We start from the raw sequence: 110,422 nt of genomic DNA on the forward strand, positions 1-110,422 counted from the left end.
AGTATCCAAAGCCAAGTGGAAAGGACGAAGGCTTCAAACATGAAGGAGGGACCAGCTGGGTCAGAGGATGAGCACTCGGCGTTGGCCATGGGGGTTAGCAGCGTGGAGGTCACCCATGACCTTGCAAAGTAGGCGAAGGACAAAGGCAAGCTCCCGAGCTGCCTCCCTCGGCCCGGGCGGGCGGGAGACAGTCTGTGAGACGCGGGCAGGCAGCTCAGCGGGTGGACACTGGCCAGCCCGGCAGGCCTCACAGGCGGCGGAGGCCGTCCCCCGCCAGAGGCCTCAGCAGGTGCAGCCGCAGGGCCGGGGCCTGTCCTCTTGCCCCCCGTGATTGCAGGGAGACAGCCTCCGGCCATTCGTCCGCAGGGCCAGCCACGAGTTCTGGTCCTACTGGGAGCTGCCAGGCATCCAGCACTGGGCTGCCCGGCACCAGAGACCCATCCGACCTCTCAAAGTGTTTTGCGCAAACTCAGCCCCTCGGCTGCCTTTCAAGCACCATCATCTTCAGAGGCGGCGTGGTAATCAGAGCACCCGCGGCGGGAAGGGAAGGCCCCAGCTCTCAAGTAGCGTAAAGGGCAGGTTGGGCACCGACGAAAAGTCTCTTTCCCTTGTTGCACTTGGGGATCCCAGACACCGAAAGTGGGTTGTCATGGAGACGCCTGTCAATACCTATTGTGCTTCCCGTGCTGAACAGAGCCTCAGAGCGAGCATCATGCGTGGGGAGCTGTGTCTTGGGCTCTTGCTCATCAGGCCCCAACCTGAGCCACGGCCGGCCAGCAGGTGACGCGGCCAGGCTCCCGTTCCCTGACGCTCCCGTGTCATTCAGGGAAGACTTCACAGCAGTGCATGTGCTGACGCAATGAGGGAGGGAATGACTTTTACGTTTTCTTTACGTAATAAATTCCAATGGTCACAGGTGGCCAGTGGCTCCCGTGCAGAGAGCAGGGACCCGGGGCTGTCCCACCTTCGCAAGCAGGTCTGCCGGCAGCACCCACTGTTTTAACCTCTTCAACGTGTTGGGGGGAGGGTGTAGGGGGGAGGCAGTCAGGATCTTTCAAAATTGTGAGTAAAATTTTGTGAGATGTAAGTTGTTGTTTTTTGGTTTTGCTTTGTGTTTTTTTCTTTCAAGAAAAGGGTTAATAGCTTTCGTCAGATTCTCAAAGGATTATGTGACCCTCCAAAAGGTTAAGAACCATCAATCTGGAGTAATAGGTTATATACATAGTGAGACATATATTATCTACATGTATGATATAATGTATATTACATGTATGTTGTGGAGTAGCAAGCACCTGGTGAGACAGAATGTAACTTTAAAAAACAACTTTTTTAGTGACTTGAGAGAAAGAGAGGACAGGAGAGAGAGAAAGATGAAGTTGCTGTTCCACTTAGTCATGCACTCACTGGTTGATTCTTGCATGTGCCCTGATCGGGGCTCGAACCCGCGACCAGCCCCCCCATGGCTGTGGCGTATCGGGACGATGTGCTAACCAGCTGCGCTCCGGCCAGGGTGGCGGAATATGACCTTTTACTTGAGGGGAGAGAAGATGTGGGCTCCTGTCTCTGGCACTGGAGTCACAGACCTCTCCTGGAGCAGCCCCTCTGCCCTGGGAAGGGCCACTCAGGGTCCCTGTGGCCCGGGTTCTGGGACAGGAAACATGGCTGAGGAAGGGCTGTGGCCAGGTAGAGCTTGTGTGCCCTCCCCCCACAGAGCGTGAAGCCGGTGGGGAAGGTGACTATGAAGACGGTGGGGAAGGAGGAAAAACCCAGACCCTTGTCCTGACTGGGCTGGGCTGTCCCCGAGGAGGTCAGCGACAGGAAGGAATGCACTTCAAAGGTGAGGTGTCCAGGGAATGTCACCTGAAGCCAACCCCAGGGACCTGGGAGTCCTAGATAAGGGGGTGGACGCAGAGTCCAGGCAGTGCTCGGACAAGGACAGGGCCAGCCCCCCCGGGCTCACACCTCAGCTCTGCGGCTAACTAGCAGCAGCATGACCTTGGGCCTAACCTCTCCGTGCCTCAGTTTCTTCATCTGTACGATGGGGCTAATTAAAGCTGAGGGTTATTATGAGGATTAAACAAGGAAAAACACTTTGCCCGAGCCTGGCCAAGGGAGACCCCTGGCGTGTTTGTTGAATAATCTCACGTGTGGGTCGGCGAGACTCATGGCTGTCAGAGAGCTGTGACACTGAGGGTGGAGGGGCGGTCCCGTCTGAGAGAGGAGGCCCCATCTGAGAGAGGAGGCATCCTTCTCCACCACCCTCCCAGCCGCACCTGGGAGACCAGCAGGTGTGGCCTGGCCGCCCCAGGCGCTTCTGAAGGGACAGTGGGGGTGGGAACCAGGACTGGAGCCTTGGGGTGAGCTGCTGCTCCCGGGGTCTTTGCGGGGTGGGACCCCTGTCCTTCCCACAGTCCTCAGGCTGGGACGTGGGCCATCGTCAGTGTGGCCCTATCTCCCTCTTTGAGCTGGAGAAATGGGAGGGACCAGGGATGCCTAGTGACGAAAGCTGCAGGCAGCAGACCCCGGTCTCCGCTCTCTGGACTCAGGGCTGGAGTTTGCACTCACCCAGTAGAAACCGAGGGGGTCCCCCGGGCCTTTGTCCAACAGTGGCCCTGTGTTCTGAGGCTGACTGCCCTGCCTTGGGCACTCAGCACAGGTCCCAATCCCAGGTCTGCCGCTTCCAAGCTGCATGGCCTTAGACAAGGACCTGGAACTGAAGCCTCTCTGAGACTCAGTTTACCACCTGCTAAATGGGCACCATAGTAGGGAGCTCATAGCGCTGCTGGGGGATCCCTGAGAGCAAGTCTGCAAAACAGGGAGCAGGGTGTTACATGGACAATAAGGACTTGTAAACAGTAGCTGAAGAATGGAGGGATGGATATGTATTACATGCAGGTCAATCACTCAATCCATAGGTGTCTCCTAAGAATAGGCTGGCCTCTCTCTGTCCTCAGGAAAAAGGGTGACTTGATTTCTGAGCCAAAGAGCGACTTCAGGGAAGTAAAGAGAACCTTAAAGCTAGTTTAGCCAAAATGCCAGTCAGCCAGCACCGGGGCAATCTCCCGGGGACAGCATTTGGACTTCTCGCATTTATTTACCTTTAATCTGGGGATGACTTCTCCATGGACCCAGCAAGGGGAGTTGGGCTTTCTTATTCAGAGATGGGGCCTTGCAAATTGTGCTCCCTGGAGCATCCGCACGGGACACACACACACACACACACACACACACACTGGCCCACCCCCACCCCCACCCCCACGCGATTCTCTGAGGTCAGGGCTACCATGAAGAGAGCCCTTCCCTCAAAGACCCCTTTCCCCTGCAGGTTCCGGTCCGGGGCCCATGTCCCTGTCGTTCTGTCTTCAGGGTGTGGGACAGGCTGCCTTGGCCTCATAGCCACTTGCTCCCGTGGCAGCCACTGCGGGCCCCTACAGGGAAGGGCCGCAGCCATAGCATGCCTGCCTCCCCTGTGTCACCAACAAGGGGCCAGATCTGAGCCAGAGGGTCAGCATTTGCCAGGAGCGCCTGGGCTCCCGGCAGCCGCTGCGCTCATGCCGTGTCCTTCCAGCCAGTGAGGAAGGTGGTGGTTCCTTTTGTTCCTGCTGGGATGTAGCTCACATACCATAAACCTCACACTGTAAAGTGTACGATTTAGTGGATTTTCGTATATTTACAAAATTGTGCAACCATCACCGTGTTCCAATTCCAGGACCCTGTCATCCGTCTTTGTTTAATTCGCATTCTTGGGCAAGATCAACCCATAGGCCGGCTGACTGGGGAGCAGGACCCCTTGGGCCTCTGTGGTTAACTCTAAGATGGAAGGAAGGCCTCTGGGGCCGCACTGTTTCGAAGCTGTGTGTGGGGGTGTGCCCGGGCACACCCGGGGGCATGGGAAGCTTGCCGATGCTGTTCCATAGCTCCCTTTCTCTCTAGCCCCCCTTTGCCTGAAAGTTGGGGGGGTGGGATGTATGTCGCGTGCTGGATGGATTCTAGAGGAAATACACATGGGCGTGGGGTTCTCGCTCCTGGCGGGGCTGAAGAGACAGACCCCAGCATAGAGAGAGGCCTGACACAGTCCTCACTTACACAGAAATGCTTAACGAAAAAAAGAGGCCTGGATATATTCTGGCCTCTCTGGATAGAAAAGTAGACATGAACCTGGTTCCTTCAATTCTCTAGTTCAGAGGTCCTCAAACTTTTTAAACAGGGGGCCAGTTCACTGTCCCTCAGACCGTTGGAGGGCCGGACTATGGTTTAAAAAAAAAACTATGAACAAATTCCTATGCACACTGCACATATCTTATTTTGAAGTAAAAAAACAAAACGGGAACAAATACAATATTTGTATTTTCATGTGGCCCGCGGGCCGTAGTTTGAGGACCCCTGCAGTTGCCAAAGCAGATCCATTCGGTACCTGCCCAGGTGAAGGCATTTCGGTGGCTCTAAAGAGAAAACCAGAATGGGCCGGTCTCTCGGAGGCCTGAGCCTATGTGCCGGGCAGAGAAGGGACGCCTCCCGGGTCTGGCACTCCAGAGGCTCCTGAGAGGAGCTGCCGAGCCGGTGACCAGGACGGCTGTGTGCAGACTCTACCACATACAGTATAGACGGCTGGGATTTCATTCATTCACTCATTCATTCACTCATTCACTCATCCATTCCACAATACTTATTGAATCCAAACCTTGTGCCGGACACTGTTGGTGCACAGGAGGACAGAGAGGCTTGGAGAGGCTGCACAATTTGCTAAATGGAGGCAGGATGCAGGTGCTTAGGAGGGGAGCTTGGGGTCTGAGAGGCGTGGGTTTGGGTCCTGGTTCCACCGCACCCTCCTCCTCCTGGCGGTGGCCCAGTGTTCCCTTTCTGGTCCTTGGACTCCTCACCGGTCAGGGGCCAGTGCTACCTGTCTCTAGAGCTGCTGTGAGGGTTGGATGAGATGACCTGGGGGAGGGTTAGGATGGTGCTGGCACACGGAGCACTTCATGCAAGTGAGCTGTTCTCATCACTGCCCAAGGCCGCTCGGCCAGCCAGCTCGGAGCCCCGTCCCTCCCACGGCCCTGTGCTACCTCCAGAGCCATCAGCCTCCTCCAGTCCTCCCAGTCTGAGGGTCACAGAGGCTTCTCCATCCCCCCTACCCCACAGGACACTCCTGCCCCTGCACTGCTGGTGTGGGAAGGCAGGCCACCCGCAGCCCAGCCGGCGCCTGCACCTCGGTCTTCTCACCTGCGGGCGGCTCTCTCCTGGTCTAGAACCCCTGGAAAGTGTGGGAAATACGGGCTCCTCCAGACTCATCCTGTGAGCCTCTGGGTCCTCATGGTACCTGGGCAGCTCACACTGGCCTCCACTTGCCCCCTCCCCTGTGCCCAAATGTGACCACACATGGAGCCAAAGCCACTTCCTCGTCCCCACCCCCACCCCGTGTCCCCCACCTCCATGTGCCCCCACTCCCAGCCCCGTGCCCCCAGGACCATTTTCCCCAGGGCAAGAGGGCTGAGTCTCTCACTCACCTCAGGAAGCTGTTGCTTCAGGAGCCAGGAGACCTCTGCCCTCAGTTTGTCCCTGTGGAGGATAGGGTGCCCACCCAGCCCGGGGCACCTTGCAGGGTCCTGCAGTCTGAATCTGCGGGGAGGGCTTGCTTCTGATGAAATGATTTCTATCCTGCAACGGCCCCCAGGGCAGAGGGAGGCCGGGGACACTCGGTCCCTTCAACCTGGACACAGAGGGGCAGCTCGACCCGGAGAGTCCTAAGGTCCCGCCTGTCCCACTGGGTGGTGTCTAGGACGCCTGGGTTGGGGAGCCCCTTCCCACAGGGAGGGGGTTTCAGGGCCGCCCCTGCACTCACTTGCATCCCCACCAACTCCAAGAGCGTCCTGAGTCGCGCAGGGTAGCGGAAACAGAGAGGATTGAGAAGCGGGCGCCTCGGGGCTGTCCCGCGCCTTCCCCCGGCTCCGTGCCCTGGACCGACCCGCAGTAGCGTTTCTGTCTCGGGAACATTTGTGCATCCGGCCCCCTGAGCTGACCCCCAGCTCAGGAGCCCCGGCTTGACTCCTGAGCGTCGCTCCTGGTTGTGGCCCCGGCCCGCCGCCTGCACCGCCTCCTGCACCCGGGCGCGCCGGGCCGTGTCACCCCGTGGCTCGTAGCGCGAGAACTTCTCCCGCGCCCGTTCCTGGCACCAGGACCCCTTCCCCGGCTCCTGGAGCCCGGGGCTGCGTGGACCTTCGAGCTCTCCGGCGGAATGTCATGGAGGCTGCAGGTCCAGACCCGGGACGCCGCCCTCATCCGCGTGGGACACGGGTTTCTTCTTCCCTCTTCTGGGGGAGAGGCCCGCGGGCTGGGCACCGTGGGGGTGCGCCCAGGCTTTTCTTTGCCTTCTTACAGGCCCCCTCAGTCCGCCCGGGCTTCGGGCCCCCCCGGAGGGCGAGGAGCCCCGGAAGGGTCTCGAGAGCCATGGGGCTGGGACATGGTCCCTGGGAGGCGCGCCCTGGCACTCCGGCCGGCAGAGGCGAGGGGCGCTGCGCAAAGTCCGCGCTCTCACTCGGGAAGCCCAGCCCCGGCGACCGAGGGGGCCCTTTGGGCCCGGGCCCCGCCTCATGGCCCAGCGCGCGCCATCCCCCTGCCGGGCGCCTCCGGCAGCGCGCACAGCCCATCCCCCGACGTGACCCCGGCGTCTCCAGCGCCCCCTGCCCCAATCTCGCTCTGGCTGACGCCGCCCCAACCCGCCCCTCCGGTCCCCACCTGGACTCTTCCTTTTCAGGTGGAGGCGGTGCCGGAGCCCCGAGCGTCTGGGGCACGTCGACTGCCCGGATCTTGGGCGGTGGAGACACGGCTCCCGCCCCGGGTGGCGCGCGCAGGAGGGAGGTCCCGGGCGCGGCCCCGCCTGGGCCGGCGCTGGGCTTGCCTGGGCTTGTTCGGAGCCGGCGCTTCCCTCCGCGACCACGCAGAGCCGGGGGATTTGGAGATTTTGCCGGAGCCTCGCCGCCAAACTCGGGGAGGAGGGGGCCGGAGCCCGCGCCCCGCTCCCCGCGTCCGTCCGAGGGGAGCGCAGGTAACGCCCGGGTTGTCCGCCTGCGGGAAAGTTGGAGAAGACGGAGGCAGGGCTGGACGGAGCACTTTAATTACAATCATCCTGGAAACCCTGTTCAATTGTGTGGCCTCCGAGTCATAAAGGGAAGAATTTCCAAGAAGCAACAAAATGCTCTTTGATTCCATGGTCTCTGGAGAGAAAGGATTCCTTCTCTGGGTTTGCCCGGCCGGCTTTCTTCCTCTCGCTGCACCGCGGGCGCAGGCGGGGCGGCTGGTCTGGGAGTGGAGACAGGGCTCTGGTTTTACTGCCGCTGCTCACCCAGCTGAGGCCGGAGCAAATCCTTGACCCCCGAGGTGGGGGGCGGGGGCGTGGAGACTGACCCCCCAACGGATGCAAAAACCTCGGGATGTGCAAAGTGCTGTAACAGTGGGATGAAAAGGGCAGGTCTCCCAGCTCGTGCTCCAAAGAGAGGCCCCGGAGAGGGGGTTTCAGGCTTCCGGTCCCCCAGGTGAACCTGAGCGCCCCCCTCCCCAGCGCCCCGCGCCCCACCCCGCCCCACTCCGCGGGCTGGAGCCCTGCCCGCCTGGGGACTTGAGGGGGGCACTTCTCATAGTCCGCGCTCCTGGCTGAGACCTGCAGGCGGCGTGGCGGGGACAGGGGGCCCCTTCCCCAGGTGAGGTGGCTGTGGCCAGGTAGCGGGCATGGGCACTGCTCCGGCGCCTTCGCTGTTTCAGAGCCTGGTGGAGGTGAGGGAGCGAGCGAGGGGCCGGTTGGCTGTGCAGAGTGGCCCGGCCTGCTCCCTCCTGGTCCATCCTTGCCGGCCTCCTGCAGCCAGGGTGGCGCCTGCGGGACTCTGTAGCAGATGCCCTCCTGTCAGGGGCACAAGGCCCACTGGAGGTTACGTGGGGCGGGCAGGCTCTGCTTCTGCCTCAGGCCTGAGCTCTGGGACACAGGCCTTGCCTCTGAGCCTCCGAGTCTCCCGTGAGCCCCAAGTGCTGTGCAGCCCGGAGGCCCCCTCATGGTCTGTCCTGCAGGAACCCCGGGGCCCGCTGGCATCTGCCGCCACCGGGGTGGTGGCCTGTCTCCTGAACTTCCCAAACCCGAGGACTGGCCAGACTGGCCCGCTCTGCCCCGCAGTCAGCTTCCTCCCTGGCCTCAAGGATCCCTGGACTGGACGGCATGTTTACTTCCCGCCCCAAGTCCTTGGCACACATCACAAATCAATAACGTGAAACCACCCGGCCTCCGGGTCCTTCTCCACACAGCACACCAGGCAGTGCTTCCCTGGATTGCGTCACCGGATTGCCATCCTGCTTCTGGGCTAGGAGGTGGGAAGATGGAAAGACAAGCAGATTCCCCGGTCACAGGCCACTCAACCCTGGATTAGGGGAGATCAGATGTTTCTGATAAGGCGGATGTTCACCTGGTGTGCCGCCAGAATTTTTAAAACGTAATTTCCAGCTGTTTAGTCAGGGCCATGGGCCTCTTTTCCCTCCGGTCACAGGTGGGGAACCTTTTTTCGGCCAAGGCCCATTTGGGTGTTTCATATTATCCGAGGGCCATACAAAACTATCAACTTAAAAATGAGCCTGCTATATCTGATCAAATATTTAATTAACTGACCCCTAGTGCCCTGGCAGGGCCAGACCAAATGATTTCTCAGGCCTTATCTGGCCCACGGGCCGGGTGTCCCCACCCCTGCCTTAGATCGTCAAATTTAAAAATGACAGCAGCCAACACAAGTAGCCATCCAGTGTGGATGAATCAAAAGTATACCTTTTTTTTTTGTCAGATCGGCAAAAAATATATATTTTTTGGTGTGTCGCAGGATTTTAGTAATTAGTTTGTGTGCCACGAGGTGGAAAAGGTTGAAAATCGCTGTAATAAGGAAATAGACAGGATTCATTCCGTCCTTCGTCCGTTCAGCAAATATTTATTGAGTCCTTGCTATGCGCTGGCATCCTTTCAGCTTTAAGACGACAGCAGTAAAGCAAACGGGCACATCTTGACTTGTGGAGAGCTGGTCTTCGGTGGCGGAAACGGGAGGTAAATGAACAAAGCAAGATTTGAAACAATGTTAGATTGTGATCAATGCTATGAGCAGTATGAGGGTGACGTGTGCCAGGGAGGGGTGTTATTTTGGATGGGGGGGGGTGGCGTTAAGTCATCGAGGGAGGGGAGGGCTTTCCAGGCAGCAGGGCCAGCGGAGCAGATCCTGTGCTTGGTGCATCGGAGACATTTTTAAGGAGGCCAGCGAGGCTGGGGGGAGGGCTAACAGGTACCAGGTGGAGTCAGGCAGGGCCAGGTCATGGAGGGCTCTGTAGGCCCTGAGGACTTCGCAAGAAAACCCAGAGGGTGACATGCAGCAGCCTTTGGAGGGTTTTGAGCAGCAACTGTCATGATCTTAGGTCTTAAAACTATCCCTCCGGCTGTTGTGTAAAGAACATACTGAGCTAAGAGTGGCAGCAGGGACACCCTCTGGAGGCTTTCCTCAGTCCGGCTGGGAACCACGGAGCCTGGACTGGGGCTGTAGTGTGGAGGGGACGGGGGGGTGGGGGGGGGTGGTAGGAGGCTTTGGAAGTAGAGCCAATAGCCTGGTGGGTGGATGAGGGGGAGTCGGTGGGGGGGAGCGGGAAGAGGACACAAAGACGACTACACATGCCCTAGCTGGTTTGGCTCAGTGGATAGAGCGTCAGCCCTCGGACTGAAGGGTCCCCGGTTTGATTCCGGTCAAGGGCACATACTTTGGTTGCAGGTTCCCCAGCCCTGGTCGGAGTGCATGCAGGAGGCAACCAACCGATGTGTCTCTGTCACATCAATGTTTCTCTCAGTCTCTCCCTCTCCCTTCCACTCTCTCTGAAAATCAGTGGAAAAATATCCTCATGTGAGGATTAACCAAAACAACAAAGATGGCTGCACAGACTGTGGCTTGCACAGATGGATGGACTGTTCACTGGGAGGGGAGACCTGGGGAGCAGGCTGCAGGGTTTTCTGGGATATCCGGAGTTCTGGTTTGGCTGGTTAGTTGGCCAGGTGGAGATGGTATTGGGTGTTGGAACCTGGAGTGTATGGAGTGTAGGACAGAGGTCTCGCGAAGATGGTACCTAATGCCGTGGGACTGGACGGGATTGCCGAGGGCAGGGTGGGTGGCGGAGCAGAAGGAGGGAACTGGTCATCTTGGAGAACAGGGAGAGTATGGACAAGGAAAGTGACAGAACAGCACCTGACATATAGCAGGTGCTTGATTAATATTGGTTGGGTGGATGGATGGATGGGTGGATGGGTGGGTGGGCGGGTGGATGGATGGGTGGGTGGGTGGGTGGATGAGTGGGTGGGTGGGTGGGTGGGTAGATGGATGGATGGATGGATGGGTGGATGGATAGGTGGGTGGGTGGGTGGATGGATGGATGGATGGGTGGGTGGACAGTTCTAGGCATGAAGTGTAAGACTGCTGTGCAGTGCTAAGGATCTAATGGCCATGCAGAGACTGCTGGCTGCCAGATTCTAGCAGCAAGTATGGGGAATGTAAGAAAACAGTAAGTGCTCTAGGATTTCAGGGGCGCACAGGACTGGGGAGAGGCCGAGGCAGTCTGGGGGAAGCAGAAAGGATTTGGCTGAGCCTGGGAGAGCAGCCAGGATTCAGAGACAAGTGTAGCGAAGGGGAAGGAACATGGAAGGGAATGGCATTAGCAAAGCTGGGAATGCAGGAGGCCTCCTTTCGGTTCAGCTGTCTGTTCCAGGCACAGGAGTGGGGCTGGGTGGAGGGAGGGCTCTTATGAAGGCGGAAGGAGTGGCTGAGGACTAGAGGGCAGGGGATTAGCTGGGGAGAGAGAGCCTGCCTCAGAGCCCTGCCTTCACTCCCTGGCCTCCACCCTCTCAGATCCTACCCACTCCTGCCGCCCACCTTGGGGAGCCTGGGTGGCACCTATTGATCTGTTCTCTGGTCTCTGTGAGGTAGGGAGGGTGGGGGGGGGTGGATGGTTGGGTGGGTGAGTGAGTGGATGGATGGGTGGATGGATAGATGGGTGATTTTAGAGACGGAGGGAGAGAGAAACATCAATGTGAGAGAGAAACATCGATCCGTTGCATCCTGTACACATCCCGATGGGGGAATCAGACCCGCAACCTGGGTATGTGCCCTGACTGAGAATCAAACCCGCAACCTTTTGGTGTACGGGATGGCACTCCAGCCAACTGAGCCACCCGGCCAGGACATGACCCTCATTTCTGATAGAGGAAGAGTGAGGTGCTGGGCGGCTGGTGCCACCTCCTTAGGGGGTGATGTGGGTGCAGTCTCCCCCCCACCCGCTGGGCCCTCCAGCTGTTCTCGCCCAGTTTGCACCTGTGGCCTTTGCTGAGGGCCGGCCTGCCCTCCTGTGTTAGGTGTGAGTTAGGCAGGCAGATCACTTGTTTGTACCACACGGAGAGGAGGGGTGCCGACTCCAGAGCCATCAGAAGTGGCATTTACTTGCACGTGCACGTGTGTGTGTGTGTGTATTTGTGTGTGTGTGCAGTCGGGGAGGACCGGCAGGGCCCTTTAAATCCAGCTTCAGTGATTAAAGTCCTTAGCAATGGTTGGTGGCCAGCTGTGGGCTGTCCCCTCGCATTCTGGGCCTGGCTGTGGGGGCCATGCGGGGGCTGCTAGGTGCCAGGTGCGGCGTCTAGCAGCTTTTTTCTCCACTGGAAGTGCCCCAGCAGGGCTCCAGCATCCTTACGCGCCTGGCGCGGAGTCAGAGGCTGGCTGCCCAGGCCCAGCTGTGTCTGGCTGCAAATCGGGAAACATGACTAACCTTCCTGGGTCTGCTTCCTCATCTTCCACAAAGTGGGCTAATGTGAGGACCCCCTTCCGTAGAGTTCGGTGCAAAAACAATTAGATAATGGACGCAAACTCCGGAGCAGGCTGTGGCCGCTAGAGCCTTGCTTTCCCAGATGCGTAATAATTTCACTACGTGAGAACCTCCCTCCGCCCTTACAATCTAGCCAGGCTTTGGAGATTTTTGTTTGGTTGGCTTTTGCATTGCAAATTTCCCTCTCTCCACTTCCTGAAAGTGGGTGCTTTCCTTTGCTGTTGTCGTTAACTAGCATTGCAGACACTGAGGGGGGTAAAGTGCCTTGGGTGGATGCAAAAAGGCCCCACCCCCCACCCCCGTCCCTGGCTGTGGGCAGGTGTTAGCTGACCCCAATGGGTAGAGCCCAACATCTACAGTCTAGACCTGGGGCCCCCTGACCTCACGGTGCCAGTGACCGCTTCCGCACTGTCATTGGGTGCAGTCTCGCGGCGGACCCACTCCTCCCAGCCTCCCCACCTCACCTGCCCGATTCCGCTCTGATGCCCCGCCTTCCCCTGGGCGGATCAGCCTGGGGCTGGGTGCCTCGCTCCCTGGGGAGAGAGGAGTTTCAACACTCAACTCAGTAGAAGAAAAGCGGGTGGAGAAAGGGAGGGTCCGTCGGAGGAGAAAGAGCTGGGTGGGGGCAGGGAGGTCCCCTTGGAGGGAGGGGTGTTAGCTGATCCGAGCTGAATGGGTTCCTAATCCTGACATTAAACATACTCTGAGGAAGTCACATCATCTCACAACACAATGAATGACTGGAGAAGGACTTGGAAGTGGAGGGGACTGCTGTCGCTACTGCCCCCTCTCCTTCTGAAACCCACCCCCAGTGCCAGGGGGGGAAGCAAGTTGTATAAAATCCTGGACCATGTGATCAACCACGAATCGATGCCTCCTCCTCCTCCTCCTCCTCCTCCTCCTCCTCCTCCTCCAGGGTCACCACAGGCCTGTGCTGGTTCTCAGAATTATCTGCCCAAACCCCAAAGCACATTCAAATCACTGCCTGCGGCCCCGAGGGACAGGGAAGCAGCTCTTGTGAAGCTGCTGAGAAGCAGCTGCTCAGGGGCCTGGGTCCCTCCCAGCCGGCTCCCGCCCTGCCCGCCACCCCCCTGCTCAGGGCACAACCAGAACCGGGAGGGCTGTGGGTGGGAGGCAGAGAGCCTGCCAGGGTAAGGCAGCTGGGCTGGCCCAACAGGGAAAGGTGGGGCAGGGGGACATTTCAGGCTGAGCCTGCAGGGGGACGACGGCTCTCCAGCCCCCCACTTTGGCACCCACTGCGGACTGTCCTGGCCCCTCAAAAGCCATTTAACCCCAGGATACTTCAGAACTTCCATTCGCTTAGAGCCAGTCATAAGCCACAGCACTGCACCCTGAATGTTGTTTTAAAAGCAGACACTTCCCTGCCTGCCTCGTTCTCTCCCCTTCACCGCCTCCCAGATGCTCCCTGAAACGCAGCTCCGACGGCTCAGAGCGCACAGAACTCATTCTGTCTGTGTGCATCGTGCCAGGCCCGCCCGGTCACTGTCCCGGAGGCTCACTCACCCTCGGCCTGAAACACGTGTCGCACCAGCTTTGGTCGAAGTTGCCTTGGGAGCGGGGAGAAGTAGGAAGACGGTTGTTTGGGCGTGAGATGGCTCTCGTTTACCTGTTGTCATGTACCCCACGAATCACAGAAGGACACCTCGGGAAGTCGAATTAAAGAGTCACATTTATTGCAATCCGGGACTGTGAGGGGGCATTCCCAAATCTCATAGCCATAAGATGGTGGCAAAACCAGACTTCTATAGGCAAAAATCACAAAGGTATTGATTACATCCCAGGGTTTGGAATGAGGCACCTGGCTCGCAAAAAAGCAGATTACAGATGCAGAATTAAGCATGTTAATTACAGTTTCGGGTCTCGGGGTCACTGAATTGACAGAAATACATTATCTAGAGCCCTTGGGTAACCTGGGTTAAACTTAGGCATGTTATCTAAATTACAGTTTTGGGTCTCCGGATCACTGAGTTGATAGAAACACATTATCTAGAGCCCTCGGGTCTCCCGACCACTGAGTTGTCAGGACAATTTAGAGTAATTGTGCTGTCCTGGTCTCGGGACCACTGAGGCAGCTGGAACGCACCACCTGTGGCCACTAAAACAATTTAGGGTAATTGTGCTGTCCTGTTTCCAGGTACAGAAGAATGTGCTCTCTAAGACAAGTATGATAACAATCAATGGAATAGTCATTCAATCAATAAGGCATTCAATCGAATGGGATGACTTATACAATTTAGAAAATCAAAGTAACCTGTCCATTGTTAAACAAAGCAAATAGGTACCATACTTCATACCCTCATCTCCTCGGGGTGCTGGGCAAGGATCGAACATCTCTCATCCTGGAATGGGTTATGTTTGCCCTGCCCGCCTCACAGAATTGCCGGGAGGGTCGCAGGAGATGGGTTGCATTCCCAGTGCTCCATGGCCTGCCTCCAGGTCAAGGCTCTGTGCACCCTCGGCCAGACAGACCATCGCTGCCGCCACCGACGTCACTGCCCAGTCGGGACAACAGAGGGTAAACCTGTCGGGTGGGCGTAGCAAACACTCACGGAGCCTCACTGTGTCCTCCGATGCTGCTTATCTAATCCCTGCGCCAACGCTGTGAGGAAGCTGCTGTTGTGTCCACTTTACAGATGAGGAGACTGAAGCCTGGGGGGCCGTCCAGGCACAGGTGCCGTGATGGCAGAGCCAGGGCTCGAGCGTGTGCGGCATGACCGTCACTCCGCTGCAACCTCGGTGGAGGACAGCAAGGCCCCGCCCAGGAGCTGACGTGGCCTGAAGCCCTTTGAGAACTGTTCCCGTGGGCCTGGCGTCCAGCCACCGGACCCACCTTCTGTTGGTGAGAAGTAAGTCGTAGGTCCCACCCACACTCGAGGGTTGGGGCCGGCATAAGGGCGTGAGCACCATCCCTGTCCCCTGCAGGGTCTGTCACCACAGTTTCTAATTCTGTTTGTGGACCTTGTGTCTTCATAGTGTCTTGTTCTGTCAACAGTTTACAACCTAAAAAAACAAAAAAGGTAAGGCCGGAGTGGGTTGCGCAGTGGTTAGAACATTGGCCTGCACACCAAAAGGTTTCGGGTTTGATTTCTGGTCAAGGGCACGTACCTGGGTTGCAGGTTCCATCCCCGGCCCCAGGTGGGGGCGCATGTGGGAGGCAACCAATCGATGTGTCTCTTTCACATCGATGTTTCTCTCTGTGCCTTCCTCCCTCCTTTCCTTCCCCTCTATCTACAGTCAATGGAGGATTATCCTCGCGTGAGGATTAACAGAACAAAAAAAAGTAAGGACGCCAGCAGCATTTCTTTTCTTTTTATTTTTTTTACAGTTTCTGTGAGCATTTCCGGCATTTTCCCCATCCCCCCTGGATTGGGAGGACCTGCCCTCCGGGGAGTTGGTACCATCAGGGCTACTCCCTCATTCCCTCGGGTAAAAGGTCCCAGGAATTTTTTGAGAAAAACGGATCCACAGAAGATGGAGGCCGAGTCAGCAGACAGAGAAGGGAGAGCCCGTGAAGAGTCCAGACAGTGAGTCAAAACTCAACATTTCCCATTGTTTTATTTTGTCCTTTACCCACTCGTGCATGTGTCCACGTGTCTGGCACGCTCAGTGGGCATCTCTGTGTGCTGTGCCTGCTACCGTGCTGGGTGCTGAGAGCCATGGCCACCCCCTCACCCCGCACCCCGCACCCTGGGCAGAGTAACAGTGGAGAGGGCGCACCCTCTGCCTGGGGCGCCATGGGCGGCTTTGCGCCCTGTGGGCACGGGGACCACCCTGGAGGTCACAGCCAGGCCGTGCAGACAATGGGAACAGTATGCTGGCTTCCACCAGAATAGACACCGTTTTCCTTTTCTGCCGAGTCAGTGTCACCCCGAACCTCGGGGGCTGTGGTGGAGCGAGCGCCGGTGGCCCGGGGCCCCAGCCTCAGCGCACAGGCCCTTCAGTGCCGTCGTCACTGTGGTCGGTGTGTTTCATAGCATTTCCATTTCTTCTCTCCTCTGCCCCTCGCTCGTCTCCTTAGTTTTGTCAGTGACTCTGATCTCAGCAAGCCTTCTCCTTTCCGAGTTGCAGCTCCTAAATCACTGTCAGTTAGCATCGTGCGGAGGACCGAGTTAATGCAGGCGGTCTCAAGAGCAAGCCTGCCTCCCGCAGTGTCACGGTGAGCGAGGGGCATCCTCTGGAGCAGGCATTGCTGTGATCCGCCGCTTCTGTTTGCTATTGGTCCCCTCCCTGACTTCCTGGACTTTGGATTTCCGCTCAGTGTGACGCTGTGGTGGGGCGTTATTCAAGGGCCGTGGTCGGCAAACTCACTGGTCCACAGAGCCAAATATCAACAGTACAACGATTGAAATTTCTTTTGAGAGCCACATTTTTTAAACTTAAGCTATAGAGGTAGTTTACTTCTTTGTAGCCATGTCAAACAGGGCACCTAAAAAAATGTTTCATTTTATAATAATAAAGCCACCAACACAAAATAATTACAATTCTTAAATTGGTGACAAAAATACCTGTAGGATTTGCAGCTGGTTGGAAAAATAAGGGTAACTTTATGCTTCGAGTAGGTACTTTTGTCACCCGCGCGCGATTTGCGGGCGCGACCATCCCTAACCACTGCACAACGAGACTGCCCCCCGCGCTGCATGTCCTGCAGCCCGCCTGTCCCGCGCCTCCCGTTGCCTGACTGACCGACACCCCCGCTTCTTCTAACGCCACTTCTTCCAAATAGACTCGCCCCGGCTGAAAACCGACTTCTGCGCATGGGCCACGGAGTTTCAATCGCACTGTACGTGCGCACCCGCTCACGGTATTTTGTGGAAGAGCCACACTCAAGGGGCCAAAGAGCTGCATGTGGCTCGAGAGCCTCGGTTTGCCGACCACTGTTCAAGGGGATTATAGATGAGCAGACGAGAAGATGACCAGGACACAGTATTGGGGGCCCCAGGACGATCTCAGGAAGGGCAGGAAATGCTCACTGGGGTTGAGCTGCTCAGAGACCTCGTGCTTACTCACCTCCTGCTTACTCACCTCCTCCGTCCCCTGCTCCCCCAAACCCCTGCCTCCCCCTCCTGTGCAATTGTTTGAGTAGTTCGTGGAGGTCTCCAGGAATGTATTAGTTTCCGGTGGCTGCTGTAACAAATTACCACAAAGTGGGCGGCTTAAAACAACAGAAATTTCCTCTCCCAGGCCTGGAGGTCAGGCGTGGAAATCAAGCTGGGCACACCACTCCGGGCAGGGCAGCCCCGCCCCATCCTGGCATCTTCCAGCCGCTGGGGCCACCTGGCATCTCTGGGCTCCTGGCTGCACCCTCCAACCCCGCCCTCTGTCTTCATATCACCTCTGTGCGTCTCTGTCCCTCTCCTGCCTTTAACCTCCTTGTGCCTCAGTTTATAAGGATGGACACTTGTCATTGGATTTAGGGTCCACCCAGGTGATCCAGAAGGACCTCATCTCAAAATTATTTAAAATATATATATATATATATTATTGATTTCAGAGAGGGAGAGAGAGGTGGAAACATCAATGGTGAGAGAGAGTCATCGATCCGCTGCCTCCTGAGCACCCCCTACTGGGGATCGAGTGTGCAACCCGGGCATGTGCCTTGACTGGGAATCAACCATGACCTCCTGGTTCTTAGGGCGATGCTCAACCACTGAGCCACACCAGCCGGGCTCAAAATTCTTAATCACATCTGTACAGATGCTTGTTCCAAGTGCGGTGCCATCCACAAGTCCCAGGGGTTTGCTGTGTCTGTCCTTTGGGGCTGATTTTTATTGGTGCCTAGAACAACGCCTGGCGCACAGTGGGGCCACGTCATGCTGCTGCTGCTGCTGTCCTGTTACTCACACGGTCATTCATTCCCCCGAGTGTCCAGGTGCCATGACACAGAAGGGGAGCGGGGTGTGGCCCTGCCCCGGAGGGGGCGCCGGCAGGTGTTTCCGGGTATCTGAGGTCTGCTCTGAGCACAGGCGCTCAGCTAAGTGTTCGTTCCCGGACAGACTTACAGGGTTAGCACTCTGGGACGCGGCATTCCTGGTTCCAAGCGCCCAACGCACAACTAAACTTAGGAAAAGTCCAGATGACTGTTAACGTGGGAATTAGGCGCGCTCAAAGACAGTCTGCGCCGTGAGCATGATTCCGCACGTGTACAGTTTTTAGAACGCTTCCCCGCCCGCTTCCTCACCTGGGCCGTGTGTCCCCTTGAAGAGACGATCGCAGGACGTGAGCCTGAGGTGCCCGACTCTGTCCTCCTTCTCCCTCCGTCATCAGACCTTGACTGGCATCCGCTGTGTCCGTGCCCCCTGCGAGGTGCCGAGACTACCAACAGGAAGCTCCCTGAGCCTCGGGAGGGCGCCCCGGGTGGCACTGGAGCCCATGGGGGGTGTGCCCTGCTTCCCCAGGAGGGGCGAGCTGACCGAGGCCTGAAGGACCAGGAAGGTTGTCTGGTGAACTGGCAGGAAGGGAGGGTGCTGGAGGCACCGAGACTGGCCCCAGGCGGCACCGGCAGGAGAATCTAACATCCCGCCGGCAGGAGGCCCTGGTCTGTGATCGTAGGGAAATCTCCCCCCACTGCCACGCCCGCCCGTCTCCTTCAGGGAGCCGGTTTGTGGCTGGAAATTAAAAATTAGAGCATCGTTCTTCTGGCTTAAGCTAGACGGCAAACTTACTGTCCCCGCAAACGCAAAATCCCCCTCAACGGGACGAGGCTTCTGCTCGGCCGGCCCGTGTGCGTGTCGGGTGCCTGGTGTTCTTCCCAGGCAGGCAGGGTCTGAGGATGTGGGGTACTTGACGGATGTGGGTGCACGGGATGTGGGGCAGGAGCAGGACAGCCCCTGGGGCCCACCGCACCCCTCATTTACCAGTCCTCTCGGCCCAGCCTGGAGCTGCCCCACCACATCGGGCACTGGGTCCCAATGGTCTTCCTTGAGCCCTTCCTTTTGGGGGGCAGGAAGTAGGCTCCCCATTCATTCGCTGGACTTCTGTATCCCTTTCCCCTCTTCCCTCCTGTGTCCAGCTCTCCGTTGGTCCCCCGAGATGCCAGCCTGCTCAGAGCCCCAGGCCCCAGGCCGGGGCCCAGCGGGGCAGCCCCTCTGTGGCGTCGAAGTGGCTTCTCCGGCCAGCCCGCCGGGCGTGTGGCCTCTGTTTGCCTCAGCACCGGCACAGGGTGCGGCAGCAGTAGGTTCTGTGTGTGATTCGCATGCTGAAGACACACGCACAAGCTTTAGTTATTTCTTTTACCAACCGACCCACTTTTCTTTACGGCGGTTTGCAGTGTGCACCGGATCGTTCAACTGTGACGTTGTTTTGGCCGAACGTTGCGCGGCGGTGTTGCCATTGACATTGGTGGGAAGTAGATGAGGATGTTAGAGCCGTGAGAGGGGGCGCTCCTGCCCAGGGCAGCCCCTGTCCCCCAGCTCCGGCCGCCTCTGGGTGTCTGGGTTCCTCTGGCAGGACAGGGGCGCCTGGGGAGGTGGGAGGTCTGGGGGACATCTTCCTGCGTTGGAGGGAGGTCAGAGGTCACAGGTGGCAGCCGTGACAATGCTGAGTCTCAGGCCTGGAGCACCAGGTGGCAGTTCCGAGGGCAGGGAGGGCGGCCGGCTCCAGGGGGCAAGCAGGCACAAAGCTTCAGGTGCTGGGGTGGGGTGGGGGGGGTGCATGTTAGCACCCATGATGATCTTCCTCAGGGTGACCCTCAGGGGCTAGTGATGCTCTAGAACAGTGGTTCTCAACCTTCCTAATGCCGCGACCCTTTAATACAGTTCCTCATGTGTGGCGACCCCCAATTTCATTGTTACAAATTGAACATAATTAAAGCATAGTGATTAATCACAAAAACAATATGTAATTATATATGTGTTTTCCGATGGTCTTAGGTGACCCCTGTGAAAGGGTCGTTCGGCCCCCAAAGGGGTCGCGACCCACAGGTTGAGAACCGCTGCTCTAGAACCTTGCTGTGGTCCAAGGGGCCCTCCGTGGTCACGTCCACCTGCTGGGGTGTTGGCAGGAGGCGTGGGGATGTCAGCCCGCGTCTCCTCCCCTGTGGGTGCCTGGCTTGGCACAGGAGCTGGTTTTTCTCGTTTCCTCGGATTAGCTGGAGGGGCTGCTCTCGCCTGCCTCTATCCTTTCCCTCTGCCTCCCTGAGTCTCACTTGGGGCAGTTGTCGGGGGTCCAGTGACCCTGATCGGGGCAGTTGTTGGGGTCCGGTGACCCTGATCGGGGCAGTTGTCAGGGGTCCGGTGACCCTGATTGGGGCAGTTGTCAGGGGTCCGGTGACCCTGATCGGGGCAGTTGTCAGGGGTCCTGTGACCCTGATCGGGGCAGTTTTCAGGGGTCCGGTGACCCTGATCGGGGCAGTTGTCAGGGGTCCTGTGACCCTGATCGGGGCAGTTTTCAGGGGTCCGGTGACCCTGATCGGGGCAGTTGTCAGGGGTCCGGTGACCCTGATCGGTGCAGTTGTCAGGGGTCCGGTGACCCTGATCGGCAGCCGTGAGAGACTCAGTGGAAAGTTTTCTGAGCAGGGAAAGTGTGTTCCCAGGAAAGTAGGTATGGATACGAGGTATTTGCCCTCATTTTTCTTTTTCTTTTTTTAAGATTATAAAGTTAGTAGTAATACTCATAAAAAGCCAAATGGTCCAGAGTGGGTGAAGTTAATGGGTTGGGCCCATTTCTGGTCTGCATCTCCCCCCAACTCCCAGCTCCCTACAGCGGCCACTGTGGGCCCTGGGCCTGCGTCGGCCCTGGGCGCGGCCACCCAGGTCTCGGGCGGTTTCTGTGGACTCTGCTGGGCCTCGGGGCGACCGGCAAATATCCCGAGGGCGAGGGGCTCCCTTTAGTTCCGGAGCCTCCGGCTCTTCGGATCCTGTCACTCAGTTGCCCCCCAGACGCACTTTGTCTCTGGAGGTTGGGGTGACGCTGGGCTGGACTCACTCGGGGGCGTGGCGCCTCTGCGTGTGCCCTGGCTGGCAGGTCAGGAACCAGACTGACTGCTCTCCCGGGCGGGGGAGGCCTTTATCCATCTGGGCGAGACAAACATGTGACGGTCCCTGCCCGGGAGGCACCTGCCCCAGGGGAGGCGAGAACTGTCATCCTCTCTCTCCATCGCTTCACTGTGAGCGCGTCCGTCCGAGGGTGAGTTCTGCGGACGGGAACCCCTGGCCGGCGGCTCACCCAGGCGGGGGCCTGTCCCGGAGGCCCCTCCCAGGGTACTGACCCCGTTCTCACCCGGCCGCCCCGCAGGCTGATCGTGTCCCCAACAGTGGCCCTCTGGGCTGAGGGACATGTCCAGTGACTAAAGGTGACTGTTTGCCTAGGACAGCGGTTCTCAACCTGTGGGTCGCGACACCTTTGGGGGTCAAACGACCCTTTCACAGGGGTCACCTAAGACATTCGGAAAACACATATATAATTACATATTGTTTTTGTGATTAATCACTATGCTTTAATTATGTTCAATTTGTAACAATGAAATTGGGGGTCACCACAACATGAGGAACTGTATTAAAGGGTCGCGGCATTAGGAAGGTTGAGAACCACTGGCCTAGGACTTTAAAAAATACCTTTTCCTTGTATTACAGCCATTTTTCTCAATGGCGGAGTAGTTGTCGGTGGTGGGGCTGTCTGGTGCCTGTGAGGTGGTTAGCAGCCTCCCCGGCCTCTACCCACTGGATACCAGTGGCACCCCGCCTTCATGGTGACACTGCCAAATGGGGGACAAAATCCCCCCGCCTCCCCCCTTCCCCCTCGCCGAGAACCACTGGCTCAGGGTGCGGGCCAGAGGGGCTTTCTGGGCTGCCGCTCTGCATCATCGCCCTGCCTCTCTGCACCGTGGCTTCCTTTGTTCTTTCTCCGGGAGGCTGAGCTCATCGGCTCATTTGTTTGCTTGACTCACCCGGCGCTAACCACACGCAGCTCCCCACTCTGGGGGATCCCGGATGACTTATCACAGGACTTTGCCGGAACCTCCCCTTCTTCCCAGCTCCTCTGGGTAGAGACTTCCCTAAAGTCCTGACGGGCAGGCAGAGCTCCTGCTGACGGCTTTCCTGCCAGCACCTTCGCGGTTCCGCTTTCTGAAGTCGCTGCGCGTTTCTCTCCTGTCACTTTCGATCTCAGCCCAGGACTAGCTGGGGATCGGAGGGCCAGGCGGCCTAAAGCTGGCCGTGTTGGGAGGGCTTCTTAGGGCCCGTGACCCAGTATTGGGGGACAAGAAGGCTGTGAGCCGGCTGCTTGAGAGCCAGGAGGAGGAGGACAGGATGGGCCCATGGGGGTCACACCCCTGCTGCTATCCATCAGGTTCCTTGAGCAAGACCTGGCCTGTTTGATGGCCCCACTGGGGTCACACAGAGAGCCACTGGCTTTGAGGGGCCTCACGAAGCACAGTGTGGCTGTGAGAAGGGACACCGCCCCTAGGTCCACGCCAGGTTCTCCTTCCAGCCCAGGCGGGTGGGGCTGGACCCCCAGGAAGGAGGTGGGGTGTCCGAATTCCACCACTGGTCCCCCTGGCTCCTTTCTCTGCCTCCCTGTCCCCGCAGGGAAATGGGCCTGGGTTTCTAGGAGGGGGTGCAGACCTTAGCATCTACCCTGCACTCGGCAACCGAGTTACAGATGAGCCCCGGGTGCCCACGCTCCTCACAGTGTCATGTCACTGTTTCTGTTTTGCAGGGGCTCCCAGGGGCTCCATTTCATTGGCTGCCGCTGGAGCCCACGGCCGAGCTTGAGCAGTGGCTGGGATGGTGGGTCCCACCGCAGCCATGTCTGTGACCTTGCCCTCTGGCAGCTGGGCGCTCCCAATCCGGTGCTCGATGGGCATCGGGGGCTGGAGAGGGAAAGGGAAGGGAAGCCACGTCGGCCGCCAAGGACTCTCAGTCCCGACGGCAGGCCCCGAGGCGGTGATGCTGCCACCCTGATGCCACCAGCCCCCCAGAATGGCTCGTCAGGACCCTGGTTAACACCCCAAGCCAGGCCTCCTCCCACAAACCAGAAGCACCCCAGGTGCTCAGGGCTGGGGGCAGGGGGACAGGGGCCTGCGTGTGCTCAGAGCAGCGTTTGGGCGCCCGGATTCCCTCTGCTCTCCCCCTGCCCTCCTGCCTTCACCTGCGCCCGCCCGGCCTGGCAGAGCTCCGCGCCTTCCGGATTCCAGGTCCGCAATAGCGGGTCTGTTGACGGCTGCAGAAAAGCACTTTCCCAAAATAGCCGCCCCGAGGGGAAGGGCAGCCCTGGAATTTGACCCTGATGGTCACCCTGGCGGCCTCGCCTGGGCCCCTGGGCCCGCCCAGCCCCACCTGACTGTCACCGCACCGAGGGACTGCTGGTGGTGTGGGGCCGGGTTTTTCCTCTCCTCCCTCCCCCCCCCCCCCTTCCCTCTTCCCATTTGTTCTTTCCTTTCTCTTCAGCTTTAAGTTTAGAGTCCAGATGACTCAGGAGAGATGTCCCAGCGCCTGACTGGCTGGGGGCAGGTCACAGGATGGGAGCGGAGAGGAGAGGGGAACCCACGTGCCGTGCGGAGCAGGGACCTCCGCTGGTGAACGCACACCTGTGAGGGGCCCGGCACCGGCCCCGGCCCTGCCCTGGCAGCCGCGCCAGTCCCGGAGGCGGCAGCAAGCCCGACGAGTCGGACAGGTGGAGCCGGCCACGGCCACGGGGCCACAGCCGAAGGTCTGCCCTCCCGCAGCCCACAAAGCAGGTAAAGCACCTTCTCATTTTTTCTGCTGGTTTAGTTCGCCGTCAACCTGAGGGAAAGGCCTTTGGAATTAGTGGGGAAAATCATGAATTTGTTTGGCCGGGACTTACTGGGGTTTTGCATAGGAAATTTGGCCTTGATGTTAGAAAAGCGCAAAACACCATTGCCTGGCCCTTGGTTCTGAAAAGCAGGTATTTTACCCAGCTGAACGTTTTCAGTGGCCGGCGGGGAAGGCAAGTCCGGAAGGAGGGAGAGTACTGGTCATGCTGCTGGCTGGGGCCGTTCGCCTGTTCAGTGTGGAAGGGGGTGGGGTGGGGCTCGGCTTTATCCGGGGCACCCTCAGTCCCTACGCAGAGAAACGGGATTGCTGGGCTTCTTCCGAAACTCAAATCCACGTGACAGCCCGGGGGCTGGGTTTTACGTGGCACCGAGGCTCTGAAAGCGCCTCTCCTGGTGAGAAGACTCCGCTTGCAAAGGCCGGGCTGTAGCGTTTCACTCCTACTGTCCAGCCGGTGAGCGCCCCTTCCCCGTTCCCTGTCTCCTGGGGATCTTGGGGGGGGGGGGGTGCACAGGAAGGGAGGGAGCGCGGGCCTGAGGACTAGACCCAGGACCCCCGACCGAAACAGGGAGGGTCCTCTTTGACATCCTTGGAAACGTCTTTTCCGCCTTCCTCTGCGCAGCGGCTCTCCTATGGCTTTCATGGCGGGTAGTCGCCCAGATCTCCCGGGGAAGACGCCTGCCCGGGGAGTGCAGCCGGCCTGAATTCCTCCCGCACATTGCACTTGGCAAGGGGGCAGGCCTGGAGGCTGTAAAATTTTATGTCAGTCGTTTTTTGTTAAGTGGTTTTCTGTGCCCAAATTGCCTAGATGATGGATATATCAGTTTGGGTTCCTTCCTCTATGAGTAGAAGAAAACTCCATTTAAAATAATTCAAATAATTAAAACATTAAAAAATGTATAACACATGCCTTAGCTGGTTGCTCAGTGGTTAGAGCGCCGGCCTGCAGACTGAAGGATCTGGGGTTCGATTCAGTCTAGGGCAATGTACTTCGGTTGCAGGCTCGATCCCCGGCCCGGGCCAGGGCATGTGCGGGAGGCCACCAGTCCTTGTGTCTCGCATTGATGTTTCTCTCTTTCTCTTCCCCTCCATTCCATTCTCTCTCTAAAAAAAAAAAAATATTCAATGGGGAAAAATATCCTCAGGTGAGGATTAACAAAACAAAAACAAACACTGATTTATAAAACACAAGCCCAGAGGCCAGGCGGCTCCGTGGTGGGCCCCTCCAGGGGCTTGGCCATGTGGGGTCGGGTTCTCTCACATCTGCGCTGCACCCTCCCAGTACTGGCTCCAGCCGGCCGGCTCCCCCCCTGGGGTCTCCCCTGAGTGAGGAAACCTCCCAATCTCCTGCTGGCTTCCCACACATCTCATTGGCCGGAACTAGGCCTCGTGCCCAGCCCAACCCATCGGTGGCAGGAGAAGGGGTCATCGTGGTGGAATTCCTGAGACACCTGACTAGGGAGCCGGGAAGCCTTACCTGCACCCAGCCACGGCCTGTGAGGAGAGGGCGTGCATTTGGGACAGGCGGCCAACAGTATCTGCTGCCTCAGAAAATGTAAACCCACTCCGATTTCTAACTGATTTGGGGTCATGCAGTCACTCTTGCTCCTAAAACACATGTATGTTATACTCAATTCTTTTTTAAAAAATATATTTTTTTATTGATTTCAGAGAGGAAGGGAGAGATAGAAAAATCAATGATGAGAGAGATTCATCCACAGGCTGCCTCCTGCAGGCTCCCCACTGGGGTTCGAGCCCACAACCCGAGCATGTACCCTGACCGGGAATCGAACCGTGACCTTCTCGTTCATAGGTCAACGCCCAACCACTCAGCCACACCGGCCGGACTAGCTCATAAAACGTAAGCGCCAGGAACTGAAAACTCCCCTGGTCAAGGTGACTTCTGGTTTCCTTGCCTTCCCCCTAGTTCCCTAGACCAGCAGCGCCGACCCCGCAGCAAGACGTGTGGGGCCTGGGGCTCAAGGGCCCTGTGAGGAGTGAAGGCAAAGTCAGGTCCCGCCCTGAGCTCGGGCCTTGAAGCGCCTGTGTTCCTGCAGCAGGCGCTTGCCGGTAAGGGATGGGCCAGGGGCCCCTCGGTCAGAGGAGCGTTCGTGTAAACCCAGCCGTCACTCTGACCCCGGGTTGTGACTTCCTCGGAAAGTCTGACTCTGTGTGTTTTGTGGGTGGGCCTTGCCTGGTCAGGTGAAGGCCTTTAGGAGCAGAACTGGGGTTTCTCTGGGGAAGAAGAGACTCCGCCAGTGGACTCTGTGTGGCTGCCTGAGAGGCGCCCGCCTGCCCGGCTGCCCTCCAGCCCCGGGTCACGTAAGCCATTTCCTTGAAATGAATCTTTTCATCTCCACCTCCTTCCGCTGTTTCTCCAGCAGAACTCTGACTGATACACTCTCTAAACCAGTGATGGCGAACCTATGACACGCGTGTCAGAGGTGACACGCCAACTCATTTTTTTGGGTGATTTTTCTTTGTTAAATGGCATTTAAATATATAAAATAAATATCAAAAATATAAGTCTTTGTTTTACTATGGTTGCAAATATCAAAAAATTTCTCTATATGACACGGCACCAGAGTTAAGTTAGGGTTTTTCAGAATGCTGACACGCCGAGCTCAAAGGGTTCGCCATCACTGCTCTAAATGGTGCTCGGGAAGGCGGGGGGGGGGGGGGGGGTTGTGTTTTATTTTGCTGCTGACTTTTCACGTAGACACGTGGACATTTTCTCCCCTTTTCTCTTCCAGGGAAGTGCTGGTTGTGTTTCTCCTTGTCGACTAGTGGTGGGCCAGCCCTGTTGGGGTCCGTCGCCAGTCTCCACTTTCTTCCCCATCCTCTCTTTCCTCCTCGGATTCCCTTCTTCTCCACAGGGCCTGGGGGAGGCAGGACAGGCTGCCCCCCGCGCGCCGCAGGGCCAGCTGTGAGTGTTTCTTTGGCAGTGTCTTAGCTGGTTGTTGTGAGTCATAATGAAGGAAGCAATCAGCAAGTATACTGCCCTAGAAATGCTGCACCTTGTGGGCTCGAGAGGCGAGACCAGTGCGAGGCGCCGGCATGTTGGAAACGTGGCTTGCCATGTTGGTTGGTGAGGGGCACTGGGGGACCAGCTCGGGGACCAGCTCTGGGGGCCCTGGAGCAGCCGGCTCAGGGTGCTGAAGGAGGAAGGCAGCGTGCTGGGGAGGGCTCCTGGCTGGGGGAGGGCTCCTGGCTGGGGGGGAGGGCTCCTGGTTGGGGGAGGGCCCTGGCTGGGGGAGGGCTCCTGGCTGGGGGAGGGCCCTGGCTGGGGGAGGGCTCCTGGCTGGGGGAGGGCCCCTGGCTGGGGGAGGGCCCCTGGCTGGGGGAGGTTGGTACAGGGATGATAGTAGCCAGCGTTTATGGAGCAATTAGTATGTAGGGAACCCTGTTCTCCGCATTCTAAACACATTGCCTCGTGAGCAAGAGTCTGTTGTTCCATCTTACACAGAGAACCATGCCATGGGCAACAGTAGCTAAGGATGCCGTTGGTAGGAAGGGGGTCAGGATTTGAACCCAAGCAGTCAGGCTCGAGACTCTGCACTTTGACCACCGGCTCATGTCCTCGGGGATGGGCCGAGGGCAGCGGCACTCCCCTGTGCACCTGCTTGGCAGTGACCTGACCGTGAACACACACCCATTCACACCCACTCTCCCTCCAGACACATTCCGAAAGCAGTCTTTGTGGAGAATGTGCCTGTAGGCACTGCCGATGTATCCACCTGAGAGGCCCAGGATGACCGGGGGTGAGAAGGGGGTGGTGTGTTCGGCTGGCCAAGGACAGTTCAGTTCTCAGTGTCCCGCCAGAGGCAAGCTCCCGCTCCAGAGAGCTGAGGCTATGGCCATGGGCACCGGACCTAACCGCCAGGGGATGGAGAATGAAGGCATGGAGGCCTCTCCAGGTCTAGGAGCACCAGGCACACCCAGGGCCTCCAGTGAGCCGGGGGCAGCCCGCCAGCGGGCCCTGTGCCTCGACAGCTCCCCGACCCGCCTCGGCCCCTGCCTTTCTCCCCCTGGTGTCCTTGAGCTCTGTGGCCCTGAGCCCGGAGTCCTCCCGGTCTCCAATCCAGCGCTTACAGAAATCGCCCAAGTCCGGGAGGTGAGGCTGGGTGTCCGTGGCTTCTCCTCCGACCCGATGACTAAATCAAACCTCCGGGGTCTGTGAGATGATGAACCGCCTGTGCCTTTGACACCGGCCAAGGCAGCACCTGCCGTGACCCCCAGCTCCCACACGCCCCCTGCTGCTACCCTCCCAGCCCCTGCCCACCTGATGGACCCCACCTTCTGCTCTGTCTGGTCTGTCTCACGGCCTCCCCTTGCTGATGGGGAGGAGCTTGTTTCTATTCTGACACCGTATGAAAGTCGGAAGGCCCCTGCGAGAGGTTTTCTGGGATTCACTTGACACAATCCGATGACAGGCCTTCCTGTGGGGATTATTCCTTCCTGTGGGGATTATTCTATTTCTCCTCCGCGCTCAGAGGGCCTGCCTCACACATTGGATGGGCCACGCCCAGGCCCACTTGGCCACAAATTCCTCTGGGCTCCCCAGCCTCGGAGCGGCGCGGAGCGGCAGGTGTGGGCTGAAGTGGGGCCCTGGAATGCCTGGAATGCCGGCTGCAGTGACAGACGCTCGGATCCCGGGTCCCTCGTCGGAGCTCTGACCTGGGCGGCGTTTGGGATCGTTCCTGAGCCAAAGTCTTCGCCTTTTCCCAGCTCCAGGCAGAAGTGAAGCGTGTCTGCCTTCTCCCAACCACCGACTGATTCGGGGCCCTGAACTTTTACACGAAAGGGTTCTGGCCTCAATAACCTACTTCTCTGAGTTCAGGTCAACCATTCGCCAGCAGCCGCCTTTCCTCTCCCTCTTTGCTTTTGTTTGTGCCACAGCAACAAGAAAAACGGTCCTTCTCGGACGGAGCGCACCTGCAGGCGCTCCTGGGTAGTAAGGGCGCGGGAGCAGCCGCCGGGGCTTCCGTCCAGGGCTCTGATGAAGCGGGTGTCTTGGCAATTTAATTTACTGCCGCCGCCTTCAGAGCAGACGTATAGGGCTTGTGCTCTGTGTCTGCCTGGCAGGAGGAATGTGCTTGGGCCTCCATCTAGCTCTTTATCTTTCTAGGTGCAGGAGGCACGAAAAGCCGTCTTGGCCACATGGGAGTGAGTTTAGATAGAAAAGGGATTGAGACAGAGAGGGGCAACCCCTTCATCCCCAACCCCCCTTCCTCACTCCTCCACCCCCGGCCCCCACACACGGGCCATGACTTTGGAAGGTCAGGGTCCAGCACCTTGAGGAGGTCCACACGCCTGGCAGAGTACACGTCTGCTTTCAGGGCTGCAGGGCCGACTGTGGACGACAGCTGATTGGCTGGACATAGGGTCAAGAATTTCATAGAGCGACTTGAGTTAGAGGCACATTTTCTGAGGAAAAGTATTTGATCTGAATTGTGAGGCAAAGTGGGCTTTTAAAGTATTTGATTGAATAGATATGTGCATATATATATCTATAGATAGATAGATAGATAGATATTTAACAAGCTCTGTGGATTATCCTATCAATTTCCTGGTTTCGTTATTGTTCTCTAGTTTCACAAGATGTAACCACCAGGGGAAACTGGGTGAAGGATACATGGGATCTCCCTGTACATCTTCTTCTTTTTTAATTCCTGTAAATCTATTATTTCAAAGTAAAAAGTTAGAGCCTATCTATTTCTATTTGATTAGATGCTGCGTGGTATCCTGGAACAGAAAAAGGACATGAGTAGGAAAAAAAAGGTAGAATCCAAAAGAGATCTTTAGTTAAAGGTAACATGTCAGTGCTAATTTCTTAGTATTCACAAATGTGCCATGGCCGTGTCCAGTGTTACCATTAAAAGAAACTGGGGGAAGGATGTGAGGGAGTCTGTACTGTCCTTTACAACTTTTCTGTAAATCTAAAATTATTCCAAAATAAAAAGGTTAGAAAAACAGAAGTCTGTGTGTGTCTGTGTGTATATGTACTGTCAAATTCAGATGCCCACAGGAATACCCACTGTGGAGTGCAGTAAGGAAGGGAAACTGACCGCGTGCAATCAGCTGGAAGGAGCACAGCGTGGCTGTGAAGACACTGCTGCAGAACACTCCACAGTGCTATAGCGCGGCTGCCGTGGAAATGGCACCCCACGGGCTGCCCAGGACCACCCCCACTCAGCTAGGCAGCCCCCCAGTGGTCTGCTCTGCCCTTGGCCTCTGGTGCTGGCAGTGAGACATGGGGGAAATGCACTGTGGGAATACAGGGGAGCTGGCTTATATAAACAGAAGTCCCGACCGCTGGTTTCTGATTGGCCAGAGTAGAGCTGCTCTGATTGGTCACAGCTGCACAGCTCTGATTGGATGGAGAAAGCCTCAGTCCTATTGGTTGAAATAGGACTCCAGGGACTCCTTTATAAGCACTGGCTCAGACTGCAGAAACAGTGCAGGGAGGGTAGCGGAGCGTTCCCCAGTTCCCCATGAAGTGCAGTTTGCCTGGGAGCCCCCTGTGCAGAAATGGCTGCTAGGCTGTTTTTATTTTGTTTTGTTTTGTTTTTTTCTTTTCTGAACCCACTTAGGCACAAGGAGCCCTTCTTCGTAGGTGTCCTTTTTCCCCCTCAGGGTTCACAGTATCTATATATACATACTGTGAACCGTTCGACTGCCCACCCGGTAGCTATGATGCACACTGACCACCAGGAGGCAGACGCTCAATGCAGGAGCTGCCGAGCTGCGGTGACTTAGCAGCTGCGGTTCTCAGGTGACACACCCGGAACCAGAGAGGAAGAAGCCCGATTCTAGGGTGCGTCACCCGAGAACCACCCTCTCGTAATCTGGGACCCCTCGGGGGATGTCAGAGAACCAGTTTCAGCCTGATCCCCGCAGGCCAGGCCAAGGGACCCCACCAGTGCATGAATCCGTGCACTGGGCCTCTATATATAATTTTGCTCCTTTGTTTGGCTGTGTGGCCAGAAGGAACCCTGCAGAGCTCTTAAAACCCAATAGGAGCCCTGATTTCTTTCCTCCGACGTTAGGGAGAGCTCACTGTGATACAATCCCATTTTCCAGACCAGAAACTGAGGTCCAGACAGGAACTGAGGTAATTAGATTGTGATTTCCTGGAATATTTAAACTCAAATTCTTTTCTGTTTTCTAAGCTTGTGCTTGCAAACATACAAAATAATCTGTAAACTGTAGCTGTTATACATTTAAAGGGGGGTGTTATGGAAATGACCTTTGCCACTCTTCTGGGCTGTCCCCAGGACCAGTGGCTAAATTGGGCGTGGAATCCAGTCAAAATGAAAATACCGAGTCAGCACCTGGTTCTTGCCTTGCAGTGAGGGTGCGTCCAGGATGCCCGAGGACTAGTGGGCGCCAGGAGGTTTTGCTCCTTGGAGCACCTGCCTGGACCTTGGGGGAACCCCTCACCGCACCAGGCGCAGTCCAGAGGCCCACCCCAGTGACCTCATCTTTATGATCTCCTTAAAGACCCTATTTCTAAGTACAGTCACATTTTGAGTAACTGCGGTGTTACTGCTTCAACATATGAATGGGGAGAGGGGCGTGGCATGGACACAATTCAGCCATTCACAGGGACTTTTCTGGACACTCCAAAATCGAGGGTTAATAGCTTAACACTATCTCCCCAGTCTGAAAAGCTGGGAAATCGTCGACTCCAGGTTTGTTCTCTGCCCACAGGAAGAGGCACCGTGAAACTGGGCCGCCAGCAGAATGTGGCTGTGGGTGGTTGCTCAAGGGCGTGAGGCGCGGGTTACTTCATACCGGCTTTCAGAGCGACACAGGAAGAGTGACGAGGACAGGAGCCAGCTGCTCCCAAGTCCTGCGGAGCCAGAGCGAGAGGAAATGAGTATGAACAGAAGATTGGGGTCAGAGATGGGAAAAGACCTTCAGGTCTGCAGGGGTAGGCAGGGTCAAGGTCTTGAGAGCCGGGAGTAGTAATATCTGGAGACCTGTACTCGGTCACCTGGGGTGTCCAGGAGTCCGTGCCAGGTTCATAATAAGCCTTGACACTCAATCCCCCCATCGGGGGCGGTGCCAGGCATCTGTGTTCTTAGAGAGTCCCCCAGGCAGGGCGTGGTAACATAAGATTAGTCGTGTGCTGTAGTTATTGAAGCTGGCGGGTGGGTTCGTGTGCTTTTTCAGTACAAAAAGTTTAAGAAGAGAGAGATGGAGAAAGGGGAAAAGCTCCCGGGAAGTTCTGATGCCAACCCTGGTTAGGACACAGATGGGAGGAGGAGGCGGCCAGAACCTGCCCCTGGGCTTTCTCTGACCTGGGAGGAGCAGCGCCTCCCGGTGGTGAATGGTGGGCACTGCACTGCACTGTGTGTGACCCGGGGTCCGGGTGTGACCCTGAGACCAGGACAGCTTGTGCCCCTGGGATGGCCATGGAGGTGAAAGCGAGGCAAGCCCTGAGCGCAGGCTCTTCACCTTGGTTATACCACGGGCCCCTCTGCCATCTAGCCATGCCTGTGACCCAAAGGATAAAGGCAAATTTACAAAGTGGCGTAATCCTATCTAATAAAAGAGTGATATGCAAATTAACCATCACACCCTCACTGTCAGCCCGTCACAGAGATGGCAGCGGCCACGGGGCTGGAGCTAGCAGGAGGCTTAGGTTGCCCCTGGCAATGGAGGAAGCCAAGCTTCCCGCCTACCCTGGCCAGCCCTGAGCTCCGCTTAAGGCTACAAAGTTTCAATTATAGAAGATAAATAAATCCCAGATACCTGCTTCCATCCCGCAGCCGTGGCCAGCCTGAAAACAGCCCTCAGCCCCTCACCCAGGCTGGCCAGGCACCCCAGCAGGACCCGCACCCTGATCCGGGACACCCTTCTGGGCAAACCAGCTGGCCCCCACCCATGCACCAGGCCTCTATCCTATATAATAAAAGAGTAATATGCAAATTGACCCTAACAGCAGAACTACTGGGAATGACTGGTCACTATGACACACACTGACCACTAGGGGCAGACGTTCAATGCAGGAGATGCCTTCTGGTGGTCAGTGTGCCCCCACAGGGGGAGCTCTGCTCAGCCACAAGCCAGGCCGATGGCTGCCAGTGCAGCGGTGGTGGTGGGAGCCTCTCAGCAGCGCTAAGAATGTCCAACTGCAGCTTAGGCCTGCTCCCTGCTGGCAAGTGGACATCCCCCGAGGGCTCCCGGGCTGCCAGAGAGATGTTTGACTGCCAGCTTAGGCCCAATCCCCCGGGGAGCAGGCCTAAGCCAGCAGATGGACATCCTCCGAGGGGCCCCAGACCGCAAGAGGGCACAGGCCAGGCTGAGGGAACCCCTCCCCCCAGTGCACAAATTTTTGTGCACCAGGCCTCTAGTCTATATATATAAAAAGCCAGCAACCAGTCACTATGATGCCCACTGCGGCCAGCAAACTGCCCAATCAGGGGGTGGGGCTGGCCAGCCAACCCCCCTTGGCCCCTCCCCCCAGCCACCCCACCCCTGATCACTCCCCCACCCCAATAGGGGGTGGGGCCAGCTGGCCAACCTTCTGCAGCCCCTTCCCCCAGCCAGGCCCAACCCCTGATGGGCCCCCACCACCCCGATCATCCCACAGCCCCTCCCCCCAGCCAGCTCTGCTCCCGATTGACCCCCCTCACACCAATTGGGGGTGGAGCTGGCTGGCCAACCTCCCCCAGCCCCATTCTGGGGATGGTTCAGCTGGCCCACCACCCACAGCCCCTTCCCACGGCCGGCTTGGCCCTGATTGGCTCCGATAGGGACCGGGCTGGCCAAACCCCACCCACGCACGAATTCGTGCACTGGGCCTCTAGTTATAGTATAATGTAATGATCAAAATAGTTGATAAAAGCACATTTGTATATGTGCCCCTATTAGCACATTACGTAAGATCCAGTGGCAGCTGGTCTTATGATGACTATAGAAGTAGTGATGAGCATGAATGGCATTTTGAGAAATCTGAACCATGATATGAAAATATCTGTGATTTCTATTGTTGACAGAATCAGGTATACTGCTGAAAACCCTCCAGGGCCCATTGCTCACCTAGGTCAAGGAGATGCTAGATTCCTGTGGGAAGTCGGTGAGAATAGATGCACCTAGTTGCCTTCTAGGTGTGTGGCCCACAGGTAAGAACCTGCCTTAGAGAGGCAGTCTGGAGCCACGGTGCTCCCCTCACCAGGGCCCAGGTGGCTGTTGTCTGGCTGCTTCATATTCCCATCATTTGTCGCACAAACATTGATCAAGGGCCTGCTGTGTGGCAGACACTGTGCACAACGTAGACCAGGTCCCTGCCCTTCCCAGGGGTGCATCCCACAGAGAGACAGATGATAAACTAGACATGGAACAGCCCCGCCAGCGTGGCTTAGTGGGTGAGTGTCAATCTATGAACCAGGAGGTCATAGTTCGATTCCCAGTCGGGGCACATGCCCAGGTTGCGGGCTCCATCCCCAGAGCAGGAGGTAGCCAATCAACGATTCTCTCTCATCATTGATGTTTCTATCTCTCTCTCTCCCTTCCTCTCGGAAATCAATACAAATATATTTTAAAAAACAACAACACAATACATAGAACAGATTCCACATGCTTAGAATTTCAGTCACATGTTCCTATGGAATATATTATATAACATAACATATAATATATAACGTTTCCTGTATAACTGACACATAATTCTTCTCAGTGAAAGTTTCAATCCCATTTGCTTTAAAGTCAGGGTTTGCCACCTTGTCTAGCCCATGGTCCCTTTTCATAAGGAAAGAGAGATCTCACCTCCTCTGACAAATTCCCAAGGGTTCCTGGGAAGGCAGGGTGCTCATGCCTCGCAGACCCCTGTTAAGAATCACTGCTTATTCATAACAGCGTTATTCACAAGAGTCAAAGGTGGAAACAACCCAGGTGTCCGTCAACAGGTGCGTGGATACACACACGCCCATGCAATGGAATGTCATTTGGCCATCACAGGAATGAAGAGCCCAGACGCTGCCACGTGGATGCACCTCAAGACATTGTGGGAAGTGGGAGAAGCCAGACACCAAATGCCACCTGCTGTCTGATTCCACGAATGTGGAACGTCCAGAAGAGACAGATCCACGGAGAGAGAAAGCAGGGGAGCGGCTGCCAGAGGCTGGGAGGTGAGGCGATGGGAGTTATTGCGTCAGGGGTACAGAGTGTCTGTTTGAGGTGATGAAAAGGTTATGGAAATAGTGCTGAGGGTTACACAACCTTGTGACTACCACTGCATTATATACTTTAAAATGGTCGAAATGACAATTGTTTGTACTGTAGACGTTTTACCAGCATTTACAAACTAGAGGCACTTTTTAGAGCAGTGGTTCTCAACCTTCTGGCCCTTTAGATACAGTTCCTCATGTTGTGACCCAACTATAAAATTATTTTCGTTGCTACCTCATAACTGTCATGTTGCTACTGTGATGAATCGTCATGTAAATATCTGATCTGCAGGATGGTCTTAGGCGACCCCTGTGAAAGGGTCGTTCGACCGCCAGAGGGGTCGCGACCCACAGGTTGAGAACCGCTGTTTTAGAGCCATCTTTCTGGCTGGAGACACTGACTCCGTCCCACTGCTGGTCACCGCAGTGCCCCGAGCTCCCTGTGCTAACATCTCTCCCCACACTGGGCTCTGGGAGCTCTCAGTCCCGTGACTTAGACACGATCTGTAAGCTGATTGCCTCCGAATTCCTGTCTCCGGATAGGATCTCCCCAGAAGTCCAGGCTGCCCCCTGGGCTGGTCCAGTAGGAATCTGACCACAGGTCCAGAGCTGAGCTCCTGTGGTCGCCTCCCCTCGAACCTCCCCCTCTGCAGAGCCGCTCTGCGCCTTCAGCTTAGAAATCTAGACGCTCCCTCGACTCGTCGTTTGCTCACACTGACACCTGACCTTTCCGTGAATCCGTCAGTCATCTCTGCCTCGGAACACAGCCATGACCCCTCACCTAGTGACACGGACGCCTCTGAGCCGGCTGTGTTCTTTCACGGCCGCCTCTGCCCAGCCCTCAAGGGTTCCCATGTCACCGTGTAAAAGCTCAAGTCCTCATGGTGACAGGGGGCCTCGTGTGACCTCCCGCCCCTCTGCCCGCCTCTCCCTCACGGCTCCAGCCACAGTGGCTCCTTGCTGTTTGCTGGAAACACTGGCCATCCTTCCCCTCAGGGCCTTTGCACACGCTGATATAAGGGCACTAGCTGGTGTGGCTCAGTGGATAGAGCGTCGGCCTACGGGCTGAAGGGTTCTGGGTTCGATTCCGGTCAAGGGCACATGCCCGGGTTGTGGGCTCGATCCCCAGTAGGGGGTGTGCAGGAGGCAGCTGATCAATGATTCTCTCTCATCATTGATGTTTCTTATCTCCCTCTCCCTTCCTCTCTGAAATCAATAAAAATATAGTTAAAAAGTAATATAGAGCCCTAACCGGTTTGGCTCTCAGTGGATAGAGCGTCGGCCTGCAGACTGAAAGGTCCCAGGTTTGATTCCGGTCAAGGGCATGTGCCTTGGTTGCAGACACATCCCCAGTAGGGGGTGTGCAGGAGGCAGCTGATCAATGTTTCTCTCTCATCGATGTTTCTAACTCTCTATCCCTCTCCCTTCCTCTCTGTAAAAATAAATCAATAAAATATATATTTTTTAAAAAAGTATGATATAAGGGCTGAAAAATGGAATGCCTACGCAGGGCACGGAGCGTGAATTGAGTTGGCCGGACGTTGCTCTGGGTGAGTCAGTGAGTGAGTGGGGCGTGTCTGCAGAGTCCACCACTGGGGCTCTATAAACCCTGTACACTTAGGATACACTACATTTATACAGCCACACGCCACTCAATCAAGCACAAGAGAAAATGATGCGATCGAGAGACAGGTAAGAATGAGATGTGTGAGGCTGATGCCACGCCTCATGACACTGTTTTACAGCAAAGTTTTTTATAAGTTAAGAGTATCCTCTAAAATAACGATAAAAAGTATGGTAGAGCCGATGTAGAAACCAGTAACCTAGGCATTCATTATCATTACCCAGTGCTATATACTGTACATAATTATATGTGCTGTACTTCTATGGGATTTTATAGGTCTGTTTACACCGGCATCACCACAAGTCCAAGCTCAGGGTTCCTGGATCCCACTCCCTGGCTTCAGACGGCCCCCTTCTCGCTGTCCCCTCCCTGGCAGAGGGAGAGGGAGCTGGTGTTTCCTCCTCTTCTTGCTCAGGCACCACTCCCATCACAGGGCTCCATTGCATGACCTCTTCTAGCCTCAAGCCCTAGCCAAAGGCCCCGCCTCCTAATGCCATCACACCGAGGGCTAGGGCTTCGACAAGCAGGTTGGGGAAGGGGCTCCACAACCTTCCGTCTATAGCAGGCCTTTAATTGCATCATCACATCCCCTCACGCCGTGCCCAGCTCAGTGTGTGATTGAATAAGCCGGGGACGGACGGGATCTTGAGTTGGCGGATCCGTAGAATTCCGCCCACCAGACAGACGTGGTTGGGACAGAGGTGCAGTGGGACCTGGCCCTCCCCTGGATGACAGGCACCTGCCCTGCCGGCTGCAGCGCCCCTCCACCCGCCCACCTGCAGACGGCCTCTGAGGAGAGGCCCCGGGGAAAACGGCCTTCCCTTTAGTGCCTTAGCTCTGCCTTTGCCCCGGTGGCTGGGAACAATGGTGCCGTGGCCGCCCCCGGAGCTGGTGCAATGCCCAGCAGAACAGCGAATCCAGGGTTTCCGCTGGCAGCAGGCCCAGGTGCACAGCTAGCTGGGGCAAAGCCTTCAGAGTTTGGGTGGGGAGGGGCAAGGTTCAAGGTGAGGAAGGAGAGTTTTAGGGCATCCCACCAGGACCCGAGGGCTTCTCTTGTAGGAAAATACCCCACCAGATGGTGCGCCTTGAAGGGGAGGCCCCTGGCCTCCAAATGTGGCTGGTCCGGCCTGTCCTGGCCTTTCCCCTGCGCGGCCCAAGGTCACGTGAGCATGCCCAGGGGTTGCTGGAGGTGGGGGCGGGGAGTATGGAGAGGGGCTCCCGTGGGCTGGGCTCCTCTCCCAGGGCCACTGCTCGTCACATTGAGGTACCTGGGCGGGAAGGGGCAAGACCAGCAATACGCACCTTTAACTAGGAAATGAGAGGCCCACAAGGAAGGCCCTTCTTCTGCTCGGCGTGGCCTGTTACTCGGGCTGGGGTTGAGCTCAGGAGAGCATCTAGGGCAGTGGTTCTCACCCTTCCTAAGGCCGCGACCCTTTAATACAGTTCCTCATGCTGTGGTGACCCCCAACCATAAAATTATTGTCGTTGCTACTTCGTAACTGTAACTTTGCTACTGTTATGAATCGTCATGTAAATATCTGATATGGCCCTAACCGGTTTGGCTCAGTGGATAGAGCGTCGGTCTGCGGACTGAAGGGTCCCAGGTTCGATTCTGGTCAAGGGCATGTACCTTGGTTGCGGGCACATCCTCAGTAAGGGGTGTGCAAGAGGCATCTGATTGATGTTTCTCTCTCATCAATGTTTCTAACTCTCTAACCCTGTCCCTTCCTCTCTGTAAAAGATCAATAAAATATTTTTTAAAAAAAATATCTGATATGCAGGATGTACTTTCATTGTTACAAATTGCACATAATTAAAGCATAGTGATTAATCACAAAAAACAGTATGTAATTATATATGTGTTTTCCGATGGTCTTAGGCGACCCCCGTGAAAGGGTTGTCCGACCCCCAAAGGGGTCGCAGCCCACAGGCTGAGAACCGCTGATTTAGAGGCTCCCTGTTGCCACTGTCAGGAGGGGGCTCTGGGCCAGTTTCTGGGGCCGGGGGAGGGAGGAGAGAGCAACAAGCCCATCTGCTCCTGGGGCCACCAGCCCGGGCTGTGGGGCCTCTCTGGGTGTGTGCCCTCGATCTGCGGCCAGACAACGGGCGCTGGGGAGGCTGCCGCTGTGTGTAGGGACCTGGGACCTGGCCCCTTTGGACGTGGGACATGGAGCGGCAAGACAACTGCCAGCTGGCTTGGCATGGATGCTAGAGAAACAACTGAGGGTCAAAATAAGATGCCATCTGAGTTCCTTGCTAGTTCCCTGGAGGGGAGGGGAGGACACAGGGGACCAGGAGGACGTAGCATCCCACAGGGGGTGGGCACCGTCGCAGGCAGCTGGGAGCCTGGTTCTCTGGGGCTGCTGCTCTTGGCCGGGCCTCCTGGAGGACCCGCAGCCCGCGGGAGGGGAGAAGCAGAGCCCAGGACTCTGTGACAAGCTGGGAGCCAAGAGCACCAGTGAGCTCAGACCTTGGAAAGTCAGCTTCAAGCTTAGAGCTCAGTGACCCGAAGCTGTATCATCCCACATCTTTCCCACTTTCCCCTGGTGGGATGTTCTTGGAATGTTGTTGTCCAGGGCAAAGAAAACCAGGCGCTCTCCAGGCCACACCTGCCTGCTACATAGCCGGCCTCTCACTGGGGAGGTGGACGAAGTGCTTTCATCTCAATAAGGCAGGGAAGGTACAGTGAGGCTGGCCTGCGCAGAGCAGCTTGCCAGGGGACCTCTCCTGTCCTTTCTGCCCCCAGTACCCTAAGGATCAGATGACCATGATCCGGGGAGAGAGTCCACTCCAGGCTCCTGCCCAGCCATGTTCCAAAGCCCAGGGCTCGTTGCACAATCCACGCTTGAAACTGTCCACACCAGTAAAGGCTGGGAGGCCTCACTGACAGCCGGGGCCCGTCTGTGGCCCGGGGTCCTCTCGGGAGGAGGCCAGCAGCTCCCGAAGTGCCTGGAAGGAAAGCAGCTGCCCCTCCGCCCTCTGCGGGCCACGTCCCCGAATACTTGCTCAAACCGCTGCGAACTGTTGTTAGTAACCACTTTCCTGATTAAGAAAGAATCTATGCTCATTCCAGCATGGCTTGCAATAGCCCAAACCCGGAAACAGCCCAAATGTCTAGAAACAGTACCACGGGTAAATATATTATTTATTTCATGGAAAACTACACAATGGTTACAGCAGGGAAAGCGAGTGAACTGCAGCTTCATGCAAGAACGTGGATGAATCTCACAACAATAATGTTGAACAAAAAACAGAGGATGCAAAAGGTAACATAGGGTATGATTCCATTGATATGAAGTTCAGTGACGGGCAAACTACTGTTTTGTTTAGGGACGCATACATGAGTGGTTAAAAGAAAAAGCAAGAGAATGACAGAGGAAGGAGAAAGAGGTCTGGGGAAAGGCGTCTGGTAACATTACTATTTCTTGCGCGGGATGGGTATTTGCTTCATAATTACTCATTAAATCATACAGTTGTATGGTAGGCACTTTGCAGTATGCTTATTTCATAATCAATGATTTTAAAAGCTAGATACAAAAAGATAACCTTGCCGAAACCGGTTTGGCTCAGTGGATAGAGCGTCGGCCTGCGGACTGAAAGGTCCCGGGTTCGATTCCGGTCAAGGGCATGTACCTGGGTTGCGGGCACATCCCCAGTGGGAGATGTGCAGGAGGCAGCTGATCGATGTTTCTCTCTCATCGATGTTTCCAACTCTCTATCTCTCTTTCTTCCTCTCTGTAAAAAATCAATAAAATATATTAAAAAAAAAAAGATAACCTATGCCCATGATAATCTGCCTTTTCTGACTCAAATGCAAGATCAAATCTAGTGTACACGGAAAACTACAAACATCGTTGAGAGAAATCAAAGATGACCTAATTAAGTGGGAAGACATCCCATGTGCATGGGTAAGAAGATTTAATTCCATTAAGATAGCATTATTCCCCCAGTTTATCCATAGATGCAACACAACCTCTGTCAGAATCCCAGCAGGCTCTATTCACAGAAATGGAAATGCTGGTGCCGAAATTGATCCAAACGGCCAAAACAATACTGAGAAAGAAAAGCAATGTTGGTTCCTGATTTCAAAACGTACCACAGGGTCACAGGAACCCAAACCACGTGGTCCTGGCAAGAAAGAAAACTTGGCTGTACATCTTCACGAGCTTGGATGAGGCAATGGTTTCTTAGAAATAACACCAACAGCCCAGCAACAAAAGAAAAGAAGTAGGTCATGTGGACATCGAAAAAATGAAAACTTCTGTACGTCAAAGTGCACTACCAAGAAAGTGAAAATATAACTCACAAGATGGGAGAAAGATTTTGTAAATTAATCTGATAAGTTTCTAGTATCCAGAATATCTAAAGAACTCTTCCAACTCGACTCGATAACAAAAAGACAAACTCAATTTAAAAATAGGCAAGGGAGCCTGGCCGACATGGCTCAGTGGTTGAGCTTCGACCTTTGAACCCGGAGGTCACGGATAGATTCCCAGTCAGGGCACATGGCTCCATCCCCAGTGGGGGGTATGTGGAAGTCAGGCAACAGATCAATGAGTGTCTCTCATCATTGATGCTTCTGTCTCTCTGTCTCCCTCTCCCTTCCTCTCTGAAATCAATAAAAATATACTTAAATTTTTTTTAAATAAAAATAGGCAAGGGAATTGAATGGGCATTTCTCCAAAGAGGATATGCAAATGACCAATACACATATGAAAAGGTGTTCCATTTCATTATTAGAGAAATTCAAATCAAAACCACAATGCAACACCACTTCACGCCCACTAGGATGGCGGGAATAAAAAAGCAGATAGTCAAGTGTTAGGAGAATGTGAAGAAATTGGAACCCTCATACATTGCTGTAGTAATATAAATGGTGCAGCCACACAAAGTTCAACATTGAGTAACCATATGACCCAGCAAGTTCACTCCAAGAGAACTGAAAAGATATGTCCACACAAAAACGTATATGCAAATGTTCATAGCAGCATTATTTATAACAGCTAAAAAGTGTCCAAATGTCCACAACTGATGAATGGAGAAACAAATGTGGTCTATCCACACGCGGGAATATTGTTTCACCATAAAAAGGAATAAAAGCACTGATACGTGCTACAACATGGATGGACCTTGAGAGCTCGCTGCGTGAAAGAGGCCAGGGACGGAAGTCTGATTCCATCTCTGGGAGCTGTCTGGAATGGGCGAATCCAGAGACACAGAAGGTAGATTAGTGGTTGCCAAGAGCTGGGGAGGGAGAAGGGGGGGGGGGAAGGTGGGCAGTGACCACTAACTGGGTTTCTTTTTTGGGGTGATGAATATGTTGTGGAATGAGACAATGATGATGGTCACACAAACTTGTGAACATGCGAAAAACTACTGAGTTGTACACTTAAAAGTGCCAATTTTATGGTAAGGTATATCTCAATTAAAAATATGACTTTATGAAAAAAAAAACACCAATAAACTGGAATGGCTTCTTTGTTTTAAAAATTACATCTAATATGACTAATTTTTTAAAGATAGTGTGCTCATTGTAAGAAAAATTATCACATCCCCTTCTGGGAGTAGCCACCACACCCTGTGGACACTCTGTACCCTGCTTAGGGAAGGAGGATGGTAAATGTATTTTTGTTACCAGTGGAAGGAATGCCTCCATCCCCCGCCCAACACACACACACACACACACACACACACACACACACACACACACACACACACACGCTGGCTGGAAGGAAGGAAGGAAGGTAATATTAGCCCTAAAAATGCAAGTCCCTGGCTCCCAGGACCAGATGTCCTAGCCATCTGGGGAGTGCACGGGTAGCCTTTCAGGAGGGCGGGGCTCAAGGTCTGGAAGCCCGACCACACACCGGACTTGGGCGCAGGGGCGTGGTGTGAAATTGTTCGTGGGGCACGTGGGAGGGCGCAGGGGCGGGGCCAGCACACAGGGGCGGGGCGTGGGGCGGGTTGCCTAGGACGCAGGGGCGTGGCTTGAGAACATGGGCGGGGATAGGGGCGGGGCTATGGGCGGGGCCCAGCAGCCCGGGCGGGACAAGGGGCCGGGACTGGAGCCGCTGGCGGGTCGGTGCAGAGTCGGCGGCGGTGGCCGCACTGGCGGCGCGGCCTCGGTCCTCCTGGCGTCCTCGCCTTCGGCCCGCTCCCCGCCCGGCCATGCCGCCGCCCGCGCCGCCCACGGTGCTGGTGCCGTCGGAGCGGGCCGTGGTGCTGCTGTCGTGCGTGCTGTCCGCGCTGGGCTCGGGCCTGCTGGTGGCCACGCACGCCCTGTGGCCCGACCTGCGCAGCCGAGCGCGGCGCCTGTTGCTCTTCCTGTCGCTGGCCGACCTGCTGTCGGCCGCCTCCTACTTCTACGGGGTCCTGCAGGACTTCTCGGCCACCTCGTGGGACTGCGTGCTGCAGGGCGCGCTCTCCACCTTCGCCAACACCAGCTCCTTCTTCTGGACCGTGGCCATCGCCCTCTACCTGTACCTCAGCATCGTCCGCACCCCGCGCGGACCCCGCGCCGGCCGCCTGCTCCTGGCTTTTCACGTCGTCAGGTGGGTGGCCGCCCCGTGGCCCTCGCGCCCTTCTGGCGCCCTCGTCTTGGTCAGATCCCGGCCGGGCGCCCAGCAGGCAGTGTGCTCCTCCCCCGGGCAGCCCGCGGGGGGCGGGACACGGGTCAGGCTTGTCTGAGAGGTAGGTGCACCTGTGCTGAGCATCCCCTTTTCGCTTGCCTCCGCCTGAGGCCCCACCAGGTGGGTGCCTGAGCTCAGCACCTGCAGGGAGGAGGGCCAGCGCTCGCCCTTAGAGTTTGCCTGGGAACTCTGATGCACCTGGAGAGCTGAGGCCACTCTGGGTCCTCGGCTCCTGCTTCACTGCGTTCTGGCCACCTGTGCTGCAGGGGGGGGCGGGGGGGGGGCGGGGGAGGGGAGCCCTGGATCCCAGGCTGGGAGATGGGTTAGGTGGCTCCCACAGGTTGCAAGCCTGCCAGCTCCCAATCCCATGTCACCACTCTGCACCCTGACCCACAGGAGTGGTGCATTCAGCTACTCCCAGGCTGTGGGTCCGGCTAGCCCGCTGTCAAATGCAGTGTCTCAGCTGTAACTTTTACAAAAGACTCTTCTTTCTTTTCTCTTGGCTCATGGCTAGACCTCAGGCCCCTGTCTGTTGTTATCTCTGTCCTAGATGGTCTTGACTGGCAGAGTTGAGCAACTCTGAGGTTGAGGTCAGTGGCAGTGGCTGGCCTGGAAGAGGGCCACAGGCTGCCGCCTTATCGGAGACTAGGGAAGAGGAAAGCCTCGCCCTGCCCTGGCGTGGAAGCGTCTCCTCACACACCCCTCACCTGAGGGAGGAATCCGCCTCTCCCTCCCTGTTGTCACTTCAAGATCCAGACGCCTGGGGCTGTCCGGCTTGAACCGAGACAGGAATCCTACCGGGCATTTCCTCTCCTCCCTCCCCAGATAAGAGCCCCAACTACTGCCCTAATTCTAGGCCCTCTCTGCTAAATGCTTGGGTGCTTTCCAACGGGCCGCTGGGAGTCAGCACTTCAGCAGACACCTGGGGGTCACGGCAGTGAGGTCACAAGACTGCAAGAGTCACTTGACCTCTTCTCAGAGCTGCTGGCTGGAGGCCAGCTGGTTCCCGGGAAACGCAATGTCCTGCTGCTCAGCTGTTCCAGTCGCAGTTGCAGCAAGCCGTTCAGACGGCGCCCGGATGCTGCGGGGACCACAGGAAGTGGCCTGTCCGCCCCTCGCAGCATCCCGCCGGCCTCTGTGTCCATTTCACAGGCCCAGGCCTTGGCCGGCTGGTTGGGTGGGGCAGTGTGTACGCCAGAGTTCACATGGACTTGAGAAGGTGCCCAAGGCTTTCTGTGCAAGACTCTCTTCTCTTTCCCCACTCTTTTTAACAGTATTGAAATGTGTGTATATATATATATGTGATGAAGATAAACCGGTGCAGTTCCTGTAGAAAAGACAGCTTTCCTAAGGAACCTGAGTGGGAGTTCTTTCTGCTCACATCTAGGGGTTTCCTGTGAAGTTTAGGAAAAGCTTCCTGTGATGTTTAGGAGGTCAGTGTGTCACCTTCTGGCCATGAAGAAGGAGCACCCTGTTCTGCTAGTTTGTTGAATGGGATCCACCTGCTTCTTAAAAGAAAAAGGAGAGAAAATACCTGTGTCCAAGCTAGAAAGGGACTCGGACATTTACTCCCTGAGAGGCGTGGGCGCTCGCCGGAGAGAAGCGGAAAGACCCGCCTAACAAGTTCATCTATTGACTTAGATCCTCCCAGACTGGAGAGCTAATGACCTCGCTAAGCACTCTCCTTGGTCCTTCTTTGGAGCATCAGTGTGTTGTTGCTTAAGTGCCTGTTGGTGTGAGAAATGCCAGTGGTCGGCAAACTCATTAGTCAACAGAGCCAAATATCAACAGTACAACGATTGAAATTTCTTTTGAGAGCCAAATTTTGTAAACTTAAACTATATAGGTAGGTGCGTTGTTATTAACTTAATCAGGGTGCTACTAAGCTGGCCTTTGCTGAAAACGTCCTCAATCTGATTGAGGTACGTTCGCTGAGGTCGGCCCCTTCCAACTCTCCCATCCACACTCGTCTTGTATCCTTGTTTCGTCCATCTCCTTTCGTTCATCCTCTCTATATGTCCAAACCATCTCAACATACCTTTCTCCATCCTAGACACTATATCTTCTTTCATTCCACAATGTTCCCTAAAATTAACTTAATAAACTTTACTTAAAGTTTTAAGTCAACTTCGCACTGTACGTGCGCGCCCGCATGTGGTATTTTGTGGAAGAGCCACACTCAAGGGGCCAAAGAGCCGCATGTGGCTCATGAGCCGCAGTTTGCCGACCACTGGGCTAGACTGTCACCACATGTTACCATTTCAGATAACACAGTCCACTTCGAACCTTCTGGCCTTGAAAACTATTGTAGAATATGACAACACCAAAGGTTGTTATCTCTATTCCACAAAGAGTTTTTATGAATTGATTATTTTCAAACTGACAAATATCCTGTTAAGTGGACAAAAGCCACATTCAGACAAAATATAAAGGTTGGTAAATACATGGGGGGGGGGGAATTGAGCCCCATTAGTTAGTACTCAAAACAATGCAAGTTATAACATTTGAGGTATCATTTCCTCATTGAGTTAAGAAAAATATACTAAGGCAGAATAGGGATGTATTAAATGCCATTGAAACTGGTATTTTCCTACATTGTTCTTGGCGATGTAATTGGGAGTAATCTATGTGGAAAGCACTTGGTTCATACCTCTTGATCCGGTAATCTTATTGATAGAGACCTAGTCTACGGAGATAATCCTGAATGCACGCAAAGCTGGATGTGCACAGGGGTTTGTGAGACGCTGTTGTCACAGGCAGAATTCAAAAGCCACCTCAATGTCCACAAAAGAGGGAACAGTGAGTTACAGACGACAGCCCCCCTGGAATGTTCTATAGCCAGTACTGGCTGTGAACTCTGTACATCTTTTTTTTTTTTTTAAATGGTATGATAGCCTTAGTCGGTTTGACTCAGTGGATAGAGCATCAGCCCGTGGACTGAAGGATCCTGGGTTCAATTCTGGTCAAGGGCACATGCCTATATTGCAGGCTCGATCCCCAGTGTGGGGCTTGCAGGAGGCGACTGATCAATGATTCGCTCTCATCATTGATGTTTCTATCTCTTCTTTCCCTCTCCCTTCTCTCTGAAATCAATAAATATGTACATATATATATATTTTTAATGGTATGATACTATGTTAAGTGAAAAAAGCCGTGTATAAAACAGTGCAGCCATGTATATAGGAGGCTGGAGAGAGTCCTGCCCACACAGCCTCCCAGAAAGCACCTGCTCGGGGGGGCCCCGCCATGGCACCGACGTGGCTCCTTGGCAGAAAGATGGCTTTTCCCCGCTGGAGAAGGGGGGCAGCTTAGCCTGTCTCATCCTCGGGGAAATTGTGTTTCATACGAGCTGCCCTGGCTCCTGGGCACTTGCAAAGTGCTGTTCCATCCCTTAGCTCACTGGTCACCAGCAAGGGAATGGACAGGACGGTCACCGTCCAGTTACGGTTGATGCGATCTGCCCGAGCCACGTTGGGGGAGGTCGGGGTTAGAACGCCAAGGTCAGTCCTCCTGTTATGGTTCCATCTTGTCTCTTGGCCTTGATACTAATGTTTTAAATGGAGGCATAATTTGACAATGAGGTATTTTTAACTTTCCAGATTTCCCCCATTATTAACACTTTAGCATGTCACCTTTATCCTCTCCAGTTATTCCTTTTTTGTTTTTTTCTGGAAACATTTAAGAGTAAGTCCGTCGCAGCCCTGGAGCCCCCGAGTGTGTGTTTCCGGAAGACAAGGACGGTCTCTAAGGACCACGTAGGGCCCGGCTGGTGTGGCTCAGTGGTTGAGCGTCGACCTATGAGCCAGGAGGTCAGGGTTCGATTCCTGGTCAGGGCGCAGGCCTGGGTTGTGGGCTCGATCCCCAGTGTGGGGCATGCAGGGGGCGGCCCATCAAGGCGTCTCTCTCATCATGGATGTTTCTATCTCCTTCCTCTCTGAAATCAATAAAAAGTATACATATTAAATAAAAAAAGGACCACACAGGCCTCCAAGGGCAGGAGGGGAGCTGGCGGTGCTGCTGGGTTGCGGACCTCACTGAGACTCCAGTCCTGTAATGATGTCCCCGTCGCGAAGGGAAGCTTGGCCTGTGTGTGTGTGGGCTTAGCCCTCAGCCTCTCTCCTCCCTCCCTGGGGACAGTTCCTCCATCTTGGTGTCTCCTGCGCTGGCTGTTGGAGGAGCGCCGTTCTCCTGTGGCAGGGCCCTCCGCCGGGGCCGCGGGCGGATCCGAGGCTGCCCTGTTGGCAGGAGCCCTGCGGGAGCGTCCTCTCTGCTTCCTCCCGGGGCTCGGGTTGGTGCCTTCCTGGCCTCGCGCCTTTGATCGCTTGGCCAAGGTGCTATCGGCCAGGTATCCCTGCGGTTACTGTTTCCCTTTGTCGAGATAAATGTCCTGTTACCCTCAGACTTCCAGCGTCACGGACAGTCCTGTGAAGTGCATGTCCTGGTTGTCGGGCGAGAAGACTCAGGGTCCGGGGAACGGCCTGTAGCCAGTCCCTCTCTGCTCTGAGGGAGCCTGACACAGCCGCCCTGTGTTGTACGTTCATGTGCATGTGCGTCTGCGGCCAACGGCTACAGTGTTCACCTAAGAAAGTGCTAGGCCCCTGCCAGTTTGGCTCAGTGGATAGAGCGTTGGGCTGAGGACTGAAGGGTCCCGGGTTCAATTCCGGTCAAGGGCACAGGCCCGGGTTGCGGGCTTGGTCCCAAGTGTGGGGCGTGCAGGAGGCAGCCATCAATGATTCTCTCTCATCATTGATGTTTCTCTCTCTCCCATCTCCATTCCTCTCTGAAATCAATAAAAGATATATTTTAAAAAAGAAAGTGCTAGAAGCTCGGGCCACAGCAGCTGTGTGTGGGGTCAGCTCCCTTCCCATAAGGTCAGCCCCGTTGGCCTGACCCATCCCTGTGGCCCCGCCGAAGGTGACCAGCTTTTCTAAAGCAGCTGTCAGGCCCCCCACCCCCGCCAGGCGGGCTGCTCCTGAGGAAGCGGGAATGGGTCCGGGTGGTCAGGGCACTGGCCCCCCACCGGCCGCCCGGGCCCCCACTGTGCCAGGCCTGGCCTGCCTGTCCTGGGAGCCTGAGGGAAAGGCGGGTGGGTGCCTCATGTCGCCGTGGAGGAGTAGAAGGGTTCTGGCCCCACTGAGGCGGGCGTGGGTGTGGGCATGACCCCTGGCAGGGACAGGCCCTGTGCCTCCGGCCCACGTGCTCGCCACCCTCTGGAGTTTGCTTGGCTGTTCTGGAGGGAGAAGGAGTCTGGGGCACCCCAAGTTCACCGTCAGAACGCCTGTATGGGGAGTGGGAAGTTCTAATGAGAGAAAAGGGGAAACGTGACCCTGAAGGGGAAGGTCCGCTAAGTTCTCTAACTGGAAGCTGGCTGCGGTGGGGCCCAGCGAGGGGCCCGGCAGGCGGCCTGTGAGTGAGGGTGGACCTGGCCTTTTCATTGCCTCCAGACGGTTCCGAGGGCGCTGCTGTCGCAGGTAGTTCTTGCGCTGCGCTGCCATGTTCACGGGATCCCCCCCCCCCCCCCCTGCAGGCTGACGCAGGCTGACGCAGGCTGACGGCGGAGGCGCCACCCTTCCGCCAGGGCAAGGTCAGACCTGCCCATCCTCACCTGAGCGCAGGACAGATCCGGGGTGCCCACCAGAACCAGGGCTGCAGGGGGTGCAGGGGTGTGTCTAAAACTTCCTTTGGGCGCCCCTCCCCGCTTCTTTGGCCAGAGCTGCAGAGTGACTGAGGGGTGGCCTGGCCGCGGCTGATGCCCTGACCCTCTCCCACGTCCCACCCCTGGCTCCACACTAACAATTAGTGCCCATTGTTCCCCAAAGAGACCTCGAGGCTGGCTCGTGGCCTTGTGACCCCTCTCCCTGGCCTATCACTGCAGCTGTGTCTCCCTCTACCCCCCCCCCCCACCCCCCCCTGCTCCCTAGAGCTTTCTAAATCGGCACATTGTTGCCTCATGGTTTCGCTCTCAAAGGGCTTTTTGAGTTATGTTAACATTCAAGGCTCCCACAGGCCCGGCAGCACGAGCCAGACTGGCCCACGGAGGGGAGAAGGCCCCTTTGTTTCCCTCCCAGCCACCTCCCGTCCTGCCCCGCAGGGTGTGTGGGAGGGTGAGGCCTGGGTGGAGGGAGCAGGGCCGGAGCTCAGCCGTGGGGCCAGCCTTTGAGCGACCTTGAGCCCCTGCAGGCTGCCCCTTAGAGCAGGGGGCGGGGACCCCATTGCCTGTGAAGGAAAGTGGAAGTGGCTCTCCGTCGCCCCAGGTGTCCCCACCCTGACTCTGGTGGCCGAGGCTTGGGACGGTCCCCCTGGGCAGAGCTGGGAACTCGGAGGGAAGCCCAGGGCACTCGCTGTTCTGGGACAGGCGCCTGCAGGTCGGCTGACAAATGCCAGGGACTGGGGGACGCCAGCCAGGGACTGGGGGACGGCTGATCCCCACCTGGCTCATCTAGTTCCACTTCCCCAGGAGATTGGAAAACAAAAAGGACGCCAGTTCTAAGAAGAGCTAAGCTCCTCCCGACAGATCTGAATGCCTTTGGCCAGTTTACACCCCCTGCCCCCCCCCCCCCCCAGCTCTGGCAGTCAGAGGGGCGGGTGGCTGTGGGAGGGAGGGTAGGGTGTTTCCCATCCATCCCTTCCCCTCTGGAGGTGGGGTCCCCAGGATATGACTGCGCCCCAGAGCCTGTCTCTGTCCCCATAGTTTGCAGGAACCCTCTGTATCAGTGTCCTGGGTCTTACCTAACCAAGTGCCCCAGGCAGAGCGGCTTAAACAGCAAAAATGTCCCACAGTCTTGGCGGCTGGAAGTGAGACGGGGTGCAGCGAGGTTTGCCTCGAGGCCTCTGTCCTCGCCGGCAGATGGCTGTCTGTATGTGCTGACCCTCTGCCTGTCTGGGCCCTCTCTCCTCTTCTTGTAAGGACACCAGTCAGATTGGCTCCTTTAACCTCACTCACCTCTTTAAAGACCCTCTCTCCAACCACAGCCACCTCCTGAGGTCCTGGCGCTTAGCTCTTCAACAAACAGAGTTCTGGGGTGACACAGCTCAGCCCACAACAGCCTTGGGGGGCGGGGGTGGGGGAGTGGGCTGCTGACTTGGACTTGGACCTCAGTTTTGAGGCAAACACAAGAGAGAGCTGGCGCCCTGGCACCCTGGGGGAGGCTGTCGGTGCCCCTCCACATGGGGATCCTGCTCAGCGTGGTCTTCAGGCTCCTTCCACCCAGGTGACCAGCCCTGCTTCCCCTCGCCTGAGTCATGGCTTTGGAGAGAAGGGGCCTCATCGGTCACCGGCTTTAGCCGTCCCCGACCCCCAGTGCCTTTCTCTGCATCCCCTGCACATGGCCTGTGCCTTCTGCGCCTTCTCCTTCCGCGCCCAGCTCTGGCGCCAGCTTCACAACCTCAGGGTTAAAATGCGGGTCGCAGGTGGGCGCGCTGGCCGTTCTGAACCTCCCGGAGGCCTCGGAGCATCAGGGCAGCCTCCCGCCACGGGTTTCGAGGTCAAAACCAACTAATGCCCTTGGTCCTTTCCCACGTGCTGGTCGGAAGCTATGCCTCCCTTGCTCTGGTGTTTATTGTTTGGTGGATGAGTCCCTTTTTGTGGAGGAATAAAGAACTGTTAGGTGGTACATGTCAGAAATCGCAAGTGCACGCTGCCGGAAAGCAGGACTGTGTCACACATGTCTCTGTGGAGTGCCTTCCGGTTCACGTGACCTCCGGGCGGACGGGGCCTCGTCTCTTCCGGTTCACGTGACCTCCGGGTGGATGGGGCCTCTTCAGTTCCCTGTCCCCAGCTTCTCTGTCCATACGTGTGTCCTGCAGCCGGCTGCTGAGACCCGGTGGTTACATTTGAGGGCGCTTTGTGAGCTGATGGTTACATACAGCCATTATTGAAAATTAGATCATGCAAACCTAAAATTAAGTGATTATACAAAAGTAAAATTAATTAAGGTATTAAAAACAGAAGTCATAAAAATAATTCAACATTGATTATGCCCTAATTATTTCACCGCATTTCACTCTGGTCTGTGCACTTGAGGTTGCTGGCATTGTTGTATCTGTGCAATGGACATCCCAGCTGATGGTGTGCTGGCTTGAACTTGGCCCTGCTGGGAATAGTTACACCTTGGGAATTGGCAAACGCTGCAAGTCGGGGCTTGATTTATCGTTTTGTTGGTTGTGTAGGGCAGAGGCCAGCAGACTGGGCCTGTAAAGAACCAGGTAGTAAGTGCTTTCAGCTTCACGGGCCATGTGATCTCAGGTGCAGCTGCCCAGCAATGCTGTTGCTGTAAATAATATGCAAACACATGAGTGTGGCTGTGTTACAATAAAATTTTATTTAAAAAAAATCACAGACCTTGGGCCGGATTCGGTCTGAGGGCCATAGTTTGCTGGACCCCTGATCTGGATGAAAAAGTGGTGGAGAATCCGTTAATCAGTAAAGATTAAGCTTAAAAGTGTTCCTTGTCTCTGAACCTAAGCAGAGATGGCAGCCACGGGGGGGGGGGGGGGGGGGGCGGGCAGGAAGCCAGGCGTTTCAGGGGGAGAGGATGAGAAGTGTCACGAGCAAGGAAGGAGAAATGCGCCTCCAGTGCTGGAAACTCTGTGTTCCCACCGAGAACTTGCTCACGGCGCTGTCCGAGCAGTCACGTTCTGTCCGAGCAGTCATGTCTGGCATCCGTCTTCCCTTGTCTTCCTGCTTTCACTTTCCTCTCAACCAGGACATCAACCCGCCTCACATCCCAGAGCCACTGTCTTTGCTAATCGCAGCCGTGGAGTGAGTGGCTGCGGACACCAGCATTGGGTGAAAATCAGCAAAAGCGCTCTGTGAGGTTCAGTTGGCCACGATGGCATTTACCACGAGGGGTTTTGTGTATTATTCCTTATAAGTCGTGCTTCCCACCTTTTATACCAGCACATTGCATAATAACTTTATATGTGCACGTTTACACACATGCATTTTCCCGGAGAGCCTGACGCTGACACTGGTGGAGCCTGCTCTGTCTCGGATGAGGAGACAGTCCCTTCCACTCCATTCCCACGGCTCCCTGGTCTTGCCTCTTCTTACCACCTGCCCCTTAAATACCTCCCCAACAGCTTCTGACCCCAGCGGAGCTGCCATCGGTGCTTAAGTTCAAACAGCACCTGATTACCTGATTGATCAACCCTCCTTAACCCTTTCAAAGCCTTCCCTCTGCCTCTTTGGTCTTCTCTCTGGCAATTCCCATCACATACTCGGCTCCGGCACACCCCAGTAACCTAGACGAAACGCACCCCTTTGGAGCTCTAGCAGGACACACCTACAGCCTCAGAAGGTGGCCTGTCACCGTGTGGTCCCCAAGCCTCCGGGAAGGGCCCGCAGGACCCGGAGCAGGGGGAAAGGATCCCCACGCTGCCTGTGGGGGGCACCTCGGCCTGTCCCTCCTCGGCTCCTCCTTCCAGCCGGACTGGGGATCCTCCGCTCCAGCCCAGCCTCCTTCCTGGTGACCGCCCTACACACGGTGCTTTTCCCTTCCCAGAATTCCTTGGAGGAGCCCTGTAACCCATGACGTGATGAGAAACCACACATATAACTACAGGATTGTGGTTTTAGCAACTTTAAAAGCCTTTTACTTCCTTTTCGATACTGTGCGTGCCGTGAACATTTAAGCAGTGGATTGGGGAAAGCTCTTGGTCACTTGGCTTAAAGTTCATTTACTCCTTCATTCATTCAGCAGGCCATTCTTTTGCCCCCATCCAGTGACACAATAGTGAACCAACACAGCCCTCGCCCTCATGGGCTCTTAGCGGTGACATGTCCTAAAATCCCAAGATGGCATGAGTTTTTAAAAGGTAACCCTTTATTACGACAAAACAGTTTGACACTAATATATTGGGGGGAGGGCAAAAGTGGGTTTACAGTTGTGAGTATGTGAAACACTTTATTCTTGTATTATTATTTATTAACTAGAGGCCCGGCGCACGAAATTCGTGTGCGGGTACGGACCCTAGGCCTGGGCTGCAATCAGGACCATCTTCCCTGGCTGCCCACTCGCCGGCCCCGCCCCCGTCACAGGTCCCCCTCTGTTTGTGGGGTGATTGGTGGGGCGGGGGCCTTTGCCCACGTCCTCCGCCACCCAACCCCGGTTCCCTGTTGGCCTTCAGGTGATTGGAGCCTGCCGGCCAGGAAAGGGACTGAGAGGTGGTCAGTGTGCCTCATAGTGACTGGTCCAGTGGTCATTCTGGTCATTCCACCATTAGGGTCAATTTGCATATTACCCTTTTATTATATAGGATAGAGGCCCCGTGCACGGGTGGGGGCCGGCTGGCCTTCCCTGATGGGGGCCCTGGATTAGGGTGGGGGTCCCCACTAGGGGGTGGGACTGGCCAGGGTGAGGGGCCATGGGAGGTTTGCAGGCCGCCCCGGCCCCCGATCAGGGTGGGGGTGCCCACCGGGGGGTGGGGCCAGCCTGGGTGAGGGGCCGCGGGCAGTTTGCAGGCCAGCCATGGCCCCAATCAGGGTGGGGTTCCCTGCTGGGGCCGGGGGAGCTGGTCTGAGCAAGGGGCTGGTAGTTCTGGTCTCTGGTTCATTCTGTTTGATCTGCCATTTCAGTTGCTGGGCTTTTATTATATAGGATTATTGTATTATTTTCCAGAATAACTGTAAACCTACTTTTGCCCCACCCTGTATATTAACTTACCAGATAAATAACTTCGCATAGAACAAGCATTAAAATGGACAAGCTCCCTGATACCTTCATCATACCCTTTAACTTTTGTGGGGCTTTGCCCCTTCTGTGCCTTTGTGACTGCTAGGAGGGCACGCTCCTTCCTGCCTCCCCTGTTGGGGGCACGGACACGGGGCCCTGGCATGGGGACTGCTGGGAAGGGCCTCAGGCTCGGGGTCCCGGCCGCGTGGCTGTGGGGATAGTAACTCAGCTCCAGAAAAGTGAGCCTGGCACTGCCCTGGCTCCTTAGAGGCCCCTTGGACCCTTGCTGGGCACTCCCCACCCCAGGAGCCCCCAGGACCTGGGAGATGTGTCCCCCCAAAGCCCAGATCCCCTTCCAGACCCTGCTGCAGGTACCGGACCCTGGCCCTCCCTGCCCAGGCAACCCCAAGCCATCAGTGTGTGCACCCTGGACCCAGGCTGGTCAGGGGCTGGCTGTTAGGCATTGGGGTGGGCAGAGCAGGGCTGGACTGGGGCTTTGAGGACTCTCGCCCCCCTTTTCTCCAGGGACACTTGGGGAGCGTGGTTGTCCTTGTCTGGAGAGCGTCCGGTCATCCCCCCCTGGCTGGCTGTGCTGGGAGCCAGGGCCTGATCCGTGGCCGTTTGCTCCTTATTCCTCAGCTGGGGGGTTCCACTGGCCATCACCGTGGCAGCTGTCATCCTAAAGAAGATCGGCTACGACGCCTCGGACGTGTCCGTGGGCTGGTGCTGGATCGACCTGGAGGCGAAGGACCGTGTCCTGTGGATGCTGCTGACCGGGAAGCTGTGGGAGCTGCTGGCCTACGTCATGCTGCCCGTGCTCTACCTCCTCATCCGGAAGCACATAAACAGGGCGGTAGGTGCCCGCGCCCGCTCACCCGCGGCCCCGCCCAGAGCACCGTGTGGCCACTGCACCCGCTGCGGGCCTGCCCCTGAGTTCTGGCGTTGGGCTCGGCCACCTTAGGGGACAGAACTAGTAATGGGGAGCCCTAGCCGGTTTGGCTCAGTGGATAGAGCGCTGGCCCGCGGACTGAAGGGTCCCGGGTTTGATTCCAGTCAAGGGCACGTACCTGGTTGTAGGTTCCCCGGTCCTGGTCGGGGTGCGTGTAGGAGGCCACCAATCGATGTGTCTCCCTCACATCGATATTTCTCTCTGTCTCTCCCTCTCCATTCCACTCTCTCTAAAAATCAATGGAAAAATATCCTCGTGTGAGGATTAACAACAACAAAGAAACTAGTAATGGAGAGCTTGGGAGGCGTCGGTCACCGTGAATTACACACATCACGGGTTGTCTGGTTTGCTGACTACACAGTCCTGTCAGGAGCGGGTCCTGTGACTCCTCGTTTGTGGATGAGGAAAGGGGAGCTTACAGAGGTGAAGGGCTCCCCAAACCCGCTCAGCTCCCAAGGAGAGAGCGCCAGCCTGGGTGCCCGGCCACAGCCCTCTACTGCCCCCTCCTGGACAGCCCACCGCCGGCGGCTCAACGGGAGGGGAATGTAGATGAAAGCCAGTGGTATCCGAGTAAGTGAACTGGAAGGGAGGCCACGGATCTCACCATAGTGAACCGATAACTCACCTCGTTATCCTTGAGGATTCGGGTGACGTCACAGCTGGTCGGCGTTCCAGGCACCCAGGAGCCCATAAATCAAGACGCTGGGCCAGCGGGCGACGTCTCGGAGACTTCTGACCACGAGGGGTGGCCGCAGATTCTAGGGAAGAATAGTTTCCCTCTGGCAGGCTGGCCAAGCGGCTCCTTGTGCGTAACTGCTGGTTCTGCAAGAGTGAGGGGTGGGCCTCCTCCTGGCCACGGGCAAACTGCTGCCAGGAAAGGCCTCAGTCGCCCGCCGCCCGCCGGCTCGGCTGCGCGTTCAGTGCACTTTTATTGAGCATCTACTTTCCAAACCGCTGTGTGCGGTGGGAGGTCATCCTGAGAACCCAGACGGGGATCCTGTCCGAGAGAGAGGCAGGGTGTGAGTCATTACGGTAAAGGATGGGCGGTGACCAGTGGCCAGAGCAGGGAGGCAGGTGCTCCGAATACGGCCTCCTTCCCGGCTCCCTCTGCGGGTGTCTGAGTGTTCGTGGCTGGACTCCCTGTCGCTCAGGGCAGATGGTGCCCCAGCAGCCATTTCTGGGTTTGGGGGGTGCTCCTGGCAGCTGTGTGACCCCCTGGTCCTCACCCTGGGTTCCTACCTGCGTGGAGACTCCTCATTTTACTCTGAACAGACCGGGCTCTTGTCCCTCCTGCCCCCCCACTTCTGGCTCGGCTGGAGAGAGGCCTGCAGGGCTTGTCCGCTGGTCTGAAGCCCTCTTTGTGTTCTTGCCTGGGCCAGGGGGTGCCCTCCCACCTCCTCCTCATTTCCACTGCCCTAGGAGGGCTCCGGGCTCCCAGAGCTCCACCAGGCTCTGCCCAGGGCGCCCCTCCAGAGCTGCCCTTCTGTGTCTCTCTTCCTCCCTGCCCTTCCTGTAATGGCAGGAAGTCTGGGACCACTGGGCCGATCCCCGTGTGTGAGACACCCACATGGAGGTGTGGCACTGGCTGTGGACCAAGGAGACCGGAGTTCAGAAGGATCTGGGCTTGTGATGGGAACCTGGGCTCCAGTGGCAGGTGGGAGCTAGTGACGGGAATCGGGGGCTCATGCAGGGGGAAACTGGTGATGGAGCCTGGGCTCCAGCATGCAGAGAGAAGCTGGTGATGGAACCTGGTCTCCAACGTGCAGGGAGAAGCTGGTGATGGAGCCTGGGCTCCAGCGTGCAGAGAGAAGCTGGTGATGGAGCCTGGTCTCCAGTGTGCATGGGGAAGCTGGTGATGGAGCCTGGGCTCCAGCGTGCAGGGGGAAACTGGTGATGGAGCCTGGTCTCCAGCATGCAGAGAGAAGCTGGTGATGGAGCCTGGTCTCCAACGTGCAGGGAGAAGCTGGTGATGGAGCCTGGGCTCCAGCGTGCAGGGAGAAGCTGGTGATGGAGCCTGGTCTCCAGTGTGCATGGGGAAGCTGGTGATGGAGCCTGGGCTCCAGCGTGCAGAGGGAAGCTGGTGATGGAGCCTGGGCTCCAGCGTGCAGAGAGAAGCTGGTGATGGAGCCTGGGCTCCAGCGTGCAGGGGGAAGCTGGTGATGGAGCCTGGGCTCCAGTGTGCATGGGGAAGCTGGTGATGGAGCCTGGGCTCCAGCGTGCAGGGAGAAGCTGGTGATGGAGCCTGGTCTCCAGCATGCAGAGGGAAGCTGGTGATGGAGCCTGGGCTCCAGCGTGCAGAGAGAAGCTGGTGATGGAGCCTGGGCTCCAGCGTGCAGGGGGAAGCTGGTGATGGAGCCTGGGCTCCAGCGTGCAGAGGGAAGCTGGTGATGGAGCCTGGGCTCCAGCGTGCAGGGGGAAGGCGCTCCACGCCTTACTGCTCCCTCTCCTGCAAGTCTGAGACCTGGGAGGACGGCAGCCCCTGGGCAGCTGCGGGCATCCGTCCTGCTCACGCCGCTCTGGGTGTTCCCTGCACAGCACCAGGCGCTCTCCGAGTACCGGCCCATCCTGTCCGAGGCGCACCGGCTGCAGCACCACAGCTCCATGGCGGATAAGAAGCTGGTCCTCATCCCGGTCATCTTCATTTGCCTCCGGGTCTGGAGCACCGTGCGATTCGTGCTGACCCTCTGCGGCTCCCCGGCCGTGCGGGCCCCGGTGCTGGTCGTTCTGCACGTAGGTAGCTTTGCCCGCCCTTCTCCACCCCCCCACACCCTCCCCCCGCCCTGCTGCTCCCAGCGGCAGTGTCAGATCACCCGCCTCCCCCGCCCCCCCCCCCACACACACAGAGTGGGCACGTCCCAGTGCATCCGCCAATGCAGGGCTGCCAGGGGGCTGGGCTCCAGTCCCTTCCTGCCGGCCGCCCGAGACAGGGAGCCCGGGTGAGAGGAGGTGGAAGGTCGGCATGGCTCTAGTGCAGCCCCCGCGCGTGCGTCCAGGGGCTGCCCAGCGGCCCCGGAGGAGCCCAGGAGCGTGGATGCTCCCGGGTCCTTCCCAGCCCAGGAGACCTGGAGACGCGGCTGGGCCAGGTCTGCCCGCTCAGACCCGCCCAGAGCGCTGCCGCCACGGCCCACATGCAGGGTCATGGCAGCCCGGCCCCAGGGTGCAGGGCAAGGTCTGGGGTTGCCAGCCCCCGGCCTGTGTGCTGAAGACCCCCTGCAGCCCTGGCACTCCTGCCCTCCTCTCGCCCCCGCAGGGAATCGGGAACACGTTTCAGGGAGGTGCCAACTGCATCATGTTCGTCCTCTGCACCCGCGCCGTCCGGACGCGGCTCTTCTCCCTCTGCTGCTGCTGCCCGGCCCCGCCTCCCGCCCAGAGCCTGGCCGGCCCGCCCGAGGCCTCGGCGCCCTCCAGGACGGGGGACTCGGGGGCCCAGGTGGACCCCGACGACCTTCCACACACCTGAGCCTCCCTTCCTGGTCTGGGCGGGTGCTGACCCGCTGCAGGGAGGGGGACGCTGCAGCCGGAAGCCTGCCCTCTGCTGCCCGAGCTCTTGAGGCCGGTGGAGGGGCGGCCACAACTCAGCTTCTTCTACCTCCTGGACCCTGAGGCAGCAGGTGTCCGACCACGTGTCCGCTGTGCTCGGCGTCTGTCCGCGTGCGGGGGGCAGTGAGACTCAGGGACACCAGTGGGACGTGACCACTGCCAGGTCAGCGGCCTCTGGACCACACAGCACTGTTTACAGCTTGAGGACCCACACCGTGGGAAAAGCATGGAGAGCTACGCACACTATTTACCCTCCTAAGTAAAGCGCCAGGGGGCGCTGGAGAGGTGCCCCCCCCCCCCCACCACCACCACCACACACCTGGATATCATGGAGCAGAGTCCTGCCGGTCAGGGTGTGGGCCTGCCCCGGGAGTTGGCTGTTCTGGGGGAGCTTTGCCAGCCCCCAAGAGCCGGGTACCTTGAACCAGGTGCCCTGGAGGTGCCCTGGTGATGCCCTGAGCGTAGCCCGCAGCGGCCTCCTGGAACCTCCCCGCCTCTCGGGTGGCCAGCCTTGGTGTAGATGCATCCGAGTCTCCAGCACAGGCCAGAACCCAGACTCCTGCCTCCCCAGTCACGTCCGATGCAGCTTCCCTCCTCCAGGCAGCGGCCGGGGCAGGAATAAGAAAGGCCGTCGGGGACTCCCTGGGGTCGCCCACGGTCGCGGTCTGTGCTGTGAGCACCGGCCGGGCCTGTCGGGAGCGGTCTCTTCACTTCCTAGTTCAGTTTTTACAGGAAAGGTGACACGAATGGCCCCAGTACTGGTTCCGCCCCGAAGGTGGATGTTTGGGAGTTGGTTGGGGAAAGTGACACAGGTCACAGGTGATAACTTACGTTTAATACAAAAAGGACTTAAAATAAGCACCTGTATCTCTATTCTGTGGCTCTCCCGCCAGCCCTTTAACTTTCTCGGAAGTCCCGGAAGCCGGTGGCTAAGAACGGGACATGTAGATGTCACCGCCAGAGCCTTAGTGGGGGGCTGGAGCCTTAGTAGGGGGGCTGGAGCCTTAGTGGGGGGGCTGGAGCCTTAGTGGGGGGGGGCCTTAGTTGGGGGGCTGGAGCCTTAGTGGGGGGGGCTGGAGCCTTAGTGGGGGCTGGAGCCTTAGTGGGGGGCCTGGGCCTTAGTGGGGGCTGGAGCCTTGGGGGGGGCCAGGACCTTAGTGGGGGGGCTGGAGCCTTAGTGGGGGCTGGACCCTTAGATGGGGGGCTGGAGCCTTAGTGGGGGGGCTGGAGCCTTAGATGGGGGGGCTGGAGCCTTAGTGGGGGGGCTGGAGCCTTAGTGGGGGGCTGGAGCCTTAGTGTGGGGGCTGGAGCCTTAGTGGGGGGCTGGAGCCTTAGTGTGGGGGCTGGAGCCTTAGTGGGGGGGCTGGAGCCTTAGATGGGGGGCTGGAGCCTTAGTGGGGGGGCTGGAGCCTTAGTGGGGGGCTGGAGCCTTAGTGGGGGGCTGGAGCCTTAGTGTGGGGGCTGGAGCCTTAGTGGGGGGCTGGAGCCTTAGTGGGGGCTGGAGCCTTAGTGTGGGGGCTGGAGCCTTAGTGGGGGGCTGGAGCCTTAGTGGGGCCAGTACCACGTTATTCGCAGGTGTTACTCCCTGGGGCTCCGTGAGGGCTGTGCCACATGGACACGATTTTTGGAGCCTATAAAACGGTTCTGGATTAAAACCAAAGCCACGCCACCCTGTGGGTTCCTGTTTTACTCCGAAAAGCAACGTCTGTAACAGGAAGAGAACCTGAAGGCATGGCCGTCTGCAGAACTAGTCCGAAGTGCTCCTTTTCGGTCACCTTTAAAGTTTCGTTATGAAAATCAGCAGGAGGTGGGCATCCCCGTAGGATCCGAGGGGAAATCCCCTGGCAGAAACGGCCCGTGTCGGGGGAGCCGGGGGGGCCCCTGAAGCTGTGGCAGCAGGTCACGCCAGAGCCCGTGGAGACCCTCACGTTAGCTTCTGGGATGGAGCAGAAGTTCAGGGAGCAACTGAGGCTGAGGGTGGGCCACGAGGAAAGTTGCTGGGACAAGTCCTGCCCAGAAGGTCTCCCCCGCCACCCACCCCCAGTCCCGGGCTCAGCTGGGCGTTTCCCCAGACAGGCTGCAGCCAGAAACGGCCGGGGGCTCACGGGAGACATGGCTGGGTACCCTGCGCGCCCTCGAGTTCTCATCCCACGTGTCCGGAGCCCTGCTGTGCTGTCCGCCTCCGGAAACACCCCCGAGCAGCTGCACCTGGGACCTCCATCCCTGCAGCCCGCCTGTGGCTGCAGCTGGTGGAGGTGCTGCTGGGGGTGGTGGAGGCTGTGGGCAGGCGAGGGGCTTGTCCCTGGGCCTGGGCCTGAGGCCTGGGGCCAACCTGGGAGACCACAGCTGGTGGGCGTCGGGGCTGGAGGGTGTGAGGCTGCGGGAATGAAGTCACGCGGGGGAGGGGAGAGCCCAAGGTGGAGGCCGAGCACACAGCTGTGTGTTCCTTTTACACGTTCTCCTCGTCGCTGTCCCTGACGTTTATCCACCTTCACCCCCAGTTACAGACGCGTATCCTCAGCTGGAACAGGTGCTGTGGACTCAGACACTCTCTGAACCTTGGTCTTTATCACTATTTTAATCCTCACCCAAGGATATGTTTTTTTATTAGTTTTTAGAGAGGAAGGGAGAGAGGAACATTAACTGGCTGCCCTCCGCACGCGCCCGGATTGGGGGTTGAACCCGCAAAACGGGTCTGTGCTCTGACCAGGAATCAAACCCGCGACCCTTAGGCGCACGGGATGGTGCTCCCACCCACTGAGCCGCACCGGCCAGGGCTGATCCCTGGTCTTTTAAATCACGTTTACCAGGCACTTTTGCCTCTTTTTGCTTCAGAGTTGTTTTGTTTGGTTGGTTTGACTTGTTAATAAAGATTATTATTTGGCCCGGACTGAGGCTACAGGCAGAGCTCCCCACATGTTCACGACAAGAAGAAATATTTTTACAAACTTCCCTTTTATGGCATAATAACATAGCGTGAGGTTTCTTTGCACATGCAAAACTGTAAGGAAAACCCTGACCATTTAGGTTGACGCCAAAGTCCTGCTATTTTAAATGAAATAAGATAATCATGTTCCCTTTGCGTGTTTGCTGAGCGGATTGCCTGTGATGGCGGGACTGGGGCAGGGTGGCTCCGCAGGACCTGTGCTCCGGGGGCTGCCCCAGAGCCTTCCACGTGGGGACCCTCCTCGGTGGGGCATGGAGTCAAGTAGGCGGCCGCCCTGGAGGCGTAGTTTCTCCCATGTTTGCCTGATAGGATCACAGGTGTGTGTGTGGGAGGGGGTGGGGGGGCCATGGCTTTAGAATACAGAGTCCCAGGCCCTGTCCGATATCAGTACTAACAGGTCTGAGTTCCAAGGACCCACAGCTTGGGGCTAGACTCTCATGAGGGCGACACCCCAGCACTGAGCCCTCCCCGCACACCTCTGCCCACCGCAGCGGCAGCTCCAGGCCTTGGGGCCAGGGACAGCGGGTGCCCACGGCTCTTCCTGCGGGCAGCGGCCTGGTTCTGAGCCGGTCTGCCCAGCCCACACAGCCCCGCCTTCGAGTCCTCCTTCTTTCTTCTTCTCCCCTCCTCCTCCTCCTCCTTCTCCTCCTTCTCCTTCTCCTTCAACTGCTGTATCCTGGGAACGTGGCTCCTCCAAAACGCTGCTTGGTGATTTGTTCTACTTTCTGGGTTTTGTGAAGTTAAAAATACATTAACTGTCAAGAGAAGGAGAAGACAGGCCACAGACGGAGAAAATATTTGCAAAAGACACAGCAGCGCATCTCCACGAGAGGGCGCCGTGGGGAGCAGCCTCACTCTGAGGCACAGGCAGGCCGCTGCTCCGGGGTGGTGCGTGTGCCCCTGGAGAACCCGCGTCCTCCCGTGTGGCGCACAGAAACAACAGGGGTGAAGGGGAAACGGGTTGAGGCCGGCCACGCGGATCCGTGCAAGCTCTTCACCAGAACGCGAACAAAAGCAAGAGCCGTTTAATGAAGTCAGCAGCCTGGGTGAGGCCCCACTGACGTTCGCACCCAGGCGCTCAGGGGCCCACGTTCTCTCCTTTAAGACCAGGGCCTGAAGGCCGTTCATTTCCAAGAGAGAGCCCATTCCTCAAAATGTAAAACAGGACCCAGGCCAGTCAATGAAAATGTCTTCACAGCTTCTTCAAGGGTTAGGCCCTTCCCGTTCTCCCTCCTGACAGGTTTCCGGGCAAATGTTGGAGGGTTCCATCAGTGAGAACCAGACTCAGCCGCAAGCGACAGAAAGCAAAACGGAGGAACATGTCATGTTAAGTTCAGGCAGGGGTCCGGGGCTGACATAGTGCCCCACAGGGTAGGGACCCAGGCTCCTACCATCTTGTCGCTCTGTTCCGTGTGGCCTCAACCTCGGGGTCAATGCCGGGGGCACCCTCATTTCAGGCAGCAGGGCTGGAGAAAGGGGCAGAGAAGAGAGCAAGGTTCCTGGAAGCCACCACCCACATGACACCTTTGCATATGTGGCATTAGACAGAACCGAGTCATTTGTCCATCCAAGTTCAGGGAGGAGGGGGAGAGGCAGTCTTTATTTTGGCAGCCGCAGGTTCTGGCCCAGGTAATTCCGTTACTATTGAAGAGGGACTGAGCAAATGGATTCGGGAGCCACAGCAGTCTACAACTGCAGCCCATGGTAAAACTTTAAAATTCCAGAACATTCCTAAGTAGAGGTGAGATGCCAGTGACCTGAAGTTCTGGTACCATTGTCTGGTCTCAAAACAACCCAGCGATTGCCAGTCTGCTTTGAGGTGCTAATTCAACAAGTTACGTTCTGGTTAAATTTTCCTATGTAAATTTTTGTCAATTCTGAAAAGCTTCATTTTCAAAAGGATCATTTTTTTCTTTTTCATTTTATTCCAACACTAATACAGAAATTCTCTTATTTCCCCTCATCATCATACTGTCAGTCACCAAGTTCCATCAACTTGACATCCTAACTGTCTCTCAAACGTATCCTCTAATCTCTTGCACATCATCTTTCAGCTATTCCACAGCGGAGAGCTGCCCCCATTCCTCTCCCCCAAACCCATCGGCCTCTTGTCCCCCTCAAGGGCTAGTTAACTTTTATAAACACAAAGCTGAGCACTCTCCAAAACTCTTAATGCCTCCTCTCTGCCCCTAGAACAAAAATCAAGCTCCTTAACAAGGGCCACAAGGGCTAACTGTCGTCTGGCCCCGCCCATCTCACCAGCTTCCTTCTCCCTTCACTCTTCCTCTCCGTGCTCTGTTCTTGAACCACACTGACCTTACCATTTCTTTAAGACATTTTTATTGATTTCAGAGAGGAAGGGAGAGGGGGAGAGAGAAAGAGAAACATCAACAATGAGAGAGAATCATTGATCGGCTGCCTCCTACTGGGGATCGAGTGCGCAACCTGGGCATGTACCCTGACTGGGAATCGAACCATGACCTCCTGGTTCATAGGTTGAAGCTCAACCATGGAGCACCCCGGCCGGGCTGAACTTACAATCTCTTGACGGCATCACACTTTCTTCTGCCGCAGGGCCTCGGCACCAACTGTCCCCTGTCTGGGGGGCTCTCTCTGCCGCCCCATCCCTACCCCCTTTGCCTGGGTGAGCTCTCCTTCCTTCCTTCCCATCTCAGCTCAAGCTCGCTTTTTTAAGGAAGCCTTCCGTGACCACCCCACCCGCTCCCTGGTCTTTAGAGCCCGTCTGTAGTTATAAATTCATCAATGTGTTTATTTGACCAAGTCATGTTTCCTCACCCAGAGTTAAGTTGCATGAGGCCAGAGCCGTGTTTATCCTTTGCGCCCCATTGCACCCCCTCTGCCACAGTCGCAGGCTCAGTGAAATAAACGTAAGCACATGCGAGGACCCACGTCACCTGGAACCCCACACCCCTGCGCAACCACTGTCTTCAGATTCTGTAAATCCTCTCAAACTGTGTGCTGACATGGTTACATTTCATAACATGGAAGGTGTTCGTCATAAATAGCAGAAGCGATTGGGGAATGGAGATCTGAGACCCGCACCCTCAGGTCAGAGTCCTTGGCCAGCCAGGATGCTTGGCCAGGCTTTGCCCACGGTGGGAGGTCAGCGAGAGGGCCTCACGCAGGCCCCTGTGGGAAAGAGGAGCCCTACGAGGATGGAACCCTAACAGGATGTCCCCGGGGTGGACCACACCGTGGGGGGCGGGGAAGGAATGTCCGGGAGGCCTTGCTGCACCGGGTGTGGCCCCTGCAGCTGTCCGCTGCCCCCTGACCTTGACAGATGACTCGCCGGCTCTCCTAGAGGTCGTTTCCAAGCACAATCAGTTCCCTGGAAATCTGAACGCGCGTTCCCGGTCCCGGGACACACCTCAGCCTGCTCTCTGCACCCAGACGAAAGGCCGGGCTGCTCACTGCGCATTAGTCACCGCAAACCGCCTCCCATCGCCGGTCCCGAGGGTCCACGCCGGACGCAGGCAGGCGGGCGGGGGCGAGGCCACTGTGGGCGACTCAGAGACCACGCCCGGTCCCGGCTCCCGTGGGTAATTCACAAACACCAGAGCTCCCGAAACCCAAAGGACCACCTGCAGGGGGCGAGCCGGGCCACACTCCCGGTCAGCGGGGGCAGAGGCCTGGGAGGACCCGGGTGGGGACGATCCCCGCCTCGGACCAGGGCCACCCCTCCCTGCCCCCGCCCGGAGCCTCCATCAGGCCCCACGGTGCCCGGGGCAGGGAGGGGCTGCTGGGCGCCACTCGGGGGTCCCGGGCCAGAAGGAGGCTGGAGACCGGACCGGACGGACCCGACGGCGTCGGAGCCCCCGCAGCCCGCGCCCGCGGCGATGACCGCATCACGCGGCACCGCCCGCCCGGATCCTCGCGCTGCGCTCCTGGGAGGCGTTGGTGACGACGCGTGTTTCCTGGGACGGGCAGGAGCTCGGTACCGCGGCCGCAGCTCCCGGGGGTCACCCGTGGGCCTAGGCTCCCGTCGGGGAAGTCGAGGCAGGGTAGGCGGGAGTGGACTCGGGTGGGAGGCAGGGTTTCCGGTTCCCCACCCCCCGCCGGACTTCTGCAAACGCGTGCCATTTGTTGTGTTTGCACGCCTGTAGCGACACCCCTCCCCCCACCCACCGTGCATTTCCTCGGAGAAGCCGTCATAACTCTTCGCAACCATTGGAACCCTCCGGCCTTGCCCGGCTTTAGGTGGAAATCGTTGTCTTCTGGCTGGTCCGTCCTCCCTTTTATTCATTCATTAAATGTGTTTTTATTGATTTCAGAGAGGAAGGGAGAGGGAGAGAAACATCCATGAGGAGAGAGAATCGTGGATCGGCTGCCTCCTGCACCCCCACACTGGGGATTGGTTCCGCTACCCCGGCCTGCGCCCTGATGGGGAACTGAACTATGACCTCCTGGTTCATCGGTGGATGTTCAACCACCGAGCCAGGCCGGCCGGGCCAGTCCTCCCTTTTAAATAGGGACACAGGGACCACCCACCCCCGTCACACACGCACACGGGCTATTACACCCTCACCCTCTTCACAGCCCCCCACACGGCGGAGCGGACCACAAACCCCAGGGTTGCTGCTGAGGCCGGAGCTGCGCCTGACTCCCAGGTAATTGCACTTGAAGGTGAAGGAGGCGAAGAAATGGCCAAAGGAATTGGATTTGTGCCTCGGCCAGTACAGCAGGCGCCTGTCCTGGGAAGACGCCAGTCTGCAGGCCTCCTGGGACTTTGGATTTTGGCCCCTGGGCCGCTCTGCCCGGGGCCACGGAGCACGTGCCCGCAGGGGGTCTGGCGGTGGCCTGGCCACGCGTGGGGGACCCAGACCCGCAGCCGTGACTCACCCTCCTTGCCCTGCTGATAAAGGGCTTGGAGAGATCGATTGTGTTTTCAATAGTGATCATTGCACAGAGAATAACAGCTCTGGGCCACTTCCGAAGGAAAACAAACCCTCCAAGGAAGTGCTGCGTAGTCTCGGGTAGAGACAGGGCAAGGGGGGGGGGGGGGGCGCTCGGCTGCCTGGCAGGGACCACTTCCTGGAGCCACTCTGGCTCCCTTGACCCCAGTGCTGAGGGGATGGCAGCTCTTGCTTTCTTCCCATGTGTTTGTGACAGAAATACCCTTCCAGTCACTCACCACGAGCCTGGCTGGTGAGGCTCACGCAGTGGGGACCGCAGACTGTGTGCCCACCGGGAAGGCGCTGGGCCCGCAGCCCCGGGCGGGTGTGTGCGCCCATGTGCCTACTTGCTGAGCTAAGCCCCAGGCATTTAAAAGGAGAAGTGAGAGGAGGCAGCCCTGGCTTTCTGAAAGGCTTACTCGGCCTTAGGCTATAAAAACGTGATTGGCCGGTTGGCCGGTTGGCCGGGACTTCACTGGCCAAAGTGCAGCCTGGTGTCTTCTCTCTCCAAGCAGCACCTTCGCTCTTCTGGCTGAAAGCAAGTAAGCGGCACATCTTCCTGGAGCGAGGATGGAGGAGAAGGGCACGGTCAAGAGGGAAGGGGTAAGTCCTGGGAAAGGGCGTGGAGCAGCCCCCAGGGCCAGGGGGCCGGGGCCAGGGGGGCCGGGGCCAGGCAGCCTTGCAGGGGGACCTCCTGGGAGCTCGGGCGGGGGAGCTCTGTTTCGTGCGACCTGCCCTCACCGTTCACCCAGCAGCTGGGCTTTTGCGGTGACGAGAGAAAGGAGGCATTTGGGGCCTTTGGATCTGAGATCCTTCGGGAATTATGCGGCTGGAGCAGCCTTGACAAGTACCTGCAGCCAAATTGAAGGGACTCGGGGATTCATCTGCCCCAACTTCCTTCACCAAAAGAACCTGAGGTGAAGGGACCCCAAACCAGCCACAGACTCCTTAGACATGGCTGGTGAGGGGGTTTTCCTCCTGTGTTTTGAGGAAACCCTCAAAACAGACTTTTACAATTAACCTTTTCAGCAGGTAACATAACGGAGCCAACATGAATTTAGACGCAGAAAAGATGCTGCAGGAGTTGAATGTAATTCACACCTGTAGCGGAGCTTCCCTACCTTTTAGATGATGAGGCCCCCCCCCCTCCTTTTTTTTGGAGACAAAGGTTTTCCTGGACCTGCTGTTAGACCAGTGGTTCTCAACCTTGGCTGCACATGAGAACCACCTGGGAATCTTATTAAAATCCCGATTTCTGGGCCTCATCCTCCGGAACTTCTGTTTCTTTGTTATGGGGTGGGGCCACAACATTAGTAACAAAGAAACAGAATTTCCTGAGGGTGAGGCCCAGAAATCAAGATTTTTAAAAGATTCCCAATAAAACATATTAAAAAAAAAAAATTAAGGCCCTAACCGGTTAGGCTCAATGGATAGAGCGTCGGCCTGCGGACTCAAGGGTTCCAGGTTCGATTCTGATCAAGGGCATGTACCTTGGTTGCGGGCATATACCCAGTAGAGAGTGTGCAGGAGGCAGCTGATCGATGTTTCTCTCTCATCGATGTTTCTAACTCTCTATCCCTCTTCCTTCCTGTCTGTAAAAAAAAATCAATAAAATATATTTGTTTAAAAAGATTCCCAGGTGATTCTCATGTGCAGCCATGGTTGAGAACCGCTGTGTTAGAGTTCAGAGTCTCGTGCTTGAGGAAAATGCGTAGAAAGAAAGATAATATAAATATATGAATGCTCTTCAGGATTTGTATTTTGTGCATCACAACAGCATATGTTTATATTTATGGGAGGAGAAGTGCATATCTGAGCAAATTATTGTTTATTCGGTTATGATTGTGAGCCTGGCCATAGGCAGGTTTGGAGCGTGCTCTGTACTGGGAGGTAGAGGTACCGGAATTCATTCCTGCTCCGTCCTATTCTAAATGTGGGGACTTGGGCAAGTTATGTAACTGCTCTGCGCCCCAGTTTTCTCATCCATAAAGTGGGTATAATAACCATGCCCTCTCCTAGGGCTGCTGGAACAATTAAATGACAGAGTGCATGGAAATTACCTGTCACATAATGAATTCCCCATAATAAATGTTCTGACTTTTCGATCACTGTTTAGAGCTGGGCACTGGTGACCTCTGGGCCAGGTAATTCTCTGCTGTGGGTGCTGCCCTGGGTGCGGGGGGGCGCGGGGGGAGTGGGGAGGCGGGGCGGCAGCATCCCTGGTCTGCCTCCCCAGCGGCCAGTGGCACTCCCGTCCCAAGGAGAATGAATCACTGCTTCCGAGATCACTGAGCACCGGGATTATCTTGTTTGATTTTCACAACTAAGACGGTGCTGGTGGAGTGTGAGCCCCTCTACTCTATCGAAAAGGGACTGGGAGGTCACGGGAGGCCCTGGTCTGGTCTGTGTCCCCTCTTCCAAGAGAAATGCACCGCCCAGGTGTGGCCCCAGGTGAGTGCAGAAGACGGACAGGTCCCCGTGTGGTGGTGCCTGAGAGTGAACAATGCATTTGAAAGGACATAATTAAAAGGGTCACATGCAAAAGGCATGGGATGATCACAGCTGCCTGCCGCCTCTTCTCCGGGAAGGAAGCCTCCAGCATCAGGGCAATGCAGCTCCCCGCCCCGGGGCCGCCTGAGGGTGGACCTGCCCCTTTGGGCAGGTGCTGAGCTTCCTGGGAGATAGCAAAGCAAAACTCTCCACTGGTGACTAATTGTAAGCGTCTGCAAATCATTAAGCCAAGCGGAGCGGAGATTTGGGAGCCAAGGAACGGTGGAGGGACCAGCGGGGCTGCAGGGAGCGGGGCTGGGCTGGGTGGCTGCGTGACCCCGGCCTCACTGCCTTTGGGTTCCTCATATGTAACGAGAAAAGCATCCGCCTGATGTGCCTCAAGGACTTTCTGTCAGGAAGAGACTTTTAGTCAAAAGAAAACAATAAAATGGATTTAAAAAAATGCCAAAGTGCTTTGGAAATGAAGTGAAAATGCATATTTTCTGTGTACGGAGTCGTTGTCGTCCCCCCCCCCCCCCCCCCCCCCCCGCCTCCCGCCAACTAGTTCAGCGGCGTTGAGCAAGCAACTTTCCCTCTGGGTCCTCGCTGTCAATAGTTAACGTGATAGGTGTGGCTCTGGGCGGTTTATACGCGGGTGGGCAGCTGAGGGTTATTGCCAACAATAAAGAACTCTGTGCCGAGCGGGCCGGGGCCAGCACACAGGGCCGGCCACGTGAGCGCCTCCAGATTGTACCTAAGTGCCCCGTGCCCCTGGCCCGTCTTCTGGTTAATAAAGCTCTTGTAGTCCTCACACCCGGCAGGTCGTTTTCCGTACCAACAGCCGTCAGTCTCCTTTTGCCCATCCCTGTATATGAACGCCTTTATTCTTTTTCTTTTTAATCCTCACCTGAGGATATTTCCTCCATTGATTTCTAAAGAGAGTGGAATGAAGGCGGGGGGGGGGGGGGGGGGCGGGGGGAGGGAGAGAGAGAGAGAAACATTGACGTGGGGAACCTGCAACCGATGGATGTGCCCTTGACAGGGAACCTAACCCAAGACCCTAAGGTCCACAGGCTGGCGCTCTAACCACTGAGCGAACCGGCCAGGGATGAACTCATTTATTCTTCACATCAATCCTGTGAGGAAGGTAGTGTCATTGTCCCCACTTTTTAAAAAATATTTTTTTTATTGATTTCAGAGAGGAAGGGAGAGAGATAGAAACATCAATGATTCTCATCATTGATCAGCTGGCTCCTGCACACCCCCCACTGGGTGTGCCCTTGACTGGAATTGAACCTGGGGCCCTTCAGTCCACAGGCCAATGCTCTATCCACTGAGCCAAACTGGCCAGGGCTCGTTGTCCCCATTTTAGAGGTGAAGGAGCCGGGACACAGAGAAGCTCAGCAACTGGCCCAAGGCCACACAGCCAGCAGCAGGAGAGTGGGGATTCGACCCCAGGCTCTTGGGCTGCAGCCGCTGTGCTCTGAAACCCAGTGACAAGACAAGGCACCGCCAGCCCCCGCCCCCACATGGACCTCACTGTCTCTTTGTAAAACTTGGGGTCCCACAGTGTGGTAACATGATGTCCAGTGTTGACAACACTCACTTTCCAGTGATATTTCATTCTACCTGGGGATTCCTGACGAGGAAAGTCTTATACAGAGCGTGTCTCCGATGGTGGGAAGGGAGTGGACACAGATGCCTAAGGGAGCTGACTTGGGCAGATTCCTTCCTGGCCTCCTCGCTCACACCTGCCAGAGGGCCCGCCCTGCAGACGGGTGTTTTACGAGAGTCTCAGTGTTCCCAGCACGAGGCAAAACAGGAAGCCAGCGGAGCATGGGCACGCGGGAGGTGGTGCGGGCGGTGGTTCCTAGTTTCTCCCAAATCCCAAAGTAAAAGAAAGGAACGAGAAGAGAAAAAAGAAATCTGAAGCCCTGGCTTTCTTTTACATGCCTTTCTCATACATCACCTTTAGTGAGAGTATAACACACAACTCACCATTTAGAGCAGTGGTTCTCAACCTTCTGGCCCTTTCAATACAGCTCCTCATGTTGTGACCCAACCATAAAATTATTTCCGTCGCTACTTCATAACTGTAATGTTGCTACTGTTATGAATCGTAATGTAAATATCTGATATGCAGGATGGTCTTAGGCGACCCCTGTGAAAGAGTCATTTGACCGCCAAAGGGGTCACGACCCACAGGTTGAGAACCGCTGGTTTAAAGTATATAATCAGTGTAGACTCACAGAACTGTACAACCACCACCACAAGCAGCTTTAGAACGTTTTTGTTTTGTTTTGTTTTGTTTTGAGTATTTTGGGTTGTTTTTATTGTAGTTTATTTCTAATATTATGCCATCGTGGTCTGAGAAGATGCTTGGTATGATTTCAATCTTGAATTTGGGGAGACTTTGTTTGTGACCCAATATGTGGTCTATTTTTGAATATGTCCCATGAGCCCTTGAGAAGAATGTATATTCTGTGGCTTTGGGGTGAAGTGTTCTGAAGATGTCAATTAAGTCCATCTGATCTAGTGAGTCATTTAGGATTGCTGTTTCTTTGCTGATTGTTTGTCTAGAGGATTTATCCAGTGATGTCAGTGGTGTATTAAAGTCCCCTACTACGATTGTATTGTTGTCGATCTCTCCTTTGATATCTTCCAGGAGTTTTTTTATGTATGTGGGTGCTCCTGCATTGGGTGCATATATGTTTATCAGGGTTATATCCTCTTGCTGTATTGATCCCTTTAGTATTATGAAGTGGCCTTCCTTATCTCTTGTTATGGCCTTCACTTTGAGGTCTATTTTGTCCGATATAAGTATTGCTACGCCAGCTTTTTTTTCATTCCCATTTGCCTGAAAGATATTTTTCCATCCCTTCACTTTCAGTCTGTGTGAGTCCCTTCTTCTGAGGTGGGTCTCTTGTAGACAGCAAATGTATGGGTCATGTTTTTTTATCCATTCAGCCACTCAATGTCTTTTGGTTGGAGCATTTAGTCTGTTTACGTTTAAAGTTATTATTGAAAGATACTTGTTTGTAGCCATTTCTTTTTTTGTGTGGCTGTTTTCTTTCTGAGCTTTTTATTTCTCCTTTTTACACCAGTCCCTTTAGCATTTCTTGAATTGCTGGCTTGGTGGTGATAAACTCCCTTAGCCTTTTTTTGTCTGTGAAGCTTCTTATTTCTCCTTCAATTTTGAATGATAGCCTTGCTGGATAGAGTATTCTTGAATTCAGTCCTTTGCTTTGCATCACTTTGTAAATTTCAGTCCATTCTTTTCTGGCCTGATGTGTTTCTGTTGAGAAATCATTTGATAATCTAATGGGAGATCCCTTGAATGTAACTTTCCATCTCTCTCTTGCAGCCTGTAAGATTCTCTCTTTGTCCTGAACATTTGCCATGGTAATTATGATGTGTCTTGGTGTGGGTCTTTTCGGGTTCACCTTGTTTGGGACTCTCTGTACTTGTGTGACTTTTTTCTTCTCCACCTCAGAGAAGTTTTCTGATACTATTTCTTCAAATAGGTTTTCTAACCCTTGTTCCTCTTTCTGTTGTTCTGGCACCCCTATTATTCGTATGTTGTTTCGTTTCATGTTGTCCCATAGCTCCCTTAGGCTCTCCTCCTGTCTTTTAATTTTTTTCTCCAATTGCTGTTCAGTTTGGGTGCGTTTTGTTTCCCTGTCTTCTAATTCGCTAATTCGGTCCTCCGCTTCTCCTAGTCTACTGTTGAAACTTTCAATGGTGTTTTTTATTGCAGCTATATCACTCCTCATTTCTTCTTGGTTCTTATATAATTTATTGATTTTTTCATCTGTTTCTTCTTGCTTCTTGCATAAGTTGTTGATTTTTTCCTCCATCCGGTTTATGCACTCTAGGACTCTTAATCTGAATTCTTTTTCTGTCATGTTGCATGCCTCTGTATCACTTAGCTGCTTTTCTGGCAAGTCCTCCTTTTCTTTCCTTTGGGGGTTTCTTTGTCTACCCATGTTTGATCGTACCGCCATATCTAGATGTTGAGTCATTCAGTGGCTGCTCCTTGGGTGGCAGTGGCTCCTCGGACTGTGGTTGCTCCTCGGGCGGTTGTGGTATCAGCTGCTCCTCAGTTGGTAGCAGCTCCTCTCGTGGGTGCTGTTCACAGTTGTGGTGGCTCCTCTGGCTGGTGGGGGGAGGCTTCACACACAGCTGCTGTTCCTCAGACAGAGGATGTGGTGATCAGGAGGCTGCTGTTCCTTGGATGGGGGCAGGCTACACAAGCCCAAGTTCTGTCAGAACGTTTTTTATCAACCCTAAAAAACCTAGACTCATTTTTAGCCACTCCATATTCCCCACCCTCCCTTCCTCCTCTCCCCAACCCTAGGCAACCACTGATTTATCTTCTGTGTCTATGGACTTGCCTATCCCAGACAGTTTGCAGAGTTAGAACCAGGCAGTGGGTCACTTCTGTCACTGGCCTCTTTCATTTATCATGCACTCAAGGTTCATCCATATTGTAGCATGTATCAGTGCGTCATCCCCTTTTATGGCCAAAACATATTCCATCGTATGGATAGACCACATTTTGTTTATCCGTTCATTAGCGGATGGACATCTGGGTTGTTTCCACTTTTGGCGGTTATGAATAATGCTGCTGTGAACATTCATGTTCAAATTTCTATGAGTATGTTTTCATTTCTCTGGGGTCTGTGCCTAGGAGTGGAATTGCTGAGTCATTTGCTGACCTTATGTTTAATTTAGTGAGGGACTGGCCGACTTTTCCAAAGTGGCTGCGCCTTTTTACATTCCTACCAGAAATGGTAGAGGGTTTCTCCGCATCTCTGTCAACACTTATTATTCTCTGTCTTATTGATTTTGACCATTCCAGTGAGTGAGAAGGGGCCTACATGTCCTGCATCTCAGGTGGGGTGCATGTGGGTATGTGTGTGGGTGTGCCTCCTGCCTCTGGAAAATACAGGGTAAGGTGGCAACAGCCCTGAAACCCGCCTTGCCTCCTGGGCACCATCACCTGCCCCCCCTTTTGTCACGCTCACCCCAGAGGATGGTGAGGACCAAGGACGGGAAACTGGAGCCCACTGCTCCTTCACAGGCTGCTTGTCTGCGGCTCTGACCTCCCTCACCAGAACTTCTGAGGAATTACCTCGGCTCATTCATTTGGTGGATGGAGGAGGAGAAGGCGAAGTTTCACTCACAGCTTTGTGCCTGACCAGGGCTCCTGGCTGGTCCGCTCCAGCTCTGCGGGGGCTGACTCCTCTTTCCTCAGGGCATCACAACAAGGCACGGGTGGCCTGTTCTCTCTCTGTCCTGCTCCTCACTTCTCACAGGAGGTCTTCTTTAGATCAGACGGGACACTGCCCACAGGACCACAGGAGCACCCAGCTTGCCCCATGTGGCACAGGCCCCACATGGCAGGGGGTGCGTGAACGAAGGTCTTGAATGGAGGGTTCCAACAGCCGTGTCCGGGCCCAGCCCAGTCAGCAGATTCTCTCTGAGGCTGGATGCTTTTCTAATTCATCCTTTCAATAACTCTGGGAGTGGTACCATCCTCATTTTAAAGATGAGGAAACTGCCCTGGCTGGTGTGGCTCATTGGTTGGAGCATCATCCTGGGTGGCAGGTTCGATTCCTGGTTGGGGCACAGGCCCCGGTAGCAGGTTCAATCCCCAGCTGGTGCTCATGTGGGAGGTGGCCTGATTGATCTTTCTCACACTGATGTTTCTCTCTCAAATCAATACATTTTTTTAAAAAAATAAAGATTAAACTGAAGATGGTGGGAATTAAGCTGGAAGGTGGCAGTGGGCAAATTCAAAGTGAGATCTGTAGAGTCCAGGAGCAACGTTCTTGCCGCTTTCATTTTTCTCCCGCTCGGCTCGAAGGACTGCCTTAGATGAAGGCTCGGTTTCCTCGAGCATCAGGGGTTATGTGTGTGTCGGGGTCCCCAGGAGTCTGTATGTAAACAGCTTCTCGCTGTGCCCTCTGTCTGTGACAGCGAAAGTGCAGCGGCTCAGGGACTTGCTCAGTGGCCCTAAATAATGTAAACCGCTTGCGTTTTTCCTCTCTGAGTTCTAGGGCTGTTGGCAAATGCAGCCACGCCGCAGGAATGCGCAGAAGCGACTCAGACACTAGATGGGGTGTTCCAATAGGTCCCTCGGTGTCTCTCTGACCCAGTGTATCTCAACTGGGGTTTGGGGGGCATTTAGCAATGTCTGGAGACATTAGGGTTGTCACAGATGGTGGAGGGGTGCTCCTACAATGCATATAGGACAGTCCCCCATAACCGGGGATTGTCCAGCCCTGAGTGCTCCTGTGGCGGAAGCCTGTCCTAACCCCAGGTGAGCAGAGGTCGGGTTTCAAGACCAGGGAGCCGATGAAAGATGCAGATCTTCCAGTTCCATTCCGTCTCCCTACAAGACGTGGAACCAAATCGGGCCCCCCGCGGGCTCCTGACCTCACCGTGACCTATCCTCCCGCAGAGGCTGACGTCGGTGCTTGTCCTGGCCACCCTGATCTCGGCCTTCGGGTCCTCCTTCCAGTACGGCTACAATGTGGCCGCTATCAACTCCCCTTCAGAGGTAGGTCTCTGCGGGGAGCGAGACCCGGCCCCCACGACCCAGGGAGGTGGGTTTGGGGCAGCCCGGGCCCTGGGGGTGGGGGTGGGGGGCGCAGGGTGGGACTGCACACAGGTGGAGGGCACGCAATGGGTCCTGGAGGAAAGGGACACCACGCAGGCCCCAGGGGACTGGCGGACACAGGACAGGGGGATGAGCCAGGGCCCAGGCCTGGCTGGACCCCCGGGGGGCTGGCCTTGATCTCCCGCAGCCTTGCCATCTACGGAGGCGTCCGGAGCAGCAGAGATCACCTACTGGACTGGAAGATGGGAGTCAGTCCTCTCTGGTGTTAGAAACATCCGGGCAGTTTGCCTCCCAGAGGCCTCGAGGCCCTCCCCAGGGGGCCCCTGCGCCCTGCTGTTAATACACCGTTGTCCTCCCCCCTCTCCTCCATCTAACAATGTCCGTATCCGCGTGCCCAGGCTGTCCCCTCGTGGGCCCAACAGCTCACGTTGCTCTTTCTGCAAAACCGGGTCACATTATGCGGGCCTTCTGTTCTGCTTCGTTCTCCAGCTCATGAAAGCATTTTACAATGAGACCTACTATGATCGGACCACTTACTACCTGAGCGACTTCTCCTTGACGCTCCTGTGGTCTCTGTCTGTGTCCATGTTCCCCTTCGGCGGCCTCGTCGGGTCCCTCATGGTCGGCTTCTTGGTGAATAAACTTGGGAGGTAAGGAGAAGTGCACGTTCAGCTTCGCAAAACGATACAGCCTATCGGAGCTTAAGACCTAGCCTCCCGAGGAAACCCTTACTGTAAGGTGAGGCGAAGCCACGGAGCTGATTTCTGTTTTGTGATGTGGCCTTAAGACCAGATGTTGGCCAAGTGTTGGGGTCGTAGGCCAGGTCTTGGGGGGCTGAATAGGAAGTGGCAGGTCTCAGGCTCCGGGCGGACACAGAGCAAGCAGAGCGCTCCAGGGCCAGGCCTCCTCCCACTGTCTCTGTTCCCTAACCTGGAAGGTTTCGTGTTTGCTTGTTTGTTTGTTTTTGTGTGGATAGTTTTGTACCAAAACCAAAACTGAGCTCTCTCTCTCTCTCTCTCTTTTTTTTGCCTTTGGAAGAGTCAAACCCCAGATGACATGGCCAAGAGGCCAGTCCCAACGTAAATCACAGCATGGGGTTCTTGAACTCTGGCCCCTTGTTCTTCCACCTTGAGAACAAGGAATATGAAAAATTTAGCCCAAACTAAATTCCTGTGAAACTCTGAAATGGCTGGGATTACCAGGCACTTCCCTGTGGCCCCAGGGCCCCTTTCATTGGGGGTGTAGTGGCTGTCAAGGTGGGGCTTATATCTTTGTCCCTGATTCTGGAAGCATTGGAAGTTCTGTTATTTGATTCCAAAAACGGTCCCTAAGTCATCCCACTGCCCCATGTAAATTGCGTGGGCCCAAGAGACCAGCCTTGTGCTAAACAGCATTTAAGAGCTCCTCCCCTGACCCCCTCTTCACGGATGAGTGCAGGGAGGCTGAGCGGGATCAAGTGCCCGTTCTTGGCCACAGATCTAATAGCTCAGGAGTCAAGGCAAGGCCAGAACCCGGACTTCGGTTCTTTCTCCAATTCTTTTCAAAAAGAGTCTGCGAGCCCTGGCCGGTTTGGCTCAGTGGATAGAGCGTCGACCTGCGGACTGAAAGGTCCCGGGTTCGTTTCCGGCCAAGGGCACATGCCTGGGTCACGGGCTTGATCCCCAGTAGGGGCTGTGCAGGAGGCAGCCAATCAATGATTCTCTCTCATCATTGATGTTTCTATCTCTTCCTCCCTCTCCCTTCCTCTCTGAAATCAATAAAGAAATATATATATTTTAGAAAGAGTCTGCGAATAGGAACACACAGCCTCTGCTCTGGGACCTCAGGTCCTCGGGTCTTCCTGGGAGCTTGGCATTGAACTCAGCGTTCCCCGTGGGCCTCGGGGAGCAGGACCCCGGTCAGGTCACAGTGGGAGCTGCAGGACCCTCCTCCTTGAGGGACTTGCGGTTCCGTCCACAATGGAGCCGACCGCGGCTGGGTCAGCTGTCTGCTTGGGAATGTGATGAACGCTATTTCACTGTGTATGGTGTTCTTCACAATTCACAGGTGTTCCTTAAATAACAGCAGCAACTAGCATTTTCTGTGCCAGGCTTTATCTTGAGTGCTTTTAGGGTTATTAATTCCTCTAATCCTTCCAAAAGCCATCCCCTTTTCAAAGACGGGGAAAACAGGGGGCAGGGAGATGCTGTAGCAACCCAAGATGACACAGCTGGGGGCAGTTTCACTTCTGAGCTGGTGCAAGTCACCACCACACTGTCCTCTGTTATATCGGGCAAACAGCTTCTCAATCCGTTGTTTTATTTTTTAATCATACATACAGTAGTATTTTTTAACATAAAAATTTTCATTGTTCAAGTAGTCAACTTTAATTTACAGTTTTTGTTTTTTTGTGTCTTAAGACAACCTTTTAAAAAACATATATATATATTTTATTGATTTTTTACAGAGAGGAAGGGAGAAGGATAGAGAGCTTGAAACATCAATGAGAGAGAAACATCCCTGCCTTCTGCACACCCCCTACTGGGGATGTGCCTGCAAACCAAGGTACATGCCCTTGACCGGAATCGAACCAGGGACCCTTCAGTCTGCAGGCCGACGCTCTATCCACTGAGTCAAATCAGTCAGGGCTTAAGACAGCCTTTTACCTTCCTGGAGACATAAGGATAGCATTCTGTAATTTAAAAAATAATTCAACAGTTTTGTTTTTCCCAGATAGACCTGGAATTTTGTTTTGTATATGGTGAGTGGTGAGAGACAGCTCATTTTTTTGCACCTAAAATCTGTATAATTTTGTTATCAGTGTCACCCCAATAAATTCAATAAAACATAAAAATACAGTGAGTACTGATAGGAAAGAACTAAAAAAAACCTAATTTTTTCCATGTGAAAGGTCCATTATTCTTAAATTTCGTATTCATGTCCCTTTCCTCTTCTGTGTTAATTTTGAAATCATTTTATCAAAATCCCTGAAAAAAATTCTCCTTGGCTTTGCTTTCATGTTTGTCATAGGTTTTTAGGAGACTTCACCTTTATCAGCTTACAGAAGTTCTATTTATAGGTTAATGCTGTTTTTTTAAATCATAATATCAAATTTTATGGACTTCTTTTGCAGCTTCAATTGATAATCTTATATTTTCCCCAGTATAATCTTTTTAAAAAATATTTTTTTTATTGATTTCAGAGAGGAAGGGAGGAGAGAAACACCAATGATAAGAGAGAAACATTAATCGGCTGCCTCCTGCACGCCCCCTACTGGAGATTGAGCCTGCAACCCAGGCATGTGCCCTTGACCAGAATTGAACCTGGGTTAATTCTGCAGGCCAACACTCTACCCACTGAGCCAAACCAGCTAGAGCTCCAGTATAATCTTTAATATGGTATTTATATATGCCAAAGAATTCTAGCTGAGTCCTTTGGCATCTATGTTGATAAGTGAGGTTGGCTCATACTTTTCTTCTAATGTTCTTACCCAGTTGAGTTTTCAGATTATACCCAAATCATGACAGCCCATGATTGCAAAACCTTGTACTGTATTCCTGGATCCTGGATCCTGCTGTCACCAGGCACACACTTGGTGAACCTTAGACCAATTTGGTTTTTACTTTTGTTTTGTTTTTAATGTATTGATTTTAGAAAGAGGAAGGAGGGGGGGAGAGAGAGTGAGAGAGAAAAACATTGATTTGTTTTCCACTTATTGAGGCATTCATTGGCTGCTTCTTGCATGTGCCCTGACTGGAGATGGGGCCCACAGCCTTGGTGTATCAGGATGATGCTCTAACCCCCGGAGCTGCCTGGCCAGGACCGGCCTGGCTGACGTGCTGTCCTCGGCAGGAAAGGGACCTTGCTGCTGAACAACGTCTTCTCCATCGTGCCCGCCATCTTGATGGGTTCCAGTGAAGCTGTCCACTCGTTTGAGATAATCATTCTCTCCAGGCTGCTGGTGGGCATCTGTGCAGGTAAGCCAGGCGGCACTGCCTGCTGAGCTGTGACTGACAGCCGTCACCAGGAGGGAGGACAGGGGCCAACCTGGGGTCTCTGAGGCCAGACCACGCTGTCCCTCTGTGCTGTCGTGAGCCAGGCTCCAGTGCGGACAGTAGGCGGATCCCCCCTGATGTTTCCTGCAAAGCAAGCTGTTCTTTGAAAGACTGAGACACAGATAGAATCTTAGGTTCCGGAGGGTCCTTCCACCCCAGTCCTTTATCTCGGGGTGTTCTCAACAGCAGGCCGGGACCTGCGAGAGGGTGGTGACATCGTTTATAGAGCAGTGTTTCTGTGTGTGTGTGTGTGTCTGTGTGTGTGTCTGTGTGTGTGATTAGTCCTCACCCAAGGATATTTTTCCATTGACTTTTAGAGAGAGTGGGAGAGGGAGAGAGAGAGCAAAACATCAGTGTGAAAGAGACACTGATTGGTTGCTTTCCACACAACCCCAGTGTGTGCCCTTGACCGCAATCGAACCCGGGACCCTTCAGTCTGAGGGTCGACGCTCTATCCACTGAGCCACACCGGCTCAGGCAGTGAGCAATGTTTTGTTTTTTGAATAGAGTCCACTGTGTCACTATCTTTTGAAACTTCGGTTCCAATTATCTACCTGCGTACGAATGAGACCCGGGTTGCAATGTAAAATGTATTTCTGTAGCTTTTACTGTGGGTTGTGGCCAAAAAAGCTTGAGGAACAATCAAATGCATGGGTCCCTCTAATGCAGCGGTTCTCAACCTGTGGGTTGCGCCCCCTTTTGGGGTTGAACGACCCTTTCACAGGGGTCGCCTAAGACCATCGGAAAACACATACATAATTACATATTGTTTTTGTGATTAATCACTATGCTTTAATTATGTTCAATTTGTAACCATGAAAATACATCCTGCGTATCAGATATTTACATGACGATTCATAACAGTAGCAAAATTACAGTTACGAAGTAGCAACGAAAATAATTTTATGGTTGGGGGTCACCACAACATGAGGAACTGTATTAAAGGGTCGCGGCAATAGGAAGGTTGAGAACCACTGCTCTAACGGAAGGAGTTAATGGCAGCAACCTCTCCACTTTTATAAAGAATTGAGAGTTTGCAAAGGGCTCACCGTGGCTTCTATTTCACTCCCTCCCTCCATGCCCACCTGCTGGGCAGGGGAAGGGCCTGCCTGCGGCCTCTCCCCTTGGGAGCCCTGGAGCTGCTTTGCAAACCCCCGCAGAGCCGGGCCCCCAGGCTGTCCTGCTGGTGGTGATGGGAAAACCCCTACGGCGGCTTCCGATGGAAGAGGGGTGGGGAGAGCCTGCGCTGGCCTCCCTGGAGCCCATGCTCTCCCGTAGGCAGCGTCTGCCAGGCCGCTCAAGGTGAGTGAGGGGTAGAGTCAGGAGGCACCACTGCTGGGCCAGGCACCTGCAGGTGGGCACCCGAGGGTGAACGCCCTTACCCCTCCCCCCGCCCCGGGCACCTCACTTATCTGCTCCACTTGCCAAGTAACTGTTTCTCCTTCCAAACACGGGGACAGGGACAGACAATTGGGCCGATGTCAGTGAACCCCTTGCCTGAAGTTAACTGAGCACAGGGGAGACTCGGGGCTTTTCTTCTCCGAGACCAAGCCAGTTAGCGGGAGACCTGAAGCCAGGCTGGCTCATGCCTGCAGGTGACACCAGTCAAGAAAGTGAGGCCCCAGTCCATGAGCCTCTTTGGTCAGACTACGTTCTCCTTCCTCAAAGTTCAGAGGACCAAGAATGAAAAGGGGTGTTTGCTTACTGGGCAGTTTTCTGAAAGTTTCAGCCCAATCACGTGACTGCTGAGTGAGAACGAGCGTGTGGAGGCCGCGGCCCGGCCCCCGCCACACCAGTGCTTCCTGATCCTGTCGTTTCACCTCCTCCAGGTCTGTCTTCCAACGTCGTCCCTATGTACCTGGGGGAGCTGTCCCCCAAGAACCTGAGGGGAGCCCTGGGGGTGGTGCCCCAGCTCTTCATCACCGTGGGCATCCTCGTGGCCCAGATCCTGGGCCTTCGGAGTCTCCTTGCAAACGAGAAAGGTAAGCACGGCTGCCTCCAGGCCACAGCCCTCCCTCCGCTCAGTGGACGGGTGTTCTGCAAGCTGGGCTTTTCTCTCTGCTCGGCTGGCTGGCCCCCTGGCCACCACGCTGCCCTGGTCAGCGAGGTGCTGGTGACAGACTGGCTGACATGCTCTAGCCCCTTAGGACCGGGGTGAGGCGGCTTGGAGGGAGCACGAAGCCTCCTGGCTTCCCCCTGGCCTGCTGGGGCTGTCCATACCAGGGCCAAGGCAGAGTTGATGTTCCATTTCTGACTCTGCGGCAGGGCCCACCGGGTAGACGATGGCACCCGGCCTGGCATTGGTGAGACGGCGCCTGTGAATCTGGCTTCCTTGCCAGTGCAGCGTAGAATCCATGTTGTGAACTCACCATGATTTGTGTTCCCGTTCTACCACACGGGCTGGCATCGCTCCCGGGTTTTATTCAACAGTCGGGGGTGCTCTGCCCATTCTAATTTGCGTGCCCAGGTGGCCGGGCCTCCCCCTGAGCAGGTAGCGGGGTCAGAGCTGAGGGGCTCAGCAACCCCAGCTCCACCGGCCTGTCCTCCAAGGACGCCACGTGTCCACACGACGACCGTGGAGACTTCCCAGTTGCCCACATTCTCGCCGGCACTTGGGGTTGTCGGTTTTTCACTTTGTCCCCCTGGTAGGTGGGCACTGGCGGGTCATCACCACCCCTCTTGTATGCATCTGCAGGGTGTTAAGCGTCCTCCTGGGTGCTGGGGACACGGGGATGGGAAGGCTGCTCCCAGGAGAACCCATCCGGGTGATGGGGCAGAGTGGCCGGCTGGGTGCTGTGGGGGTGCTTGGCTGGCACCTCTGAGAGTGGCGCCCATCCCCCTTGCAGGCTGGCCCATCCTCCTCGGGGTGACTGGGATCCCCGCGGCTCTGCAGCTCCTGCTGCTGCCCTTCTTCCCGGAGAGCCCCAGGTACCTGCTGGTTCAGAAGAAAAACCCCGAAGCGGCCAGGAAAGGTGAGGCTCTCTTGGGGGAGGTGGGGGGCTGGGGGTGGGGAGGACAGGGCTGCAGCGTCTTTGCTCTGGGGAAGCCGTGGGCCCCCTCAGACGCCGCCCCCCTGGTCCCCTCCCTCAGCCCTGAAAAGGCTGCGTGGCTGGGACGACGTGGAAGACGAGATGGAGGAGATCCGGCTGGAGGACGAGGCCGAGAAGGCTGCGGGCTTCATCTCCATAGTGAAGCTGTTCAGGATCAGGTCCCTGCGCTGGCAGCTCATCTCCATCATCGTCCTCATGGGCGGCCAGCAGCTGTCGGGAGTGAACGCGGTAGGGGGCGGCCTGGGACTGGGGCGGCCTGGGGTGAGGGGACCTGGGGTGGGGCCACGGGCTCTGGGCAGGCAGTGGCCTGGCCAGCCCACCAGCATTGCGGTTGCCTTCCAGATCTACTACTACGCGGACGAGATCTACAAGAACGCGGGGGTGGCAGAAGATAACGTCCAGTATGTGACGGCGGGCACGGGGGCTGTCAACGTGGCGATAACCATTTTAGCTGTGAGTGTCCCCGGGGGCTGAGTGCCCTCGGCTGCCCAGGGTGGAGGGCGCCTTGAGAATGGGAGTCCTGGCCCAGGAAGCAGCCCTCCGTCCCTTCACGTGTCGCCTCTGGGCTCTGCTCAGGTGACAGCCTGTCTCTTACGGGAGCTGGCCTATGGCTCTTCAAAGACGGAGACAACCCCGCCCTCGGCCCCAAAGCTCCCACTGTGCGAGTGGCGCTTCCTGGAGGCCACTGCCCGTGCCAGGGCCTCAACATGATGGAGCAAAGGGGACCCTTGGACTGCGCAGTGCTGGGCCCACTGGCCATTCAGGGACACACCCCTGGGGCACACCATGCATGGGCTCCTCACGGTGCCCCTCAGAGGGGGTGTGCGCAATGGGCGGGCAAAGAGCTTCCTGCAAAGGCCGCTCCAGGCTGGGGTGTGTGTGGGGGGGGATCATGGCTCCTGAGCCCCCGCTTTTCCTGGCCCCTCCCCTCCAGGTGTTCGTGGTGGAGCTTTTGGGGAGGAGAATGCTGCTGCTCCTGGGCTTCTCCATCTGCTGCTCCGCCTGCTGCGTGCTCACGGCCGCTCTGGTTCTGCAGGTGAGAGGGTGCGGCCCCCACGCCCCGCCTCCGGCAGCCCACTGCCCACTTCCAGTGGCAAGAGGTGGCACCTCCTGTTGAAGGAGGAGCTTGGTGCCATCCTTGCTCGGCCTGGGCAGAGCAGCCGGCCCTCTGGGAGCTGAGATTCCTGGCGCTCCCTGTCCCAGGCTGTCTCTGTCTGCGCTGCCCTGTGTGACCCAACTCTGTTCCCCCCACAGACCACCGTCTCCTGGATGCCTTACCTCAGCATCGGCTGTGTCCTCATCTACGTCATAGGACACGCCCTGGGGCCCAGTATGTACCCAGAGCTGGTTCTCCTCCCACTGCCCACTCCCGCACCATCAGCCGTAGGAGCTCCCGGCTTGAGCTCCCTGGAGGGGCTCTGGGGGCCCCTGTTCCTGCTGCAGTGGGGTGTGGGCAGAGCCTACTTAGAGCAGAAACAGTAAAGCGGCTGTGTAGGCTGAAACACGCTGCCCTGGGGGATTACACGCTGCCCCCCACCCCCCCATGGGATTGGGGTTGAGAGGCTAACAGATGGTCAGCCCTTTGGGGACATGGTAGGATGTCACATACTGTGCTGAACTCTGGCTTCTGGCCTTCTGACCCTGCTGCTGCACGCCGAGTCCTGGAGACTCACCACGCCGGCCCTGCACCATACCCTGAGGCCCTTGACACCCAGCAGGGGCTCCAGGACCCTCGGTGGGCGTGCTCTGCCTTCAGCGAGTGCAGCTCTCCCTCTTCCACCCCGCAGGTCCCATCCCCGCGCTGATCATCACCGAGATCTTCCTGCAGTCCTCCCGGTCCTCCGCCTACATGGTGGGGGGCAGCGTCCACTGGCTCAGCAACTTCACGGTGGGCTTGCTCTTCCCCTTCATTCAGGTAAGTGTGACCTGGGGGCCCTGGGCCCCCGACATCCTCACGCAGGAAAGGGAGAACCTCTTCCAGAAAGTGAGCCTGGCTCCCCTTCCCGCAGGAGGGCCTCGGGCCCTACAGCTTCATCATTTTTGGTGGGGTGTGTTTTCTCACCACCGTCTTCGTGTTCCTGGTGATCCCCGAGACCAAGGGCAAGACATTCATGGAGATCAACCAGACCTTCGCCAAGAGGAATCATGTGTCCGAGGTGTACCCAGAAAATGAGGAGCTAAAGGAGATTCCGGAGGAACGCAAGAAACTTCCGGAGGAAATGGAACTTCCGGAGGAGACAGAACTTCCGGGGAAACGGAAGGAACTTCCGGGGGAGCAAAAGGAACTTCCGGAGAAGCTCAAGTCCGTCTCGGAGGAACTAAACTTGGTGTCGGAGGGACTAAAGGAACTTCCGGAGGGAGTGAAGTCCGCGTTGGAGGGACTAAAGGAACTTCCGGAGGAACTGAAGTCCGCGTCGGGGGGACTAAAGGAACTTCCGGCGAAACTGCAGTCCGTGTCGGAGGATCTAAGGGCAGTTTCAGAGGCGCTGAAGGCCGTGGCCGAGGAACGTCAGGAGGAACTACAGGAGCTTTCGCCCTCCGCCTCGGAGCAGTAACTCGGGGGGTAGGCGCCTGCTAAGTGGTCGGCGGCGTGGAGCCCCCTTCTTGGGTTTTTTTCTGAGTAACAGTTGTCTGTAAATATCCAGAACGAGGCCAGTCCAGTGGGGGGTGCAGGCCCCAAAGGGCTTCCGTGCAGTTACGAAAGCCAGACTGCCCCCTCCCCAGGCCCCAGTCACAGTGAGCAGCCGTCCTCCCGCCACGGCGGGGTTCGCCTTTGTGCGGCTCCTGTAACACCGGCTTTTAGGACAAAAAGCATTAGTGCGGTGGTGAGAGAGAAGGAATCCAATTTGGCCAGAGAAGCAATCCTTTCTCCAACCCCGTGGGTCTTCTGGGGGCCACGGGCCTGTGTTCAGAGCAGAATTCATCCTCTTGTCGGATCCACCTCCAGCATCGCCGCTCCGGGAAAGTGTGCGGTCGCAAGCAACGATGTCCAGGAAGGTGGAGAGCAGGTCCCTACGGAGACTTGAACCAAGTCAGGGATTGTTAATCCTGAATTATACTGTTAGAGGACAGTGGAATTGCCTCTGAATACTCAATAAAACAAATGCGATCATTTTTCACCAAGATGTGCTGCTTTTCTATGAGCAGATGGGAGGAGGGGGGTATTTCCCGCTGCTGCAAGCATTTTGACTGCACTAGAGTGTAAGCCCATTAAGAACACGGGTTTGTCCTGTTTTGTTGATCCCGGAGTCCCCACTGCCTGGAGCAGGCATGAAGGAGGCACTCAGGCAGTATCTTCTGGAAGAGGAGGAGAAAGGAGAGATGAGGTGGTTGCAAAGTTGTGAGTTTTTAAATTTGAGATTGGGGAAGCCTCTCCATGTCTTCAGGTACATAGGGAACACCGAGCGGTCCTGAAGGTGAGATGGGGAGGGAGGGAGGGAAGTGGGTGTGCCCCCCACAGATGCAGCAGAGCTAGAAGCTTTGCATAGAGACCTGGTGTGTGAAGAGGGCATGTGCAAGAAGATGGAGAAAACTGAGGCGTGGGAAAGGAAAGTGGAGAGAACACCTACTAAATAGAAAATCTGGTATTGGGGGGCAGGGGGCGGGCAAAAGCTCAGAACCAGGTGGGACAGAAGTGGGATTGGGCACAGCTTTTGTGGGGGGAGAATGATCAATTAAATAACCTATAAGAGTGTTGAAGACACAGACCAAGTAAATAGCAAAATGCTGGGGTTGAACCATCCTTGACCTTCTGCAGCAGGGATCTGCAGTGTGGAGCTGGCCACAAAAACAGCCAAAGATGGAAGCTCTCAACTCTGGGGAGTAGTAAGGCTGGCATGTGGGAAGACAAGGGAGTGTGGTGTTATTAATTCAGCTCAGGTTACCTGCAACGTCTCATACACAGGAAAGCTGTAGAGTCCATGACTCTGGGGGTCTACCCCCTGGGGTCAACCTTGGTTCTGCCACTTAGTAATTGCATATCTTGGCTAAAACTTTTCTGTATCTTCTGGCTTTTCTGTACCTCAGTTTCCTCTTCTGTTAAATGGGAGTAATAAATGTCTCACATGGTTGGTTATGAGAATTCAATGATGTGTTTAGATCAGTGCCTGGGGTATATTAAACACTTATTTATTTTTTAATTAATTTATTTTTTTAAATTAAATCGTTGTTGTTGAAAGTATTACATATGCCCTCCTTTTTCCTCCATTGACCCCTTTTAGCCCACCCCCACTGCCCTCCCCAGGCCTTCACCACCCTATTGTCTGTGTTCATGGGTTATGCATATATACATTTAAGTTCTTTGATCTCTTCCCACCTACCCACCCTCCCCCGTCTTCCCTCTGAAGTCTGTTCTATGCTTCCATGTCTCTGGATCTATTTTTGTTCATCAGTTTATTTTGTTCATTAGAGTCCACATCTGAGTGAGATCATGAAGCATTTAGTTAACTTTTAAGTGTTTGGGAATGAGCTTTGATTTTGAGGGCAAATAAACTCACAGGTAACATACAGTGAGAAACCTGTACTATACATGTATACTGAGATCTAACAACCAAGTAAATGGATGGCAGATGGAGGGAACCATCTCATTGTTGCAGTGGTAAGTTACAGATAAACCATGAGAGGTAGTTTAGAATGATCCACGTGGTATTAGAGTAGAGCTGGAGATATTGGTATGAGCTCATGGTCAGCTTCCTATAGACTCAGGTGGCTACATATGGGAGTATTTATAGATGTGTGCATTTACCCGGGCCAGTAAAATCCAACCAGAAGAGAAAGGGATGGGCCTGGTGCTATGATTGCACCGAAGGAAGATGTGGAATTAGGAAAGACAAAAAGGATTTCTCCAGCTGGAGAAGATGCAGTTGGAAAGTGTAGGATGCCTATTCCAGGTGAGATGTGGAGATGTTTAGGGGAACGCCGGATTGGTCTGAAAGTGAAGCCAGAAAGATGTGGGAAGCTTACCTAGAATCTGTGGGTCCTTAGGAGCCAAATTAAGTGAGAACTTTGACCTCTAGATAATACCGGTGTTTTCGTGACCTCTGAGTTTCAGAGCTGGCGTGGCCGTAATGAGAATGCGGTGGAACTTGGGTAGGGCACCCAGTCGATAAGAAATAATGACAGCCCTGCAAAGCCAGCAGTGGTCAGGCCCAGCAGGGAGGAGAAATTGGAGAGAGACTCAGGAGGATGCAGTGACCACGAGGCCATCACAGATGAGATACCATTCGTTCAACCAATATTTCTGAGCACCTACTATGTGCCCGGCAGTGGATACAATGGATCTAACAGTCAAAAGCACATACCTAAGATCATTTCAGATAGTACTCGGGGCAAAGTGTGAGACAATGTCAGGCGAGAGTGGGTTTACTTTCAAAAGGGTGGTCGCAGGGAGGATGTTTGTACCGCCATGGTAAGGCCCTGAGACTGAAAAGCCACCCCTATAAGTGGAAGACAGGGGCCGGCCACTCCAGTCTGGTCATTAATAGGGTCTATTAAGGGGAACTCACATCTGAGGCATGTCCTGGTGGCTGCAATGTGAAATGACTTCCCGAGCTGCTTGGCAAGTGCCAACAAATTATATAGTCATGGGGGGAGGAGGGGTCGGGGGGAGGTTTGAGTAGTTACGGGTGCTAGTCCGTGAATGCCACAGGTCTGGGAAATGACGGGCTGGACCAGGTGAGAACAACGGCCTGTTCAGGGACCAGCGCAGAGCAGGAGATAAGGGAAGGGGGCTGGTGTAGGCCCGAATGAACATCAATTATGATCACACAGCCTCGGGGTGGGAGTGGGGTGCAGGAAGCTGCCTCCACCACTGGCCCAGGTCCACTCGTGGGTCCGGCAGCGGTCACCTCATGGAGCAGTCTCTCCTCCACAGAGGCCCTCCCCAAGGAGGTGGCGTTTCAGCTGAGACCTGGGGGAGGAGGTTTCAAGCAGAAGAAACAGCAGGTAGGAACTCGGTTTTGCCATCAGCTTGACTTTGTTGCTGTGGTTGACTCAGAGGAAGGCAGGCAAGACATCCAGAGGTGATCAGTGTTATCAAACTCTGAGCCGCGTGGCCAGCCAGCCAGGGGGCGTGCCAGTGGGAGTCAGAGCGCACTCCCTGGGAGCTGAAAGGCCTGCTGGACCAGCTCTCCAGGGTCTTTAGGAGCAAACAGAGAGAGCTATGGTCGCAGAATAATGCTGCCCCCTCCCCACCCCCCCTGCACTATGTTATGTCACATGGCAAAGTGAATGGAAAGTGCAGGTGGTGTTAAGGTTGCTAATATGTAACTCGGAGATGGGAGATTATGCTGGATTATTTGAGGAACCACATTGAAGAGGGAGAAGAAGGAAGACAGCAGCACAAGAGAGACACAAGAAAGACTCAGTCTCCGGTGCCGGCTTTGAAGACAGGGAAGGGGCCGCTAGCAAGGAAGGCAGGCGGCCTCCCGGAGCTGGAAAACGCAAGGGAACGGATTCCCCCTGCAGCCTCCAGGAAGGAACACGGCTCTGCTGACACCCGATTGTAGCTCCGTGAGACCGGGTCACAGTCATGACCTCCAGAATTATAAGGTAATAAGCGTGTGTTGTAAGCCACTAAGTTTGTGATGGTTGTTACAGCAGCCACAGGAAACTCATACCCACCTTAGTACTGGGGAGTGGGGGAAGTGCTAACAAATACCTAAATATATGGAATGGCTTTGGCATTGGGCGCGGGGGAAGAGGCTGGGAGAGTTTTGGGGAGCGTGATAGAAAAAGCCTAGATTGCCTTGAACAAACTATTAATAGAGATGTGAATGTCGATAGTGGCCAGGCTGTGCAGCCAAGGTTAAAGGGCAGGACAGTGCCACTTTGGGGATAGACCAGTGTATGATTCAAGGTCACTGAGAACAGACAGTTCACACACCTGGCTCTAGTGGTTCAGCATGGACTTCCAGCAAAAGAGGAGAGAGAGGCCTGGCCTGTGGCTCAGCTGGTTGGAGCCATGTCCTGTGCACTGAAAGGCTGCCGGTTCGATTCCCAGTCAGGGCACATGCCCATTTTGCGTGCTCCGTCCCCAGGAGAAGGCATACAGGAGGCAGCTGATCAATGATTCTCTCTCATCATTGATGTTTCTATCTCTCCCGTTCTCTTCCACTCTCTTGTGGGAAACAGTTTATTGTCTTCACTATCTGATAAACATAGACAGAACCCCCCCCACACACACACACACAAGGCTGGGTGCCTTTGAAGCCCTAGCAAAGGTCGGAGCTAGGCTCCACCTCTGTTTGTCCAGACAGTGGTAGCTGAAACTACTCCTCCATTTATTATTATGTAAATCCTTGCTGATGGGCTAGTCTGCCTGTTGCCAGGGGTCACCTGCCTAAGTGCTATGCTATGGGTGCATCCCAGAATCAATAAAAGCTTGGTGAGGCCTGAGCACGGGTGAAAGTCCTTCCCCTTGAGTTGGACTTGCCCGCCTGGTCCCCCAATATTTCCAATTATCTCTTGTCTTTTCATTTTCATTTGTGTGCGGCTCTGCTTCCAGTTCCTGAACCCTGACCCATGCAGGACGTGGGAAGGAAACACTCAACACTCTCTGAAATCAATAAGAACATATTTTTAAAAAGGAGAGAGGGCCTGCACAGAGCCTGTCCCTTGCAGTGTGTGGGTCCCCTGCTGTGCAGCTGTGGTGGGCGGGCGGTGTGGCTGCTCGCACTGTGAAGGGACCCTGGCTCCTCCCCGGGGGGCCTGAAGAGCAGAAGGCTGGGTGTGCCTGAGGCCCTCGCCTCACTTGCTTGAAGCAGAGCCCAGGACCGCATTGTCCCAGCCCAGGGCCCGTTCTTCTGTGACAAAACCAGCAGGGCGAGGGACACATGCCTTTCTTTCCTAACAGCCACTCCGCTGGCCGGGCCCCTGAAGCAACGAGGGCACCGCAGAGACCACATAGCACTTTGGAGCAGCGACGTAAACCCGTGCGCCCCGAGAAGCCTTCAGACGTGCGAGAGCTGACTATTTAGTCAGGGGCGCGAACCTCTTCTCCCTTAGGCCGTCAAATAACAAAATGCCAACAGCCAACACAACAAGAGCCACCCAGTGGGAACGAATCAAAGTTACACCAGAATAGAAGTCAGAACGGCAAAACAAAAGTATGGTGTGTGCAGAATGTTAGTAACTGGTTTCTGTGCGCCAGGCGATGAGGTGAACCCCGAACCGTCAGGAGCAGATGGGTGGGAGCAATAAGGACCTCGAGTTCTTTCGCCGTGTGCTGCGCCCTCGGGCTGCCACCCACATGCCAACACATTGCGCCCAGGGCACTGGTACGTCTTGCTTTGGTAACTTTGCGTAACGTTCATAATGCGCTGCCCCATTCTTACGTAATTTTCATTATGATCCTTTGATCATTATTCATACCCTTTGATCGTAATTTCCTAATTAGCCTGTCATCGTTATTCAGTTGCTCCCTACTTATCCCTACTTTTTTCTCAGTAGAGGTAATTCTGAAATGAACACCTTTGTTGAATATGTTATTGACTTGTTTAATGCCAGTAGGTGTACTTGGACATAATTACGTTGTCCGCCTGTAAAAGTATTTTATTTGCTCTTTCCTCCAAACGGACAATTAGTCCACGTGGGTGAGAGGAAGCACAAAGAACTAACAGGAGATGCGGCTGAGGCCCAGGCAGACTCCCAGTGCTGCTCACGGCTAGGGAGGGACCAGTGGCAGGCACCCCCATGCTACCTGGTGGAGGCAAAGACAAATCCATGCTTGTGTGAAACTTATCTTATCAGACGCCCAAGGAAAGTGCGCTCTTGGGAAAGCAGGCAGGGTCCAGAGGCCAAAGGGCAATCAGGCCACCCAGGCCCCACGGCGAATCGGCGGGTGCGGAACAGACCCGGGTGTCGCTCCGCTCTGAGGCAGAGCGCACCCACTTCTCACCTGAGCAGCATGGAGGTGCCCAGCCCACCCCGGGAGGGGGTAAGTGCCAGGCTAGGAAAGGCCCCTGTCACTGTCCCTTTCCCACCAGAAGAGGGGACCCGTGGAGGGAGGGGACGGGTTCTGAAACACCTACAGCGGCAAGGACAGCACCGGGGATCAGTCAGCTGAATCCTGCACCCCACCCTTCTCTGCAGGCTGGATCCCAGGCCAGCAGGGCTGAGGTCTGCGGGCAGTCACACAGCTGATGGTGGGGTGGAGTTAGGGGCGCAGTTAGCAGGCAAGCAGGGGGTGGAGTGTGGCCCAGGGCGGTGGCTCTGGACCACTGGGCACCTGGAGTCCTGGGAAGCACCGCCTCAGGCAGCCGCAGACCTGCCCCAAGTCTGTGCCCCCTGGGCTCTGGGGCAGTTCCCCGGAGCTGCCCCGGGTTCTGAGGTGGCCAGGGAAGTGGGATATGGAGGCCCCACGTGAAGGACAAGCCTCAGGCGCTCCAGCCCTCTGTCCCTGGCTCCCTCCACCTGGACACTCCTCCCCCAGGCCCAGGGCTCAGCCACTCAGGGCTCAGCTCCCAGGCCCTCCTCAGAGGCCTGCCCTGACCCTGCTGAACACGCCCCCCCCTTCCCCCCCTCCCCCACCCCCGGCTTCTCCCCTGTTACCCTGTGGGTCCTCATAGCTTTACTGGTATTTGGTGTCTGTACATCCTTTTTCTATTTGGCCTCCCCGCTCCCTGGAATGTAAACTCCAGGAGGCCAGCGGGTGCTGGACCTTTTCCCAGAGCCTCCCCCACTCCATCCCGGGCCAGCACGTGGTGGAGGCTCAGCTTTGTCTTTAGGGAGGGAATGACTGCGTGCCAGGAACAGGAAACCATGCCATTCACGGTGCCCCCCACGTCTCAGAGCCCTGAGACCCCACCCCCAGCCAGCCACCGCCCCACCTTCCCTGGGCGGGTCCCGGGGTCCCCGACACCTGGCCCAGCTGGTGGGAGCCCACTTCTCAGGTCATGGACCTCATCTCCGCCTCATCCCCGCCTCATCTCCGCAGAGGCTGCAGCCCACGCTGGTGCTGGCCACCCTGAGTGCGGGCTTTGGCTCGGCCTTCCAGTACGGCTACAACATCGCCGTGGTCAACACGCCGCACAAGGTGGGCGCCGGGCACGGGGGCTGCCGCCCGCTCCAAGTTCGCTCACCAGTTGCCCAATCTTCTTGGCGACCATGGGGCAATGTCTTCCAGGTCTTGAAGGCATTTTATAACGACACCTACTACGCGCGACACGGGACGTCCATGGACGAGAAGCACATGCTGCTCCTGTGGTCCTGCACCGTGTCCATGTTCCCCCTGGGCGGCCTGCTGGGCTCGCTGATGGTCGGCGGGCTGGTGGACAAGTGTGGCCGGTGAGCGGAGGGCGCGGTCCTCACTCGCGGGTCACGGGGGAAACCACGCTGTCACTGGGTGGTCTGCACGAGGTGGGGGCTTGATATGACCTTGAAAAGCCTCGTCCCCACAGTGCCACAGACCTTATGGCCTGAAGCCAGTCCCTGAGGTTCCCAGGACCCCTTCCCTTGTCCTTGCACGGGAGCAGCAGCCCCTCTGTCCCCAACCCCGCAGGCGAGGTACCGCCCTTGAGAGCAAAGTTCTGGAGGCGACTCCCCCTGGTGCCGTGTCAGCACCTGCAGCAGGTGCTCCGTAAGTGCTTGCCGATCGATCGGGCCTGACGCGCGGCCAGGTGACCCAAGGCCCCAGGTGTGACAGCTGCAGCCTCGCCCCGCGGTATCACCTGGGCTGCTGGTCTGAGGTTGGGGCGCAGACTGAGTCACTCCACGTGCCAGTCCCGTGTCTTTGAGATGCACAGTGGCTCTTTGTCCTTTGCTGGGCTTGCATGGGCTCCCTAATCTGGGTGCCTAAGCCCAGGAGCTGCAAAGAGGTGCCTCCCCAGATAAGGCAGGTGCCCAGGTCAAGGTCCCCAGGGAGGGAGAGTGAGCCAAGGCCTTGGGGTGAGGCACCGGGATGCCATCTGGCCACATCCCACTCGGAGGAATTCTCAATGACACTTGGACTCGATACGCCGAGACCAGCAGTTTTGGGGTGTGCGTGGAGCACCCTCTAAAGTAAAGAACTTTTAAAGAACTGTAGCCCTTCAGTTCCCACGCATGGGAGAAAATATCGGCGACTGAAAACCAGTTATGCGTTACAGCGGGACCCATAGGACCCCTTCTTCTAGGTACTTGATTGGCACTTACCATATGTCAGGCACGTGAATGAGGAAACATTCAGTATGTTGTCCTTATGCCATATCCCAGGCTTTTGTGTAATCCAGACTGCGCTGTTCTCAGCTACACCAGTGGCTGGACTGTTCTAGAAGCCCAGGTTTGGCCTCCTCACCTGGACCCCCCGTCACAGAACCTGGGAGCTCAGTGATGGTCTCCTCGCCCCCTCACCTTGCAGACAAGGACACAGACCGCTCTGGTGGAGCCGGCCTTGTCCCAGTGGGTTACCAACCGCCCTGAGCAGGAGGGGCTGGGGGAGACCAGGCAGGGGGCGCTGTCCTCTCCGGCCTCGGGGCAGCTGATCCTCGGCTCTCAGTCTGGGCCCCGAGGGCAGCTTTCTCAGAGGAACAACCACCCCGGAGAGAAAAGGGGCCTGAGAAACCATCCCACACACCTGGGTGTCTAGCGCTGCCTCGTCGGGGTTTTCCACTGGACTCTGTGGCTACCCCTCCAGAGGGGTTTCTGTGTTTCTGTTTAAAGATCCCCCCACCCCTGCTCCTGGCATTGTCCTCAAAGGCGGGCAGAGTGTGGGCAAATGTCAAAGGCGGGTGCAGCCAGCAGCCACCCCACAGCTGGGACCTCTCTTCCTGCCTCATCCTCCACTGGTGCCTCCTTTGGCAAAGCCCAACCCAGGTTGGGGGACAGGCTGTCAAGGGAGCCATTGATGGAAACCATCCAAGGGTACAGAGCACAGTCTCGGAGGGAGGGATGGTCCTGGGGGGCAGGGCAGCATAGTCCCTTTTTCTAGGTGCCCCCTCCCTCTCGTTCATACACTCATGGGCTGGCAGCCTTGTCAGGGACCTGAGAGAGCCTCTAGTCCAGTGGTTCTCAACCTGTGGTCGCGACCCCTTTGGGGGTCGAACGACCCTTTCACAGGGGTCGCCTAAGACCATCGGAAAACACATATATAATTACATATTGTTTTTGTGATTAATCACTATGCTTTCATTATGTTCAATTTGTAACCATGAAATTGGGGGTCCCCACAACATGGTTGAGAACCACTGCTCTAGTCTAACCCGGTGTCCCGCCTGTTGTGGGAATCCCCTGTTCAGCATTCCTGAGGGTCCTCATCTAGTCTGGTCTCTGCCTGAATACCACCTTGGACAGGAAGCTCCCTGCCAGAGGCGGCAGCCACTCCTCGTCCCTTCTCTGCTGTCCGCAGTCGGCTCCGGCTGTTAGCACCCCCACCCGCCCCTGCTGGCCCCAGGCCTTCCTTCCTGGGACTTGTGTCTCGGTCCCAGCTTTCCAGTCCCTCCCAGCCATCGGTCTTCTTGGGCACGTTCCCGCGCCGCGGTACCAGCTGCCTGCAGAGTAGGAGTCGTGTCAGGACAGCCTCTGCGCCTCAGCCCCTGCCCTCTGGGCTCTGCTGTCCTTGCAGAAAGGGAACCCTGCTGATCAATAACATCTTCGCCATCGTCCCTGCCATCCTGATGGGAGTCAGCAAAGTGGCCAAGGCTTTTGAGCTGATCATCCTTTCCCGAGTGCTGCTGGGAGTCTGCGCAGGTACGTGGAGCGACTGCTGAAGCCCCAAGGCCACACTCAGGTTCACCCATGGGGGGAAACGTCTGAGGCTGACATGCCTAGCACAGGGGCCGAAGCTGGAAACCAGGGAGATGAGGGTCCCCCTGGCCCTGCCCGGCCCGTGTCCCTTCTGGGGCACCCTCCTTCTCCCCTCCCAGACCCTGCGAAGCTCATGCTCTCCCTCCCCCTCACTAACAAAAGCTATCAGGGCTTTAAAAATGCACGTTTGGGTGGTGAGCACACAACAGAGTATGCAGATGTTGTATCATAAATTTATATGGCATTATAACCAATGTTACCCCAATATATTTAATTTTAAAACTTTTTTTTAAAACCCCCACTTTTGCCTTGAAGTGTAACTGACTGAAAGGCTTTACAAGGTATTTTCTGAGGAGGATGTCCAGTGTGCACTGAGGGGGAGGGGCTGCGAGCAAAAGAAACAGAGTTTGGGTCCTCGCTCAGCACGGGAGCCAGGTTCCTCAACCACAGCGGTTTCTTCTGTGTGTGTGTGTGTGTGTGTGTGTTGTGTGTGTGTGTGTGTTGTTGTTTTTTTTAAATATATTTTATTGATTTTTTACAGAGAGGAAGGGAGAGAGATAGAGAGTTAGAAACATCGATGAGAGAGAAACATCGATCAGCTGCCTCCTGCACATCTCCCACTGGGGATATGCCTGCAACCCAGGTACATGCCCTTGACCGGAATCGAACCTGGGACCTTTCAGTCCACAGGCCGACTCACTATCCACTGAGCCAAACCGGTTTCGGCTTGTGTGTGTTTTTTAAGTGATACAAGTTATCTGTGCTTTAGGAAAGTCAGAAAATAGGTCAAAGCAAGAGAATCGTCCCAAAATCCCACTATCCAGGGCCCCAGCTCTGCAGGAAGGAGAGGACATTGGCATCATGCCCTGCAGGTGGCCCCGGGGTCGGAGGATTATGGGAGGGTCCCCTCAGCAGTGCAAACTAAAGCAGCCCACAGGGCCCGTTCCAGCTCCCGGCGGGGAGGCGGGGTTTGCAGGGGCAGGACTTGTGCCGGGAGGCGGGGCTTTGAGGAGAGGCGGGGCTTTCAGGGGTGGGGCTTGTTCTGGGAGGCGGGGCTGTGGGGGAGGCAGGGTCTTGTGGGGGCGTGGCTGTGCAGGGGGCGGAGCTGTGTGGGGAGGCAAGGTCTTGCAGGGGCGGGGCTTGTGTCAGGAGGCGTGGCTTGCATGGGACCAGCTGTGCAGGGGGCAGGGCTGTGTGGGGAGGCAGGCAGGGTCTTGCAGGGGCGGGGCTGTGCGAGCCACCTGTCAGTGGTGGACACCCAGGAGAAGCCCGGGGACTATGAGATGGAGCTGAATTACCTCCGGATCCTGGGTCCTGGGGCTGGGACTGCTCTTCTCCCTGATTTTTGTTTTGCTGGAACCAGGCATCTCCTACAGTGCCCTCCCCATGTACCTCGGAGAGCTGGCTCCCAAGAACCTCAGGGGCACTCTGGGAACAATGACCGAGGTTTTTGTCATCGTGGGAGTCTTCCTAGCGCAGATCTTCAGCCTGCAGGCCGTCCTGGGCAATCCTACAGGTACCCAGGCGGTGCACGCCAAGGTCAAAGGGGACGAGGGAGGGGCCTGGGTCGTGTGGGGCCGTGGGCGCTGGGTCCAGTCGTTTGCTCAGCTGTGCCCATGTTATTGGTGGATCAAGCCCGTTGAGGCCGAGAGGTGACCTCTGGGCTGCGCAGTGTGCAGCTTGGAGGACACAGGTGACCTTGATGAGGACAGTGGTGGTGAGTGATGGGGACAAATTGTGCTTGGGACTGGGAGGAGAGGACTGGGGACAAGAGGCACACGCGCTCTTGGGAGTTCTGCTGGTGAAGGGGAGAGCTGGCGGGCCGCAGGAGGGGATGTTGTCCCCTGGGAAGAACAACAGCGTACTTGGCTGCTCACTGGCCCAGAAGCGGAAGGCAGTGGGACCAGCTGCACGGGGCTGGCCATGGTCGCTGTCTGTGGGTGGGCATGGCCCTTGTAGACATTTTCTGCTGGTTCCTTCCATCTTCTCAGTGGAAGAGGAGGCAGGGCCATTGCCTGAGAGTGGGTGGGTATGATGGGAATTTCCGCGCGAGAGAGGGGGGGACCACGTCTAGGCCGCGGGTGCAGTGAGGTCTGGTTTTGGTTTTCATGTTACACATTTCCCAGTCACGCATTCCTTAGTGGGTGGACTTGCGTCCCTGTATTCCCCACGGTGCCTTGAAGGGACTCAGAGCCCAGGAGGTGCTCAGTGCAAGGTCTTTAGTATCAGCGATTCCCAGGCTGCCTGAGCAGCTGAACACTTGTCACAGGACGGGCCCTGAGTGGAGGCCACGCTGGCCGGCGGCTGCCCAGAGCCACCTTGTACGCCTGGCTCGTGCAGTCTCTTGCAGCCCTCACCACCCTTGATGTGGTACTTCATTATCATCATCATCATCATCATCATCATCATCATCATCATCGTATCGTAATCTTTACTGATGAGAAACCCGAGGCTTGGGGAGGTTAAATAACTCCCAGTTCCCACCATCGCTCAGGCTTACTTGAGTCTCAGCACTGCCACCTAACATAAACCTTCACAAGGAGCTCAGATAGCCACTGGGCCCATCCCCGCTGGCCTAGCCTCCAGGGAGGTAGACTTATAAAATTAGAAGCAACACCTACCATTGTTTTCTCTGGGCTCACGCGTTTAAGTCAAATACTGTTCCTAAGAAAAGCAATGCTCCTCCTGCAGAAGGAACTCATGCCATTTCTCTTTAAAATTATCATTCTTTCCTCCATTGGTAAACGTGGAGCCCCTGTGTGGGTGGGTCATGGGCAGCCACCTGGTGGCAGGAACTAGGTCCCTGCTGGCCTTGGCTCTCACCAAGGCTGGAAGGTCGTGGGCGCGTGACCTTGTAACAGGAGTCAGGCCCTGGGGAAGGTCGGCTGGAGGGCGCCAGAGCCCCAGGGACCCTGCGGGTCAGTGTCAAGTTCTGGGTGGTGGTCCCTTGCAGGCTGGCCTGTGCTCTTGGCACTCACGGGGGTCCCAGCGCTGCTGCAGCTCCTGTCTCTGCCCTTCTTCCCCGAGAGCCCGCGCTACACCCTCATCCAGAGGGGAGACGAGGACACGGCTCGACAAGGTACCGGGATGCAGGCTGCTGGCCGCCTCCCACACCCGCCAGAACGTCCCTCCATGGCACCCAACGCTTGGGACAGGCGGTGGCCAGCGGGGAGAGGGGCCCCAGTGAGCAGGCGCCGGTGGGCTAGGAGGAGTCCGGGCAGCTCTGGGGTGAGGTCCGGGGGGAACACGGACAAGGTCAGAGCCACGGCTGACCTGTGTTGGCTTGAGAGCCTGACCAGCGTGGGATGTGGTTGGGGTTGGGGACACCATCACATGGTTGGGTCCTGGTTGGGGTCATGAGCACTCCACACTGGGAAAATGGGGAGCCGGTGGCCAGAGGTGGGCCGAGCAGGTGGGCGGCCCGAGCACAGGTGAGTGCGGTCAGCCATGGGGGCTGCTCTGCTCCCCCCAGCTCTGAGGAAACTGAGGGGCTGGGCCGATGTGGAGGACGAGATCGAAGAGATGCGCGTGGAGGACCAGGCCGAGAGGGCCGAGGGCCGCCTGTCCGTGCTCAACCTGTTCACCTTCCGGCCCCTGCGGTGGCAGCTCATCTCCATCATCGTGCTCATGGCCGGCCAGCAGCTTTCCGGGATCAACGCGGTACATGGGGCCTGGTGGGGCGCGTGTGTGCCCGGCAGCCGTGTGGGCAGGGGATGGAGGGTAGAGGGGGGCTGAGATGAGTGATCGGCCCTGCAGGCCAGGCCTCAGAACTTCTGGTCCATTCGAAAGCCGCTGGATTCAATCAGACGGGCTGCATCCCAGCTCTTTTCCCAGCTGCCTCCCTCCTGCCCAAGGGCCCCTGGGCCTCCCAAACTGTTTGCTGTAGAGTCAGGAAAGGCAGGCCAGTGGCCGACCCCGTGGGCCGGTCCTCACAGCCCTGGGCTTCTGTTTCAGATCAACTACTACGCAGACATGATCTACGCATCCGCCGGCATATCGGCCGCTCACTCCCAGTATGTAACCGTGGGCGCCGGCGTGGTCAACATAGTCATGACCGGCGTTTCGGTGAGCGGGAATACCCTTTCCACTGGAGGGGGGGGGTCCCGGCAGGTGCCCCGCAGGCAGACAGGGACCCCACAGAGCCCACTGAGGTGCTGGTGACACCGGTCCCAGGTCACTGAGGAACACAGACTTTGGGATACGCGCGCACCCACGTTTCTTCCTTTATAAAATGGTTACAGCGATTGCAATACCCAGGACGCTGGTGTGGGTCCCGGGCACAGAGACGAAGCTGGCCTTCTCCCTCTAGCCTGCACGCGGTGGGGGGCCGCTCCTGTGGGCCTCGCCGGACGGGGGGGCAGTCCCACCTGCAGGCCTGGAAGTGACGTTCACGCATGGCCTCGGTGTGGCCCCGGTGCTGGCGCTGGCGCTGGCGTAGGGATGCGGTAGAACTGGAAATGCCTTAGAACTCGGAGAGAGGAAGGAAGGCCAGCCAGGGCAGCGGGGCCCAAGTTGGGAACATCCGAGAGGGTTCGGGCTGAGAGAGAGGTGCGTGTCCAGGAAGTGGAGGAGGACGTGCGTGGGGTGACTGGGGCTCGAGACGGGAGGTCAGACCCTGGCTGCTCACTGCCTGAATTGGAGCAGCAGGTGACAGGAGGGGCCATTGTAAAACGTAGGATTTATTATCGTTCAGGCAGGGGGCGGCCGGCATAGCAGTAGGTGATTGCCATTGGAAAGACAGTCTGTCACTCCTAGTTCCAAACTGTGTGAGGAGGGAGGGGCAGGCCAGGCCACTCAGGGCCACGCGGGGAGGCACCAGGGTCAGCCGGGAAGCAGAGGGAGCAGGGGAACGCAGGCAAGAGCCTGCATTGTGGATTCTGTGGGACCACGGGGTGAGCAGGCTCAGGCCCGGCCCGTGTGAACAGTTTCAGGGGTTCTGGGACGCAGGGGTTGCCCGGGTTGTCTGGTACCTGCCCTGGGTGATCAGGACAGGGGGACAGCAGCCCTGGGTGTGAGCGCCCCCTGGAGGAGGAGGTCGGAGGTGCGGGCTCTGGATGGGTTAGTTTCACATGAAAGGCACATTCAGGGGCGATGTTGGCTCTCTAGAAACTGGCCAACCAACGTAGGAACAGTCCTTCCAGGGGTCAGCAGGGCCCCAAGATGGCAAAGCATCAAGTGCAGAAACTAGAAAATGTAGAAGGGGTGGTGGGCCAAGAGTTCCAGGCGCCCTGGGCCTGGAGGCTCCTCACCCCCTCCCTCCCCACAGGCCGGCACCGTGGAGTGGCTGGGCAGACGGCTCCTCCTGCTGGTCGGCTATGGCATCTGCAGCTCGGCCTGCCTGGTGCTGACGCTGGCGCTCCTCTTCCAGGTCTGGTTCCTTTCTGGGCACCCGGCACCGCCTCCCCACCCTCAGGACCCAGAGGACCCGCAGGCGGGTGGGAGGTCCCTGTAACAGGCCGGCTCCAATAGACCAGGGTGGGTCTCAGCTGGTCTGGCTCCACACGCCTTCAATGCAAGTATTTTGTGTTGTTGTTTTTTTTGTTTTGTTTTGTTTTTTTAATCCTCGCCCGAGGAGATTTTCCCATTGATTTTCTAGAGAGCGTGGAAGAGAGTGGTGACACAGTGACCTGTGCAGCTGGGTCGGTTGAAGTCTGTTCCCCTGGTTTTGTGCCGGCCATTGTCCTGGCTGTGGGGAGATGGCCCACCCGCTCTCCTGGACCCCGGGCTTCTAGAAGGGTCCTCTCAGCGAGCTGGAGTCCTGGCCCCAGGGCCATCCTGCTGATTGTCTGACCTGGGCTGTTGCTCAACCCCCCAGGGCCCCAGGGCCCTCCTGGTCCGAGTTCAGGCTCTCGGTGCTGAGTCCACATCTCTAGGATTGAAACGATAATGACCCGCTCACAGGGGTGTCATGGAGATTAATGGTTAATGTTGTGACGGGTGGAGAGTGAGTGACTGCATGGCAGGCAGGTAGGGCTGGAGGGAGCCTCTGGGAGCTGGAATGCTGGCCAGCCCCTGGTTTCATCTTCCTCCCGCTCTTGCCCACGCACCCTTGAGGCCCTCCCACGTGGGTGAGCAGAAATCCAGGCTCCTCCCTGTGGCGGGAAGGCGCCTGGTGTGGTGGACTCACCAGCCCTGAGCTCTCCAAGGCCGCAGGCGGGTGGGAGGTCCCCGTAACAGACCGGCACCGATAGCCCTGCTCTCCCACAGAGCGCGGTCCATGGGCTGTCCTACCTCAGCGTCATCTGCGTCTTCTCCTACATCGCGGGACATTCCATTGGGCCCAGTGAGTACCCGCACCCCCGAGCCCTCCACAGATAGAGCCCTAGCTGGTTTGGCTCAGTAGATAGAGCATCAGCCTGAGGACTGAAGGGTCCCAGGTTCAATTCTGGTCAAGGGCACATGTCCGGGTTGCAGGCTCGATTCTCTATTGGAGGGCAGGCAGGAGGCAGCCAATCAATGATTCTCTCTCATCATTGATGTTTCTCTCTCTCTCCTTCTCCCTTCCTCTCTGAAATTAATAAAAATATATTTTTTTAAACCATAGATAGATATACAGTAAATAAACAGACATACAGTGTACCTGTGGTAGTGAAACTTTATAAGCGATGATGATTAGGAAAAAATGGGTTTATAGATTGTAGACAAGTCTCCTTTTTTTTTTTTTTTTATTGCTTAAAGTATTACATATGTCTCCTTTTTTCCCCCCGCCCTTGACAATCCCCTGGCCTCCCCTACCCCCAGTGTCTTATGTCCATTGGTTATGCTTATATGCATGCATACAAGTCCTTTGGTTGATCTCTTACCCACCCTGCTCCTGCCCTCCCACCCTCCCCAGCCTTAATGACAAAAGGTGGAGAAGCAGACCCCAGGCAAGATGCCTGCAGCAGGCTCCTGCCATTCCCCAGACCTACCACAGGGGGCAGCACTTCCCAGGCACAAGCACTCGTTGAGCTCTGCTCCCCTTCATTGAGAATTGACCTCGAGGGCCCTGAGGGAGGTTGTCCCCCCGCCCTGCACCACTGCAGCCGTGGTGCCCCCGGAGGAGCCAGCGGGGCAGGAAGCAGGGCGCTGGCTAGAGATGCCGGCTCCTCCCTGGCCATCTAGGACCCAGGAGGCCTGGGGCCTACAGTTCCATCGTGTTTGCCTGATCCGAGGGGCTGGGGCCGGGCGAGGGCCCCCTGAGCCCACTGCGCCCCACTGGCCCTGTGCTCTCTGCCCTCGAGGTCCCGTCCCCTCTGTGGTGAGGACCGAGATCTTCCTGCAGTCCTCCCGGCCGGCCGCCTTCATGGTGGACGGGGCTGTGCACTGGCTCACCAACTTCATCGTGGGCTTCATGTTCCCGTCCGTCCAGGTGAGCAGGGGGTGGGTGGGAAGCGCGGTGGGTGGCCCCTTGCCCCCTCCCTGCCCCACCCTGCCCACCCCGAGGCAGAGAGCCTTCGGGAACCAAGCACAGGCTCCTTCTACTAAGAGCATCAGCTATTTCGGCATACGTGGTACCTTATTGGACAAACTTATTGGTCAACACAAACTTATTGGTCAACACAAAACTGGCCACCGAGAAACTCCCGGGTGGCGCCCCGAGGTCTCCCCGGAAGCGGCCCCTGTCCTTTCTCCCTCCGTTCCCTCCTATTTTCTTGTCTCTCGGCCCAGGAGGCCATCGGGGCCTACAGTTTCATCATCTTTGCCGGAATCTGCCTCCTCACTGCTGTTTACATCTACGTGGTGATTCCTGAGACCAAGGGCCAGACATTTGTGGAGATAAACCGAATTTTTGCCAAGAGGAACGGAGTGGAGATTCCAGAGCCGCGAGAAGAAACCACAGGTGTTGAGCCTCACGCGTCTCCGCCCGCGCAGGAAACTTTCTTCTGATGGCTCTGCAGGTGCCACGTCACAGTCGGAGGCCAGTCCCCGAGAAAGGGACTCCCCCCAGGCCTCACGAGAGGGTCACAGCTCTGAGCTTTCTGCGCCCCCAGTGGCAACTGGAAGGCTTTGGAAAGATCAGTCCCTGGTTTGGTGGAGACGTGGTTAGCTTCCAGCCGTAATTACCGGGTGGTGTGACTCCGGAGAATGGGCAGGCCCTCCGCATTGATTGGCAGGACTCGGTGCTCTGACTATGGATGTAGGGGTCAGAGACTCATGGAATGCTGCATGGATGTACTTTTATAAAGTAAAATGTTTCAAGTTCAGCTATTCATAGGGAGGCCTGAATTCCAATCAATGTATTGGCTAGAGAATGAAAGGAACTAGAGGCCAAGGCTCCGGATTCCGCTGCCTTCGGGGCAGGCTTCCATTCACGCTCCGTGCCGTGGCTTGCCACGTATTCTGGTCAGCGTCACAGCCTGCCGGGGCAGCTGGGCAAGAGAGGTAACAGGTGTTCTTGGGCCTGTTTAGAGAAACCCCCTCTCTGGGTGGGTCAGTTGACCTCTGCCTTGGAAACAGGAGAGCACTGTATCGAAAGATACAAAGTACCAAAGCTCACTCAGTAGGAAATAGGCAGCCTGTGTAGTCCTACATCCACTAAAGAAATGGAATCTGTGGCTAAAAACCTTCCCACAAAGAAAACCCCGGGCCCAAATGGGTTCACTGGTGAATTCTACCAAACATTTAAGGAAGAAATACCAATTTGACACAAAGTCTTCCAGAAAATTAAAGAGGAAGGAATACTTCTGAATTCATTGTATGAAGAAGTCATCATTATTCTGATTCCAAAGCCAAACTAACGATGTTACAAGAAAACTACAGATTAACACCCCATCATGAACATAGATACAAAAATTATTAACCACATTTTAGCAAATAGAACACAATAATATAAGGATAATAATATATCCTGACCAAGTGGGGCTTATTCTAGGAATGCAAGGTTGGCTTAATCCTCCACAAATTTATCTATAGATTCAACACAATTAGAACCAAAATTGCAGCAGGCCTTTTTGGGGCAGGGAGGGTAGAAATTGACAAGCCCATTCTACAATTTATGTGGAAATGCAGAAAAAACCCTAAAGTAACCAAACCAACTTTGAGAAAGATGAAGTTGGAGGACTTATTACCTCATATCAACACTCATATAAAACTACAGGTACCGAAACAGTATGGTTGGTATAGCAGGTAGATCAATGGAGTATAAGAAAGAACCCAGAAATAAACCTCCACATCCAGAGATAACTGATTTTTGTCTAAAGCAATCTGAATGGTGACAGGATAGCATTTCCAACAAATGCACTGGCTAATTATATCCATATGTGGGGAAAAAAAGAACTTTATCCGTACCTTACATTAACACAAAATGGATCACAGGCCTAAATTAAGACTTAATAAAATTTCTAGAATAGAACATAGGAGATAAATATTTGTGAGCTTGGATTACACAAAAACAACACCAAAAGCAAAATCCACAAAAGAAAATATTGCTAAATTGGACTTGGATACAATTAAGAACTGCTATTTGTAAGACACTATTATGAATATGAAAAGACAACCACAGACTGACACATACATATGCAAACCTCATATCTGAGAAAGATGTGTATCTAAATGTATAAATGTGTAATGAATAAAGAGCTCTCAGATCTCAAATAAGGAAACAACCAATTCAAGCTTAAAAACGGGCAAAAGAGTGGAATAGCTACTTCACCAAAGAAGACACAGGATGGTAAACAAGCACATGAAAAGACGCTCCATATTACTAGTAATTAGGGAAATGCCAATTAATACCATGATAAGATACCACTACACACCTGTTAGAGTGCCTAACGTTAAAAAGACTCCATCGCCGAAACCAGTTTGGCTCAGTGGATAGAGCGTCGGCCTGCGGACTGAAGGGTCCCAGGTTCGATTCCGGTCAAGGGCATGTACCTGGGTTGCGGGCACTTCCCCAGTGGGGGATGTGCAGGAGGCAGCTGATCGATGTTTCTCTCTCATCGGTGTTTCTGACTCTCTGTCTCTCTCCCTTCCTCTCTGTAAAAAATCAATAAAATATATTTAAAAAAAAAAAAAAAAAAGACTCCATCAAGTGTTGACAAGGATGTGGAGAAAGTAGAACTCTTGTATTCTGCTGGCAGGAATGTAAAATGGTGCAGCCAATTTCAAAAAGTTTTCCGGTCCCTTAAAAGGTGAAACATCTACCATGATCCAGCATTCCACTCCGGAGTATTTACCCCCATGTCCGTTCAAAGGCTTGTACCCAAGTGCTCACAGCAGGTTTATTTGTAATGGCCCCAAACTGGACACACCGTAAAAGTGCATCCCCAGGTGAGTGAATGAATGAATTGTGGTCGATCCGTACAACAGCATACTTCTCCGCAGGGCAAAGATACGAACGCTGCCACCTGCCACAATATGCATGAACCTCAAAGTCATTCTCCTCCACGGCACCAGACAGACCAAGAAACACATACTGTTATTTTAATTACATAAAATTGTAGAAAATTTTTCCAACTCAACTTTAGTGACAGAAAATGGATCAGCAGTTACTGGGGAAACTTTTTGAATGATGGACATGTGTATTATCTTCATCATGGTGATAATACAGAAGTGTACATAGGTCAGAACACCAAATTGTACATTTATTTATACTAATAAAAGGGTAATATGCTAATTAGACCTGGAGATCTTTCAGGCATTCTTCCGGACAAAGCCATGGTGGTGGGGCCAAGGCAGAAGCGGTTAGGGGCGATCAGGCCAGGAGGGGGAGGGCAGTTGGGGGTGATCAGGCCAGCAGGGAGGCGGGGGGGCGGCAAGTCAGGGGCAGGAAGGCCGCCAGGAGGGGCCAGTTGGGGGTGAGCAGGTCGGCAGGGGGAGCAGTTGGGGGCAAGAAGGCCAGTGGGGGGGGTTAGTAGGGAGCAAGCAGGCCAGCAGGCAGAGTGGTTAGGGGTGATCAGGCAGGCAGGCAGGTAAGCAGTTAGGAGCCAGTGGTCCCGGATTGTGAGAGGTATGTCCGACTGCCGGTTTAGGTATGTCCTAAACCGGCAGTCGGACATTCCCTTAGGGTCCCAGATTGGAGAGGGTGCAGGCCTGGCTGAGGGACACCCCCTACCCCATGCACAAATTTCATGCACCGGCCCACTAGTATATATATCTATAATAATAAAAGCGTAATATGCTAATTAGACCGACGTCCTTCCGGACTTCCTTCTGGATGACCTTCTGGGTGAAGCCAGGGCTGTGAGGACTGAGCCCCTTGCATGAATTTCATGCACCGGGCCCCTAGTATATATATAAAAGGCTAACATGCTAAGTGTTGGACCGTCTGACCGGTAGCTATAATGTGCATTGACAACCAGGTGGCGGGCTCTCAATGCAGAAACTGCACAGCTGCAGCGACTTGGCAGAGGCGGTTCTCAGGTGACGCACCCCGAAACCAGAGAGGAGGGACCCCGATTCCTCGCGGGGCCGCAGGATTCCTCCTTCAGTCATGGGTTATGTTGTTGCTGGGGCACTGTCGGCCCCAAATCTGGTTTACCAACACACTTGTGTTTGCATTCCACACCCTGTATGACAGCAACTTTGCAGAGCGCCCTCTTGCACTCTGGGACCCCTTGGGGGATGTCAGAGAGCCGGCTGTGGCCTGATCCCTGCAGGCCAGGCCGAGGGACCCTACCTGCAGAGGGACCCCGCTCACTCCGCAGACACCCTTCAAGCCACAGTGCCACCCCAGGTACACGCGGGGCGGCCAGGGAGGGATTGCAGGAGGTTGGCTCCAGGACGTGTCCGGCCCATCTCGCCCAGTCCCACCCCACCAGCCACCTTCTAATTAATTTTCTTTCAATGTGCACGAATCCATGCACTGGGTCACTAGTTTTTCATAAGAAATTATTAATTAAATATATTTTCAATTTCTCGTTAATGAATCACACTGTCTCTGGGTGGTCTGCACGAGGTGGGGGCTTGATGTGACCTTGAAAAGCCTCGTCCCCACAGTGCCACAGACCTTATGCCCTGAAGCCAGTCCCTGAGGTTCCGGGACCCTTCCCTTGTCCTTGCATGGGAGCAGCAGCCCCTCTGTCCCCAACCCCATGGGCGAGGTACCGCCCTTGAGAGCAAAGTTCTGGAGGCGACTCCCCCTGGTGCCGTGTCAGCACCTGCAGCAGGTGCTCCGTAAGTGCTTGCCGATCGATCGGGCCTGACGCGCGGCCAGGTGACCCGAGGCCCCAGGTGTGACAGCTGCAGCCTCGCCCCGCGGTATCACCTGGGCTGCTGGTCTGAGGCTGGGGCTCAGACTGAGTCACTCCACGTGCCCGCCCGTGTCTTTGAGATGCACAGTGGCTCTTTGTCCTTTGCTGGGCTTGCCCGGGCTCCCTAATCTGGGTGCCTAAACCCAGGAGCTGCAAAGGGGTGCCTCCCCAGATAAGGCAGGTGCCCAGGTCAAGGTCCCCAGGGAGGGAGAGTGAGCCAAGGCCTCGGGGTGAGGCACCGGAATGCCATCTGGCCACATCCCACTCGGAGGAATTCGCAATGACGCTTGGACTCGATACGCCGAGACCGGCAGTTTTGGGGTGCGCGTGGAGAACCCTCTAGGGCAGGGGTGGGGGACCTTTTTTCTGCCGAAGGCCATTGGGTATTTAGCACGGAATTCCCGGGCCACACACAAGGATCAACTTGAAAGTTATGTTGCTGGGTGCCGGGGTCCTGCCCCAGCGGGTCCAGGGGTTCCCCAAAGGTGTGGACGGAGTCGGCGAAGAAGGAATGGCACAGAGGCAGCATTCAGTTGATCAGCAGCCTAGTCAGGATCTCTAGCCCGGATCTCCAGCCAACTTCTGGTCTGGATCTCCAGCGAGGTTCTGTAGCCATGTTCCCTCGCTAGGTTCTCCAGCCAGGTTCTGTCCAGGCTCTCCAGTCAGGTTCAGTGTCCAGGTTCCAGTCAGGTCCAGTCACCAGGTTCTAGTCAGGCTCTCCTGCCAATCTCCGCAGTCAGGTTCAGTCCAGGATCCCCAGCCATGTTCTCCCGCTAGGCTCTGTCTCTAGGCTCCGAGGCCAGTCCTTCTCCAGGATCCTCCGGCATGCTCTCTCCAGCGAAGTTCTTCTGTCCCTAGAGAACGTTCTGTGTAGGTTCTGTGCCTAGGCTCTGTCTCTCTTGGTCCTGTCTTCCAAGCCCTGTGTTCTCAGTTCTGTCTCTTACTGTCTTCTGAATTCTGTCTCATGAGTTCTGTGTTCTGAGTTCTGTGTGTTTCTGTCTTGCTACAACTGTATTTATACCAGTTGATTCAATCCTATCAATCTCTATTACAAAGGTTAGGGCGTTTCTTATCTCCATTCCAGGGAGAAAAGATTATGTAGTTTAAGCATGATTGTTCGTAGTTAAAGTGATTAATTACCCGCCTGGCACTTAGTTGAGGGGTTTTATTCCCTCCCTAACTTCAGGGGAAAATCCCTACCTGGGGATTCAACCTTTCTCGGAGAGGTGACTTTGGTTAAAACACAGCGCCAAGAAGGTGAGCAAACATATTAAGAACCGTATGCCATATATGCCAGGTCCCTTGAAACAGCAAGGATGGACCGGCTCCCGGCAGCTGGGAAAAAAGCTCCTGGACTTACTGAATTTCGAGTCCTGCCTGCGGTTCCCTAGGCAGGGCCAGACCAAACGTCCCCACCCCTGCTCTAAAGGAACTTTTAAAGAACCGTAGCCTTTCCGTTCCCACGCACGCACGGGAGAAAATATCGGCGACTGCACACCAGTTCTGCGTTACAGCGGGACCCATAGGACCCCTTCTTCCAGGCTCTTGATTGGCATTTGCCATCTGTTGTGCCGCGAATGAGGAAACATTCAGGATGTTGTCCTTATGCCATGACCCAGGCTTCTGTGTAATCCAGGCTGTGCCGTTCTCAGCTACACCAGCAGCAGCTGGACTGTTCTGGAAGCCCAGGCTTGGCCTCCTCACCAGGACCCCACCCCCACCCCAGTCACAGACCTTGGGGAGTGGAGGAGCCCTAAAGACGGGTCCCCTCACCCCCGTCATTGTCCAGATGAGGCCCCTGGGCCGGGAGGTGTGGGTGGAGCATCCCTGCGGCTGATTCAGCTCCCGGTCTTCAGGACGGGCGGGCGGGGGTGTGGGGGGTGTGGGGGGTGGGGGGGGGTGGGGGGGCGGCTCATGGCAGGCCCAGGGCACAGCCAGCATGGTTTGGCTCTGATGAGCAGCCCCTCGGAGACAACACTGGCTCCAGGTGTGGGGCCAGGTGTCCCCTGTAAAACCCACTCAACAGGGACCGCTTCTAGCCCCGCCCCCAGCCGCGGCCTCAGCTTCCCAGGTTGGCTGCCTGGCCCAGTTTTCAGATGCTTCTCCCTCCTCGTCATAAGATCGTGGGTTTCGGTTGACAAGGACCTTGGTTAGCGGTCTCTCAGTCCCCGTCCCCAGAGGCTCCCTGGCTCAGTTCCCAGGACCGCCCTGCAGTTCTCAGGCCTCGGCTCGAACGCCTCCATGGACAGGTGGTTTCTCACCGGCAAAGCCCGCCCCTCCCAGCATGGATGCTGGAACCAGCCCCTGGCCTACACGCCGGGCTCTGCGCTTTGGTAAGTTGCTTCTCTGTCTCATTTCCCGTCTGAGAAACCGGAATAATGCGAGTTTCGTGTCTGCCTCACAGGATGGTTGAGGGGATGACAAGTGTCGGTGTATGTGGGGCAGACAGCCTTCCGTGTGCTCTGGCTGACTCGGTGCCCCCGTCTGCCCCCCTTCCCTTCCCCTGAAGGCATTTCTGGGCCCAGGCTGAGCCGGGGGAGTGGGGAGTGGAGCCGTGCCGCCCTGCCCCTGTGGCTGATGGAGTTGGTGTGTGGGCGCCCGGTTCCCGCACCCCTGGGGGCTCCATCTGAGCGTGTCCTGCGGTTCCGCGTGTAGCTGCTGGGGAGGAAGCCGCAGGTGCCTCTGGGAGTGGCTGGATCTCTCCCGGCCGCTCTGCTCCCCTCCTGCACCACCTTTCCCTCACTTTCCAAATGAGCCCCTCGCCGGGGGGTGGGGGGGCTCGGCCCGGCTCTTCCCTGGGGAACCCAAGCCGAGCCGCCCCGCCAAGCTCAACCACCCAGCTACGCTGCGGGCAGGTTTCCTGTCCAAGAAGACACTGCCATCTCAGCGTCTGTCCCCGAGCCTGGCCCGAGGCCGGCCCGTTGCAGGAGGGAGTCCCGCTGGTCGGGAGCGAGCTGGCCTTCCTCCCTGGGGGGCTCAGCGGGGAAGACGTGGGGCGGACTGTTCCGGGCGCTGCTGGCCGCGTGCAGCCCCCGGTGCGGGCGGCGGTGCTGGGCTCGGAGAGGAGCGGCTGGGGCAGCAGCGGGCGGCAGGGCTGCTGTAGGTTCCCTGGCCTGTGAGGGACAGAATGTGACCCCTCTGGGGGCCCGGGCTCTGTTCCTGGTTTCCTGTTTCCACCTGTGACAGCCCCTACGCCTCATTGTCGGGTCTGGGGGGCTCCAGTCTCCTCAGAGTCTTAGATGTGTCCCAGTTACGAGTCT

General features: G+C 56.0%; 2 protein-coding genes and 1 long non-coding RNA gene across 5 annotated transcripts; all 3 read left to right on the forward strand.

Moving 5' to 3' along the window:
* The first annotated feature begins 6,755 nt into the window (after positions 1–6,755).
* Positions 6,756–26,309, forward strand: LOC132231718 (uncharacterized). Its single transcript, XR_009452123.1, has 5 exons — positions 6,756–7,042; positions 14,523–14,735; positions 15,215–15,413; positions 23,274–23,563; positions 25,546–26,309. It is a non-coding gene; the product is annotated as an uncharacterized LOC132231718 (long non-coding RNA).
* A 16,157-nt stretch (positions 26,310–42,466) lies between these two features.
* Positions 42,467–85,392, forward strand: LOC132231719 (G-protein coupled receptor 157-like). 3 transcript variants are annotated; one of them, XM_059691358.1, is made up of 13 exons: positions 42,480–42,970; positions 54,361–54,574; positions 75,027–75,125; positions 75,675–75,835; positions 79,017–79,141; positions 81,049–81,201; positions 82,066–82,191; positions 82,310–82,497; positions 82,612–82,722; positions 83,204–83,305; positions 83,524–83,599; positions 84,057–84,184; positions 84,279–85,392. In XM_059691358.1, the coding sequence occupies exons 1-13, from the start codon at positions 42,588–42,590 to the stop codon at positions 84,822–84,824; spliced, it is 2,412 nt and encodes an 803-aa protein (XP_059547341.1). In that variant the 5' UTR covers positions 42,480–42,587; the 3' UTR covers positions 84,825–85,392. The 3 variants fall into 3 exon arrangements, with proteins under 3 accessions (XP_059547343.1, XP_059547341.1, XP_059547342.1); XM_059691359.1 differs by lacking the exons at positions 42,480–42,970; positions 54,361–54,574 and adding an exon at positions 66,527–66,673; XM_059691360.1 differs by lacking the exons at positions 75,027–75,125; positions 75,675–75,835; positions 79,017–79,141; ... (6 more) ...; positions 84,057–84,184; positions 84,279–85,392 and adding exons at positions 57,206–57,400; positions 57,921–58,275 and having other exon boundaries at positions 42,467–42,970.
* A 5,483-nt stretch (positions 85,393–90,875) lies between these two features.
* LOC132231720 (solute carrier family 2, facilitated glucose transporter member 7-like) lies at positions 90,876–104,069 on the forward strand. Its single transcript, XM_059691361.1, has 12 exons — positions 90,876–91,204; positions 92,204–92,302; positions 92,393–92,553; positions 94,808–94,932; positions 96,353–96,505; positions 97,943–98,068; positions 98,462–98,649; positions 98,944–99,054; positions 100,256–100,357; positions 101,197–101,272; positions 102,213–102,340; positions 102,640–104,069. The coding sequence occupies exons 1-12, from the start codon at positions 91,175–91,177 to the stop codon at positions 102,856–102,858; spliced, it is 1,518 nt and encodes a 505-aa protein (XP_059547344.1). The 5' UTR covers positions 90,876–91,174; the 3' UTR covers positions 102,859–104,069.
* The last annotated feature ends 6,353 nt before the right edge of the window (positions 104,070–110,422 follow it).

The sequence above is a fragment of the Myotis daubentonii genome, chromosome 3, assembly GCF_963259705.1.
Source record: "Myotis daubentonii chromosome 3, mMyoDau2.1, whole genome shotgun sequence".
Taxonomy (NCBI): Eukaryota; Metazoa; Chordata; class Mammalia; order Chiroptera; family Vespertilionidae; genus Myotis; species Myotis daubentonii.

Coding starts and splice junctions, on each gene's coding strand:
- LOC132231720 (XM_059691361.1), top strand. CDS start 91,175: ATGGAGGTGCCCAGCCCACCCCGGGAGGGG. Junction 98,650..98,943: donor AGCTTTCCGGGATCAACGCG/GTACATGGGGCC, acceptor CTTCTGTTTCAG/ATCAACTACTACGCAGACAT. Junction 101,273..102,212: donor GGGACATTCCATTGGGCCCA/GTGAGTACCCGC, acceptor TCTGCCCTCGAG/GTCCCGTCCCCTCTGTGGTG.
- LOC132231719 (XM_059691358.1), top strand. CDS start 42,588: ATGCCGCCGCCCGCGCCGCCCACGGTGCTGGTGCCGTCGGAGCGGGCC. Junction 75,126..75,674: donor CTATCAACTCCCCTTCAGAG/GTAGGTCTCTGC, acceptor TTCGTTCTCCAG/CTCATGAAAGCATTTTACAA. Junction 75,836..79,016: donor TTGGTGAATAAACTTGGGAG/GTAAGGAGAAGT, acceptor TGTCCTCGGCAG/GAAAGGGACCTTGCTGCTGA.